The sequence below is a fragment of the Aplidium turbinatum genome, chromosome 2 (assembly GCF_918807975.1).
Source record: "Aplidium turbinatum chromosome 2, kaAplTurb1.1, whole genome shotgun sequence".
NCBI lineage: Eukaryota > Metazoa > Chordata > Ascidiacea > Aplousobranchia > Polyclinidae > Aplidium > Aplidium turbinatum.
This window is the reverse complement of record NC_137473.1, coordinates 45,831,494-45,975,672: the sequence shown is the minus strand read 5'-3', so window position 1 is coordinate 45,975,672 and position 144,179 is coordinate 45,831,494. Positions and strand designations below refer to the sequence as shown.

General features: G+C 37.2%; 6 protein-coding genes across 7 annotated transcripts; 3 read left to right on the top strand and 3 right to left on the bottom strand.

Moving 5' to 3' along the window:
- The first annotated feature begins 24,465 nt into the window (after window positions 1–24,465).
- On the top strand, window positions 24,466–34,358 carry LOC145764667 (tumor protein p53-inducible nuclear protein 2-like). Of its 2 annotated transcripts, XM_082576313.1 has the most exons (5): window positions 24,466–24,652; window positions 24,985–25,123; window positions 27,433–27,534; window positions 28,660–28,810; window positions 31,092–34,358. In XM_082576313.1, exons 1-5 carry the CDS (start codon window positions 24,644–24,646, stop codon window positions 31,279–31,281), a joined length of 591 nt encoding a protein of 196 aa, XP_082432439.1. In that variant the 5' UTR covers window positions 24,466–24,643; the 3' UTR covers window positions 31,282–34,358. The 2 variants fall into 2 exon arrangements, with proteins under 2 accessions (XP_082432439.1, XP_082432440.1); XM_082576314.1 differs by lacking the exon at window positions 27,433–27,534 and having other exon boundaries at window positions 24,471–24,652.
- A 2,328-nt stretch (window positions 34,359–36,686) lies between these two features.
- LOC145764712 (uncharacterized) lies at window positions 36,687–46,336 on the bottom strand. The gene is made up of 12 exons (XM_082576370.1): window positions 46,208–46,336; window positions 45,554–45,764; window positions 44,915–45,021; window positions 44,700–44,772; window positions 43,996–44,125; window positions 43,531–43,696; window positions 41,370–41,538; window positions 40,361–40,458; window positions 39,314–39,385; window positions 38,734–38,889; window positions 38,300–38,462; window positions 36,687–37,773 (listed from the first exon to the last, which is right to left on the bottom strand). Exons 1-12 carry the CDS (start codon window positions 46,328–46,330, stop codon window positions 37,649–37,651), a joined length of 1,593 nt encoding a protein of 530 aa, XP_082432496.1. The 5' UTR covers window positions 46,331–46,336; the 3' UTR covers window positions 36,687–37,648.
- Window positions 46,337–48,396: 2,060 nt separating this feature from the next.
- LOC145765579 (uncharacterized) lies at window positions 48,397–51,611 on the top strand. Its single transcript, XM_082577416.1, has 5 exons — window positions 48,397–48,414; window positions 49,351–49,501; window positions 49,980–50,135; window positions 50,576–50,700; window positions 51,072–51,611. Exons 2-5 carry the CDS (start codon window positions 49,352–49,354, stop codon window positions 51,298–51,300), a joined length of 660 nt encoding a protein of 219 aa, XP_082433542.1. The 5' UTR covers window positions 48,397–48,414; window position 49,351; the 3' UTR covers window positions 51,301–51,611.
- Window positions 51,612–58,203: 6,592 nt separating this feature from the next.
- Window positions 58,204–60,289, top strand: LOC145785846 (uncharacterized). Its single transcript, XM_082597557.1, has 4 exons — window positions 58,204–58,366; window positions 58,845–59,000; window positions 59,441–59,565; window positions 59,935–60,289. Exons 1-4 carry the CDS (start codon window positions 58,217–58,219, stop codon window positions 60,161–60,163), a joined length of 660 nt encoding a protein of 219 aa, XP_082453683.1. The 5' UTR covers window positions 58,204–58,216; the 3' UTR covers window positions 60,164–60,289.
- Window positions 60,290–60,605: 316 nt separating this feature from the next.
- On the bottom strand, window positions 60,606–86,706 carry LOC145788263 (G1/S-specific cyclin-E1-like). Its single transcript, XM_082600043.1, has 11 exons — window positions 86,675–86,706; window positions 84,608–84,657; window positions 77,428–77,599; window positions 76,744–76,824; window positions 74,827–75,071; window positions 65,063–65,198; window positions 64,711–64,857; window positions 64,252–64,500; window positions 63,982–64,119; window positions 63,458–63,589; window positions 60,606–63,197 (listed from the first exon to the last, which is right to left on the bottom strand). Exons 2-11 carry the CDS (start codon window positions 84,619–84,621, stop codon window positions 63,060–63,062), a joined length of 1,452 nt encoding a protein of 483 aa, XP_082456169.1. The 5' UTR covers window positions 84,622–84,657; window positions 86,675–86,706; the 3' UTR covers window positions 60,606–63,059.
- Window positions 86,707–94,881: 8,175 nt separating this feature from the next.
- LOC145786952 (guanine nucleotide-binding protein G(s) subunit alpha-like) lies at window positions 94,882–124,707 on the bottom strand. Its single transcript, XM_082598705.1, has 13 exons — window positions 124,438–124,707; window positions 122,687–122,849; window positions 121,363–121,435; window positions 110,047–110,101; window positions 107,336–107,461; window positions 106,296–106,393; window positions 105,570–105,624; window positions 103,299–103,372; window positions 102,767–102,825; window positions 98,946–99,066; window positions 98,042–98,172; window positions 97,757–97,824; window positions 94,882–97,355 (listed from the first exon to the last, which is right to left on the bottom strand). Exons 2-13 carry the CDS (start codon window positions 122,841–122,843, stop codon window positions 97,212–97,214), a joined length of 1,161 nt encoding a protein of 386 aa, XP_082454831.1. The 5' UTR covers window positions 122,844–122,849; window positions 124,438–124,707; the 3' UTR covers window positions 94,882–97,211.
- Between the last annotated feature and the right edge of the window lie 19,472 nt (window positions 124,708–144,179).

The following is a 144,179-nucleotide window of genomic DNA, read 5'->3' as shown; positions in this document are numbered from 1 at the left end:
ATAGTAATACCGTATTGGACACGACTATATACTAAACTATAATATAACATGAGCAATGTTTCTTCTAATACATAGTTACGAAGGCGATAAAAAATTCCAGAATATCGAGCCAACTGCAACGACAAATGTTTAATGTGTGACGACCAGGTTAGATTTTCATCGACATAGATTCCCGGATACTTAACTGTTTTAACTCTTTCTATCACTGTTTGGTTTATACACAACCTGAAATTAGTTTCAACAGTACGCTTTGGCACTTTGTTTATTAAAATGTAGCTTGTTTTAGAGTAGTTTAAGGATAGTTTATTTCTTCGTAGCCAAGCATATATTTTATGTAGTTCAGAATTGGTTTCTGTTTGTAAAGAATCCAAGTCTTCACCACGTAAAGCTAGATATGTGTCGTCCGCAAAAAGTACAATTGAAAATTTAGACATTAAAGGAAGGTCGTTAATATACATTAGGAAGAGAAGAGGTCCCAATGTTGAACCTTGAGGGACTCCACAAAGGATTTTTTGCATGCTTGAAGCAGAATTAGACAATTTGGTATCGATTGGTAAGGTAACTTTTCATTAGGTCAAGAACAGTGCCACGTATTCCGTAGCAGTGTTGAAGTTTATTTATCAATAAGTTATGGTCAACTGTATCAAATGCCTTTGACAAGTCAAGAAATATGCAACAGGTATAGAAATTTTGGTTCACATTGTTTAACAGATCGTCATACAGCGTGCTTATTGCCATTGCAGTGGATGAATTTTGACGAAATCCAAATTGTTGAGCACTCAAAAGGTGGAATTTTTCTAGATATGTGTAAATTCTAATGTGGAGAAGCTTTTCAAAAATTTTACTAAAAGGAGGTAGCAGTGATATTGGTCGATAGTTCGTGGAATTATGCGGATCATCTTTTTTATAAACCGGAATAACCTCAGCAATTTTTAAGGCATCAGGAAATACTCCAGTAGTGATGCACAAATTAAATAGTTTACTTAGGAAAAATGAGATTACAGGACTGGCATAGCCTATTTTATAAATTTAGTTTCACAGTCAGATTTCCTTGTTGACTTTTTGTCTTTCAAATTAGAGATTAAGTTATGTATTTCGTCTGGACTTGCGGGGTCAAGAAAAAGAGGGTTTTTGACACTGGCTGGAGCCGAAGTTATATTATGCTGGTCTTTTGATTGTTTAATTGTTTTTGCCATATTTGGCCCAATGTTAACAAAAAAATTGTTTAATTCCTCTGCTATGTCTTTTCGAGATGTCAGAGGTTTGCCATTTGTAGCAATTACTTTAGAAGGCATTGTTGCTTTTTTCTTTTTTTATACTGGATAATTCATAAATATTTTTCCATATTTTGTTGGAATCGTTTTTGTTTTCTGTTAGGGTGCAGTGATAATATTTACGTTTAGCAGCCTCGATAGTACGGTTAAGTAGATTACGGTAAGTTTTATATCGTTCATGCATTGCATGCTTAAATTTTTTATGTAGACGTTTAAACATAGACGTTTAAACATTTTGATTGATTTTAACAGTCCACGACTGATCCACGGTTTAAGCTTGAGGCGCTTTTCTTTACGGGTAGCTTTTCTGTAAGGGGCATGGTTGTTTACTACTTCAGAGAAAATGCTTTCAAATTTATCAAAGCATTCATGCACTGACAGATCGTTGAGATTATCATTATAATTGAGTTTTGGTCTAATTCGTCGATGTATAGTTCAAGATTAAAGTTATGCATATCACGAACATAAAATACATGGTCATTATTCATTGTTTTTGTTGGAGTCTGTATGAGGGTAAATACAGGAAAATGATCAGAGAGATCACTCACAAGGATGCCACTTATTATCTGGTTGTTTATGTCCGACGCATAAATATGATCAAGTGATGTTTTAGGGTTCGGCGTTAATCTAGTAGGTTGATTAATAAGGCACTTGCAAGAGAAACTTAAAAGCATATTTACATACCTGCGATACGAATCGTTTGTTAATATTTGACACAAATCAATATTAAGATCGCCTAATACATAAAATGGGTTTTTCTTACAAGTTAAAGTTTGAAAAATATCTGATAGCCTAGAGCTTCACAAAAGTTGTCTACATCTTTCACAGTGTACACAGGGTGACGATAAGTTACACCAATCGTTACGTGGTTATTTACCGTTTCTACGACTTTCAGAGTCTGGTAAGTTTGGATCAAATTGTTTTCAAATTGAAAATTCAAGAGTGTCCTTAATGTACAAACCCACTCCACCAGCTTTGGTTGAACTATCGGAATGGATAAATGCGTATCCGCTGATTCCAATATTGGTGCAAATTTGTTCTTTAGTTAGTTTCGTTTCGGTGATGGCAATGATATCAGGCTGTTGTTTGAATTCAGATAAATAGTTTACAAGGTTATCAATATTTTTTTGTAGACTTCTAATATTAATGTGCAGTACAAATAAAGCATCGTATTTTTTTAGAACAAAGTGATTGTTTAATAAGCTGGTGTCCCAGTACTGGCTGTCATTGAAAAAAGCGTCGAATTGCCCGAATTCATTTGACGTATTGCCAGAGGAAGCAAGCGTTGCGTTTAAATCGATTCTATATTCAGGCTTAAGTGTGACATCTTGACTCGTTTGCTTAAAATGTGAAAAAGCCATCGGCTGAGTTGCATCAGACGCAGACGGCTGTAGGCCTATCAGAATACTGTTTTGTGGTTGATTGCGGCAGTTGGCACGATAATCTGTTGTAGGCGAGTTGACACAGAAGTTGTTAGTATTAATCTTTTTAGATGCGGTAGCCATTATTTCTTCAATACATGTAAATGTGTCAACAAGCAATAAATAACAAGTCACATAAATTAATCACTCTCAGTATCAGTGTCATCTTCATCTGATTTAAGATCAAGTCTGTTAAACAAGAGTGGTAGCCTACATAGTCAAGTTTATCAAAATCTACATCATGTCCATGTTTAAATAAGTCTTCATGAGAGTTAATGTGAATCCAATTACCTGTGCCTTCATCTTTTTTTTCTTCTTTGATAAGTCCTGCTTTTTTTGCCGATTCCTTCATCCTAATTCTTCCATTCATTGTATGAGCCAACACAAATTCATCACCGCATTCTTTCTTGACGTAGTTAAGGAGTTTCGATTTTATTTTGGTTAGATCTTCTTTAGATGAGTAGATTAACTAAAATTGCAAGAACTTGCGTTGAGACGTGCGGTTACGTCACAAACTCAGTTTAAAAGACAAAATTCACACACAATAACAACACAAGATCGGTTGACGGTTATAGACTTAGTGCTTCCACTTTTACTAAGCTAGATTACCACTTGTATTGCCAAATTTGTCCTCAGATTACCACATTTTTTACTGTGATTTTCTTTCCGATTTTAACCGTATTTCGGCTTACTTTTACATTAACAAAATGGCTATTTTTACCCACTCGTTGCCACGGTTACAATCAGGTGTTGCCAGAGCTAGGATCAAAGTTAGGAAGGGTTAAGTTAAGAGTTAGACTTAGGAATAAGGTTAGGGTTTTGATCTTTACACAGAACTAAAAAAAATTCCAAAATGCAAGTTTTTGTTTTCAACAGCTTTAAACTTTTCTCAAATTACGACAAAACTCCTTATCTGGCAACAGTGGCGTAGCTAAAGAATCTGCCGCCCGGGGCGGATTCAGATTTTGCCGCCCCTTCAAGAAAAAGCATGTGAAAATGAATTGCGTTTTTTTATCAGATTATAATCAAAATCAAAAATTGTAGTCTGAAATTGCCGCCCTCAGACGTGCCGCCCGGGGCGGTCCGCCCCCCTAGCTACGCCACTATTTGGCAATTCTATTATTTGGCTATATTTACACTATATAGTGTAAAATAAGGTCTACAACAACTACTCAGTTTATTAACAGTACCGGTTATTAAAACGTCCGAAATAAGTAAACAAAGTAGATCAATAGCAACGCTGGTTCGACTTTCGGGGTGTGTGCTTGAGCAACGCACGTTAAGGACTGCTCTCCATTCAGCGGCATCTACTGGATGGCATAATTCCCCGGCAACAAGACTTCAATAATTGGAAACTTCACTCTGTCAATCTCGGTGACCGGGGGCCGCGAAAAATTTTTTCCCACGAGATTTCTGTCTCATTTACATATGTTGGTAAAAGTTTGGATTAAAACCGTGTGAATGCAACATTTCTCGTTGGCACGGTTGGTTCAGTGGTTTCATCCTCGCCTAGTGATCGTGAGAACGAGGGTTCGGCGCCCGACGAAGTCAAACTTTTTTTCTTCTTTAAATTAATTTTTGCGGTGCACAAGAGCTTTTCAAAAAAAGTAGGGTTAGGGAAAGCTTATATTTTATTATCATTGCAGAATTTGATTGGTAAATAGTTATTTCGCAATCTGAATCAACCAATCTCCTTACACTTTCGGAAAATCTTACTTTTAGAGTGACTAGAATCAATGATACAGAAATCTCGTGGGAAAAAAAATTTCGCGACCAGGCCTGCGTCAGTTATTCAAAGCCTCTACAAGTATACGAAACTGCCAGGATTAAGCTCTGCAAGAAGCTTTCCCAGTCTGAGGATAAAGATTCAATCAATCAATCACATGGTCACCCTATGTTCAAAGTCAAAAGTCAGGACGCATTCCAAAATCAAACCAAAAACAGTGGAACATGCTAGTCACATGATATTATAAGTAGTTTTTTGCATATCTGTTTGATTTCGGAAGACAATAGTTCAAATGCTCTTATTTATTGATAGTATTTTATGACAAATGTTCAAAATTTATAATTTCCACATTTTGGCAACATTTCCACACAAAATTTCCATATTACCACTAAATTACCACAAATTTTTCATTACCACATTTTTACCACAAGCATGATAAAAATTCCACAATTGTGGTAATTACCACAAAAGTGGAAGCGCTGTATAGACTATAAGATCGATTTTTTTCTAGCTTGGCGATATAACTTTAATCCAAAAATAATAACCAAATTCGTAAGTGCCATTTAACTTATAAAGTTAACCCATTTGTGCCGAAAGTGAAAGTACTTAAAAATGTTTTCGGAAAATTTAAATATTGCATAATTATGACCTAAAGAACATATCACAATTATTTTTTTCCTAATTGTGTTTGTACTTTTTCAGAAAAAAACGTCCTATATATAAGACGCTAGGCAAATCCGTTAACAAATTTCACAAGTTTCTTGTGCGTAATGCTTAAGCGTTATTACATTTTACTTATCGCTCAAAGTGATGTTGCGTGGTAAAATTATGCTAAATACAGTATAACCTTTCTCATTTACCTATGCGACCTAGCCTACCTCAATCAAATATTTTTATTCCCACTAATACAGTGCCTATATTGTAATTCTTATCTCAACAACTCAGCGTTCTGCCATTGCTTTAATGAAGGTGTTCACAAAGAAAGCAAAAAAAATTATCTGAAATTACCAGTAAATTACGATAATTATGTTATTGTTCTTAAACAAACACGACTAATTTGACAAGCTTGATGGATTTCACAGGGTTATAGGCGAATTCTTCGTAAACAATTCTTCGTAAAGCAATTCTTCGTAAGCAATTCTTCGTAAAACAATTGTTCGTAAACAGTTGTTGGTGAAATGAAATCCGTAAAAGAATTTTTCGTAAAGCATTTCTTCGTATACATCAAATCTCCATTGCATGCACGAATAAATGCTTTGGGAAGAATTGTTTTACAAAGAATTACCTTTACGAAGAATTGTTTTACGAAAAATTGCTTACGAAGAATTGCTTTACGAAGAACTGTTTACGAAGAAAACGTCGGACACCATTTCACAGTATGCACATTTTTACTACCAATAACAGTGACGTTCGGTGGCTTAAACCGTTGGGAAAGCAACTTGGAAATATGCTGCAGCAAGGTAGTAGGCACGAAGGGTGTAACCGTCGGGCGAAGCCCGAAGGTGTGTTGCCGTAGGCAACACTTCCAGCGGGGGGTCTGGGGGGCCTCCCCCATAAATTTTTGAAAAACTCTTCCAATTTGGTGCGTTCTGAGAGCATTTCCAAAACAAATCAAAAATAAAAGTCTGTCAAATTGTGCTGCGCCTATGTCGTGATCATACATCCATTTAATGTTTAGAAGTCATGAACAATCTTAATTTTAACGTTGCAGGACCAAAATCCTGTGTTAGACATGGAATAATAGTTGTCTAAATGTTTAATTCGTCATGAATGTTCATTCTCAGATATTCAGTTAAGCCTACACTACAAAAACTAACACTTAGGCCCAAGCCCGCAACCAGGGGGGGGCATTGGGGGCATTTGCCCCCCCGAAATTTTTTGAAAAAATTTTAAGTGATGAAAATCCAGCAAGTGCGATTGATGCGGTGTCAACAATAGAATTCCAAAAAGAGTTTTATCCAAACATTTACAAATTCTTGATAATTTTGGCTACACTTCCAGTCACAACTGCTTCTGCAGAAAGAACATTTACCTGTCTACGACGCTTGAAAAGTTACCTTAGAAGCACTATGGGGCAGGACAGGCTTTCTGGACTAGCTCTCATGCAAATCTATCGTAGGCTACTCAAATTCCAAGCGCGGAATTGGCGTTAAACGAACTTGCCAAATCAAGTAGAAAGTTAGACATTATGCTCTAAATTAAAATGTCATTTTGCATTTGCAAAGTCAACTTCTTTGGGCCTACAAACATAAAAACTTGTTGAGCCAACAAAATGTTTCAGGATTGTAATTTGTAATTACCGTGTTGAGTTTATTCATATGTATCTGTTTGTTTATGTTGATGTAAATATATGTTATTGATTAATTTATGACTCCAGTCGTGCCAATGCAGTTCGTAGCCTACAGATGTTGTATTTTATTTGTAATCACCTGAACACATTACTGTATTATCGTAATTTTCTTCCTTGTGTAGTCATAGCTAAATGAGAAAAGGTTACAAAGGCTAGTTTCCTTGAATGCTGTACGGTACTAAACAAAAACGTGATTGACATAAGTTATGACCACTGAACCGTATCATGGTAGTGCCACACACTCTATCAATGGGCGTGGACATTAACATAAAAATGTCACAATGCATCATTAAAAAAAATTAAATGCCCCCCCCGAAAATATTTGCTGGTTGCGGGCCTGCTTAGGCCTAAACATTACAACCGCAAGCAATTTGTACAAAAAGCTGGATAAGTTTGCCTCCTGCGTATAGAAGCTTAACAAACTAAATATTGCACCCACACCTGAACGTTCATTGGCGAAGTAACGTTATATCAACGCTGTAAAAAGGGCAAAGGCATGACTATGAAAGCTGGTACAGTAGGCTAAAGTACATGGCGAGGAGACATCAAAAAACAGCAACAAGCTTTTTGGCATTATGATGCTGTGCGTGTACCGTGACGAGATACCATTCTGACGAGTTAGTCTAGTCGCTCTAGCGAATGTACGCATTGACGTCACTGGGAAAGCACAACTAACCTACCATAACCATAACACATCTGATTGGCTAAGCAGCTGGTGACGTTTTGCAAAACGGGTGAGGATTGGTTAAAACGAAGGCGTTTTTTGACATTTTTGAATCTGGGAAAGCAAGTTTGATAGTTGCTTACCTGGAGCCTCAGTGATTGTTTCTGACAGAAGCGTTTGCGTTAATTGGCATTTATAGGCAAGACATGCGGTTTGGTGAGGACTTGGACTACTCACAAGCGTTACGAGTAATTCTAGTCACGAATACAGTAATTTTCAAGTTAAAATAGACGTGATAAAAATAATAAGTTAAACCTAGGATTCAGTCATTATATTTTGCATAGTTTTTGCTAAGGTAAGCACTGCTTTCCTTGCTTTCCCTCACCGATCGTCACTGACCAATAACGTTTAAGACTACTGATAAATTTTCAAGCATTTTGCGTTTTTTGGAATTTTTTCAATTATTGCTGACTTTGCTGTAAACAGCCCTTTCAGCAGAAAGCAAAATACAAAGTTTGGAATTTTTTATGGTATTTTCATTTGATTTAATTATTTTTTCTACTGCACGTAAGCGGCAGTGTAACTCAATTGATAAAAGCACCCAACTGGTATCTGAAGGTATAATTATAAGCACGGCGGTTACCTCAGTGGTATGATTCTGGATCAAGAGGTTGAAGATTCGATACCTACTGCCGCTGTTGCGATTCTATTCATGCATAACTTACAAAAAGTTTTGTCCTTTTACAGTATATTATGTTCGATTTTTTGTCATGTTGATGAAAACAGTTCGTGCTGCATGAAATGGGGCAGCGCTAATCAAGAAAAAAAATTATCGTTATCGGACATTATCGGCGATAATTTATCGCTTATCGTTATCGCTTAACTTTTTTTTGATTTATCGTTTATCGTTATCGCTTTAGGCATTTTTCGTTTATCGATTATCGTTATCGCTTAACTGAAAAATGAGTTATCGCGCCCAACACTGATCACACAGTGGTTGAGAGTCATACAATACAACTATGCACAGATGTTCTGTGAATACTTTGAGCTTTCAACCATTTTTCTACTCGCACTAGTTCCAACACTGTAGGCTAACTTACAGTATTAGCGTTCAAGCAAAAATTATAACAACTACTACCAAAACCTAATTGCCACGTTGCTGCATTGACGCAAACAAAATTTCCATCAAACCAGACAAACTTTCAATCTCCTGTTTCGATTTTTTGAAGAAACATAACCCTATGAAAACCTTGATATTGCAATTAAAAAAAAAAAAAACGACTTTGCACAATATTTAACTGGAAAGTCTTTGGGATTGTCATAAAATCGCTGTTATTGTGCAATGCAAACTGCATTAACAAATTGTTAGTTTGTTTAGCATGGTGTTTGGAGGATTGGAGCTATGTTAAACAATGTACCTAAAGACAAAAACTGCAATGTAAGTTCCATCCTATATCTGTGTGACTGATAACTGTGAATGACTGAATGTCTGTTCCGAAAGTAAAATTCAACTATTAAATAAATTCTGTACAGTCCCGAGTTCTTCTGTGCCTTCGAACATTTTGAATTAACAATTAGCAATAAAAAAAAAACAAATAACCTACTTTTATAGCACCATCCTCAGGAAAGTCTCATGAAAAATCTTGCGACAGACGAAGCTTTAAGATTTAGTGGCGCTGGTTCGATTCTCGGGGTTTGCGCTTGAGCAACGCTTTTCAAGGACAGTTGTGTATTCAGCTGCACCTAGTAGATGGAAATATTCACAGACAGCAGCACTTCAACAATTGGAAACTTCATTGTCAAACTCGGTGACCAGGCCTGCGTCAGTGATTCAAGGCGTCCACATGTATGCAAAACTGCCAGAATTAAACTCTTAAAGAAGATTTTTAATTCAAGGATAAAGATTCAATCAATCAAATAATGTCAAACTTTTCATCACTGTAAATAATTTAAAACGTTATCAAGGAGATATGGACAGTGGCGCCGCCAGACCTTCAACATTGGGGGGGCAAAATATTGACCGTGCAAGACAGTAGCATAGTCTAAAATTTTGAAAGGGGGGGTGTTGACAGCCGGCGGGCGAAGCCCGATGGCGTGTTCGCCGAAGGCGACACTTAACGGCGGGGGGTCTGGGGGGCCTCCCCCAGAAAATTTTGAAAAATTACTTTCCGTTTGGTGCATTCTGAGAGCATTTTCAACAAAATTGTGGATATGAATATTTCTGTAAAATGGTGCTGTCCGGTGGCATAGCAAAAGGATAAGATCATGTTTTCTTCGGCATTTTTCGGAAATAAAGCTAAGTCTCTATGTTTTCTTGTTGCTAATTCCAGATTGAGATATTTGAATGTTTGGTATTGGCAAAACTCGCTCTTTTAATACAGTTTGGTTTAAAATTAGGCAAACTTTGTTTTAGAGACATAGATTGATTGCTTTTTTTTGCGAGATTATTACAGTTTTATTATTTATCAATTTTCTCCTTGGTTGATTCAAAAAACGATCTTATTCCGGTAAGTCACTAACTTTTATGCTCTAAAGTCAACCCAAAGTTTAGAAAATGTAACGTCATAGAGATCATACATTTTGATGAGTGTCAAACAAAAAGCTTTGAGACAATGAAGTTACTTTAGGTTATTTCTGATATACTCAAGTTTTGTATAACGAATAGCTGTTTAGATGTTAATCTAGATCGAACAAGCGATCTCAGCAGTTGCAGATGGCTGCATCCTTGCACAGTTTGAAGAGAAATTACATCATAGGCTAAAACTTTTCTTGTAAACAATGTATTAACATCCGTAAATTCAATTTGAAGGGTTGAAACCCCCGAACCCCCCTCCCTTGGCTACGCCACTGGTGCAAGACAGTGGTATATTATTTAATTTCTCTTGTTTTCGACCAGGGCTGGAAAAAATGTTTAGTTTCCCGGGATCTGTTTTTTAGAGAAAAACCGCGGCTTGCAATCACGATAATGAGAACCTTATATTTTACTGATCTACGGAGCTGACGTAAACCTTAAAAGTCATGTCGACATATTCTTGATGCCCCCCTTGTCGATAATTGTTCTTTGTAGTACCGCTTTGAAGGTGAATTACGACTATGAACAAAAGAATAAATTTTAAACTTCATATTTGTATTAAAAATCAGGATTGATCTCTAAGCGGTTTAAACCTGGTTTTAACCGGTCAAAACTAGGTTTAAACCGGTCAAAACCCAGAAAAATATTTTTATGTAGTGAATGGTCGGCTACCTGGGCTATTTAGGAAACATAAATGTAGTTGTGAGCTGTGACCATTTTGATATGCAGGCCTCGAAATAGCTGGCGGCCATGGCCGCCTGAACTTTCATTAATGGCCGCCAATACCGACCTGTCAGGCAAAATTTGATGGCAAATATTTTTCATAAAAAAAATTTGTTGGAATGAATTCTTTTACCGGTACTTCAGTTGGCTGTGCTAATTGTTCATCGTTCTACCAAGCATTCTTTGGTTCATCAGAAACTTATTTTTAGAATTTGAATTTTCTCAATAATTAAAATACCCATATTTTACGGACCATAAGGCGCAATTTAAATCCTTTTTTTCCTCATAAATTGATCGTGCGCCTTATAAGCCGGTGCGCCTAATGTATGGATCAAGTAGTGCATTATTGCCTACACTCAAAACCAGTACCGATACTATTATTATATATATATAAATAAACCACCGTCTTACACAATAAACCACGGTAAAAGCAACTAGCAACTGTGATATTCACTAGGCTCATTTTTTCTTTTGCTCATTGTACTATTGTGACTTGCTTACATTTATTAGGCATTTTTGTTTAATGAGCTTTATAGGGTAACCCATACTCCTTAAATGCGTTCTATAGCCCGGTGCGCCTTATGTCTGAGCAAACAACTAATCAAAGCAATTTATTCACAGTTCGCCTTATAATCGGATGCGCTTTATGGTCCGCAAAATACGATAACCAAATGATTGAAATATCAAAAATAAACAGAGAAAATGAATATTTTTTGTTCCAAATCCAGCATTTAGGTTATTGTTAATCAAAACAAAATATAGTTGAACATCATTACTAAACATGGAGGGTAATATTTTTAATTCAATTGAAAATCAACTTGATTCATTCACTAAAGGGGTTTTGACCAGTTTTGACCAGTAATAGGTGGTCAAAACTGCCCGGTTTAAACCAGGTTTTAACCAGGCGGTTTAAACCGCCCGGGTTTAAACCGATCAACCCTGTTGAAAATACATGACGTAATGTCTTCCAACCTTATCACATTTTTTTCATTAGCCTACGTAATATTTACCACCACCAAACCACTTTTGACGATCGAATTTGTTAATTTATTATTTGGTAAAATGTTTAGATGGTGTTACGTCATTACGCCGATTTGAGATATAATTTCATTCATGACGTCGTATGGATGAAAAACTTTTACAAGTTTTATACTCTGCTGAGATTAATGAAGAAACATAAATGATAAATATTGGAGAAATTGAGTCTCCTTTACAACTTAAGAATCGAACAACTCAAAACTGCTGAAACAAAACGTTTTGCTTAAGTAAAAGAATCACTGCAAGCAACCAATGCTAAAATGCGCGCGGAAGAAGTCATGGAAGTGTGAGGTACCAAAAATTTAACAGGTTGTTATTTTTCTACATCAATGTGACGTTAGTTAAAACTTTAAAAAGTCTATATCATTGCTTCTGTAGAAAATCTTTTTATCTACTGTACAATTTAGTCATCAAGGTTTTCCATACTTTCTTTCAAGAGGGAGCTTTTACCTCCCCCCTCCCCCCCCCCCCTTGCAACTTGAGTTGACTTACTTGAGGTTGGGATCCAAATATTAAAAAAAAAATATTAATATGTATTAATAAAAAAATAAAAAAAAGATGATGCCCAAAACATTGGGGGGGCAGCTGCCCCGCCTGCCCCCCCCTGCCGGCGCCACTGGATATGGATATTTTCAACGTCATTAAAGCCGCCATCCAACGAAAATGGAAGACACCGTAGTACAAACTCGACGCAGGTTCGATTCCCACTCAAGTTCGAGACGTCTACAATTCCCATCAAGTTGGATTCCGCTCAATACACATGGATATGCACCATTGACAATTCTAAACAAGGGCGAAACTCTAGAAGGGAGTCTTCTGTTTTTGTTTGATAGGGGTTTTAAGATCGTTATATCTGTTTGCTGTCAAAGCTTTAAAGTGCCCCTGACAGGTTGGATCCAAGCATAGTAACTTTTTTAAGCATTTCCTAGCGCAGAATTATGCTTAGCGAACTTTTTAATCTTAACCTCGTAGCTCGACTGGTTGGGGCGTAATTTATATCAAACGACTGCTCCGCAGCGGCACCACTGGCGAAACTCCATATTTTACTGCTCTGGAACGACTTTGGTGGTGTTACGTCATCCTAAGTGGGCGTCGGACGGATGAAACAACCGTTTTCTAGATGTAATTGATGGATCACAGTTTGGTCGAAATTAGTACAAGCGGTTGCTTTTTTCAAAGATTTATTATTTTTGCAGTTTAATAAAACTGTACTGGATACGTTCCTACAAAACCTAAAATATACTTGAAGTGAAAAATGAAGAAATCGTACGAATCATCATTCATATTCACTATTCATAAATAAATAAAAGTTCTCTCTCTCTCTCTCATAATGTGCCTTCAGTTGGCCATTGAAATCGGGTGTAACGCCCATCTGGACTTGGAAAATTGTTTCGGTTTCGCCAAACAATGCATGACGGCAACACAATCCGATTGTTGCTTCCGAGAGCATCACCTTGTAGTATCCACTCCAATACATGCCTGTAGGCAACTAACCGATAATGCCTGCAAGGAAATAAAATCACTTCTTTTAGTGTGCATTCTTTAGCGTTTAGGGTATTTTTGGCCTAATGTAGCATCTTTACTCGTTTGATAGGTCTCCGTTTTCTCCTTTCGTTTTATTGGTTTTTCTTCAGTTCTTCCTGCTCCTCATAAAAAAGTCTTCAGAACTGCAGGATGATAGTGTACCTCAAAATCGGTCTAATTTGTAACACAACTAGATGTGTCTTTCTTCAAAAGTTCTTTGGTCTGTGGCACTTCATGGCAACATACACATTCATTGGGCAGGGGCATATAGACTCGCACTTGTGGCAAATGCACCACCTAGAGTGCTAGTTGTGGCAAACGCACCACCATAACAAAATCATCTTCAGTGAAGTGAACATATACGACTAGTTTTGTATGGCCCATCCCACTTTCGAACACTTGAAGAAAACTTTAACCATTTTATTCTCAGCACCTTGTTTTGTGGGAAAGCGTGAAAAGATAGCACACGGTCTTTGTCATTGACAGTGACACTGTCACATAAACAGCAATTTGTAGGCGTTGCCTCAACCATAAATTAAGGGTAACTTACTGTTTGTGAGATACTGTTGTTACACTGCAAATGGCTAAAGCCAGATTAGGACAAATAAAAAATTATTAAAATTGTAGCCCAACGAAATTACAATTTCAGTTGAATTGAGATGCTGTTTGATAAAAATAAACTCAACTTTTTTTTTTATTTGATCTAAAGTTGATAGTAATAATAAGTTCACTTTTTCATTTCGGGAATTCTTATTTTGCACATGCTTTTTAGACCAACAGAGTCTCACGCATTCACGTTTTGCAGTAGTCGTACTACACCTTACCCAGTCACCGCAGTGAAAGAATGCGTCCTTCCCACTTATGGTGACGTCACAGTGGTGTTGCCATTTTTATTTTCGCAATTAAATGATTGCCAGATTCGCCGAAAGTCAACGAAAGTTTGCAAGCGTGTAACTTAGCAACCTGTTGGTATTTTTTACGATTTGCTGGTCAGTGAAGTTTGTTAGTGTCATCTTTTTGGTATCTTAGGTAAATTTAGCAAATTTATTTATCTGTCAGAGGCACTTTAAGTACCTGTTGATTGCTCTTTGTAACACAGCCACGTTTCCCTGAACCGCTGTATGGAGTGAATACATACACTTCTAAAAAAACGATCTCTCTGAAGCCTTGTTATTAGAGTAACTTCAGATCATGAATCAATTACCAAGAAAGTTGAAGCTGGATTTGGAAAACCATAAGCGTCAAACATAAATGGCCTGGCATCTATAAATGGAGGATATTCAAATAGTTTTAAAAAAAAAGTAGATTATCTTTTCACCTCTAGTGGCAGCAAAGAGCTGAATCATGGCACAAGATGTCCGTTGCTCGAGAAGAAATGCCTACTGCCCTTTTAAGGTCAATTGTCTGCTGAACTAAACTGCTATGTTTGGCTTATATTGTTTTTTATTGAGATGATAGAAATAAAAACAAACTGAACTGACACATATTTTTTAATTGTGTAGAAAAAGAAGACATTTTTTAAAGACAAAAACAGTGTTGTAAATTTGGGATAGGCCTAGTGTCTTTTAACAGCAAAAAGTTAATTTTTTTCTCAAAGTAGAAAACTAAAACTGCCCAGTTTGGATTGAAATTTAAATTTTATTGGGCACTTGCAACACCCTGATTTATTCCTCTGCCATAGTTTGGATAACAATGATACACTACTAAACGAAAAAACTAAAGTAATACTGTTGTAATTGCTGTTTAAAATTATTTAGACCCAAAATGGCGAGATTGCTGGAGTTGACGTCACATTTCGATTCTATTATAAGTTTTCGTTTGCAATAACTTTTAAAAATTACCTACTGTGGCTGTGATCAAAGCCGGAGGAATGCCTCTTAAACGTGAGAGTGCACAAGGTAAAAATATTCCTCGACTCTGATAACATTTATCAGAAATTCAATGATTACAACAAACTTAACACAGTGTCAGAGCGTTTCATAAGTGCTATAATTTCTGAATTTTATGCAAATATTGTGCTTTTGCAAACAATCGTATTCCGCACGCTTTGTCTCCAAATGCTTTTCACTGATATCACTCCTCTTTACCCGGGTGCCAGGTGTTTCGTCCCTGAGATCTTTCGGCCCTCGGCACTTCGGAAATTCTCGCCACATTTTCCGGTTGTGCAGATGAACGGATCACCGCAGTTCGAATCTTATTTTATTCGAAGTCGATAATAGACGAAAAGTCTCTTGACTTTGAACTTTGAATTGAATTACAGATAGGTCTTGTAGCGTCCAAAAATTTAGTGAATAGTAGCGTCTGTGTTGTGTAATTAAGAACAAATGTCTTATTTCTTGCCAAACGCCAATCCTAATACAATGACGACTTATTGTTGTTCCGATAGCTCAGTTGGTTAAAAAGCGCCTGACTTTCTTTACGAACGAAGAATCTGCAAGATCAAAGATTAAATGATACCATAACAATGTACAGGGCTATGGAGTTTAACTAAAAGACCGACGTTTGTTACGAACTCGCCAAAATTTTACCAAGTAAACCAGGGGTTCCTAACTGAGGGGAATTCCCCACTAGGAGGGAGTTTGGCAATTTGCAGGGTGAAATTTGGTTTTAGGATTGTAAAGCTTTTTAACCTAGTAAGTTGGCTTAAACTAGAGCTTTAGAGCGTGTTCAAATCATCTTTGAATTAACATGTTTTCACACACTAAATAAACCTTTGCGACTTCATATCTCTCACTCAAAAGTTGAGAGCATCAATAGGTAATGAAAAGAGTAAACAAAGCTTCACACTGACTGTTAAATGCATTGACTCTTACAATTTGAATATATTCTTTGAATAAAATATTTTTCAGCAAAGTTCATCCTTAATTATTTTAGTATGAAGAGGAATATTAGAGGCTAAAGAGCTTATTAGGCTACTAGTGTCAGTTTATTTTCTCTTCCAAGACTTAGATTGAAATATCAACGTATGCCTGAAATCGCTTCGCTGACCCCGGTCGAGCATTACTTGCTTATACAATAAAATAACCTCAGGTTGAGGAATGGTTGATAGCGAAACAACACAGTTTTTAATTTTTTCTGGCAAAGAAAGAATTGAAAACGATGTATTAAATTTTCAGGCGTTTGGTGACCCCCAAAAAAACGGCTTGCGACCCACCTGTTAAAACTCCTGATTTCGGGCCTTATTCGCTGCACTATCTCACCGTCATTGCAAATAAAAAAATTCAGAATTAAAATAAACGCTAAGCATAGTTGCTTGTTAAAAAGTCTTGTTCTGGGTTTATATAATCATCATGTCTAGTTCAAACTTTTTGATCAGCTATGGCAGCAAGAACACACTTTTAAAAACAACAAAATTATGAACATTACGAATGTTTCGACTGAATCTAAGTTTCTCAGATTTGCAAGAAGCAAAACTGGACATAAATGAATGTTGTGATGCATCTGCATTAGAAAACTGCTTCAAATAAAGCCTTTAAACATTGCAAAAGCATTATTTGACGGTAAACTGACTTCAGTTGTACTGCAACTAAGATTCAAAAAGTATTATTCTGATATGCCTTGCGTCAAGAGCCTCTACAAGTCTACAATTATGCGAAGCTACCAGGAATAACCTATCAAGGCTTTGTCAGTCCGAGGATAAAGATTTAAAACCAACCAACCATATATCGATTGTATTCCTGCTAAAATGTGATTACGATGTTGCTTTTTGCAATTGAGTTGCTTTGTTTGAATTAGGGATGGTAGAAGTAGGGGATTGCTCACTCAAAAGAAGGTGGACAACTGGAGGGTCATAGTGTTATGACAAAATTTGATGCAACAACAGCTTGAGGTCTATTGCCATATGTCGCATACTCAGGTGCACTTCATATGACCTGCCCACGAGTGTCGCCAAAATAAATGTAGGAACTATGTGATATCATGTTTATTTGATAGTACTCACGTCATGATAATGCAGTAGAGTTCAGTTCACGCAACACCGAAAACGGTAGGTAGCCTCAAACTGCTGCAGTAAGGTTTTGCAGATTTTCTAGCACCCAAAATTTTAACCAAATATAGCAATTAATTTGATGAGAATGAATTTACCTAAAAGCAAAGAAAACGTTGTGCAGTTCATGTAATTTTTGAACTTCTTAGTAACCCTCCAGCTGTCCATATCTCAAGAAAAATCAGTAAAGTGAGTCGTCCCGGTATTCCACTGTCCCTAGTTTGAATGCATTCTTAGATTCAAGGTGGATGAGTAGTGAGTACCGTCTTGCTCCCATGAAAAAATCTACTAGTGGCCGTGGACTCCTATGTTTAGTGATAGCTCTTAAAAATAAAACCAGAAAGCGTTTAGAGCAGCGAACTTTTTCAATGTAGGGAAAAAGTTTACATTCATCATTTTAGCAAAGAGTAAACAACTTTTAAGATTTGATAGAAAAAGAAATAGTTAGGCCTAAATAGGCTATGCATTGCATACAATGCAGAACGGGGTCTATAGAAAAAAGTTGGGAAAGGACCAGAGTTTTAACAATGTAAAATTTATAACATAAAAGAACAATGCAATGCAAAACTTAATGTCCAAATAAATGAAAAGGAAGAAGAGTGTGAGGGACTTGCCCACCAAATTTTGACAAATATAATCTTGTTTTGGTCACTTTTTAGGCATTTTTAGAAGCAATATATTTTTTTTTTTCAAGATGCACACTTTGGATGTAACCAAATTCATCAAATTAAAATTGGATTGGGGTAGAAGTTTTATTTAGAATATAAGTTAGCCTACCATTTCAAAAATTTTTTATTTACACCCACAGAAAGATTTCAATAATTTGTTTTTTGCAAGTTTGTAGGCCAATAGCTTAGAAATTTTACAAAATTGAAAAAAAAATTGTAAAATTACAAGCCGAAAAATGCTTCACGAACTAAATATGAGTGGGACCCTAGTTAGAGGGAGGCCTCCAGTCGATGGTTTGAAAGGTAGAAAATATAGCGTTGCATGATTTAATTAGCTATTGATTTTATTATCGAGCGTTTATAGTATTTTATTTTTATTTTTTAAACAGTAAAAAAACATTAGACATACTAAAATGATTGCGCTCCTAATCAGCTGTGGGCCTCTCCCGGCCGAGAGGTACGGGGAACGGTTAACATGGCCCTGCTTAGATTACTGGTAAAGCTTGGTTCATGAAGACATCAAGTGAAGAGGTTTTAATTTTACCAATGTTGAAACTTCAAACTCAGTATTATGTTGTACTATCTATTGCAAGTCAAACAAAATCTCCATTCAGGAAGTTTTAGCCCAAGTGCAGTCGATGCAATTTACAATTCTTTGTTACATGAATGAACCGACTTCTCATTTTTATTATTGGAAGATAATTAGAAATATTGCATAAAATCATTGATAGGCCTACCATGGCCACCTGGAGATGCGGCCTGATTTGTCACATTTTGCAGATTTTGATTACAGCTACTGCTAGTGCGTGACTGACATTTTTGAGATGTTTTTACTTTTTGCGGTTTCCTAATGACATAAAACTTTTTTGTTGCCTTGGGGAAGCAGTAGCAAATGAGAAAAAGTAAGTTGAAAAACGCAAAATCAGACTGTTATTGAAAAATTAACAGTCTGACTAAAATCTTCGAAATCAAATTTTCTTTGTTTTTTAACATGTGAGGATGTTAAAACCTATTGTGTCATCTGAGGAAAAGAATAAAGAAAGCGTAAAAATCTAATTTTTAGAAAAATTTATTTAAACGTTTGCCCAAAGTTAGAAAAACCTGGAAATTTCTGCAAAATGTGACAAATCAGGCCGCATCTTTAGGTGGCCATGGGCCTACCTAACCTTTGTTTCAGAATAGCCTAGGCTAGGACTTTCCAAACTGGGGGTCGCGTAACGAACTTCAGGGGTCGCAGAAAGTAGGCTATACCAATTTGCACAAGGTACTGCATATTAATTAACACTTCTGTGCGAGATGCTGTGACAGTTATTAACTTTATTAGGAGTCGCGCACTCAACAGGCTGCCCGTATTTTTGAAAATTTATGAGGTGAAATGGAATCGGAATTAAAAACTCTTTTACCGCATCGTGAAGTGGCTTTTAAAAGTCAAAGCTTTAAAATGGCTAGTCAATTAACGTTGAAACCTGAAATCGTGATTTTTTACAACAAAATAAAATTCAGTCTTGGTCCACCATTTTCGCATAATATAGCTTTTGAAATTATGCCAAATGTCAGATTTGCTTGAAAAACTGAGCCAATTTAATTGGTCCTTCCTAGGAAAAAACATCAATATTTTGCATTGAAATCTAAAATTGATGCGTTCGTCAAAAAATTGAACATCTGGAAACAAAAATTTCAAAATGATGTATCTGAAGTGTTCTCACTTAGCCTACCGTTCCAGCCTAAGCAACATCGAACCCCCCTTGAGACCTGCATTAACAAACACTGAGTCACGACTGGACTTGCTTTGTAGCAGAAAGCAGTCACACCCACCACACTGGATAAATGTGTTTGCTTTTTTGTTTTGTTTCCAGTAGGCTACTCATAGGCTTCGTTGTGATGGTCAGAAATAAAAACAAACTGAACTGAGTGCCGGTAAATTGTTATTGGTTTTCGTTTGATCTAAGCGTTTCAATAAATATCACAAATGTATATTTCGCACTGTTCATCGTTTTTAATCGTAGGGCGTCGCGAAAAATTTTAGGAGATCAAAAGGGGTCGAGAACAAAAAAGTTTGGGAAGCCCTGGCCTAGACATATGTATATGGGCGCAACTAAAAGCTGTGGCAAAGAGAGGAAAGCTATACAAAGCCTGAGTCATGCAGGGATGTCATGTAAATACAAAATCTTAGCAGAAAAGGTAAAATTTTTACACATAACTTGTCGAAAACGTCATATCTTTCAGTGCTCTTGCAGTTATGTCTGTTATTTACAAAGAAAGGCATTGCATCAAAGACAAATTGACTAATTTTCATGATCTTGCAGTATTTTTGTTTTGATATCAATGATTAATTGCATTGCACCAGCAGCAAACACGAGTGTACTAAACAACAAGAAATATTACAGACTGTTATGAGTAGCCAGAGTAGGCTATGGCTATGCTACTCTTGCCATCACAAATGTTTTTGACGGGGAGGAAGGGGGGGGGGTCCAGGGTGTCGTTGACATGGGATACTTTCAGGTTTGGGCCAGGAATCTTACTAGGGCACCGGGAAAAAGAAAAATATTGCATGTTGCTGATGAATCTTGTTTGCTTTGTTTTGCTTGAGAGGAAAGCTTTTCATTGGTATTGGGGCCAAATTATCCTTCCAACTTTTTTCAATGAAACTAATACAATCTGTTTTGATTCTTTTTTGTTCTTGAAGTATTTATCTCCATAAAAACTTTTTTCCCTCTTTTAAAATTGTGGGTATGATTAATTAATTGGTTATGTCACTGCTTTGCAATAACACGGGCTGTTTGGCTGAAACTTGTTCCAGACGTGCGGACCCGTTCTTCGTCTGCTTATGGGCAAAGGCGTGATAAAGTCATGTAAACGGTGTGGTTAAACTGCTGACATTTTCATGCCGCGTTTTCGGAATTTCTCTAAAGGGCTTAACATAGGCCTACCCTATGCACGGTCTACGGCAGTGGTTCCCAACTGGGGAGGAATTCCTCCCTAGGGAGGAATTTCATAAGTTCAAGGGAGGAATTTCATTAAATTTAAAAAAAATTTACATTGAAAATGTTACCGCACTAAATATCTTCTTCAGATCGGTGAAAAATACCTAGCACTAGCACTAAACTTTTTTAACAGTTCTGGATTGGAATACAAGATTCTTACCCCAAAACAACAGAAACAGCAATTCGTAATTCCTTTTGTGTCGACTTACCTATGTGAGTCAGAATTTTCTGCTCTGTTGCAGATTAAAAGCAAACAAAGAAACAAAATTGATGTTGAGGATGACCTGCGTTGTACACTGTCACAAACTGTACTGCGCATACAACTACTTTCAGAGCGCAAACAAAAGCAAATTTCGCATTAAGTTGTACTGTGAAATAAATTGATATGTCAAATAATTGTAATTTTTTTAATTATTTTTGTTTTTTTAGTGATGTTACGTGTGAAGGGAAAAAATCCTTAAGACCCAGCCCACATAACCCACCGAAGTGGGTTATGTGGGCTGTCTACTGCCTCCACCCTCCGCTTGCGCAGAATAAAGATGATCGACACGATGGATGATTTCACTTGTGATTTGGTATATTTTAAGTCGGGCAATTGCGACCTCGACTCAAGTGATGGTTTGGATAAGCCAGACGAAAAACTGGCTTAGCCGGTAATTTTTGTAGTCCGCCGGCTGTGCGGTCCCCGATCCCGTTTTACTTTCGATCAGAATGAAGAAGGAGTCTTAGAGCCCTAGCATTATGGTTTCTACTACAATCTGGGGGAATTGTAGAGAAACTATTTTAGCTAAACTGTTAAGGCTTCTAAAATGTAGGACTCTTTTAATTGTTTTTAGTAATATAGGGAGGAATGGATAGTTCCAAAATGGGCAAAGGGAGGAACGTAACAAAAAAGGTTGGGAACCACTGGTCTACGGTATTGTAAGTCGTTTGCTAACACTCACACTTATTGCAAATGAAGAAAAACTCAATGATCTAACCAGCAGAAAGTGAGGTAAAGGCTACGCGTGTTTTCAGACTTTAACTGTAGGCCTGCCATACCTCAATTTAGTCCTTGATTTATAGTCACTTGTACGGCCAATGTTCTGTTTCTAGTTTTTGATACAGGATGAAGCCAACGCATGATCTTTTTTTATTTTTTGAAAGGTTTGAGTCATGGTTTGAATATCTCAAAATGAGAATAACAGTAGCGTGCAAGAAGTGAATACGCTTTAGGACGGTCTACAGAGCAGCTTTGCTACTACATGTATTGTATAGAATGCATAAGATTGGGAGAAAAAAACACAGTCTTTTCAGCACACCCTGTCACCCCTTTTTAGATTTTTTCTATTGTTAAATAAAAAAATTATAGATGAATCTAGTGGCCTATAGCCTAATGATGGTTACTTACGTAATTTTTACACACTACAGGTTAATTCCTCGCTCAGTTTTTAATAGTTGCTTTGTCAAGCTGTAGACATGAAGAAAATATTATTTCGTGCAATGTAGCCAACTAAAAAAAAAACGATGCTAAATCAGTCGCACAGAAAACAGAATCTTTACTTTCAATCATGGAAAGTTGCAGTAGGCTACGTACAAGTCTCAGCCACTACAATACCAAGTTTTAGTGCAATTTTGGTCAGGCTGAAGAGGCCTATAACATTATTTGTTAGGAATTCAACGTCAAGTAGGCTAGGTGTCATTGCACACAAACCAAATATAAACAAAAACACGGAGTTTTCATGGGTTTGACTCTTTCTAAAAGTTATATTGCCAATAAAATTAAAATAGCACTTATAATACTGTAAATGTTTTCCTGAATTGGAGTATTCGATTTGAAAAATTGCCTATGCAACACCAGTAATTTTGTAATTAATCGCGTCATAGCCCAATGCCCTAAAACACCTAAAAATTCTTTGATGCTTTGACACAGTTCGCCGAAAGTTCACTGTCACGAACGGTTGTTCTTGCGACAAGGTTGTGCAATCACATGCGCAAGGTAAAGTAAATAAACTGTTCGCAACTTTGGGATTGCGTCAATCTGTCGCAAGAGTACTTGGAACAACGAGCCTAAAATGTGAGTAAAAATGCTTCACTCTTTTTGTTTAATTTGAATTTTCAAAGTCAAGTAGGCTAGCCTGGCATTGGCTCGAAACACAAATATTTCGTTTCGACATACAAGTCGTTGCCTTGATTTTGTTTCATTATAAATTAAGTGTCTTGGCGAATAATAGTGTTTTGTTCCTTTCTATGTCTCGCGTATTTGAGCATTGAATACAGCATTCGATTAATTTGTTTTACCTCGCTTCGAAAGAGTGCAATTTTATTTTGCTGTTATTTGCTAACTAGAAACGAACAGGAGAGATTTCTGAAAACAGAAATTTTTTTAACATAACAATTTAAAGTGGATGTGGCCATGATCCATATTTTTCGAAGTGCGTATTATAAATCATAATAACTTATAACTTAGGCTCAGGAGTGATCAGAACAGTGGCGTAGCCAAGGGGGGGTTTTGGGGGTTACAACCCCCCCCTTTGGCACGCGTGTGACGTCACGATATTGAGAATGATGCTTTCAGTCTAAAAAAAAATTGCTAATTTTGAACAAAACTGCATTAAAAGAGCAAGTTTTGTCAATACCAAACATCTCAGCCAGGAATTACCAACAAGAAAACATAGAGACTTAGCTTTACTTCCGAAAAATGCCGAAGAAAACATGATCTTATCCTTTTGCTGTGCCACCGGACAGCACCATTTTACAGGAATATTCATACCCACATTTTTGTTGAAAATGCTCTCAGTATGCACCAAATTGAAAGTAATTTTTCAAAATTTTCTGGAGGAGGCCCCCCGGACCCCCCGCCGCTGGGTCGTCAAAACTCCCCCCCCATTGAAAATTCCTGGCTACGCTACTGGATCAGAAAGAATAAAAAGTTCGAAAAAAATTCAAAGTACAACGAGTTTTCGTATCATTTCGAACCGCTTCACGAAGAGTAAATCTTGCATTTTTTCGACCAATATTCGTTTTGAACAGCCTGATCAGAAGAGTGAGGAAAGAAACAACTTTCTTACAAAGAAAACAGATGCAAACAGTATGTCTAAGGCGGCTACAAACAGAGGGTCGGTTATGGAAAAATTCAAACACATTTTGCTGTTTATACGTTTAATCCCGTTAAATAGAACAAACAAATATAGCTTGTCGTTTGTTTCTTTTGATTAAAAATTTCATTGCGACTGTTTTTTGCCATTCATTACTCATAAATCACATTTTTTATATTATTGTGACAAGCGCCAAATACGCTCTCAGAGCCAGTAAAATTACAAGAACATTGGCTTGCCTCTCTCGTCTTTGTTCCTTTACCTTTTTCACTCGTCCTTCATGGTTGATTGCACAGAACAATGACGCTCGCCAGCCGCGCGTCGATTCGATAAAACTTTTGTGACGTCAGATCAGCTGATTGATATCAACAAGCTGAGAGAGAAACAAAGACCACTCCAGCAGCTGACATCGAGTTGAGGGCGAGGCTTGTGCTGTTTCTAAGGCGCATGAAAGGTTTTAAATGTTTTCAATTTGATTGCTAGCTGCTTTGACTTTGTTATTTTCAGGTCAATCTACTGTCGCCTCTGTAAAGATTTTTGTTGCATTCTTTTTCTTTTTACTGAACCAAGTGCATAATTTTGACTGGCTTAAAGTTCTGTGAGACTTCAAGATTCGTACTGGATTGGCCTTGCCGTTATGGAAGGGGTGAGTGGCTAGCGCCAATAAATAATTTATAGGCTACTGGTACGCAACGTTTTCTTTGCTATTCAATGTGTGGTAAGCCTTGGCAATCTGGAATACCGTTATTGAGCTTAAAAGAAAACTACCACAGTAACTGCTTGCTAATCTAATTTCAACAGCGGTTATATTTGTTCCATTTTTTACAACATATGGTATATGAAATTTCAACATAAATTACTAGTTTATTTTTCGTCGTGTGTCACATGGCCATAATTACTACGGTAGTTGATTTTTTACAACTTTAATATCTCACCAAAACATTTATCTTACAGTATTCTATCTTCTCTTTTTTTCAGATGCTGGATACACTTGCATATTGCCTAGGTCTCAGTAGTAATGGACTCACACCAATTGATGAAAAAGCTCCAACATTTAAAACACAAGAAACAGAAGATCAATGGACATTAGTTGATTTACATAATTCGGAAAATGAAGGTAAAGTTAGTCTTTTTTATTTCAGCAGCATGTTTTTTCCTTTTTATTTGCTATTGCAGTTGACTAATGACTATGCAAGGGTTATGTCATTTTTGTTTGTGTATGCTCTTAGTTTTTATTTGGCAGATAGAAAGAATTTTTTTTAAAGCGCATCAGCTTCTATTTTTTTAATACATGTGATTGATGTTTATAGCTTGCAAACTTCTTTCCCAACTGTTTTAAGCACCACAGCCAAACTCAAATTTTAAAAATACTGAAGAGGGATGCAGCTAAACATTAAAACCTATGTTGCTAACAAATCAAAAGCAATTTTTGTGTGCAATTATAGTTAAGTTGTAGGTGATGCTGATAACATGTTCCTGTCATTTTGTAGAAATATGAAAATCAAATCAAAATAATCAAAATCCATCAGTTGCTGCGCTATGACTTGAAGGTGGCAAAAATGCTTTTTGTGAAGCAATACGCTCTAATTTTTCAATTTTGTTTATTTAATGATCAACGTATCAATCAATTGATTCATAACAGTGTCAACATAACAGTGTTAACAGTCCTCAAACAACCCTGACCCTAGCCAACCATCCTTCCAATGTCCATCCTGCAGCAGAAGTTTCACCGCACAGATAGGCCTCATCAGCCATCTCCGCACTCATGTAGCCTATACTGACCAAAGCCAGCACTAAATAAAATATAAAAAAAGCTTGATCTCAGTCTCATTGGCCATCTTCGGAAACGAAGGTCGAACATCATCATCATCAACAGTGTCAAATCAATTTGTTTATTTGTTACTTTTAAGTAAGTGGTAGCCTACTTGCACAGTTTAAAACAAAACAAACTCACAAAGTGATGAATCATCAGATTTTAGAATGTTCTCACAAGAAGAAACAATCAATCATTTCAATCATTTTATTTTTCGTCATAAACGCGTCCGGGACAAAAAAGATACTAACTACAAAAATTGATATAAACCTACCAGCACGTTAAACGAACGGGAAAAGGTGGTAAAACCTTAAAAGGTTTAAAACGTGCCTGAATGAAAAACAAAGAGTTATGATGACAAAGTCTGCATTGTGGTAATAACTAGTATTTAGAATAGATTTGATGGGCTGCATGACTTTGTATTTTCTTTGAAAGTTAATACCAAGTACATGAGGGAATTTTTTGACTTGTGTTCGCCAACTGAAAAATGAATTCTGAGCCATGATAAAATGCACATGTAAACAGATGATACTGTATGCTACATGAATTCCATCAATTTTTTTCAATTTTCTTATTACCTGTTTCTTATTACCTGTTTTCTTATTACTGTGTTTAGTGACCCTATCTGAAGTTACATGATATATTATCATGTAGAATACGTAGAATATTAGTTTGCCACTTGTACTGTGTGACACAAATAGAGCATTCAGGAAATGACCTATACACAACATTAACTGTGTTGATTTTATTATTATTCTTTGATGACACATACATTCAATGACTCTTAATATTTTCTTGTCACTTGATGACATTTAGATAGACACCCGTGAGCTAGGGATCAAGTAACTGTTCATCCAAATGTTACCTTGTCCCCAAAATTATTCTTTTCACCAATGAATAATTTTCATCGTAGAATGTTTCTGTGTCTCTTCAAATACTGTGTACTTTATCACAACATATTATTTGTCTGTGTTTTTCAAAGAAAACTTTAAACAAGCAATAAAATGTCCAGGCTTATGCAACTATTTTACTCCACATATTGTTTGACAAGCTGAAAACGTAGCTTTAATTGATTAATTATTAGGCTTTCAAGCAGTTGACTTATTTTTACCAATAAAAGAATTTTTTTTCTCTATAAATTGCCATTAAAAATATTAGTTTAAACATGTTAACTTTTGAAAAAGTTCCTGTGAATCTTATAGTGAACGTTGTATCTAATTTCAAATTAATGAGTTTGCTTGACATATTTTCAGTTTTTTTAAATTGGTTGTTGCGATTTTCTCCCTTTACAAGACTACTCGCTTAAAATGCCTCTTTTGGATGTCTGAATGTCATCTGAATAAAACACAAGAAAATCGATTTTTAAAATAGTTTTCGAAACTGGTTACTCTTTTTTGCTAGTTATTTTCCATAGATTCTCTTTTATGGTTAAAAAAGAAAAACCTACATGTGAAGTTTTTATTGAAATACTGTATTGTTCTCTGTCATGTCCATCAAACTTTGTGAGTTTAACTATTCTACTACAAATGCCCATGAATGTCCATGTTGAAAGAAATTAAAAATATGATGTCACAAAGAAGTAGTTTTTACATTTTGGAAATACTTTCTTTCAGGTAAAACAGAGATTAATGAGTTTCCTAGACCTCTAACACCACCCCCATCGCCAAAGCTGGAGCACAGCTGGTTCATAACACCACCACCTTGCTTTAATGCAGGTGCTGCATGAATTTTAGCCTTGACTGTTGTTTTTAATAACATGCATTATCCTGTGTGTGTATTTCAATAAGCAAATTCTGTTATTTTCACCTGCACTTCCAACTGCTATTGAAAATCTCGCAGCATTTGCTACCCATAATGCACCACTATTTTCAATTTTTTTTTTTGCATTTGCAGTTCCAAAGTTAGTTTGCTTTGCACATATGCAGCTTTAACATTTCAATACAATGATAACCTTAGCATGTTTTTACTGACATGATAGAATCATGCATATTTTCCTATCATAATATAAAATAAACTTTAGCTTTGCATTTTGTAAATTGTCATTCATGTAATTCCAACAGGCTTATTGATGGGCAGCCTACAACATAGCACTACTATACTGTATTTTAGTTCATACCCAATTGTTCTTGTAATGTGTGATGATGCACCTTGCTTCACAGCAAATATGCACATACAGATTACCTGCTGATTTAACTTCCTTTAAATTTTAACCCAAAGTCATCTTTCAATAAACTCTCAACGTTTTAACAGGTCTATCATTTTGATAGGTCAGATAACTTACTGTTCTTTTGATACGTGACATTGTGGAAGAATTAATCCAAATTTAATGTCATTGTACCATATAATGTCATTTCAAAATGACACGTGAAGTTAAGAATGCCACAGTTTGTCACCTTGTAGGAAGAACATTCATGTTGCAAACTTCTCATCACAACTGAAAGCTTATGGACTAATAGCTTGTTTTTTTATTCATTTCTTTTTAAGCTCTGTAGAATTTCCTTGACGTTTATCATAAGCAGTCTGAAGATGTTTAGACTTTTTTAACTGAAATTTATCCAAGATTGGCATGTACCATCCCATGCACAATCGGTAGACCATCCATAAGGCAATAAGTCTCAAAACATCAGAGCATGTACTACTTTTACTGTGGTGAATGCTATTTTGTGAAATCGTTTATGTCATAACCACTCTTTGAAGTGCTAGTTTATCTTTAAAATGGAAGTGCCAGTGTTTATTTCTGTCTATTCATCCGCAACCTTATGCAGTAGAAGATACTTTCCTATTACAATCTTTAAAAGTCTAAGTACATAGTAAAGTGATGTATATTTGTTCAATTTCAGAGGAAAATGTACCTGTTGGAGAGCTGAGTGCAAGAGAAAATCTCTTGATTGAACACCCTAGCATGTTTGTGTGCCCTCCTTTGCCAAATGAAGAAGCTGCTTCCCCTGCTAACGAGGAACCCCCTGCACCAGTGGTGCAGCCTCATAGAGGGTAGGTTGTGTTTCAAACCAAATCAGGACAAAACTACGTATCAAATTACCAAATATAACGCGGATGGTTTTCGTGCACAAACTGTACAGCTTTCATATATCAATTGTATCAATACTTACTTTCAAATGTTGAAGATATTTACTCTGTAAAGATTGTTTTTACCTTGTTATTCAAATATTCATGGATCAAATACAAAAGTGAAAAATAGTTTCAACTCGACCAGAATCAGCTGATACTCTCGTTAAACAACTTGGAACACAGCACTTTTACATCACACAAAAATCTGTTTTGATTTGTTAGTTTTTGTCCATGACAATGAAGAACAATCCCGCAGCCATAACGGTTTCTAAGGTTATATTGTTTTTTCTACTTATTGAGATTTTTTGGGTTAGTCCAACCTGTCATGCGTAGGCCGCATGACTTAAGTTTTTTGTATTTACTGATTATATTAGCAACCAACCAGCAGTTCTAAGGCAGAACGCAGGAAGTTGACCTGTGCTTGCAGCACAAGATTGGCCCTTCCAGATGCTATACCAGCCAGCAATCACTTTTTTTACATTGATTTAACGTTTGCAAACGTTGAGTCAATGCAAAAAAGGCTTATTCACGATGTGAGATGACACCGTTGCGTTTATGCTCGGATAGTTCAATTACCTTGCTCAATGTTTAAAATAAAACGCATTAGCATACGGCTGCTGCATAAAGGTTAAATTACCAGTTTAATATTCATGAGGTTCCATTGCTGGAGGTTGAATCAGTCAGCAGTTACTTTGAATGCAAAATAACAATGGTAGCTACGCCATCTATTGATTCTGGCTTCGGCTTTGAGTGTCGCACGTTACGTTTTCACCGTGTTGGTCATAAAATGTATCAACATGCTGTGAGACAATCTGTTAATTCTTCATTTGATAACTTGTTTTTTTTTTAACTTCAGTGCTTTGCATACATGAATTTGCACAACGGCTGTTTTTTTAGTTTGCAAAAACATACAGCACATACGAGCTGTCTAAGGTTTTCTACTAAACGAAACTCTTTATCCCTTGGAATGTAATATGTTTGTTTTATTACTTATGAAGGCATTGGGTTAACGTGGGCGCCTGGTGTGGGAAATCAAAACTTACTCAGTTGCAAAATATTTTTATCATAGTACCCAGCTTACTGTCGAAATTTGCCTGAACTCTAAGCCAATAGAATTCTCAATTTACCTTATAACCTAAGGAAACCTATTTGAAAAGGTATAATTTCCCAGTCCCCAAATTTATCAGTTTTCACATTGATTCAACGTCTGTACACGTTGAATCAGGGTAAATTTCTTGGATGGGGTATTACAAGGCAATCTTTTGAATGTAATGAACACATTCTTTCAATCAGATAAATTCAGTCGTGTTTAGGATTTGTATTGGATGCGTTCATGGCAAAATTGCGGGTTGGGTATTTTTAATATCTTTACGTTGAACTAACGTTTACCGGCGGTCATTCAACATTGAAAATCGTAGAACCTTTTGCCTTGAGTTGGTCCGTGCACAGTAGTCTAGGTTACATGTTTGCCAATATTGCCAGTTTTTATTCGCTTTGTTGTTGGTACATCTGGACCTTTGTCGCAAACAAAAGGCGCTCAAACGCGCAACTGTAATAGCAATCCTATTGTGTTCTATTATAAGAGGGTAGGCAGAAATAGAAGAACTCTTTTTTTTCCACTCTGCATTTCAGTCCTGTAAGGCTTTAGTTCTTCTTTGTATGTTTGAGAAGAACCGCCCCAGACAGCAAAATCTATCGTTTTTACATTGATTCAAAGTCTGCAAGCGTTGAATCAATGTTGAACTGACACTTTTGCTGTTTGGCTAAGATGCATCTCAAAGTGATCTTTAAAAAACTTTTGTGGGAAGTCATGCTACAGCGACAAACTTAAAAAAATCAATTTTCAGTTAGATGAAATTGATTTAGCTGCGATAGCTTTGTGGAAGTGTTAATGGGCTTATAAGTTCAGTGTATGATGGATTTTTTTAAACTTTAGCTAAGTTCAAAAAGAATTGGAAATACCGTTAACGATAATTATGTAAACGAACATAGTATAGTTTATATTTTTGCGTAGTTAGATGTGTCATAAACATAGACGCATAAGATGTAGCTTCGTTTGTGTGGTTGTTGAATTAATTAGAAAACTAAATGCTTTCTTTGTTAAGCCTCCTGGTGACGTATGTTGCTCCACACAATATGCACCACAACGTCATATCCGTTACACACGCGACTGTCATAACGCCAACATGTCGTGTCGTTGCAGAGCACCTACGTCACTGCGTCGTTCGCAGCGACGTGCTTCACGTCAAGCGTCGTCGGCGATCTCCCAACAGAAGCGACGCAACAACAGCAACAGCCAGTTCAAACGTACCAACTGTGACGTTTTTCGACGCAACAATAAATCAGTTCAAAAAATGCGCCAATTGGTTCAGCAGCCTCGCAAGCACTGCTAATTCCATCTGCGACATGTCTTGGAGGATTTTCTTTGTTGTGTAAATATCTAGACAATTTGTGGAAAGTTTATGTGTCGCATATGTGTCAATAGAAACTGTATTTTGTAACACAATTTTAGTTTTGTGTTGACTGTCATGTCTAAATGTTAAATTAAAAAAATGTGGAAACTAATTATATATTGTTTAAAAAATATTATAAATTTTTACTTATTTTTTTTTGAATAATCCTCGAACATTTAAATTAATGTTTTTTTATGTACAAATTGATTCCCAATCAAATTTATGTTTGACGACCGAAGTGCTAAGTTGTTTCGTATTTAATTTTATTTAAAATATTTCAGTCTCCATTGTATCGCTTTGCAAATTCGTGTTTGGCTCAAGAAGACTATGTTACGATTTTCTTTTATTTTTTCAGCATAAGACAATGTAAAAATCCTCCATGTTATTATATCTGTTCCCAGACAGCAAAATCCGTCTTTTTTACATGTCTGCAGACGTTGAATCAATGCAAAACTGACAGATTTTGCTCTCTAGGGGAGTATTACTGTGTTGTTCGCATGAAATATTTTATTGTAACGAAAGAAATCTATTTTTAAAAGTAAAAAATATTTTATAAAGGTATGAATTGTACCATACAAATGTAAAAAGTATATATATATATTATAGTTGTCTTTGTGTTGTTATGTTTGCCGTATTGGTATATATGTTGTATATCTTAACTAACCTGTTCCATCTACTAACATACTTTCCACTTTATCAACGTTCGACATACGTAGCCGATTACAATTTGCTCGCTGATATTGCTCTCTACTTCCATCTTGCAGAGAAAATATTTTATAAATTGAAGAAAATTTTTCCGTGATTTGAAGAATGTTTGTTCAGTTGAATAATATAGCTTCTTCGGAAAACCTTCTTATTTTTGGTACTCTGTTAGTAGGATAATCGTCAGCAATAATAATTTGAAACTGTGAAATGTATAAGACTGTAAGCCCAAACTGTTCAAACTCTTGTCAATTATTGTTCATCAAAAATTTTATGTGGTCTCCTTTGCTTTATCGAAAAACAAAACGTTAATTGATTTTTACTTCTTTTTTTAAAACATTGCATGTTTTTACCAGTTGAAACTTGTAAATAACCAAGTTTTTTTTGTAAGGTTGCTATAAATTGGCATACTGTTGTTGTATTTTTTTTTTTGTAAAATTGAATTTGTGTTTGACCAAGCTGGACTTGTCAGCAAGGCGACTTTCAAATTTTAAAACTTGCAGTCAGTGCATAGATTTACGTTATTCTGTGAAAAATGTCCTTCTGTTTTAATTATTTTTTTATTAATCTTGCCCTTAGATTTCTGACTCTTTCACAAACCAGTGAAAGAATTGTTTCTGCAGGTTTTCGAGTTCAGGATTTTTCTTTCTTGATTGTGCAAAACAAAAAGCGTATTACTTTTTCCAGTGGAATAAAACAAAGAATGAGTGAATTTCCAAAAAAAAAGCTAATTTTCTTGATAATCGTTTTTTGAACATTGCCTTCCACCAAAGCTTGGTGTGCTTAATTAAGTCGTAATATGGATTCGATTATTGCTTTTTGAATATATTTGAATACACCGAAGTTGTTATGCTGACAATGAAACTGTTTTCTAAATTGTCGTGCAACAATAAACAAACACAAAATGACGCATAAATACAAAAATTTGAACAAAAGCTTCATAACCTCATATTATACTTTTATAAATTTATATCCCATGCTTAAACTAGTACTCCTGAGACTGGGAGTTAGTATCCCGCAACTACCAACCAATTATTGTTATGGGTTTCTTTTTATGTAATTATCCGTACTCACCAAACAGAGTTTTTTTTACGTTGTTTTAAGATGACTAGACGTTAGAATCGAAAAATACTGATTGGGTTGTGGCTAAATATTTATGTTGTGAAACTACATTCTGTTTACGTTAATTCAATGTTAAACGTAAGTTAAATTACTGTTAAAACCGTAGTTTCACGCCACTCTTGTTGAAAGAAATGCTATTTTTGAAGGTAAATCGTCGGAATATGTTAAATTAATTTCAAAACCGCACAGTTTTGATTTCAAATTATAAAAATTTGTCAAGATATTGCCATGCACTGAAACAATTGCTTTGTTGGAACGTTATTTTAACGTCGATATCTGGCCATTCAACGTTAACTGGAATGACAATGTCAACGCTAGCTGGTCATGCAAACATGAAGGTACTGCCAAACCTGTTTTAGAAACTGCATTGTTTAGGCCTACATCAAGCTAGCAATCTCGATTAAATTTTCTATCACCACTTTCGACCTTCGGCGGATAAAGAAAAATAATTCCGTTTTATAAGGTCAGCTAACTTGAAAACTCTGCCATTTGACGTTGCACAGATGTAAAACTTCCTTTTTTGGCTGCATTGCAGTGCATTGTTCACTTTTGAATTCATGAACGTCGTATGTCGTTGAAGTTATTGCAGACAACAAAACCATTTTTTGAAAGAAGTATACATTAAGATATACATTTTTGGACAATTAGATATGAATTTCTCATAAAGAAACAATAGATTCATTGATATGGAAGATTTCACGATTGCAAAGAACTTCATTTGAGCTCAAATAAACCTGAGGTAATATAAACGTTACTAAATAAAACAGAAAATATCACTAAGCATTGATTTTAAATGGTATATATCTATTATTGTATATTTAATACTGAAACTCGCATTTTCGATTAATTTTCCGTCACAGAAGGTACAACAGTTGTTAAATAACAATTTTTGCATTTGGATTAATTTGCTTTTGTACCACAACTTACGCATGAAGTCATTTTCTCATATCAACGATTGTTCAAGTTTTTTTTTAACTAAGGTTACTTTTAAAACGTACCATTCTGACCAACAAGATGAGCCTGACAAAATCGTTGCACTTTGAAAAGAAAAATCTTCCAAACTGCACCGGATTTGGCAGCCTTTTTGTGATAAGCTCAAGCCTTTCTATTCTAGAAACGTCATCTACAGTATAGTGTGTATTCTTAGTGGAGTTATTAAACGGTCACGAAAATACATCAAATGTTTGATACAGCGAGCTACCGGTTTAACTAGAAGCTTGCTTTGGTTTTTGAATCTTTATCCTCGGACTGACAAAGCCTCTGGTGTGTTATTCCTGGCAGTTTCGCATACTTGTAGACGTAGAGGCTTTGAATCACTGACGTAGGTCCGGTTACCGAGATTGGCAGAGTGAAGTTTCTATATTTATTTGAAGTGGTGTCTGTATGTAAGCTATTCCATCCACTAGGTGCCGCTAAATGGAGAGCAGTCCTTGAAATGAGTTGCTTAAGCGCACACCCCGAGAACCGATCCAGCGCCGCTTGATCTTGAGTCGGTCGCGTAACCACTGAGCATGTAATCGATGTTGCTGGAATTTTGGATGGTCGACGTTGATATAATAACATAGTTGCAGACATAGCCGTAGGAGAGTAAAACATTTTGGGGGGACCAAACAAAATTTTGTCTTTCCAAATTTATTTTCAAAAACGTAACATCACTCACAATCTTTGAGTTGGTAGTGTATAATCTAATACAGGGGTCGGGAACCTTTTCAGGAAAAAGAACCATGAAAGCTACATTTTTGGAAATGTATTTTCGTAAGAGCCATATAATGCTTTACCACTCAATACAACTAAAATGCAGTAGCAGGTGGTAAGTTGTAAAAGGAGCCATGTGTTTTCTGAAGATAAGAAAAGTAGGGGGGAGGTCCCCCAGAAAATTTTGAAAAAATATACTTGATTTGGCTATTTTCAGCTCTAAATTGTAATAAAAGGTTTTCGAGGCCTAAACAGCAGTAACTTTTTTCGCAAATTGTCCCTTGTTTATTCATTGTTACGTATTTAAATAATTTTTTATAAAACATTCCCTCTTCACAAACGTAGTCTTTTCGAAGATCAACAGTTTGGAATTTAGGAATAGCCTACTGACATTCTGTAATACAAAAATGCCTAAGCAAGCTAAATCATCTTCAGCAAAAGTTAGACAGATTTGTCGAAATTTTCCTATCACCAAAAAACACGACGCACTTTTTATAATCCATAAAACACCTTGACTTTTCAACAAAATATTACGTTTGGGTAGCTGGTATCAATTCAAGGAAGAACTGTACCCTCTACAAATAAGCAGTTTCGTTAGGTCAAAATAAAGTCAAAATTTTTTTTGTTTTAGATCAAAATAAAAATGGCCCTAGTAATTACCTATTATCCTACCTGTGAAGAAATGTAGCCTACATGCTAGTGAATAATCTTACCTCCCCGCCAATTGGGCCATTTTTTCACTTACTTTTTGCAGATGTTGAATCGAAACTTATTAGCCTATCTTTTTGCTCAAGTTGCAATACCACATGCAATAGTTTCGAAAATCTATGATAATACATTTTACATTCATTAGAAAATATCAATGTATCTCATAAATTATAACAATTATTTAAAGTTTGTAAACTGATGAGATGTCGAAAAATCACGGTAAGTTTGATTTGGCCAAATAATCGGACATTTTTGCCTAAATTTGCGACATTTTTTTCAGCAGGGTAACGACTGTCCCCTTGTCTCCCATCTCCTACACGACTATGGTTGCAGATTTACACAAGTTGATACAAGAAATTCTACTGTAGTGTCAATTTTTTTCTGAGTTTTGCAAAAAACCTTTGATTTGTCTACCTAAAAAACTTGGAACATCTTGGAAGAAAATTAGATCTGGTAAGCCATATTACATAAATGCCAGAAGAAACGGTACCCGGTCAGTTGGTCAATAGGACAATTGGTCGACAGACATTTGGTCGACAGGACGTTTGGTCGACAGGACGTTAGGTCGACAGAACGATTCATTTTAGGGTTAGTTAACTAACCGTAACCCTAACCTAACCCTAAAATGAATCGTTCTGTCGACCTAACGTCCTGTCGACCAAATGTCTTGTCGACCAATTGTCCTGTCGACCAAATGTCTGTCGACCAATCGACCGTACACCGAAGAAACGCAGCGGTGCTGGTAGAAAGTGCTCAGCCCAGACAGCAAAACCCTTCATTTCTACATTGATTCAACGTTTGGAGACGTTAAATTAATGCAGAGATGAAGGATTTTTCTGTCTGGGAGATAAGGTGCTTTCACTAAAACTTGAAAAAGTACAAGTAGTGCATAACACCAAAAGACTTAAAAAAGGTCTACAGCGAGGTGTAGCCTAGAAACTGATCATTTTCAAAGTGCATGTCAGAAAACCGAGAGCTTTGTTCTATTGCTCCACCGTCACAGAAGAACATGAAGAAGAAGTGCTACAATAATATTATGTGCTGTAGCTGTAGGCTACACTCAGTCTTCACAATGATACCTCTTATTGTTCTGCAGTTTCAGTTATAACGACGTAGCCTACAATTGCATAAAATGCTGTAATTACAAGTCCAATGAACTACAATCGCTGATATAGAGCAATAAACTGACTAAAACAAAATAAAAAGCAGAAAATCTATGGGCCTTCTTGATTTCAGAAGTGAAAAGAACAATAGAACAACTTTTCCTAACAACCAAATGCCGAAACAAAGAATGGTACAGTAGTCAACTATGTTACACAAAAGCGATTGAAAGGACATGTTTGGATGAAAGGATTGACAGTTTACTTTTTTCTGTTACTCCTACGCATTAACTCTATAGAAAGCAACAAAAGATCTAAAACCATTTTTCAAACATGTCTGACAAACAATCTTTCTACATGATTCAGTAAATTAATTTTTTTAAATAGTCCATAAAATAGACTACGATCCAAGCAGAATTGTAGGTTACACTTTATATGCAGTACTGTACTTCAGAGATAAGATGCAGCAGTTGCAATTACAACGCTTGATGCAACAAGCAGTGCCAAAACATTTAGGCTACATCAGCAAACAACTGAGACGGAAAAGTTCTGCCCTACCCAAGGTTTCATGATAGATAACTATCATTAGAATGCGTCTGATGACTGTTATTAAATCCAAAGTTAGGGTTTAGATAGCGCAGAACTTTTATGTGTAAGTTTTTTGCTTTAAATAAATATATTTTTAAGTAAAGCTACCGTACCGTAGTTCAGCAGCAATAAGGACCAAAACATCACATCTTGCACTACTGTACAAATGCAGTACAAATTTTCACAACTTGAGGTAGGCCACTGTACGTTTGCACCTACATTGGTTTATTTTTTGTATGGCTACGCTTTATCCCGGACAGCACAATTCGTCATTTTTAAATTCATTCAACGTCTACAGACCTTACATACTGACGTTGAATCAATGTAAAAATGACAAATTTTGCTGTCTGGGATTAGGTTTAAAGCCATTTTAATTTGATATTCAGACTTGTCTACAGTTTAGCTTTTATTTCTTTTTTTCTCAATTTCCTTCGAAGAATCTTTCCACTTGGACTTTTCGGAATGGCATCTAAAAATTCAATTCCTCCTCGAAGGTATTTGTAATTTGCAACTTTGCCTGCAGTTAAACGAAAACATGTAAATAATATCAAGACAATTATAAGAGAAAAAGGGAGTGTACCTAGAAACATCTATCGGATTGCTCAAATATCCAAACACGTTGCAATCTCGTGTTGCTCAACAGCTTTTTCTTAAATAAGTTATGAATTTCATTGTTTCTGCACAGTTTCAAAGGTTGCCTGTAAAGCGTACTTCCGCATGGCCATGGGACGATAACAGTTACACAAATACTTTCTAACAAAGGAATGTGGATAGCAGTCTGCAACCACGCAGTCACATCAAGAAAACATCACATCACCAAAACACAAAAATAATTGACTACTGGATCATGAAAAAAAAACAAACTATTCAATCATTTATGCAAAAACCGAATCCTCACTGAAAACGTTTCAAGAATACTGAGTGAACTGACTAATAAGATTACAACTAAAAACAAAGTGAAACTATTCACCAGACATTTGATCAAGATAACAACTGTTAACAAATTGTTAATTATAAGCATTTTATTGGGATATTTTGCCTACCTAGAAGAAAGTCGTGAACTTGTTTTTCAGTAAGAGAAGGGTCGTTTTTCACAAGAAACGCTTTCGGGACTTCTCCTTCGGGACTTCGGAACACTCCGATAACTGCTGCATCAGTGACACAGGGATGACGAAGCAAAATTTCTTCCAGCTCAGCTGGTGCAACCTGCAAAACAAATGAATGCAATGCATGTTCATTGTTATTAGTGTTCAGCCTATACATGCCCATAGTTTTTGCAGCTTTCAACAATTAAGTAAACCAGTAATGTCAACGATACTTTGCATAAACAGGCACACCGTAGGCTTACAGTAAGAACGTGGTCACGTAAAGAGCTACTAATCTTTTGCTTTGCAGTTTGAACCCAAATAGCAGTGCCAGAACATAAAATGGACCACAAATTAAAAGTAATCTCAAGCGCAAGATAAAAAAAACTCACTTGAAAACCTTTGTACTTGATGAGTTCTTTTAAACGATCCACGATAAAGAAACATCTAAATTCATCGAAGTATCCTATGTCTCCTGTATGGAACCAGCCATCTTTGTCAATACAATTCATTGTAGCAGACGGGTTGTTATAGTATCCTTTCATTATCTAGTGATAAATAAAAGGGTGTTCGAATTGTTTTGTGCAAGACAATGGAGAATTAAAGTTTGTTTCTGTAGGTAGACCTACATAGATTTTCAAGGCTGCATCAGTTTATAACACTCTTCTAGCGAATTATGTGTAAGCCTGCCAATAAAGCCACTTCGTGAAGAGGTTCAAAGAGAAGGAATCTTTACTTATTTTTTTTAATTTCTTGTATCTTCAATTTCATTATGTTTATCAAAAAGGAATCTTTGCAAGAGGTGACCAAGTATCGAATTCAAACCCACTCGACACAGAGGTGGGAAGTTTATCCACTGGACAAGGTTCAAATTCTACGTTTTAGATTTAAAAATATATTTCTACGTTTCAGGTTTAAAAATATATTCAGAAATAAAACAAAAACGAAGTAAACAATTTATTATGATTTTACTTGAGGTCCTTTTCCGCACAGTTCTCCAGTTTTAAATGCTTGCAGTGCATCACCACTGTTGACATCTACGACCTACGATAGAGAACACAGGTCAACCTACAGTGAAGGCTTTTCTCGGATAAAACAAAGCAAAGAACTGTATTTAAATGAAAACCTTCTCTACATTAACTGAATGAGTTTTGGTCGTTTCCAAGGCCTATGCCTATAGTAGGCTACTTGAAGGGAAACTTTAAACTAAGCAGATGATAACACTATGAAGGTAATGTCTATGCCTACGTCCAAAACACGGCTGTTGGCTACGTTCTTCTTGATGATTGAGTGTGGGTTAAATCACTAATCAAGCGGCTTTGCAAACAACAAAGTGATAATATTTAGTAACGAAGATGCATCGTTGAGTATGATATGCTTTTTAAGTGCTTTGATTAAAGGACATATACATCAATTCAGTAGTGCTAATGTCATCTAATCAAACCACTTAAAAAGCATATCATTAAAAAGCGAAAAGCACTTAAAAAGTTTTGTTCCCCCATACAAATCAATACCATTTCACTAAGGACATATACATCAATTCAGTAGTGCTCATGTCATTAGTGAAATGGTTTACATCATGACGAAGCGTGTCTCGGTAGCTCAAAGTCGCTTTCAGCAGTAGCATAGACAGAGAGCCTGAAAGGGGTATGAACACTTACTCTTCCTTTAAGACGTGTGTGGGTTTACGATAATTGAATCGTTCATCAATTTAATAGGTTGATACAATTGTCGTGGCGTTTCAGTGATGTCAGACGAGATTGGAGTCTGAAGCCCTTTTGTCTAGCTATACTGCTTACAAGTATACGCACTTGTCGGGATTAAACTAGAATTAGGAAATTGATTTTACAGTTTAAACTATTTTTCAAAACCAATCAATCCATTATACGGTAGATTAATAAATTTTATATTTATTATCAAAACTCTTAAATTGTACATCACACATGCAGTAGTATTATGCAGGTTACACATGCTAATACATTGAAATGGTTGTGTACGATGTGTGCAGTAGTTTTTCACCTTAATCTTAGTGTTGGGCACAACTGTACCAACGGAATGAGAAGGGATGAGCAAGTCTATCGCGCCAGAGGTCAGTTCTCCTTCAGTCAAGCCCCACTCTGAACAAAAAGTAACTTCAATCATTCGATGAACATTTAAATCAAAGCAATCACCATATTGAAAAGACCTACTTGTTTTAACAATTTCAAATAGGCTACTTCTGCTTTATTGAATCTCAGTGGCGTAGCCAAGGGGGGATTTTGGGGGTTACAACCCCCCCTTTGGCACGCGTGTGACGTCACGATATTGAGAATAATGCTTTCAGTCTAAAAAAAATTGCCTAAACTGTATTAAAAGAGCGAGTTTTGCCAATACCAAACATCTCAGCCAGGAATTAGCAACAAGAAAACATAGAGACTTAGCTTTATTTGCGACAAATGCCGAAGAAAACATGATCTTATCCTTTCGCTATGCCACCGGACAGCACCATTTTACAGGAATTTTCTTACCCACATTTTTGTTGAAAATGCTCTCAGAATGCACCAAATTCAAAGTAATTTTTCAAAATTTTCTGAGGGAGGCCACCCAGACCTCCCGCTGCTGGGTGGTCAAACCTCCCCCCCCCCCATTGAAAATTCCTGGCTACGCTACTGTTGAATCTACAAGTACAGTTTTCCATCCGATGAAATGTTGACTTATGGTGATTGTTGAATGTTGATACGTTATATGATAACAAATTTTGTTCCGTTTTGATCGCTCACCCGAGTGGATTTGGCCAATATTTGTAAACTTTGTATTTCAAAATCATATTTTACAATGAGTGCTAAAAGGACAATTAAATCATCACTGCACGGGCAATGTAAGATTCCTACTCCTAGTCGAAACTGATTGTATCTTCAACACTCTCTGGTCAAGTAAGCTTGCAGCTGTTTATGAGCTGCATGAATCACCCATTGTGTTCATCAATCGTGTAAACTGAACAATACAAATATAAACATAGAATAAAGTTTTTGCAAATAAAAATATCTACCTTGAAACAAATGAACATCGAATCGTTTTTTCACTTCCTCAGCAACTATTTGCGGTAAAGGAGCAGCAGTGCTGCAGATAGAAGTGAGGGACGATAAATCGTAATCGGAGCAGTTGTTGCAATTGTAGAGATCCAGCACCATTGGTGGAACCGCAGAAAGATAAGTCACCTGCGCTCATGAAAACATAAAAAAAGTTTTAGCTACTATGAATTGAATAAAAAAGTATTTACAACTTTGCACCAAACACGATAGTGAGTGTAGCAATTAATGGTATTACGTTGGAAGTAAAAGCACAAAGATGCACCTTTTCAGATGAAATGTGGCAAACCTAATCATTCATAGCTTGTCACAGCAGTGTCGGAGCCAGACAAGAGCATTGTCAATAATGTCTTTGAGGTCGTTGTCGTCACAGAAAGAGCTAAGGGGGCAGTTGGTGAGAATGTGATTTATCGTCTGATTGTCCACGCCACAATCACACATTGGGTCGCGAGCCATCTTCCATCGAAAAAGATTGCTTTTATTGCTCCTGACTCCGCAGAGGGCTCTATTTAAGTAATACCACTCTCTTCTATCAAAAGTAGAAGATTGTTGGAGACTTTCGGAAGATTTTGGGATAGCAGGACGTTGTGTTCCATCAAACTCGGATGACCATTGTTCTAATCGTGCAGTTTCCACGCGTGAGTGTACCAATGGGTTAACTTTGACGAAGCTATTGTGTGACTTAAGTCTAGTCTGGATAGGTTTCTGTTTATAGAAAGGGCGGCGTTCATAATCAAAAGTCAACAAACAAACAAAAAACACGTTGCCAGCAATGTCACTCCTAAGAACGTTTTCCTTTTAAAAGTTAACGCATATTACTTTTAGTGCCCTAGGAAAACGTATGAAATGTTTGGTTATGCAAATCAGTACTTCAGTAATCACTTGAGAAAGGTATCGACTGGGGAACTGAGAATCCGTTTTCACCCTTGGGAAATGCCGGTGACGCTGCTGGGAAAATTTCTGGTTGAGTGATTCGTATATATTCAAATTATCAGGGATTCAGATGAACGGGATTTCCATCTAGGTTACGTTAACTGCCAAGAAGAGAGTGCGTCGAGACAAAGTATTGGCCGATACTTTTCAAACTTCAAGCAAAAGTGCTACTTTTAAAGTGGTAGTCGCGCAAATTGTGTCCATTTAAAACTAACCAAAAATTTGATATCAAGCAAAACTAACCCAAAGTTTTTTTAATCAATTCATCTTCAAATAAGAAAACAAATCAATAGCTTTTTTTCCTTAGTCTGAACCTTAAAACATTTGACCAGGCTAACACTCACAATAGTAAATTGTTTTAAATGCTTTAAATCTCACAATGTTGGTTCAGACTAAGGAAAAAAAGCTATTGATTTGTTTTCTTAGTGACTGCTTTCTGTATTAGGTAGATCGCCCATTTGAGGAAGTGTCATAGTACCAGATCACCTTTTCCAGTTAGTTTTTCCCACTTTTGATCATCTTCAAGTAATGATTTTTTCAATTTCTTTCTGGTTATAAGTTCTGAAGGCTATGCAAATTGAATTTGTAAACATTATTATGATTTAATGAGCTTGATTAAGAACATAGAAACTTACTTTAAATTAATTTTGGAATAATTTTCAATGGGCAAGACTTGCGTTACAGGCTTACAGCTACTGTAAAATAACACTTTACCCAAAAAGAGTGAACAATTTTATCTGCCAACAATAAATTTTAACACTACCCTTCTTATGGGCAGATAGTTCCCGTACTTCTAGAAATCCTTGTATTCTATGCAACAATCACTTTGCAGTATTCAAAACTGAATTGTATCTTATATTTAAAAGATAAGGGAAAAAGCTACTTTTTAGAATTTGTTATCCAGAAGGTAATATTTGGATACTAAAACAATATCTTATTTGGCAGTTACTTTAATTGGATAAAGATTATTTTGTTCAGGTCCACAAAGAAATGTTTATTTCCATATTTTTACAAATGAAAAAAGAGAAACACTGGTTTTTATAGCAACAGTACGCTATAATAACTTTTACAGTTATATTTTAGATTTATCAAACACAAACAAGCTATTAAATAAAGTTGTTTCTGTCATATTTTTTAGCTCATTTACTAAAGTTAAAAAAAATGAAATTTTCCTTTGCTAAATTTCACCTTGTGGTTTTCAACAGCTTCAAAAAACGTTTTTGCAGAGAACCGTTTCTCCACAACCAGTTTTGCTCCTTGAGTCAACGTTGAGATGGGAAAGTAACATCCAGTGATGTGGAACATGGGGATGCTGAGATAAACAACATCACGTCTGGAGCAGGGTAAACCCAACCTAAATGGAAAATTGATTTTCTTGTACAAAAGTCAAGAAAAAAATCAACATTAACTTAAAGTTGAATATTATCTTTTAAAATAAGCTATCTCTATGTTTTATAAAAAACGAAAAAAGGTTTGGAGAAAAATACTTATTTACTGTTTTTATAACAGCTGTAGTTAACCATTTAAACCTAAAATGTCAATTTTGTAACAAATTTATGCTGTAATTAAAATTAAAACTTATTCGATTTATTTGTTTGACTATGGAACATTAATTTATTAGTTAAAATTGCCTCAAAAGCGTTGTTTTCTTACTTAAATATTTCAGCGTAAGCAATAACATTGTAATGAGTGATCATGACCCCTTTTGGAAGTCCTGTGGTTCCACTTGAATAAGGAAGAAGCAAGATATCTTCTTTGGGATCGATTGAAGGTTTTGGAAAATCTGCAAAGTTTACAAAAAATCCATAAAGTGTAAGGACTTTATTTTAATTATTAATCATATTAGAAACATCTGTCTTTCCGAATAGGCGACTCAAATTTGTATTCAACGATTTTAAGATTAGTCTTGACAATAGACTTCTGGAAAATGCATTTGCCCATTTTGATACCATTCATGTGATCAAGGGTCGTGAGAACTTTCATATTGCACAAGGGAGAGAGGATATTCATAGCACTGTGATGAGGGATAAGTGCTGCCTAGAAAAAGTCTAAATTTGTTTTATTTTGTTGGTTTCCTTATAGTTTAAATAATCTTTAATGTAGACCTAATTCAATCTAGTTGGTCTACTCGAGTCGAGCTTGAGCCTGTATTTTAAAGTTTCTCATTGTCTTCTTAATGAAACACTTGGTAAGATCCCCTGCCATCTCAGAAATCAACATCTCAAAACTGTACTATAAAAGTTAAAGCAACACTTCAAAACTTCATGTAGTAGCCTACTTGATATCATAAGGAAAACACAAGCTTTTCTTTCAATTTCAAAAGTTTCCACCCAAAGTTTTTAACTTTATTTACTAACCTTTCAAGTCAGCTTCTTCTAGAAGTTGTTGTAAAGAAACGTTGTTTGTAATTTGTTCAATGGTAATAATGTGCTGAAGATTGTCAAAATATCAGTTTTGTAAAGTCGGAATTGCAACAAAAATTTTAAAAAACATAAACTTACAGTAGGCTACATACCCTGCAGTGGCAAACAACTTCAAGTGACAAATTTAAATTACACCATATTGGCTGTACCTGGATTGAGGAGACTTTCTTTGAAATTGCTTTCATCTTCAGCAAATTTGCACCATTTACAAAAACAATCTTTGGTTGAGAACTAAGGAACTGTTTCACAATTTCGTCTAAAATTGGAATCAAAATAAATTTAAAGCAATTCTGCGTTTGGCTATAATAGAATCCATAAAAATATGTTCAAAATTTACAAAATGTCAGGTTTATTGTAGGTAATGGAAACATATTTTTGATAAAAAGTGTGAATATCAATTGGCCATGTTGAATTTACGATTTATTACAGAACCGTAGGCATAGTTTTCCATTTGGAAATGCAAAACTTTACCAATTCTCCAAACCGTTTATTCACCAGTTCACCTACCATTTTTTCGAGCATCCAGATGCTTTTCAGTCACAAATAGCTCGAGAAACAAACTGGGGTGAAATCTGATTTTGTTGCATTGATACGTGGCGCGACAACTCATCGAACAACCAAATGGTTAATTAAAGGGAACATTTTGTGTGATACACAACGCCATTGCAATTTTGTTTCATCACCAATTGTCAGTCCTCATAACAATTGGTTTGATAAATATAAATTTCCGCAAACTTCCATAGCTTTTCATAGCTTGAAAGTGATTTGTGATGAAGTATTGCACTCACCTTCGGTGTAACACGGATTACAAGTCGTCATCATCGCCCCACACGCGGCTGTTGCCAGGAGCAAACAGGGAAACTCTATGCAATTGTGAATACAACTGGCGATGGCATCTCCCTTTGTTATTCCAATGCAAGCAAGTGCACTTGCACACTTCATGGAGATTTGTTTCACTTGACGAAAAGTGAACGCCTTGTATGGGCTTGAGCCTTCCACCTAAAAAATAGCGAATTCGGCTATTTTCGTTGGTGATAGCATTTACATTGTACTGGATGTGACTTTTAAACATTGAAGCATTATATCAATCACAAATCAACCAACTCTGCTTCTTGGCGGAAAAGTTCACTCAAATGATGAAAAACTGCAATATCAACAGCTTGCAGTCAGGTAGCCATTTGGACTCGGTAGCCTAATAATTTCATTTTATTTTCATTGACTTAGGCTACTCATGGTTTTAGTTTGTATAAACATGCAGTAAAATATCGATCATGGCAGTCATGTATTTTGAATTAATGATAAATATGATTCATTCAAAGCACATTATCATTCAGAAAATTTTGTTCAAGGTTATATAAAATGCAAGAACCAAACCATTGTAAAATCAGATATCGGTGTATTGGTTGGTTTTGTTTCAAGACTCAACCCATCACAACACTCACCAGGGCAACAGCGTCGCCATACTTGTCCAATATCTTCAGCATATAGTCCACAAAGCTCACCTCAGGGATGAATACGTCTGGATAAGGACTTTCAACAATCATTTTGCCAAAACGTTGTCGCATTTTTAATCTTTGATACAGAATAACTTGGTAAAACAAGAATAAAACTGGTTGTAGATTATTTAAAGAGTGAGCAAATGTTTTCTGTTCAAATTGCAATGTATTTCTCTGATTCACATAAAACTTTTTTTATGGAAATGCTATTTAGGCGACGCGCTAAAAAGAATGCTGAAATCCGTTGTCACAAGCAAAAAACCCAAGCAATGCTAGACAATATGATTTCATCAATTAAGCTTATGGTAGTTTATCACCATTTAACCCTTTCAAACCCGATGGAAATTTTAATTCCCACTTCAGATTTATTCCATCTTAACTACCAGCGGACAAGCCTAATTTTCATTCTGCCATGTAGGCTAGGGATGTTTATTGTGCATTAACCTAAACGCGGCACTGTTCATTTATTTTTTTATCAATCGAACTTTACGCGTTTAAACATTATTTGTTGATTTTTTTAAACGATTGCTGTTCAATTATAACGTAAAACTCGCTAATTCGTATGACCTACATGCGTATCATGAGCCAACAAAGCTTTGGTCAAGTTTCATTACAAAGCTGATCTTGTCGCTATACCAGTGACCTAAGCAATTGTGCATTGTTCTTATATAGCATCAACAGGAGTTATTGATGCAAAAATTATGTTCTGCTTACAAACACGTAGGCAGGGCGTTCGTTCTTGAAGAAGCGAAACTGCATACGCAGCAAACTTTCGATTGCGCCCGGCAGTATATTTGTGCCATCCATAAAGTAGGCAATAGAAAGGTAAGTTCCCTTGCTTACGTAAAACATGTTACAGGGAATTTTTAATTTTAATGGAAGACCGGTCGCTTTTTACAGCTTTTTCAAACGTAGACTGATGGAAGAAGGCGTATCAAAGAAATTCACATTTTTATGACTCTACCAATAGCCTATAACAATAAATAATAATAATTAATTATATAATAGTAAATACTAATAATGATGAATAATATTTATTGTATTAGGCCGATTACATACCATGCATAGGCCTACCATACAAATTCAGTTAGAGGTCAAGCAACAGAATATTTTTTCTTTGGATATTGTTAACCAATGCACCATTAGTTCGACTCGAATGGTTTTAAAAAACTTTGCAAAAATCCTTAAAAATTACGCAACGGTGGTATGACGTTAATAGATGGACTATGGAACTTGCTCGTTAGTAATTTGTTGCAAATTTTATAGTGATGATACCTGTAGAAAGTCATAAGCCTTCATATAACTTAATCGAACTTACGTTTCAAATGCTTTTGTAAACAACTGAGTCGAAGTTCTGCTCTTTGCGATGTATGCTACTATGCATTTTGGAAGCCATTTTGGAAACTATAGACTACCGCATTTTGTACATGTTATATTAAAACTTAAAACCTTGCTCATGCATAGTTAGTATACAAAGAGACTACTAAATCGCTGTATGAGGATATTCTACAGTAACATCAGTACTAAATCGGAATGGCTTGCGCTTGGCTCCTCAGTCGTAGTTCCAAAACCAATCTTTAATTTTACTAGCATGGATTATAAAGAAACTCAGGTTAAGTTATCGGACTAGAAAATACACTCAATGATTTCCTTATTGCAAGGTACTCTATTAGTTTGATGCATTGCAAGAAACCCTCTTATTTACCTTAGCAAAAAGTTAAAGAATGAACAGACACTGGGAACCTAAATCACGTCATGAAACAGGAACAAAAACTTCGAATGGTTTCGAACAATGAAGAAATGAAATTCATTGCAACTCTCGGTATCCTCGATAACTCTAAAACTGATTAGTTGACATAGTCTAAGTTTATATCAGATTGCTTTCGAAGTTTCGAAACGTACCTAGGCCTTCTGTTAAAAACATTACATTGATATTTTAGTTTATAAACGAGGACGGCTAATATGCAAATACAAGATTTACTTCATCAACAGAAAACGATTTACGTTACTCAGTAAACAAAGAAACACAATAACTCAACGCGTCCTAAAAAAATAAGGCTTGATTGATAGACAGTGTGAATGTAACAATGTGAGTGTTGAAATTTCACCATGTTGTCCTTTTAGTTTCTAAGCGGTGTTGGAAACCACCAAATGTAAGTCATATCTACTGCAGTTGCTTTTAAAACCTCATTGACTAATATGACTATCTTCCTTCAAACAGCATTGCGTTCAATTTTAGTATGAACAAATTGCTCAACGAACAACTTTGTTGAGTCGAAGCAAAAGATGTAAGTTATTAAGGAAGGCAAATGATCTTTTTACTATTTAAAAGAGGCAGTGTTCGTCAACGTAATTTGTCAGTTCAGATTACTACAATCATCAGCAACAGAAGACATAGTATTCATGGCAGCCTTAATAGGCGAAGCAGGTAAAGGGGATAACTAGAACCATTCAAGCTGGCATATGACAAGAGAAAAGTGTGGAAAAGTGTTAAAACAAAGAAAATTCATTTAAAAAAACAAAACAAACAAAGTAAGGCTAAAGGATGTACAGTTGGCTCATAAACCAAGTGCAAAAACTTTCAACGTATTTTCAGGTTTATTCTATACATTCTGTATGTAAATTAAATGTGCAAACAATATTGCTGGTGATGAGTTGAGTAACCAATCGCTTTGCAATGACCGTGGGCTAATTTTATTGCGCTGATGTTAATTTTGGGCTAACCTTACTTTTAAAACAACGCTTCTGCTAGAAAATTGAAAAAAAAGCCCAGCGAGCGTAGCCTACTCCACGCTAGCAACACATAGATTTGACGCTCCCTTTTTTAGGTTTAGCAGATAGTTAGACGCCCCCTTCTTTAGTAGATAGTCAGACGTGGAGATTTTCTACAAACCTTTTCTGTGTCAGTATTTAAAACTCTTTCGTTCAACTGTTCAGACTTAAAATAATACAAAAAAGGAGCTTCGGCGACAAAACCTGTTCAACAAACAAAGATATTACTTTTTTAATGTATATTTTTTGCAATGGACTGATAAGACGTTACTCGTAACGTAATTAATGTTATTTAGATCTTAAAAAGTATTTTTTAGAATGGCATCAATATATTATCGGAGCATAACCACTGAAGATACTGAAGATGTGATCCAATTTCTGGAGCAACATTTCACTCCACACGAAAAAGTGACAGAATGCTTAAAACTTTCAAAGGAAGAAATGAAAACGTACTCAGCTCTTTTAACTGTACGTATTCCATTCAACTGAATAGTGAATAATTTAATCCCAGGTAGATACTACTGTCATAAAAGCGACTCCAGTTGATAATCCACATGCTCGTTGCACCTACTGATGACACGTAGACCAGATGATGCGCAAGTGTTTTTTACCTGGTTAAATAATCATGTAAAGCTTTGGTTCTGATACCACTGAAAGCAGAATTTTGTATTTTGCCAAAACATTTATTTTTTAGTTTGAAGGTGCTCACAGAAACTTGCTGTCTGTTGTTTTATGCTCACTTAATCCAATTATTTAATCGTTAACTAGAGAGGCATTACAATCAACTAGTTAAATTAAAAAAGGTCAAACAACCTAACTTCTTCAGTTGGATAATATGTCACTTGTCTTGGCCTTTGGCCTACAACACTGTTGCAAAAGTATTTCAAAATCTAAGCCACAAAAATTGTAAACCACTGAATGAACGCCCAAGTTCTCAAACTTACAGATTTCTTTGCGTGAGAATCTCAGCATCGGGGCATTCGATCCGTCAAACAACAGATTATGTGGAGTCGTCATCAACTCTTCGTACAAAATAGAGCTTACAGAGCATGAGCTCAAACGGTTGAAGAATGTCAGCGATAAACTAAGATACTTGACAAGAGTAAGTTTTTTCACTCATTTTCATTTAATCTAGATTCCAGACGATGGCTGTTGCAAACACAAAGGCAAAATGTGGCTTTTTTAAATTTTGTTTATCAAATTAGAGTAAAAAGGTTTTGAATCTTTTATCCTGGGGCTGACAAAGTTTTGATAGGTTATTCCTGGTAGTTTCGCATACTTGTAAAGGCTTTTGACGCAGGCCGGTTACCGAGATTGACAAAGTGAAGTTTCCGATTGTTACCGGGGAATTATTCCATCCATTAGGTGCCGTTGAATGGAGAGCAATCCTTAGAATGCGTTGCTCAAGCGCACACCCCGAGAGTCGAACCAGCGCAGCTTGATCTTAAAGCTTCTTTGTTCACAAAGAAAAAGTATTCATAAATACGAAATTGAGATAACCCTTCGAAAAAAGAAACAAATTTGCTCTTGTCAAACTTTCAGCTGGACGATGCAATTTGGAAACAGACTCCACTGCCCTCACACGGCATGAAGTTTCTTTATTTAGAATCACTAGGAGTTGCTCAAAATTATCGACACCGTGGGATTGGACGAGAGCTCACTTCAAGGTAAGATTTCCAAAACTGTTCTAGTTGGTACAGCTTGTTCTATTTGAATCCATAGGTAAAAAAAAGTCAGATTTAGTAAGCTAGGAGTAAGTATAAGCCTTGAATCGCTGCGTGGACTTTGCGGCATTTTTGCCTCAAAAAGAGTTGTCGCACGTTTATGCTTAGATGGCAATGTTTCAGAGTTTATCTCAAATAGGCGTATAGACTTACATCATTAAATTGTAACATTTAATCAAAAACGTGGTAGAGAAACATAAAGCCCTTAAAATTGTCCCTGTCTTCCTACTGTTCCTATTTATCATCACCTAACCAGACATCAAAACTCGTAGCCTAACTTTTATTGAATGCCATTTGTTTTTTCTTTTTTGCAGAAGCATAAACAATGCCAGAAAACGGGGATGTGAGTGTATACTCAGTTTTGACACTGCTCATGAAAGCTTAAGTCTGGACAAGAAACTTGGCATGAAAGTCATCAACAAGTTTGACTTGCTCGAATACGAGGATTCCTTTACTGGTAAAAGAATATTTGCCAACGCTGATGCGCCCGATCACGCCATTCATGTGCTGTTAATGCAGTTGCCCGATAAGTCCAAGCTGTGAAATTTCGTTTTTTCAGGAACTATTCGAAATTATATCTTTTGCTACATCTTTTCGGACAAAACCTTTTATGGATTGTTAAAATATCACACAACGCGGAAGGCGGTTTGAGAATTCGTATTACGTTAAGTTGATAAAAAATGTCTATGTATGCAGTTAGGGGTAAAAAAGGCATAAAAATGATGCTAGATATGCCACTTGAACAGCTCACTACTTGTCTTGTCAAGATTGTTACTAAATTCAGGATGTTCGATTATGACAATGAAGATTACTTGCACAATCATCAATGAAAACGTCTTTTCACTGAGTCAAGGATATACGAGTACCTGATTAGATGATAGTCATAACATCATCTGCAACATGCAGCAGGATGGGACGACTTCAATGTTATGTAATAAAACGTTAGTCTTTGAAACTGATGGGATTGCAGACTAAAGCACTGCAGCGAAAATTGCATAAGACTAAACAACCATCTTACTCTCGGACAATTTCCATACAACATATGGACAGAGCACTTTCGTATTTTCGTTTATTAGTTTTGATAAATTAAAGGACCCCAAAGGCTCCGGCCTGAGAAGCTAACACAACAATAAAAAGATGAGCCACGGCGCATCGCTGAAAGGCGGAATCTGCATCTCAATATTGCGACTAAATTCTTGGCACAGAAATAAGATGGTTTTGTGCCCAAAATCTTTTTCATAGCAGCAAAAAACGCCGTAAGTAAAAACATAACGCATAACTGCAACTAGTAATAAAACAATAAGTATGCATTAAAAATAATTTCTAACAAGTCAAGCCGATTCCATTCAAAAATAGTTTTGCAATTATAATTTTTTTCGATGTTTCATGAGCATTTTAAGGCCAAATAATGCTTAACACTAGATTGTCCAATTTCTTCAATGAGGATTTTAAATTTTTCTACGTGGTGACGCAAATAATGTCTTTAATTAATATCACAATGTCTTTAATTAATATCACAATGTTTTCCAACGCTAAAAAGGCACGAATACACTTGGATGAATACCTAAAACTGAGACCAAGACATTTTGGAGAGAGAATACCTGCCTTTGTCCTTGGCAAACATTTGAAGCAAAGTCCTGTGGCAATTCCGACCAATGTAAAAAAGTACAGTAATAGACTAAAAACGACACAATTTATAAAAATCAACATCACACAACATTAAGAATACATTGTCAAAAAAAAAGTCGTAGGCCATAGCAGCAAAGTTCAGAACGTTCAATGTAATTTTAGAAATTTTAACTGTTGAAACAACCTAAACTGAAATATCAAACTTAGTACGTAGCAGCAGATGTTCTCTATGAAAAGATGATTGATAAAGTTAAAAAATAAAGAAAAGTTGCACAAAGCGTGATGGATGTAAACCCCCAGCCCAATGGATGGCCTCTGGTCTTTTCAGACGACCAAATCACGAATTTTAATTCACTTGTTTCACTAAAAAGCAAACTAATTCATATCAAAAAAAAACAAATTGTGTTGATATGAGGGTTGTTTGAGAAATGCCAAAGAATCTGATGATATTGTGTTTTGGTAACAGTCGCATTTCAAGAAATTATCGCATAATCGTCACTGCTTTTTGGTTTTGCTGTTAACTAGTTAAAAAATACTAAGGGAAGTGGAGTGACAGATGATCTGGTTGTTTCAAAACTTGAAGCATAGAAAAATAGCTGAGATGCAGCATATCCAACAAATGCCTTAAATGATCGAAGTAACTAGGTGCTAAAAACCCAGGTGTAAGTAAATAAAATCCTATTTTTGAGAAAACTTAACATCTTGTGATGTCAAACTATCCAAAAATTGGTTTATTTCTACAAAAGAAGGTTCATTTTTCTAAAGGGGCCAGCATCAAAAATAATTAATTAAATAAAGTGTCAGTTGATGCTTTACAGACACTTGGGGGGTTAGCAAAAATACGAGTCAAAATAATCTACTTACAACAAGCATTCAAACACAAAAACACGTAGTGAAGGCATCCTGTTTACAACACCTTCTCACAGTATTCAGGCACTAGTTTGGTCAAACAAATACGATCTTTACATTGATTCAACATCGCGTGACGTGGAATGGACAAAAGTAAAACTCCAGGACCATTCATTGAGTCGAACATACAACCAACAAAAATCGGACTTTTGTGAAATATTGCAGGAAAACCAAAGGTTTAAGGCTTGGGAGGTAACTAACTGTGAGAAGTTGTCGGGGAAACAACTAATCTCCAACTTGGAAAACAAGATTTCATCAATTGTCAATGCATGAAGAAAGGTCACTAACTAATCTTTCAGTTTTTATCATATGAATGGTTTAAAAGCGTGTGAACACGTCCGTAAACCGCATATATCAAAGGTCCTGTATGTCGCACAAATATTTTTGGGCTTCACTCAGTGGCGTAGGAGCATATGCTGCTGCCCCTGGCTTTCATTGAAAATGCCGCCCTAAGTAGACTGCAGCAAATTTTGAAATAGTTTCATGTTCAAGTAATCTTTTCAATAAAAATAATTACAAATAATGTGCCGCGTCTCAGAAGTTCTATATTGCTTGACTGAGAAAGAAGCCTCATTGTCTCAGCTTTAAGGCCAAAAATAAAAGACAAAAAATGGACAACAAATGTATTAGGCAAATAAAAGATCAATAGCCGCCTCAAAATTGAACTTTTCGAGCTTTCGCCGAAGCAAAATCAGCGATAATATCTTCAAAATCAAGTTTTTGAACGTAGTCTCTTTCTATAGAAAGAATCGATAGAGCTGATAGCCGATCATCATTCATGGTAGAACGTAAATACGACTTTATCATTTTGAGCTTTGAGAAACTGCTCTAGATTTATGACGTAATAAATGTTACTAAGAATTGAACAACAGACGGAGTACAGGCTACAGCTATCCAACATCACGCAAGAAGTAACTCGAGCTTTTTAGCTGTTGTTCTATCCTTAAATTTTTTAAGGTGTGCTAGCTGTCTCTTTGTAAATCATTTTCTTGCTTTACTTTTTGTTTATTTTTGCATGACTTCATTTCACGTGCTGTGTGCACTGTGCAGCCTCATTTTGCCGCTCCCTTGCAGCCAGCCGCCCCTGGCGCAGAGACAGAACCGCCAGGTGGCTGCTACGCCACTGGCTTTACCATGTGACACCCTGTTGGTGTCCAATGTTAAGATGACAAAAAAGCGTAACAGAAATTCTGAGACAAAGTAGTTTTCTTTTCGTCCAGCTAAAGTATAAAAACAACGATTAACTTACCAATCTTGTCCTAGTGCAGAAAAAAATTCGTTGAGATGCTCAGTTTTGTAAATTAAACGCGCAAAAAGCTGAATAAAAGTCCTTGAAGTGGGTGAAAACACTACTTTCTACAATTTCTGATGTTGCGTCAACGTAGACATAAAAAATTTGCAACGCATTTATCCTACAACCTAAATAAAATGTTTGTCTTCACAATGAGGACCTCAGTAAAACTGCCGCACTCCGCACAACACATTTCTTTCTTTTACGTTTGCATAACGTAGATTGACGCAAAATCAACGAAATTTGATGTTTGAAATATTGCCTCGACAAGGTCTTAAATTGCAACTAAAATTGTCTACGAGAACTGCAACAAAGACTCAAGTAGTTTCGCATTCCACCCCGTGTGGGAACGTTCAGTTTGTGTGCAAGTTACTGCTCCCGGGCGACTTCTACCGGACGTGAGCAGCACATTCTTCATCGTTACTTCGCTGCAGGTAACTAACAGAAGACGCTGTTCAACAAATTTGGCTCGGTGGAGAAGCAATAGCGGGCTTCTGTCCGCTCTTAGACGGCGTCATCAAGCCTCCAATCTCGGTCGGTGATTGACAGGTCAGTTGTGTGTGAATACGACTTCGATGTTGGAAAACTCGGTCCTATGAAGAAAATGAAGTGACTAGTTTATAGTAGAGACCTTAGAGTTGACAGGAAACACTGGATAAGACGCATTTAGACTTCCACATAACATGATTTTCAGCTTACATGTTGATTTGAAAGGAAATAGCTAGGCTAAGTACAATACAGCAACTATTCGACGGAGGGTTTTCGAACACATTTCAAAAACATCCAGTTAGTTTATTAACATAAACAGTCGTAACATATATTTTAAAGAATGCCAAAGCTTTCTTACCAAAACATCGATATCATTTGTGTGTGTCTGCATGTTGTGATATTCTGTTGGTTGAATACGGTTACGGTTACAAATACGGTAATACGGTAATACGGTTAAATTTCCTGAAAGGACGGAGACCCGTGTCGCGCACGGTTATTGCAAATGGCGCCATCCAATGGACACACTGAAAAAAAAACGCAAAAGGCAGGGCGTTTGTTCTTGAAGAAGCGAAACTGCAAGTCTGCGACCGCAACAAATTTTCGATTGCGTCCAGACGTGTACTGTATTTGTGCCATCCATAAAGTAGGCAATAGAAAGGTAAGTTCCCTTGCTTACGTAAAACATGTTACAGGGAATTTTTAATTTTAATGGAAGACCGGTCGCTTTTTACAGCTTTTTCAAACGTAGACTGATGGAAGAAGGCGTATCAAAGAAATTCACATTTTATGACTCTACTAATAGCCTGTAACAATAAATAACAATAATTAATTATTATATAATAGTAAATACTAATAATGATAAATAATATTTATTATATTAGGCCGGTTACATACCATGCATATTGCATAGGCCTACCATACAAATTCAGTTAGAGGTCAAGTACCAGAAGAATATTTTTTCTTGGGATATTGCCAACCAATGCACCATTAAGCTTTCGAATTGTGAATGTTTCAAAATTTCAAAGTTATACTGCATAGCAAATTGATATTGATAATAATCATTGTTATATTGTTATATATTGATAATAATAATCATTGACTTATCAATGTCATTGATAAAACAACAAAGACAACCAGCCACGAGTAAAAATCAAATCATCGGCTTTTTGCAATCTGTCCTTTTAAGGATAAAGAGTGGGTTTGACTCGAATGTTTAAAAAACTTTGCATAAACCCTTAAAAATTACACAATGGTGGTATGACGTTAAAAGATGGACTATGGAACTTGCTCGTTAGTAATTTGTTGCAAATTTTATTGTGGTGATACCTGTAGAAAGTAGTAAGCCTTCATATAACTTAATCGAAGTTACGTTTCAAATGCGTTTGTAAACAACTGAGTAGAAGTTCTGCTCTTGCGATGTATGCTACTATGCATTTTGGAAGCCATTTTGGAAACTATAGACTACCGCATTTTTGTACATGTTATATTAAAACTTAAAACCTTGTTCATGCATAGTTAGTATACAAAGAGACTGCTAAATCGCTGTATGAGGATATTTTACAGTAATATCAGTACTAAATCGGAATGGCTTGCGCTTGGCTCCTCAGTCGTAGTTCCAAAACCAATCTTTAATTTTACTAGAATGGATTATAAAGAAACTCAGGTTAAGTTATCGGACTAGAAAATACACTCAATGATTTCCTTATTGCAAGGTACTCTATTAGTTTGATGCATTGCAAGAAACCCTCTTATTTATCTTGGCAAAAAGTTAAAGAATGAGCAGACACTGGGAAGGTAACTCAGACTATGAAACAGGAACAAAAACTTCAAATGGTTTCGAACAATGAAGAAATGAAATTCATTGCAACTCTCGGTATCCTCGATAACTCTAAAACTGATTAGTTGACATAGTCTAAGTTTATATCAGATTGCTTTCGAAGTTTCGAAACGTACCTAGGCCTTCTGTTAAAAACATTACATTGATATTTTAGTTTATAAACGAGGACGGCTAATATGCAAATACAAGATTTACTTCATCAACAGAAAACGATTTACGTTACTCAGTAAACAAAAAAACACAATAACTCAACGCGTCCTAAAAAAATAAGGCTTGATTTATAGACAGTGTGAATGTAACAATGTGAGTGTTGAAATTTCACCATGTTGTCCTTTTAGTTTCTAAGCGGTGTTGGAAACCACCAAATGTAAGTCATATCTACTGCAGTTGCTTTTAAAACCTCATTGACTAATATGACTATCTTCCTTCAAACAGCATTGCGTTCAATTTTAGTATGAACAAATTGCTCAACGAACAACTTTGTTGAGTCGAAGCAAAAGATGTAAGTTATTAAGGAAGGCAAATGATCTTTTTACTATTTAAAAGAGGCAGTGTTCGTCAACGTAATTTGTCAGTTCAGATTACTACAATCATCAGCAACAGAAGACATAGTATTCATGGCAGCCTTAATAGGCGAAGCAGGTAAAGGGGATAACTAGAACCATTCAAGCTGGCATATGACAAGAGAAAAGTGTGGAAAAGTGTTAAAACAAAGAAAATTCATTTAAAAAAACAAAACAAACAAAGTAAGGCTAAAGGATGTACAGTTGGCTCATAAACCAAGTGCAAAAACTTTCAACGTATTTTCAGGTTTATTCTATACATTCTGTATGTAAATTAAATGTGCAAACAATATTGCTGGTGATGAGTTGAGTAACCAATCGCTTTGCAATGACCGTGGGCTAATTTTATTGCGCTGATGTTAATTTTGGGCTAACCTTACTTTTAAAACAACGCTTCTGCTAGAAAATTGAAAAAAAAGCCCAGCGAGCGTAGCCTACTCCACGCTAGCAACACATAGATTTGACGCTCCCTTTTTTAGGTTTAGCAGATAGTTAGACGCCCCCTTCTTTAGTAGATAGTCAGACGTGGAGATTTTCTACAAACCTTTTCTGTGTCAGTATTTAAAACTCTTTCGTTCAACTGTTCAGACTTAAAATAATACAAAAAAGGAGCTTCGGCGACAAAACCTGTTCAACAAACAAAGATATTACTTTTTTAATGTCTATTTTTTGCAATGGACTGATAAGACGTTACTCGTAACGTAATTAATGTTATTTAGATCTTAAAAAGTATTTTTTAGAATGGCATCAATATATTATCGGAGCATAACCACTGAAGATACTGAAGATGTGATCCAATTTCTGGAGCAACATTTCACTCCACACGAAAAAGTGACAGAATGCTTAAAACTTTCAAAGGAAGAAATGAAAACGTACTCAGCTCTTTTAACTGTACGTATTCCATTCAACTGAATAGTGAATATTTTAATCCCAGGTAGATACTACTGTCATAAAAGCGACTCCAGTTGATAATCCACATGCTCGTTGCACCTACTGATGACACGCAGACTAGATGATGCGCAAGTGTTTTTTACCTGGTTAAATAATCATGTAAAGCTTTGGTTCTGATACCACTGAAAGCAGAATTTTGTATTTTGCCAAAACATTTATTTTTTAGTTTGAAGGTGCTCACAGAAACTTGCTGTCTGTTGTTTTATGCTCACTTAATCCAATTATTTAATCGTTAACTAGAGAGGCATTACAATCAACTAGTTAAATTAAAAAAGGTCAAACAACCTAACTTCTTCAGTTGGATAATATGTCACTTGTCTTGGCCTTTGGCCTACAACACTGTTGCAAAAGTATTTCAAAATCTAAGCCACAAAAATTGTAAACCACTGAATGAACGCCCAAGTTCTCAAACTTACAGATTTCTTTGCGTGAGAATCTCAGCATCGGGGCATTCGATCCGTCAAACAACAGATTATGTGGAGTCGTCATCAACTCTTCGTACAAAATAGAGCTTACAGAGCATGAGCTCAAACGGTTGAAGAATGTCAGCGATAAACTAAGATACTTGACAAGAGTAAGTTTTTTCACTCATTTTCATTTAATCTAGATTCTAGACGATGGCTGTTGCAAACACAAATGCAAAATGTGGCTTTTTTAAATTTTGTTTTATCAAATTAGAGTAAAAAGGTTTTGAATCTTTTATCCTGGGGCTGACAAAGTTTTGATAGGTTATTCCTGGTAGTTTCGCATACTTGTAAAGGCTTTTGACGCAGGGCCGGATACCGAGATTGACAAATTCAAGTTTCTGACTGTTACCCGGGAATTATTCCATCCATTAGGTGTCGCTGAATAGAGAGCAGTCCTTGGAATGCGTTGCTCAAGCGCACACCCCGAGAGTCGAATCGGCGCCGCTTGATCTTGAAGATTCTTTGTTCATAAAGAAAAAGTTTTCATAAATACGAAATTGAGATAACCTTTGGAAAAAAAACAAATTTGCTCTTGTCAAACTTTCAGCTGGAAGAGGCGATTTGGAAACCCTCTCCACTGCCCTCACACGACATGAAATTTCTTTATTTAGAATCACTAGGAGTTGCTCAAAATTATCGACACCGTGGTATTGGACGAGAGCTCACTTCAAGGTAAGTTTTCCAAAAGTGTTGTAGTTGGTACAACTTGTTCTATTTGAATCCATAGGTAAAACAAGTCAGATTTAGTAAGCTAGGAGTACACAAGACTTGAATCGCTGCGTGAACTTTGCGGCATTTTTGCCTCAAAAAGAGTTGTCGCACGTTTATGCTTAGATGGCAATGTTTCAGTGTTTATCTAAAATAGGCGTATAGACTTACAATTACATCATTAAATTGTATCATTTAATCAAAAATGTGGTAGAGAAACATTAAACCCTTTGAATTGTCCCTGGCTTCCCATTGTTACTATTTATTACCCCCTAACCAGACATCAAAACCCGTAACTTTTACTGAATGCCATTTTTTTTTGCTTTCTTGCAGAAGCATAAGCAATGCCAGAAAACGGGGATGTGAGTGTATACTCACTTTTGACACTGCTCATGAAAGCTTAAGTCTGGACAAGAAACTTGGCATGAAAGTCATCAACAAGTTTGACTTGCTCGAATACGAGGATTCCTTTACTGGTAAAAGAATATTTGCCAACGCCGATGCGCCCGATCACGCCATTCATGTGGTGTTTATGCAGTTGCCCGTTAAGTCCAAGCTGTGAAATTTCGTCCGGACTTAAGTCTCGAAATTTTGTCCGGTGCTTCATCTTTTTGGACAAAGCCTTGTCTATGTGTGCAGTTAGGAGTAAAAAAAGCATGAAAATGATGTTGGATATGCCACTTGAACAGCTCACTACTTGTCTTGTCAAGATTGTTACTAAATTCAGGATGTTCGATTATGACAATGAAGATTACTTGCACAATCATCAATGAAAACGTCTTTTCACTGAGTCCAGGATATACGAGTACCTGATTAGATGATAGTCATAACATCATCTGCAACATGCAGCAGGATGGGACGACTTCAATGTTATGTAATAAAACGTTAGTCTTTGAAACTGATGGGATTGCAGACTAAAGCACTGCAGCGAAAATTGCATAAGACTAAACAACCATCTTACTCTCGGACCATTCCCATACAACATATGGACAGAGCACTTTCGTATTTTCGTTTATTAGTTTTGATAAATTAAAGGACCTCAAAGGCTCCAGCCTTAGAAGGTAACACAACAATAAAAAGATGAGCCACGGCACAACGCTGAAAAGCGGGATCCGCATCTCAATATTGCGACTAAATTCTTGGCACAGAAACAAGATGGTTTTGTGCTCAAAATCTTTTTCATAGCAGCAAAAAACGCCGTAAGTAAAAACATAACGCATAACTGCAACTAGTAATAAAACAATAAGTATGCATTAAAAATAATTTCTAACAAGTCAAGCCGATTCCATTCAAAAATAGTTTTGCAATTATATTTTTTTTTCGATGTTTCATGAGCATTTTAAGGCCAAATAGTGCTTAACACTAGATTGTCCAATATCTTCAATGAGGATTTTAAATTTTTCTGCGTGGTAACGCAAATAATGTCTTTAATTAATATCACAATGTCTTCCAACGCTAAAAAGGCACGAATACACTTGCATGAATACCTAAAACTGAGACCAAGACATTTTGGAGAGAGAATACCTGCCTTTGTCCTTGGCAAACATTTGAAGCTAAGTTCTGTGGCAATTCCGACAAATGTAAAAAAGTACAGTAATAGACTAAAAACGACACAATTTATAAAAATCAACATCATACAACATTAAGAATACATTGTCAAAAAAAAAGTCGTAGGCCATAGCAGCAAAGTTCAGAACGTTCAATGTAATTTTAGAAATTTAAACTGTTGAAACAACCTAAACTGAAATATCAAACTTAGTACGTAGCAGCAGATGTTCTCTATGAAAAGATGATTGATAAAGTTAAACAATAAAGAAAAGTTGCACAAAGCGTGATGGATGTAAACCTCCAGCCCAATGGATGGCCTCTGGTCTTTTCAGACGACCAAATCACGAATTTTAATTCACTTGTTTCACTAAGAAGCAAATTAATTCATATCAAAAATAAAAAAAATTGTGTTGATGTGAGGGAGTTGTTTGAGAAATGCCAAAGAATCTGATGATATTGTGTTTTGGTAACAGTCGCATTTCAAGAAATTATCGCATAATCGTCACTGCTTTTTGGTCTTGCTGTCAACTAGTTAAAAAATACTAAGGGAAGTGGAGTGACAGATGATCTGGTTGTTTCAAAACTTGAAGGATAGAAATTAGCTGAGATGCAGCATATCCAACAAATGCCTTGAATGATCGAAGTAACTAGGTGCTAAACACCCAGGTGTAAGTAAATAAAATCCTATTTTTGAGAAAACTTAACATCTTGTGATGTCAAACTATCCAAAAATTGGTTTATTTCTACAAAAGAGGGTTCATTTTTCTAAAGGGGCTAGCACCAAAAATAATTAATTAAATAAAGTGTCAGTTGATGCTTTACAGACACTTGGGGGGTTAGCAAAAATACGAGTCAAAATAATCTACTTACAACAAGCATTCAAACACAAAAACACGTAGTGAAGGCATCCTGTTTACAACACCTTCTCACAGTATTCAGGCACTAGTTTGGTCAAACAAATACGATCTTTACATTGATTCAACATCGCGTGACGTGGAATGGACAGAAGTAAAACGCCAGGACCATTCCTTGAGTCGAACATACAATCAACGAAAATCGGACTTTTGTGAAATATTGCAGGAAAACCAAAGGCTTAAGACTTGGAAGGTAACTAACTGTGAGAAGTTGTCGGAGAAACAACTAATCTCCAACTTGGCAAACAAGATTTCATCAATTGTATATGCATGAAGAATGGTCATCAACTAATCTTGAGTTTTTGTTATATGAATGGTTTAAAAGCGTGCAAACACGTCCGTAAACCGTGCATATCAAAGGTCTTGTGTGTCGCACAAACATCATGTGACACCCTGTTGGTGTCCAATGACAAGATGACAAAAAAGCGCAACAGCAATTCTGAGACAAAGTAGTTTCCTTTTCGTCCAGCTAAAGTATAAAAACAACGATTAACTTACCAATCTTGTCCTAGCGCAGCAAAAAAATCGTTAAGATGCTCAGTTTTGTGAATTAAACGCGCAAAAAGCTGAATAAAAGTCCTTGAAGTGAGCGAAAACAATACTCTCTACAGTTTCTGATGTTGCGTCAACGTCGACATAAAAAATTTGCAACCGCATTTTTCCTACAACCTAAATAAAATGTTTGTCTTCACAGTGAGGACCTCAGTAAAACTGCCGCACTCCGCACAACACATTTCTTTCTTTCACGTCTGCATAACGTAGATTGACGCAAAATCAACGAAATTTGATGTTTGAAATATTGCCTCGACAAGGTCTTAAATTGCAACTAAAATTGTCTACGAGAACTGCAACAAAGACTCAAGTAGTTCCGCATTCCAACCCGTGTGGGAACCTTCAGTTTGTGTGCAAGTTACTGCTCCCGGGCGACTTCTACCGGACGCGAGCAGTACATTCTTCATCGATACTTCGCTGCAGGTAACCAACAGAAGACGCTGTTCAACAAATTTGGCTCGGTGGAGAAGCAATAGCGGGCTTCTGTCCGCTCTTCGGCGGCGTCATGAAGCCTCCGATCTCGGTCGGTGATTGACAGGTCAGTTGTGTGTGAATACGACTTCGATGTTGGAAAACTCGGTCCTATGAAGAAAATGAAATGATTAGTTTATAGTAGAGACCTTAGAGTTGACAGGAAACACTGGATAAGACGCATTTAGACTTTCACATAGCATTTTTTCAGTTCACATGTTGATTTGGGAGGAAAGAGCTAGGCTAAGTACTATACAGCAACTATTCGACGGAGGACTTTCGAACACATTTCAAAAACATCCAGTTCGTTTATTAGCATAAACACTAAACAGTCATAACATATATTTTGAAGAATGCCAACGCTTTCTTACCAAAACATCGATATCATTTGTGTGTGTCTGAATGTTGTGATATTCTGTTGGTTGAATACGATTAAATTTCCTGAGAGGACGGAGACCCGTGTCGCGGACGGTTATTGCGAATGGCGCCATCCAATGAACACACTGAAAAAAAAACGCAAAAGGAGCTTTTTAAAAAACACAATATCATTTTGCGGCATGTGTAAGATATAGACCTAAAGCAAAAGTAGTGGAGAGCAAAACAAAAATACAGGTTAAAAATATAATGTTTACACCTAAGTTTCTCTATCAGTTTCAGTCAGCACAAAGGTCTCCTGTTAGGAAAAGGTAACAAAATTTTTAATCGAAAACATATTATCTATAATTAAATAAATTCGCACTTGAAAAAAATATCAGTTTGTCGTAAAAGATTATAAAGCTAGTGACCACACAACTAACCAGGAAACAAAAACAACGGCTACAAAGATATCGCATTTCATTAAGATGTCAATATATTAACCATTCCTTTTAACAGGCAAACGACAGCAGTTACTTACAGCAGCTATGTCTTTAAACTTAAATCCCGACACTTGGGTTGCCAGTTCGCGCGAGGAGAAATGGTACAGCGCTGTGGCGGCCAAAACACCAGAGGAGAAGTCCAAGCTTTGAATGTCCAAGATACAAAGGTCTAGCAGCTGTAAAAAGACGTTGTGTAAGTTGACAGGAGTCTTTGATGGGTCAGAAATTGTTTCATTTAAAAGGGAACATGGATCACAGTTCGAAACTTGTTACTTTTTTTGATCACGACAGAATATATTTGTAATTACCTGAGCGATGTGGACAAAAGTCTCTTGCGGATACTGAGGTAGAAAAAATGCAGTGGAAGGTGACGGGCCGGATGCATACGCGGCGTGAGCGGTCTGAAGATAGACGTTGAGCCAGGAGACAGCCGTGACTGGTGACAGCGACCACTTAAGGGTGCTCAGCATGAGAAGTTCTTGAGAAAGGATCTCGTTTTCAGAACAAGCCCCATCGGTTACGTAGGAGAAGTCAGCCAGCTTGGGAGGATAAATTTCCTAAAATCAAGTGAAAAACCGATTTTATAGTCAAAGTTATGCTTGATAAAAAAAAGTTCAACGAAAGTATTAATCATAGATCAACAAACCTGTAAAAAATTAGCCATACTAGTTATAATGAAAATACAACCATTTCACTTTAGTCTTATTATACAACCAATGGCAAATGAAAGTTCGTTAAACAACACTGAATACGAAATGCCATCTTACTTCTAATTTTGCAGCTATGAAAAGCGCAGTAATCCCAACCAGTTGAAGTCTCGTCTTGTGTATGTTAGTTGTGCTTGACAAGTATCTGTCAATGTAGTCTACACAGAGATAGAAGGTCTCTCTGTGCAGGGTGTACACTTCGGTAACCTGATAAAGCAAAATACTTTATTTTATATCATTTCAAAGACTTTATTTTGCAATGATAAAGCAAATGGTCTTAAATCTTAATTGATACAATGGGTAAGTTCATCATGATGGTTTTGGCAGTTCTCTAATCACATTATGTTAAAGTTGTTTATTATGGAATAAATGTTATTTAACAGTGAAGTTGTCCAGAAGTGGCAAAGCTTACCTCAATCAACCAGTCCAAAAGTATGGAACGCATTCGGGGATCAAGTTGTTCATGTCTAGATAAATAGCCGCTGTTCCGCTTGTACACGGACTCCTTGTCCACCATGGAGTGCCATAGTTCATCCGAATCAGCCCAGCTGGAAATGCAAGATTGTATTAAGCCAAAGACATCACCACTCGTCTGCAACTCAGTGCTGTTGCATACAAACCAGGATATAAGTTTTCCTCAGCTTAAAAAAAAAAGACTGTTGTGATCAAACTTAAATATCAAGCTCTATACAAAAGACCTAATATCACAAAGCTATAAAGAACGCTTGAAAACTGGTAACTCACATCTCAGCTTGCCCTTAGCAAGCAATCTACCACTTCGACCGCTTGAAAAAGAACATGACAACTACAGTACAGACAATGAACGTAGAAACAAGGTTTTAACACAATGGATTTTATCAAAGGTTATTCTGTTACATCAACCATCATGATAATGTATAAACCGTTGCATAGTTTCAAATTTACCGAAACATCGATAAAAAAAAAACTATGCCAACTGCAATGGATCTCACTTTCCTCCAAATACCTTTCTGATGGACTAAAGACCAATAATAAGTGACTAAGATTTATAATATAAGTTAAAATTGCCTTTAAAAGTTTTTTCTTTATAAGAAAATGTGTGATTGTTATTTTACTGTGCAAAACCCACCAATCCACTTCAAGATGCTTGTCCACAAAGGTGGTTCGTATAGTCAGGTTATGTATAACCATGATTCAAGTTTCTTTTCAACAATTTACGTAAATCTATTTCAAAAATCTCTAGAAAGACGACAAATTTAGTACACGGGCTAGCAATGAAACACCAATAAATGCAATGGACTCGTACTTTTCAGTGAAAGAAACCATGACATACTCTACTATTACGCTGACTATTTCTACTATTGAAAACAAGCCAAAACCGTTTCGGTGGCTTAATGAAGCAAAACGTTTGCCAAATAGTAGCTAAATGTTATTTATTTGCTTGAAGTTTATGATAGAGCATTGTCTTTAGCTGCAAAGCTAACTTTTCCGACTTTACCTTAACCCTTTGCTTTTCAACGTTTTTTTGGAAGTTAACTGCTCAAGGGGGGGCCGTTTTTGGATCAAATTCAATCAGCTGTTACGTGTTATCCGCTGATGCTATTTCAACAGAAGTTGCACTGGTGTGAAAGCAAATCATTTGTCTATAAGTTTGAAAAGTCATTATTTTAAAATTTTATATGTTAAACTTGATATTTCAATTTTTGCAAAGGTACCCAAAAACGACAATTTTGATTTAACTTGCCGCTATTTAATTACCGTGCTAATCCGATTTCATGCAAACTTCTAAATAACAAAGAGCTCGATCGAACGCACGAAGTGTGTGTGCGGTGTGCCGAATCATTGCGTTGATTAGAATTTACGACTTGCGAGCAAATCTTATTGTAAGCTACTCACTGATTCTAAAATAGTTACAATCAGAGTAACATTGTTACACGAATTTGAAAAAAAATCAAAACTGCGTTTGTTGTCTTACATTTTTATCCTAAACTAATGCATTCCGAAACTCATGGCTAGCTTCTAGTTTTATGGAACCAAATTTTTCATAAGTAACAGGCTAACAGCTTAGCCTGCTTGAATAGCTGTTTACATCTTCGTTTGTGTATTTTAGGTCTACAATTGAGTTCGTAGTATGAATATTTTTAGTAGAGAGAAGACAATTGAACATGTGGTTGAAATTATCTGAAATTTCTAAGTTCAAATTAGGTGCTTTTGAAATTGTGGATTTGTGTCAAGTCGCATCACAAATATCATGCAGGCCACATCATAAGTCATTTCGCTTACGGGTGTTTATAAACATGACTCATAAATTACATCCACAAAAAATACAGCATTTACATCAACAAAGCTAAGTTGGAAGCTCACTTTTTATTGAAGATTGTGTCAATCAATTTTAGTCCGCCAGCGTCGTAATAATGCAACAGCGAATTGAGGAACATGCGTAACACAGGAAATGTGAAATAACCCACAGTCAGCAAATCTACATAAATTTAACGTTTACAAATGTTGAATCAATGTGAAAGGACTGGATTGCTGACTGGGTCCTTATTGTTTGAAGCACTAAAAATACGCGTAAAAGCGACAACATCAGCAAGGCAGTGATTATGTTTCTGGCCAAAAAACAAAATAACTTTTGACTTCAAAGATAAACATGATTATAACAAAGCTTCAAAGTTTGTCGTAAAAATTTTTACAGAGATACAATAAACATAATCATTTTGTGCCAGATTGTGAGAAGATTTCCTAGATTCTTTCCAACCATTTGCAGGATTGCAAATTATTTTCCATAACTTTATATTGCTAAAAAATGGCTCCTTTGTTGAAACAACGTGGCTACAGTTTTATAAAAAATTCTTAGGCCTACTACATTGAAGTAATGAAATTTTTTTTGTGATTTTGCTGATGACGTTTTACAATATCCGAGAAGTAAAAAATAATAATGATGAATTATTTTACAAAACCGTGGTTTGCAAGTGCTTCACAAAAAATTGTTGGGGGAAAATTTACTATTAGACGTAAAACGTTTGTAAAAGAAAATTGTCGGTTTACGTATTTATAATGTTTATTGCGCTGTTATCGAATTATAAACTGCCTGTAGGCTATTGTCTACCTTTGTAGTTGCCGGCCAGCTTAGAGCAGCATGCAAACTAAGCGTTTATGGTATTTGCATCGTGTTATGATTCTCGAAATTTCCCACAAGGTCTTTATTTTTATCGTGATATTTTGTGCCTCTTCTGTCCTAAACTTGAAGTTATTGTGCAGCACAATCCACATCGGTTTTTAGACTCAGTCTTCATTGAAAATATTTTGTGTGGTGCATCATTTCAAGTAGTGTCTTCCCCTAAACTGTTACACAAATCGCCCAGAACCAGGTTGATTATTATGTATCTTACAGCAGTTGAGAGCCCGTTATTGTATGTGTGGAATTATTACTGTAGATGTCTGACTAAATTCATGCCAAAGTCGAGCAAATTCTGCTTTCGGGATCCTTGCCGTTATTTACGGTATTTTTTGTTGATAAGTTTAGGCAGCATTTTTCCAAGATAAATGAAGACATCGGTATTGTTCGTCACTTAGATTTAGTTTTCTCAGCATTGTTTATTCATTCTTTGATCCACTAGTTTGTCCCACTTTTGGTATAATCGGATCGTTTATAAATGGCGGGTCTTCACTATAGCCGGCCTCTTATACATTGGCGCAACGTATTCAGATGTTGAATCAATGATGAAGAAAGCTAATTTGTTGTTTGTCTTATGTGACGCCTAACTTTATGCCTCGTCTGCAGTACAAAATATTTTGTAATGTACATTGTGTACATTGTACATTTTGTTTGTAGGTCTACATTACAAAATATTTTGTAATGTAGATGAGGCATTATCATCTTTATTTTGCGCTCTTTGGAACAAAACACAGTGCACTGTGAAACAAAAATACAGGACATAACAACAAGTAGGCGACATAAAGCATTGAAGGGACGCCATCGAGTTAGCTGATACGTGTAAATGGAGCCTATCTCATAATTTTGAGTGTATCTCACAATTACTGTTTGCAAAAACGCTATTTCTCCGGCTTCTCCCAAAAGCATTTGCAGTGATACATTTCCTCAATTGCAAGTTTTGTCAATGAGAGCATTTCCATAGAACGTTTATTTCGAAACCAGGTTTTCGTGTCTTTATCCAAGAGAAGATTTCTTATTGTAACGTTTTTTATTCGTCAATGAATATTATCTGCTTGAAACAACTGTTTTGAATAGTTTGTGGCCTCCATAGCCTACTATTTTGATCGTGGATTGCTATTCTTCTTTGTAGAGCTGATAACGCAAAAAACGTTTGCTATTATTGTTTCTAATTAACAGCTTTACGATCACTGGCTTTTCTTTGTAGCATAAGAAATAACGCGCTTTGTATTATTGAGGTCATACCAAACAAAGGAAAGCAAGAGGATGCTTCTCTCTGCTCGCGCATATCGATGCACGAAGCAATTATGAGCTTATGGCTTGTCATCGCAATGTAATCCATTTCACGCTTTGCTGGAAGTGAGCTAGAAATAGCAAAAATTCACCAAAATCTTGAATTTACAAGAAAACTACACAACTTTTAGCATCAAATTTAATATCATCAGATCCGCCTGGCAATTTTAGGCAAAGTCAAGAAAAACCAAGTGCATGACGTTACTGTGCTTCAAATAATTAAAGGAAATATGAGGGGGGGGCCAAACCTGGCCTCCCTTTGAGGAGCAAAGTGTTAATACGAAAAACCGGTCTCGATCTGTCCTATTCTGATAACTTTGCTGTCTATCCCACTAACAAAGTTTGGCTTGAAGTTCCAATTACTTTCCTTTTTTTGAAAAATCTTATACCCACTCTGCGATTTCTTTTGATGGCTGTGTTGCTCTCTCACTTGTGACAAAAGAACTCTTCCTCGCTTTATGAGCGCACTAAAGAGAACGCATTCCAAAGCCTGTGTGGGATAGTAATGTACACAATGAAGTGCGGTTTGGAAAATCAGATTGTGAAGCCTTTGTTGAACTTTCTTCGCCTGCCCGGCATAAAAGCTTAACCAAACAAAGGTTTGCCACGGGTATATGAAATTTAAAGACATTTAAAAGGCTCATCGAAAGATATGAGCATTGGCAAAAATCGTTAAATAATGTAAGAAAGTGAAATCCAAGGCACAATTCCAATCATATTGGTCGACAGGAAAAGTATTATATTTTGATTTGACAAAGTTGTGTTACTTCAACATAACTTTACAGTTCTAAAAATTCATTTGGCATATCGACCCAGCAAGGGTACACAAAAGTGGCAGTTATTTCCGATCCGCGCATTCTAAAGCGCAAAAAATAAGTCATCTCTTTTCATTGCTGTACATAATAAGAGTATTGCCTATCGAAATACGTAATACAAATAAAATCTAAACAAAAGATGATTCACAGATTTTTCTTGGTCGCAAGGATAATGGTTCTTTTGGTTACAAAAGCAAGATATAGCACACAGCTTTCAAGAGATTTTTTTTCATATTGAACAGATTGTGTATGTGTGTATACACAGTCAAGTTCTTCACAAGTTCACAACACACAATTTGCGGTATTTCTTACAGCAGCAAGAAAACCGTTAGAAAACTATCGCTTGCTCACTACGCCAGGAAGTGGTGGGAACCTCAGAGCCAAAAAGACTGTAAAAACAAAAGCATTTATACACGGGCCAGCCAAGTTTCCGTCACATTCCATCGTTGTTCAACGCAGCATTCCCGGTGAACAGTATCAACAAATAGTTTCCGATTTAAAGGTAATTGAAGCCAACTTTTGAGATAAAAGGTTACAACATAACATCCGACTGGCGGTCTATTAACTTGTAACTTGACCCTCATCAGCTGGACCGCTACACAAGTGAAAAGGTGTCGCCTATGTACAGCAAGCAAAGGACAGGTGCCAGTGGGGTAAGGCAACACAATGAGAGAGCGAGCTTTCAACAGGGAATGACGGACATTCCCACGTCTTTAGGGCTAGCTAAACAAGACTTAAGTTTAAAAGCGCAATGATGTTTATTGGTATTTTAATCGTCCGCAAAGTTCAGTGAAAACCAGTGTGAAGAAGTTAAACTTTAACGCAGATTCGGTTTCGCGAAACTATACAGAATTGCTCACGCATATAGTTTTGTGACTTTTGCGATTCTTTCCAAATGCAATCACTCGCCCACCAGTTTATTGCCAGTACTTAGCTTTTATACAAAACAAATAGAAAAATCTTTCGCAGACGACAACGACAAGTTACATACACCACTTCCACTGTCGGCTACTTGTACACAACGTATTATAATGACGTCTTTGCTAAAACACTAAGGACGGCATTTAAACTTCCACTAATATTTACAAACTTTTGTTTGATGTAACAGCGGGCAGCACCGACAGAAATCACAAGCAACGGAATAGAGCACGTGATACAGACATGCCCCACATTGCCTGCGGGCAAGCCTAAGCGAAGACAAGTACAAGTAAAAGCGGTTAAACTGTCGACGTACAGTCCAACTTGTATTTAAACCGTTTTGTGGATTGTCGGAATATGTACGCCACAGTGTCAAGTAATTTGTGATTGATACTCTTTAAATTCAAGCCAGATTAATGTCCCGAGAATTCCCACGTTCTCAATTGCGGAGGACTGTTAGCGTAAAATTTAAAGTCAATGGAAATCTTGTAATTCTTTGATATAACGTCTTTAGACATAAAATTAAAGTGAATCATGCGTTTCTTCAATGCAAATCCATGATCAACCAAAATCAACCACAGTCAAATGCGTGAAAAAAATCACACTAAAATTTTTGCTGCGTTGCGAATCGGAGCATTAAAATGAGGAAGACACAGCTTAGTGTTCGATTATTTAGATTTTAATTGACAGATGATTGTCATACCAAATTCGAAACACAATTTCCAAACATGTTGATTTAAGATCTGAAAACGTTGAGTAGATGATTGGTGGTCGACAAAACTGAAGGCGAAGTGTGAGAAGCCATTTCACAGCAAACTGATCTTTTTACAATGGTTTTAGTTTTTTACCGGTGCCTGAGAAGCGAAAAAAATTGATCAAGTAACAAGATCAAGGAAATCATTCACATCATAATTGTTCACAGGATTTTGAAAATGAACGAAGTGTGAAGATGATAAAGCCACTTTCGCAATAAATTCATTTGGTTTGAAATCCATTTAACTTCAATGCAAAATATGCGAATGCAGTAGTCCATGATCCTATATCACATTTCCTCACTACAACCAAATGCAACTTCACTGCATCAGACAGTTTGTTTATGCTCTATGTGAGCAATACGAGCTTTGAAGAGTTTACTTGACATTGATTGCTCACCGATTGGTCGAATTTTCAGCCATGTAAACAAAAATATATATCAGCCACAAAAAGTAAATCATATTTTAAAGTTTAAACCCCTATCCAAATATTCTTATGCAAAGGTGTTTTTACGTATTTCATAAAAACCTTTACTAGGTGTTTAATAGCCAGCTTATGTGTTGAGACTCGACACAAATCCACACCAAAATAAACGGTGAAGAACCAACAAAGGCCGTGTTCAGACCTTCACTTAACAAGTCAAACCAAAAATAGGCTACAGTTCAAGCCTGTACACGCCTTAACGGTCGGCCCAATTGTGATGTCACCAGAACAAACAATGTATTTAAAAACCAAAGTTTACTACCAGAATTTTGTATTGTTAGTCTTACAGGTTAATAAACAGTTATGGGACGTAACGAGAATGGGACGTAACGTTAATGCATAGAAGGAGTTAGTTGTACGTCCACGAAAAGATTATAAATGCGCACCAGATTTAGGGAGCAATACAGAGATCGAAAAACAATTGCAAACAAAAAAATTATTGTTTATCGTTTTATATCACCATGTTTAGTATCGTTCAAAAAAGAACACGCCAAAATCCCTCTACTCCACAGTCTTGGTTTAATGGACAAATTCTTGACTTGCCGCAGTAGACGCCGATCTATTTTTTTGTAAGTGCAAGGGCCGCATCACTCATGTCAACAGGCGGGCGACGTTCAAGGTTCAAATGCTATCCACTCAAAAGATTATAAAACGATTGACACACAAAATCTGCACCTGTATTTGCAGTAATTAGCACAGAAATTCGAGCATTTTCAAGAAAAACTATGGAGAAAAATTACCAAAGAGGCGGAATGAACAGATCAAATCCACTGGATCGACTCAAAGAGGTTTTACTGCGATCTTTATTCGAAATGAGGTTTTAAAAATTTAATTGCCATTGTTCTTTTGTCATTCAAGCAAAAATGCCCCCAATTACATTTGTGATTGATGGAAAGAATTAGGTTAGATTACGCAATCATAGCAATTGGGAACGTCGAATCAACGTAGTTCGGGTAAACCTCTACAAAGCTATGAAAGAAAACCAATTAACTCTTTTTGATGAGGGATCTGATAAGTGGGTTGAAAATATTTGAACCTTCAAGAAAAGTCAGCAATTTCATTGCTTTACCACGCAGCAGTAACCACGTGAAGCCAGTGAAAATAATAAATTAAACTAGCAGAGTAGGAATGTATTTGAAGTAAACGCAACAGTGTTCTAAAAACCGTCCTTTTCATGTTTGCATGCAGCATTAACAATCATGTATTCACTGCATCTCACCACTATGCTGACATGTGTAGACTTTGAAAGTAACTTTTCGATACGCACATCACTTTAGTTTATGGAATGCACCATAATAAATAAAGAATAGGCTACTCAGATCAAATTTATGTCTCCAAGCTTTCTGCAAGGACACAAAGTAGACCAACAAACATATGCTCAACAGTAAACACCCATCGACAAGTGGATGTGGTAAAAGGATAGACCTTCGCCCCCTGTAATATTTTAATTCGATTATCGTTAAAATTACGACCACAACTTAAAGACCTTAATCAACGGGTTATTACGAAGTTTCCAGTTGTTCTGACTGTAATTGTAAATCTTACATTGAATGACTTTTCATTGCTGTAAAAATACTTTACTTTCTGTCGTGCGATGCTCTGTATGCTCTGTATGTAGGGCTACTGCACTAGTCGGAATGGCCCGTTTCGGTGAGTCCGATTCGGTGAGTACGATTCGGTTAGTCCGATTCGGTTAGTCCGATTCGGTGAGTCCGATCCCTTAACGGGGGATTTTTTCAATTTTTTTTTTAAATTATCGGGTACCGTAGCCGGGTCTGCTACTATTCGGTGAGTCCGATTCGGTGAGTCTGACTCGGTGAGTCTGATTCGGTGAGTTCCTAACTTCTAACCCCTAACCTTAACTCCTAACCCCTAACCCTAAAACGGCAATGATAATTAGGCTACGGTACCCGATAATTTAAAAAAAAAATTGAAAAAATCCCCCGTTAAGGGATCGGACTCACCGAATCGGACTAACCGAATCGGACTCACCGAAACGGGCCATTCCGACCGTAGCCTAATTATCATTGCCGTTTTAGGGTTAGGAGTTAAGGTTAGGGGTTAGAAGTTAGGAACTCACCGAATCAGACTCACCGAATCGGAAGCACCGAATCGGACTCACCGAATCGGACTCACCGAATAGTAGCAGACCCTGCACTAGTAGCCCTACTAGGTCTCAAAAGTTCAACGGAGACACTTGCGTGCGGGACTAACGATGCTTCAATAACAAAATCCATTTTTGTTAACACAATTGAGTCTAGCCAACTGATTTTATTAACACTGCATCTATACTAATATAAATCAATCAACAGCTTCAAGCAGACAGTTTGCCTGCGGTGGGTTTTTACAAGGTTTTATAAAATTACTACTATTGTGAGTGGGAAAGTTACATTTTGCAACAGCAAAGGCTTCAAATTCACAGCTTTGTCAAGGACACAGTCAGATTAATGCCAGATTACATGAATGCAAACTATCATCTATGGTGGGAGAAAATAACACCACACGCATAGCGGCATAACATATCCAGCAGCTACTTCAACCGCATAAACCAAGCCACAACACTAAGAGCGACACAAATCATAGAACCAGTCTAACCCTTTTTTTGCACAAAACAAGTAAAACATTAGGTAATATAAATATAAACTTTTAAGCAATAAATTAAATACTTTTTGCTTCATAGATCTGTTTGTTGCATCGATGTGAGCTCAGCGTACAACAAAAGTAAGTTGATTTTTAAAGCTACAGTACACTAACCCTTACCTTAACATAGGAAGTGGCGAGGCTCGACAATGCGGCTGATGCGTGAAAATATTTCGAAATTGGTAGTGTGAACCGGGCAGGGAAGGGGATGTGTTAATTTCCTGCAGCACACCAGGCCGTGTGGTTCTCGGACAACCAGGTGACATCATCACTGATGACGAAGGTACAAGGTTCATCGCCTTGTTTTCGGAGTCGTCTTTTCGCGGCGTGGGAAACATCTGATCAGCAATCGGTCGCCAATCGGCCTGTATTGAGTTGACAACCAACGTTAAACCATGTGGCAACCCTGTGTTCACGTGAAATCTTCACTACTTTAAAAACATTATATTCAAAACTTGAGTGGTAATCACAGTGATAGATTAATTTAGTCACAGTGTCAGTTCAAAAAAACATCTGCAAATAGAGAATATAGTTCATGAACACGGAAGGAACTAAGATGTATTATTTCAAAATTTAGGTAGACTTGTATAATTTGGTGGCATTACAAAACTCTGAATTTGAGAAGTATGCTTGTTGGCACATAAATTAAATATTAGGTCTAGAAACATATTGTTGTTAACCTAACGACCCAAAAACGTTGTTAAATGACAAACTTGGCTGACAGAGATAAAGCGTTATTACTTGCAAATACCTTTATAATGACTTTATGAAGAAACACGAAGACAATATAACCTTTTTCAAGTTTATTGTCCACCGTCACTTAATTTTACACATAAATCCGACGAGTGAACCCAAGAAAACTGTTTTCGAGATGAAGTTTTGCAATTGAATTAATCTTCGCAAACCAATTTTAATATTGTTGCTGAGAATTTCATTGCATTACCGTACCGTAAATTTTTTAACGCATTTCCTTTTTAAATAGCAATGGCTGTTTTATGTTCTAAAACATGCTGTATTTAGAATATCAATACTTTATTTAAAAAAGCATTTTCCTTATTTCTACCTTTGTTTGTTGCGATATAGGTCTGAACAATAACTGCTATTTTTAGGTTAATATTTTACATCCTGTCAAAACCAATAGACAGTTCATACTGCAACCTGCTTGCTGACAAAAAATAAAATAAAACCACTGCTGACAATCAACACCACGGCGTATCGCAAATGTAGTAAACATTTTTCTGCGCTATTGATCCAACTAACAATAACTCTTATCGGCAAGCTTGGACAATAGTTGAAAAAGATCAACAGTTCTAACCGTTATTTTCAACAGACTCTCATCAGACAATAGGTTCGTGAAAGCCATTGTAAGAGCCAGTGTTGGAACAAGTTATCTGGCTTTCTTCTACTGATTAGCACAAGTGTGTGTGCTCTGTAATAGAATAGTTGCTAACCCGATATTGATGGGTATGGTCATAAAGTAGATTTTATTGGAAATTGTGGCAATGTGTAGATAACAAATCAACAAATTAATATCTGCAAGACTTTTAACTTTTTGAGGGTTAGTTGGTAGTGTTGTGACATTAAACTTCTTTCATCGTCTGTATCATTGCAGATACATGAATAACTAAAAAATAAGCTTGACCATTGTACAAATAAATCAACACCGGTTTCAATGAAAGAGCGATAGAGAATTTTTTCGTACACTTTCAATAAGCATTTAAACACTCGATATCTTTCGTAATTTAACAGCATCCTTCACGCAAAAATCTTGGTGCTATTATAACGTGAGGTCTACCACCATGTGTCGCCTACCCAAGTGTTTATCACGTGACCCGCGGTTTATCACGTGACCCGCATCAAACATGTGACTACACCACGTCTAGACGCCAAAAAAAATTCTGAAAAGAATGCGATGTGTTGGCCATCAGCTGTTCAGTCCTTTTTGCCGGGTTATGGGAAATAGCACAAAAACTGCTTCGTATCAATTTCATGTTAGCTGGTGGTCGATCATGAGAATTCTGATATAAAGTCACCCACCTGGTTATAAAACTGCCGCCTTCGACTTTCCACATCAGATTCTACTATTCGCTGTCTTTTAGCGCTTTCTTCTGGCACAGACTGAAAAGAAAGTTGGAAAGTGAACAAAAACGTTAACAAATCGGTGTGTTTTCACACCATTTTGCGCAATTTGTTATCATAAGTTTTATAGTACTATATAGTTTTATAGTACTATCATAAACTCATTGTGCTGCATTAACTGAAGACGTGGGAAACATGGCACTTTCTAAGATTTCGAAATCGAAGTAAAGCTAATTTTCCAACAAGAGGTTTTTGAAATGAAATAACTTGGACTTTATACTCAATAGCAATACGCAATGCAATGTTAACAGAATACAGTCGTATCTTGTAAAATCTCGAAATGGCCCGTTTCGGTGAGTCCGATCCCCGGGGAATTTTTCCAATTTTTTTTTTAAATTATCGGGTACCGTAGCCTAATTATCATTGCCGTTTTAGGGTTAGGGGTTTGGGGTTAGAGGTTAGGAACTCACCGAATCGGACTCACCGAATAGTAGCAGATCCGTAAAATCTAGATTACTAACTTATAAAGTGGGTTGTTTAAATAACGTAAAAACCTTTTTTAAAGCAATTCTTAAAACAAGAAATACGGAAACGTTCAAACAAAAATTCAATGTTTTTTTTTTAATATCATAGACAGCGTACCTTATTAGAAACGGCTTCATTTTCCATTGTAGCTTGTCGATGCCGCTTCTTGTTTCGTACTTGAGAGATTTTCGTGTTGTTTGGGGAATGGATCGTCGCCTGGGTTTGTGATTGGGACTTGAGAGATCTCCTGTCGTTGTTGGTCTCAGTTTGACTAACACGTCCAATCACACTAAACACAGTTGGATGTGCTATATTTTTCACTTACGGTTAGCAATTCTATAATAGGCTACCAGACGTTTTTCTGGAACTGAATAATCCATTTTAAATTGAAACAATTGAAAAAAGTGGCATTGTTAGATGCTGACCTAAAAGCATTGTCAAATACGCAACTCATCAACCGGGGTTACAAGCTGTCTGTTGCGGGGTCTGGTTCTACAAGCTATGTCAAGGAATGACCACCTTCTCAACCAGATTGCCCTAAACTCGCACTCCTAAAAGCCCCAGCGCTTGAAATCTCGACGTCCTTTTTAACGACATGCTGCAGTTATCTGTAATTTCGACTTCCACATTTCCGAAATTTGGAACAGGGAATGGAGAGAAGTTGCGAGACCAACCCAATTTACAGTCCTTCCCAATACCAACACTCGGAGCAGAACTACCTCGGAAGGAATGGGTGAAGCTCAATCGCCTGCGGACTGGGGTGGGCCGTCTTCACAGCAACATATTCCAATGGAGCTCCGCCGACTCACCATATTGTGCATGCGGCTCAGATTCTCAGACTGCACACCACATTATCTACCATTACCCTGTATATCGAACCCAGGACAGATATGTGGAGTGTGGACCCCACAACGCTCGCTGAACACACAATCCATTGGCTGCTGCGCCTGGGTGTAACAACGTGATCTGCGGCGGCCTCATAAGCAAAAAGAAGAACCTGGGTTGATTAAGCTGAGATAAATTTCTCAGTGAATTGCTTTCATGAAAACACCACTGTTGTTGGAATGCATGTTGCGTATTGTTCATGGTTTGTTAAAAAAATAAAGTGCACAAACTAATCGCAGCTACAAGTGACGTGCCAAAAAAGCAAGAGAACCTGCAAGCCTTCAGTTTGTAAAATTAAAAACTTTCTCAGACTTTATCTCATTAAAAAAAAGTGAAAAGCTTCAGCTAATGTTGTACCTCACGAGTCAGAGACTTATCATCTAACTACTGCAGTTGCTGACCGCTCACCAAATGCCTACACAATGCGTGTAGGCTGATCACTTCAAGTAATCTTTAGATTTTAGGGTGTTTATAAACTTGAAGAGTAAGGGTGATGGAGCGACTGACTAATCTCTCCGCGAGTGTGAAGTTTGCGCTGATGTCACCTTTATCCAGACATTCTACTAACTGGTATTAATCAAATCCTTTCAAATGGATTACTTTTAACAATTATTTCTTTTTGTGTAGCATTCCAGAAGCCTGATTTCGTGCAACCGCTGTATGGTCGTAATACAAATTAACACCAAACCAAGCAAATTATATAGCTTAACTCTTGGGAACATTATTTTCAGGATTTTTTTTACATTCACGTCGACAGATTTTGCTTCCATACTTTCCCTGACTGTTACGAGGAAAATCTGAAATGACTTGTTTGGCAACACAAATGATTTTTATTATAGAAGCTGAAAAAACCTGATTACTATAGTCAACTTAAAGGCGCCTTCAGTTTCCAATAAAAAGAGAATAAACTGGGAAGATCCTGCTTTACCTCTTAAAAAAAATTGCATCTATAATATTAACTGCCTTGAATTCTGCAAATGTAAATACATACACAAATTTAAACTAAGATGAAGCTTCTGGTTTCCAATAGCACTTGCAATAAATGAAGCTATGTAGGAGAAACCTCACAAACATCCTTCTCCAGCCGCACAAAAATGCAGAAAAAATACTGCTCCAATACACCACTGGATGTATTAAGGACAAGAAAACAAAATACGGCAATTAAAACCAGAAAGAAATGGGTCAAAAGCAATGTAAACAAAAAGCCGTGAAGGGTAGTCCAGCAGATTACTGAGCAAGATAAAAGGATTAGCCAGCGACAATTTTGGCGGAGAAAAAACACAATTGTGTAATAGACAGATAGCTCTTTTCATAAACGTTCTAGTTAGCACTTTGAAACTACCAATTCCCACGTTTTTTAATTCAGTACACACAAATTTAACTGGTCAATGGCCTGTGACGTTAAATCAATGCAATGTTATAGCTTTTGTGTAATGTGAAAATAATACCAAGTGGAATATATATACAACAGTCCAACATTTTCTTTAAATGTTATTCTCCAGAACGCAGACGTATGCAACCGTGTTTATTATACTAAGCGCCTGTAAGCAAGTAAGCTTCATTTTCGAGCGAAAAAGCACTTGTTAACAAAGTTAATACATCATTATCCCGGTAGACGAGTAGACTCTAATTAAAAATTCACTTTTTTTACCACTACACTTATTTTTATGTAGAAAATGCACCTCGTAACCTTAACTTATTCCATAAGTCAAGCAAAAAAATATCAGTAATCAATGACTCGGCGTCGTTGTTCGTGAAAAGTCATCAATAAAATGATTACGCTAACAGGGCTCTTTACTGTCATCTGGCGGCGTTAGAGTTCGGAATGAGCTTAATGAATATCGCACAATGCTATCATAAGCCATAGCGCGCGCTCTTAGTTAGGTCAAAAAAACAATACAGCAATGGAATTTTACAATGCGAACTGCGAAGTGGTCGTGTGCTCTTTCCACAAATCAATGGACATTTTTCGAAAACCAAGCGAAACACCAGCTAAAACAGGACCAGGAGACATGCTAGGATTTACTTAAAATAATCACTTCTGATGCTAACAAAACATCACGCAAAAAACTAGTTCAATAACAAAAGTTATTTAAGACTTACAGGCCTTTCAGTTAACCAACAAACACTGGATTTGCAGGTAAAATAACCTTAGTATATGCAAAAAACTAATACCAATATGTAAGAAAGATTCTTGATATATCTGAAAACAAAACAGAATACACTACCAAAATACAAAGAAACTGTGTATGTACACTACAGTATGTGAATATACACCTCACATAAGCCCACCATGGGCTACACTGACCTATCAGTGCTGATAGTGACTACCTTTCATTCCTAGCACAAAACTTTGAAGAGTCTGAGCTCTGAGGTATAAATTTTAAGATATAAAGGCCTTCAAACCAATCAATTAATGCAACGTGTTGGATCAATGCTGTCTGAGCAGTATTGTGCTTGACAAAGTCAAACTTTGACACAGTTTTCTTTCAGAAAAACATTGTCATTGTTCTAAAAAAAAACTGAAATAAACACTCAAACTAAATCAGCTTTCAAAGTTTCAAGCAAACACTGATACAAACCCTCATAATCCGAACAGCTTGCCCAAAAATAGTTTCAAAAACTGCAGGCTAAAACTAATGTCGCCAACAACCCATTCCTCTGCAACTGTAATGCATAACTAAACTTGCTGGTTTAATGGTACAGCTGTGCACATGGATCCAGAGCAAAGACGTCAAAAGAGAACAAAACGCCGAGAAACAAAAGTCTGAAACGCACTGCAATTACTGATATGGTCTTTTGGCTAGCAGCTGGAAAAGGAAAAAGACGCGTCTATACCACACCTGCCTCAGGTAATGTCCGACCATATTAATTATTTTCACATCTATTCGATGTCTGACAGAGTTGTATTTATGAAAACGACAAGACGAAAGTAGAAGCACAAGAAAGATTGTCAGTGAGCTCATTGTTGAAAGCATGGTACACAGCAGTCTAATGTTAAATCTTGGCTTTGTTTACATACTGCACTTTTACATTTATCGACTTGGCCGCGCAAACCATCAAGTCTAAAAATCGCTGACTTGAAAATCATGTCTGATGAATAGAAAACCAAAATAGCAACTACAGCTGAACTAAAACTAGTGAAAAGTGTCCAATTCAAAGCAAGGACAAACCGGATACAATGCACAGTTGCACACAGCTTGCACCATGGGCTTTTACAAAAAATCAGCCCAGAAAACGTGCAGCGAATTACAATTGTACATCAAACAAAATCTTTTCATCCATTCACAAAATTGCTTTCAAAGCTGAGTGACACGAGCTGCTGGACTACTGAGTTGGCCTGCTGGACTGAAACCTTTCAGGTTTTTGCACCAATGCTGTGTCTGCTGAAAGAACGAATACCTAAAACGTAACAAAAAAGATGTGCTTGAAAGATAACTGTGCAAGTGTGCACGGTATGATAAGCACTATATACAAGCTCTATTACTTCCTAAAAATAATAAAGCAGCAATTTTGGAATTTCCAAATGACCTACATCACTTCTAATGTCTCATTTAGTCTAGATCAGGGGTTTTCAACCAGGTGGTCGCAAACCGTTCTTCATTGGATCGCGAGGCGCTTAAAAATCACGTGTGTTGTTTTCAATTTATTTGCCAGAAAAGATTAAAAATCGTGTTTTTTCGCAATCGACCATTCCTCGACCTAAAGTTATTCTATTGTTTAAGATTTCAGACGTTGCAAGGCTTTAACAATAGGAAAGCATTCGATATTTTTCACCAAGTTCTTGTATCTTGCTTTGTGCCGACTAAAGTTAACCAGCAACCACGCAATGGCAAAAAGTGAGATTATTTAAAATCTTTAGCAAAATCTAGATTTTGGTATCGTTTCCAATGGCATTGAAAAAAATTTGTGCAAGCTATATTGTTTGAAAGTTCTTTCCGCAACAGAAGCACGATTTGACAAGCTTAATTGTTAAAAACATGCAGCACCAACCATCTCACTGAAACTGATTTCCATAAATCCATAAGATTGCAATAAATTCAACCAGCGAAAATGTAGATTATTCTCATTTTCTCCTATTATCTAGCCAAACTTGATAGAAAATGGAAATAACAATCGAAGGAAATGTAATAAAAGCCGTGACAACATTGCAAAAAGACGTTTTGGGTTTCAGAAGTTTACATCGGAACAGCAAAACTAAGCATAACTGGATGTCGGCATGAATCAAATTTTGTTAAATTTTGCATTAAACATACTTTCGTTGAATTCTTTTGGGGATCGCGAGGCTACGTTGATTGCTCTGAGGGGTCGCGGTGGAAAAAATGTTAAAAACCCCTGGTCTAGATATTAGCCACTAACTCTAATTGTATTGGAAACGTTAAACCTAAGAGCAAATATGGCACAATAAACCCAAGATAGTGCTGAAAAGAGCTCTCCCAATTAGAGAGAAACATATGGTGACACAAATTTATTCAGAAATGTTGACACAGAGTATCTCATTTTTACACTAAGTTAACGCATTAGAAACGCGCACTAGAAAACAGGCGTTAAGTTGATTTATTTTCTAATCATTGGGGTGCAAGACAATACAATTTCTGCTTTGATTATTTTATGTAACGGCTGAACTCTCGGGCCAAGTTTTTTTTATGAATTGCTATGGCAATAACGACATCCTAGCCTATGGAAAGAATGCAAAGAACCTCGAAATTGTAGCTCTGATGCAACTCAAACCCCAACATCGAATCGTAGCAAAACTTCAGTAACCTAACAAATCACTTTTTGTGAATGTTTTTTTCGTGATTGTGAAGGCAATACTTCTTCTTATTCCTGTTTTACGTCTTATTTTCCAGATGTCGGGGTATGTAACTCTCAAACTAAACGCTAAGCAATCATAATGTAAAGTTGCTTTGTTTGGCAAAACAGTAGATATTGGTTCTATTTCTCATTCTACTTCAACAATTTCATAAAAAAAGAAAGTACTAAAAGAAACTTGACTCAAACAATTTAATAAAGAAGCAATGATATCAACATATGGTCTTACTTAAACTACGTTCAGAAACCACCAACAATCCGCATATACCTCAAAATACCCTGTCTTAAATCTGAACCGTTTCTCAAACCCAATTCAAAAACTACTGGACGAATTGTAAGCACTTATTTACACAATTTCGACTACGTCACCGTGTACATGCGCTCGGTCGTAAAACAAATGTCTGGACCTGCCCCGCTTCAACTTGCCCAATGGCGGCTCTCTGAACAATGACAATAATAGGTACATGTATTTGTTCTTCATAAACGTAACATCTATCTTGAAATTTTTTTACAACAATTTATTGTGATGTGTTACTGCGTAGTTTTATGAATAAAATTATTCGTTTTAAAGAATCGCGTAAAATTGTTTTCAACTTTTTAGAAATTAAGATGGTTGTACAATGCGCGCTAATCAGAGTTTTAAAAAATTCACATTACTTTGATATAATGTGGAAAAACGATGTTGCATCATAACTGGCTAAACGATGACATTTTTTTTCACAATTCCATCATAGGAAAGGTAAATTGTTTCTACAAAGATGAATTTTATTTCCGTCCTTTCACGAACTCAAAGGTTATTGTTAACTTATTATGCAAGGGCAAAACGCAAACTTCGAAAGAAAAGCTCCATCAAGAATGGAAAACAATGCTCTGACCCACCCTGAAAACGCTGACAATGCGCAGACGCAGAAAATCACGCATGCGTAAGTCAGCGAGCGCGTAAAAAGGGGAAATCCCCCTTTCACGCGACGGAAGGCGGTTCACAAAACAAAGCAGTTCGCAGCAGCGGCAAAGAAAGAAGTCGGTCTGGTAAAACTCTCTTACTTTGAGGAAAACGATAATTTCTTTTTGCGCACTGTGTCTCATCAATGTACTAAAAATGTGTAACATTATAGCAACTCATTTTGAATGCTAAATGTGCATTTCTGAAAATTAAATCCAAAAAGGAAACATCACTAATGACAGGTGATAACCACAAGAATTGTTAGGCTATTTCAAAACTACCCAACAGTCTAGGTATTGGTCAATGGGTCATAGAAAGACTTTAGCCTAAAAATGAAATTTGTTTTTGCAAACGAGAGTAGTCAAACATTTAATAATTGTCAATAAAAATATCGAGAACACAGCAGGCCTATTTGCAAACATGCAGCAAATGTAAAACAGCGGTTGTTGTGTAAAAATCTTTGCATTAAGCCTTTACTTTAGACTTAATATTGTCCACAAACCAAGCTAAATTATGCTGACAAGATATGACAAAGTTAAAAAGATGAAATTTTTTTACAACTTGATTAAAAAATGTCCATGCTGTATTTAGAATATTCACAATTTAAGAGCGGTTGTGAATTTTGTTACTTGTAAATAAACTAGCACTCAGAAATACCTTTTCTTCGGCATATTATGTCGCAGCTCACTTGAAAATGCAGTCTTTGCCTAAGAGATAAAGATATGAATTAGCAACATTAAACCAAAGATGTATACAGCAAAGATTCATAAAATTTGAAAAAAACGTGGCTGATCCATTGGTATAACTGTCAGTTTCCATGAAAAACTACGCCAGTTTGCTGTGTAGGTAGGTGACGATAAAGACAAACTGTATGACATGATCAATCACATAGAGGTCCACCACCCTTTCTAAGCTGACATATAAGTTAACATTTGCCTTAATCAAAACAATTCTTTATCAGCAATGCATATTTCCATATAGGCCTACAGCTGCTGCAGTTTGTACAACGGACCAGGCTTGCAACCACATAATTGCACTATGTTAGAATTTGAAGTATTTGTTGACCCTCTCTCACAAAAATACATAAGCACCAATATTAAAAATGTCACAAAATATGCATGCAATATATATATCAAAACTAGTTACTAGTTCGCTAAAAACCTTAACAACCTGTTTCACCTCAATAGGATAAGAAACTTATTCAAATAGAATCTATCTTGACATTGAGCAGTTTTTGTAGCATTAATAGCGTTTATTGTTTCATGCAATAAGATAATTTTTATATTTTTAACCATAGGCTATAATAATTGGCTTATGGTTAACATTAAAGCCTGTTTAACAGATACCGGTAGTTCAGAATAGTTTCATTTTACATCATTTCAACAGTGATATCAAGGTGACATGAAAAAAGCAACTGTTCTGGGCTGGCAAAGTCAATATTTATATTTGCCCTTTCAGTCAGTGTAGACCTCCATTCTACAAGGTATTAAAACCACGACCAATACTTTGCACTAAGTATATGGTTTGGATTTTGCATGCTTTAATATTAGTGTTTTGTCCATTTCAAATTTTTGTAGACCTTTTGAGAATGGTGTGACAAGTATTATTTTTCGATTTGTTGATCCTAAATGAAGTGTTGCTGCAGAATCTCTGTTGCAGATAGCATGTATATAAAAAGTGTGTAATCTCTAAGCACTCTTGACTGTGTCGCACTTAAAAAAGTGTAGCATTGTAATATGATATGATTGTTGAGGAGGAATGCAGCAAGGTGGCCTTGACAAGGGAGGATGCATTGGACAGATCGATGTGGAGGCAAGCTATGAAGGCGATTGCGGTACTTGGAGGTGAATCCTGCCATCCTCGGCAATGGGGACATCACCAGATTAATACTAGACTACTACCGTGTAGTGTAATGGACCACCTTATGACTGGCAGTAGTTAACTGATACCAAGTTATGTTGTGAATAGACCAGATCTTCTACACATGGCTTATAGTTTTATTCCTTGGCAGTAATCTTATTGTACGTATTGGCAATATGTGTGTGTTAAGAAGAATGCTTAGTATTCATATTTGATAAGCTGTAGTTTCTTCTAGTCAAATGCTTTTTGTGACAGTTGCCATTTCAATAAGCATAGCATTAGTCTGCTACATATTTTTGCTCAATAACTTACTACGGTATTTAAACCGTTTTTATAAACCTTTAAAACTATAGCTTTAGGCTTGCTACGTATTATTTAGGCTAATTACAGAACTTCGATTTAAAACGTTTAAAAATCATAAGTTGAAATGATGAGTTTGACATGCTGTATCAATGAAGTTTTTTCTGAGCCCTACTGACTAAAAAGTAGGCTATGTAGTAGCTTAAGTACTATGTGGATTGTCAAAAACCAAAAGCTATGTGAACCAATGGGACCACATGGCTTATAAACAAATCTAATCTACTGCAAACGCAGTATGCCAGCTCCACTGGGCTAAAACAGTCTAACTCTAAATTATATGAGAAAGCAACAAAGTTATGCTGTAAAGATACTTCATAAGGATCACTGATTGAACAAGACTTGTTAGTCTGTGATATTATGTTGTACACTGGCATAAAAAATACCTCATTACCCAATTTTTACAGTATTATATCAATGTAACACTTAAGTAGTTTGCATGCTTTAATTATAACCAACAAAGCTTAGAAACGGTGCTTGCAAAAACAAATAATAAACACTACCAACCTCTTTTAAAAACAATGAATTGTTGCTGAATAAATCACACCCTGCCTCAACGTTGAGTATGTGCAAAGAATGCTTTTTTTATTACAACACTACAGTTATAGGAGGCAGAGGCTTCTTCAACCAAATGTAGTGAATTATTGAACAAGCCAGAAGGAACTGATCAAACTGTCTTCCACTGATGAATGCGACAGCGAAGCCACTGATAACGCGCGCGAAGCATCTACTACCGCGCCGGCGCCAATAATCAGCTGGTGAAAGCATGGTGACGTATCGATTGCGTAGTTTAGGTCGCGCCGGCGCAATTCCATCACCCGCTTCGATATGAATTTGCATTGACAATATTTCTGTGCACTTGTGCAGTGCTTATGCATCATAGAATTGACGTGTTTTACATGATAGTCAGGCTGAAAACACATCTACAGATTTATTTAACAAAAACTTTTTATAAAAAGTGTTGCAGAGCAGACCTACAATACGTACTCAAATGACAGCCAATGTAGACCCAGACGTATGAGGATGAATGGCTGCAGTGGTGTAGCCTATGTAGGAGAATTCTTTGAAGGGGGCATCCCAAAGATAATTACAATTGCATTTTTTTCAAAGAAGAACAAAGATGCCCTTTTTCTTGTAGCTTAGCAGAATTCCACCGATAGCCTATCACATTCAGCTTCTGGCCTACATAAACAGAAACAAACTAGGCTAGAATTTGCATTGAAAGCAAGCAGCATGGCAGCAAACAAGGTTGCAAAATTATATCAATCAATAACTATGATCTCATTTCGTTCCGCATTCCCGATACGACGAAAGGAGCATATATTATTCAGTGGCGTATATTCAGGGTGTTCAAGGTGTGCACTGCACACCCCAAGAAATCCAGAAAAAAAGAAAATTTCCATCGGTTGTCGATGTTCTTTACTTTCATGATATTCTAACATCTTGCTGCATGCTGATTGCTTTCTTTTCAATTGCAAAACTCGTCTCCTTCTAATTTTAATACTCCAACGTTTGAGGTCATTGCCTTTAATTTTTTTCGGTCATTACCTTTAAGCTGGGTGTGCACTGACAGCTTGGCGAGTGCTATTTAAAATAAACAATTAAGAAAAATGACGTCACAAGGCAGGGAAAACAGCACACCTTGGCGCGTCATTGGGGGAATCCCATGCAATAGCAAGTTTTAGCTTGTTGGATTAGAGTTTGAGGTGATCAGCGTTGGAAACAACTTTTGCTAGAACTGAAGCAAAAGCAAGCTTTCTACGACGATGTAATTCAAAAATTTATTGCACAAACAAGAAGAATCGAATTATGCTATAGATGAATTTTTCTTCTGTAGTCGAGGTGTTAAAGGCATACTAAAGGAAAATTTCAAACCGGAATTAAGCATTAAAATGAGTAAACTGAACATTCAAGAATACATTTCAAAAACAATTACCCAAAAAAATTTGTTTTCAATGGCGCTGGCAAGGCCCAAAGTCCAGTGTTTCATTTATTTTCATTTTTTTCAAAATGACCAAAACGTGCAAACACAGCTCAAGAATACGTCATAAAGTCCAGCAATAACAAAACCCACGTTACCAATCTGATGTTTTGAGCAAACTGTCTGCTGTTTTGATGTTAAAATGTGCTGTTTTGATGTAAATACATACATAGCCTACAGTCAAATCGCCCGCAGTAACAATTATTGCGTGATCGGTTGATTGCTAGACTTTATGACGTAGACTTTATGACGTTCTTTACAGTCGCACGCTTCGTTGCTCAGGCCAATCTCGTTTTGAAAGCTCTGACAAAAGCACGCGCACAATGGTGGTCAGACCGCAATGGGGCAAAATTTTATTGAAAATCGTTTTATGGTAGCATGTTAAACACAAAGAACGTGGAAAATCGCCAAGTCAGGTTTTTCCTTTAATACCCCTTTAAACATTTTCGTTTTTACTAAGTAGTACGGCGGATAAAAGTACAGCCGACCAACATAGCAATCGACTTTCTTTTCTTGTTTATTATCGAGTTGCTTTGCTATTGTTTTTTGTTTTAACTTTCACCTGTTTGTTTTTAATTCGCTTGTACATTTCTCAAGATGTTGCGACCGTGCCTAATCCTTGCATGAAGTAAATCATTTCCATCTCGAGCACGCTTTAACTTTCGCGTTTTTTCAGACTCCTGCTGTGTTATGGCAAGTAATATTGTTCGTTTTGATGGTCGGAAATAAAAAGTGAACTGAAGTATGTGACTTTAGAAATGCAACTTAATGTTTGATATTATTAAGTCTTTCATTCAATGCGCTGTCAAATAAATATCTATTTTGTATTCTTCTCCATTCCGACAACATTATTTTTGTCAGTTCTGTTCATGTTCAGAATTTGTGCTGAAAATGCTCTCTGAACGCACCAAATTCAATGTTAATTTTAAAAATTTTCTGGTGGAGGCCCCCCAGACCCCCCGCTGTTGCTTTGCCGTCACTGAACACCCTGTCAAAGTGGTCACGGTACGCCACTGATATTATTCCTGTTTGTGCTTGCTAATCGAAGACTTGGAACTATAGGCCTAACCAGCTCTGCTATAACTAAGGCAGTGGCGTAGCCAAGGGGGGGTTTTGGGGGTTACAACCCCCCCTTTGGCACGCGTGTGACGTCACGATATTGAGAATGATGCTTTCAGTCTAAAAAAAAATTGCCAAATTTTTAACAAAACTGCATTAAAAGAGCGAGTTTTGCCAATACCAAACATTCAAATATCTCAGCCAGGAATTAGCAACAAGAAAACATAGAGACTTAGCTTTATTTCCGAAAAATGCCGAAGAAAACATGATCTTATCCTTTCGCTATGCCACCGGACAGCACCATTTTACAGGAATATTCATACCCAGATTTTTGTTGAAAATGCTCTCAGAATGCACCAAATTCAAAGTAATTTTTCAAAATTTTCTGGGGGAGACCTCCAGACCCCCCGCCGCTGGGTCGTCAAAACCCCCCCCCATTCAAAATTCCTGGCTACGCTACTGAACTAAGGTACCGTACGGTATGGGATTGAAGCGAGCAACTTTCGTTAGCATTCCGTTGGCGTATTTCTAATCTGTAGACTGTAGGTCGCTGTTCTGCAGCAGATGGGATGTTTTCACCGGTTAATAGTTGACACTTCAACATAGGACAATTTTCTTTATAAATAAAGATAGGCTATAAAGGCAGAGGTATAATATGATCAGATATGATAATAAAGTGTTGCTACCTTGCCATATTTTAAAAACTTATTGTCCTGTTTTGGTCATGCACATTATAACGTGCGCGGTTTGTCACTTCTAACTTTTTCTAAACCTCTGCTATGTTTGGCACATATTGTTTTTCGTTGTGATGGTTAAAAATAAACTGAACTAAACTCAATCAGTTGACTGCGCTCATTGTGACCCTTCTAGCACTCAGCCAGAGAACTGATTCTTGCTTTGAACTTTGTTTTGTAAGGGTTATGGCAGGGAAGGGGAATCGAGCCCTCGTAATCGGAAAGACTACTTCCCTAACCCTCAAACCGCTAGGCCACGCTGCCGACGGCGAAACGTCCACTTATTTACTTAAGAGTGACTGCAATTAGCATATTTAAATCTTGCTTTCTGATAGGTTAATAAACCTCATCTGCTGCAGTGCAGCGACTTACAAACGAGCTGGCACGCAATGCGAGCTGGCACGCATTCGGTTGTGCTGGAATAAACTGGTAGTCTAAGCCGTGACCCGACAGTTTATCGAAAGACAATTTATCGAACGACAGTTCATCGAACGACAGTTTATCGAAAGACAGTTTATAGGGGTTAGGGGTTGGGGGTTAGGGGTTGGGGGTTAGGGGTTGGGGGTTAGGGGTTAGGGTTAGGGGTTGGGGGTTAGGGGTTAGGGTTAGGTTTTAGGTTAGGGGTTAGGTTTTCGATTAACTGTTGTTCCAGGCCCCTAGCCAGCAGGGAGCCAGGGAGGCCTCGCCCCCCCTAAAAACAAATTCGCCCCCCCTGGCAAAATCCAAACATTCAAGAGCAACAGCTACATGTATAATGATTTTGCCCATTTAAATTTTTTTGGCCCCCCTTAAAAAAAGTTGGCCCCCTTTGCTCCGCGGTCTGGCTACGGCCCTGTGTCGTTCGATAAATTGCCGTTCGATAAACTGTCGTTCGATAAACTGTCGTTTCGATAAACTGTCGTTTCGATAAACTGTCGTTCGATGAATTGTCGTTCGATAAACTGTCGTTTCGATAAACTGTCGTTCGATAAACTGTCGTTCGATAAACTGTCGTAGTACCAGTCTAAGCGAAGTCCTGCAGGATGCAGGGTATTATAAGTGAGTTAGTAGGTTAGGCGCTGAAACCATGGCGTGTGTTGTTTAATCTCCGATGTGTAACGATAGCATAGAATGCGAGTTTTATGTGGCACTAGATGGAAAGCACTTTCTGTCTCTGGCTCTATCTGAAGTTAATCACAAAAAATAAAGTCCTGCAAAATTAGCAGTTGGATGTTTGTCGTAGTTTGTAGATTATATTGCAGCAATGGCCGAGTGGTTAGCGCGTTGGGCTCGCAGTCGAGAGCCTGCATGTTCGACTCCAGCCACCCGCACTTGCTGTTGTTTCTCTGGGCAAGAAACTTTACGATAATTGCCTCTACCCAGTGATCGATTTCGAGTAATGGGTAGTACCAAATTTAAGTCATAAGTAGAGTAGACAACCGGAACAGACATTGCCGTCGGCTGCAGCGTGGGTCAGGTGTACGTCGGAAGGCGTACACCGATGCATAGCGGCTAGCGCTCAAGTCCGCTTTCTCGCAATGCAGGATAAAGATAAACAAACAAACAATATTAACCTGAAAATTTGTAATCAGCAAGGCATAAGACGTCTGAAAACCATTTTCTTACATGTCATCAAGTAAGTTTTTTGGGGGGAAGAACAGTCACCTTCACGCGGTCCCCCCTGTAAGTAACATCTAAAAAAATGCGAAACGAAGACTGTCAAAACCGAACCTCGACCCGGAACGCTCAGCACAGGACCCCACGAGAACCGCTCTTTTCAGAGCGCGGCAGTTCCACTGTCGACAATACCACCGTCCCACCATCTTAGAGCTGAACGCTGAGGGCATCACATCCAGCAAGATTGATATGATCGAGCAGCTCGCTCATAAGGACCGAGCTCTTGTTATCCTCCTCCAGGAGACCCACTGCACTTCTGCAGACAAGCTAGTAATTCCACACTACTCACTAGCTGGGTTTACCCAAAGCAGGAAGCATGGCCTTGCCACGTTTGTCCATGAGAGCTTAAACTGGACGCTTGCAAACTCCTCCGCCAATGAGGAAATAGGATGGGTTTGTGTGAGCATTGAAAATTACAACATCATCAATGTATACAAGCCACCATCCTCACACCTGAACCCATCATCTATACCCGCATTCCCCCCACCCAGTATCTATGCTGGTGACTTTAACTGCCAGCACACCGACTGGGGTTACAAGTACACCAACAGCGACGGAGAATGCCTGGCTGCTTGGGCTGCAAACAACAACTTCACCCTCCTTTACAATCCAAAAGATCCAGCCAGTTTCTGGTCCGGACGCTGGGGAACGGGCACAAACCCTGACCTGGCCTTTGCAAGCATGGATACAGACAGCTCTCTTCCTGACAGACGTGTGCTAGAGAAGTTCCCACGTTCCCAACACCGACCTTCGCTTATCACTGCCCCTAAGCTTGTCTCTCCCATCCCAAGTGCCCCAGTGAAGCGATGGAACTTCAGAAAGGCCAATTGGAATCGCTACAGCCTCATAACCAATCAAACCGCGGCGGAACTACCCTCACCTTCTACCGCCAACGTGGATGAGGCTTACCAAGACTTCTGCCGTGCTATCAAATCCGCAGCTAAACAAGCTATCCCTCGCGGCCGCCGAAAGAACTACACGCCGTGCTGGGATTCAGAGTGCGAAACTTTATACCGCTCTTATATTCGTGCCTCACCAGGTGCTGCCTCTATCTCAGCCGCAACAAGACTGCTTGATCGGCTGGACTCACGGAGGCTAGAGCGATGGAAAAACACCGTCAACACTATCGACTTTACACACTCTAGCCGGATAGCATGGAGTACTGTCAACAACCTTACGGGCCGTTCAGCACGCCCTTCCCGCCAATGCCCCGTTACTGCCAATAACATCGCATCAGAACTAGTGAAAAACGGGACGTACAAAATAGGCGACCGCAAGTTCTCCAAACTTGTAAAGAGGGAAACGTCTGATCTCTGGAAAATCCCAACACCAGACGAGGAAAGCATTTCTGGTGAATTTACGTCCGATGAGTTCACCGCTGCCCTACAATCAACTAAGACCCGTAAGGCCCCTGGTCCCGATAACATCTGCCCCGAACTTGTACTCCATGCTGGCACCGCCATGAAGTCTTGGCTGCGCAAATTCCTGTCTTCCTGCTTATGCCAACTCAAAATCCCCAAAATTTGGAGACGAGCCAAAGTAGTCGCGATCCCTAAGCCTCATAAGGCACAAGAGGATCCGAAGAGCTATCGACCTATATCTCTTCTCTGTATCCCTTTTAAAATCTTCGAACGTCTTATCTACACTAGAGTCTGCTCCATCACATTGCATTCGCACTAGCATGCAGCAGAATGTCAAATCATGCCAAACAAGTGGTAAAGCGAACATTTCCAATGCAAAGGTAGTTGACTGTCACCAAACTGGCTACACACAGTCTTTGGATTTCGTAAACCAAGTAAGAAGGCGGAGCAGTGTCGTGTGAGCACCATCTTAGGCCCCTAGGAAATCTACTGGTGAACCCCTAAGTTTTACTAATGACGCTTAAAATATTTTGTGATGGAGTTTCTCAAACCATGGGCCTAGGCCTATTTACAATAGGGATAAAAGACAAGCAAAAGGTGGAGTGACGCGGTGTTTGTTTATAAAAATAAATAATAATAATAGCCTACACTGAAATAGATGCAAATGGTCTATAGGCTAGGTAGGAAAAAGAAGTTAACCCCGCAAATGCAGCGTTTAGAAGTTTCCTTTCTGTTGGCCCTACGTCAAAAGCCTCAGCAATTCGGTATTGCTGGCTGGGTGGCCTAGGCCTTTTGTCGACGATGAACTTCTAAGCATACCAATCTCAATAGGAAATCACTGTTGCCCATAGGCTACCAGAGCCAGCCCAGAAGAGTAGGCCCACAGAAGTCGGAATTTGAAATTTTTCGCAATAACAGGAGCCGGACTCGGATTTTTTAGCCGGTTGATACTTTTGATGTGCAAATATTTACGATGTATATGGCGCTGTTGTATTTTGTGTTACCGTACTTCTAAATTTATGATTTTATTTTTCAAGCAATAATTTTTTATTTAAAAAATATGCTTTTTTTTCATGATAGGTGCCTAAGTGTCATGCGTAGGTTATAAAAAATCTGGTTTGTGTTTAGAGTCAATATTTGAATCAGGAGTGGGTTTGGAGGTTCCATGACAAAACCTTATTATCACATTATCCATCCATTATTTCGTCTTTCCCTTTCTTCGCGTTTTCATCCCACATTGCTCCTAGTCCTACCACTGCTCTTTCCGTTCTTTGCAGAAACCTACTATTTCAAATCTTAGTAAGCTACGCTATCCATACCTAGTTATCCCCTAATATTGCAAGGTGTACACGACTTTTCCCTTCAATTTCTGCCAAACAGAATTGCTCCACATTCTTAAAAACTTTGCCCAACCAGATCTTGTTCTTTTTCACAGCTGCTTCGCACCCAATGCTGTCGATTACCTGACCAGCCAGATAATACAAGTCTGTTACTGTTTCAATGTCATTGCAGAAACCTCCATTATCACCTCGCACAAAATCTCTTTTTCATTACATTTTTCACAAACGAAATATTGCCAATTTTGTTGTAGTACAAATAGTGGTACCTGAAGGGACCTTCGAAAAAGTGTCACTGTAACCGAATTCCATCTGCAGTTTAAAAACGGAAGTTTGCAACAGATGCCACTGTAGCGAGATGTTATCTTAGCCAAATGTTTCTGCACAAGCGTAGCTCAGTTGCTGTGAATCACTTTGCAATATGTATCACTTTGGTTGTAGCCTTCTGGTTGACACTTTACAAATTGGTTGTGATACAATTCTGTGTTGGCCTCGTCGGGCCTAGTTCAGTCTTGTAAGAGCAGTCTTTCAAAATCTCATTGCTTGTCAGATCGCCTTGACTTGGCTGCCAGGTTCAGAACAAGTGTAAGCAACGACGATTTTATTGGTCGGCCATGGGTGCCAAGCAAAACTTATATAACCAAACCATTGAACTAAAAATAAAGAAATAAAATAAACCAACTATCGTACAGAAAAACGACTTGACGTCAGAGTCATCTAATGCGGCGCAGAGAAATGACGACAAAACAAGACATAGAAATTCGACAACGCAAAAATTAGCGCAATTTGAAGTTGATATAATTTAAACATGGTATGTCGCGAGGTTGCGATTCAAGAGATACTACGGTACCGGTAATTGAAGCAGAAACTTCGTGTGCTTTTGCTTTGACACCTAGAACGTGATCCTTATTTTGAAAGCGCACTGCGCAAACCTTTAATGGTTTGCGCAGTACACAAACCTCATATCCAAAAAACGATGTTGAAATAAAAACCAAGTCTATATGCAAACTAAACATGGTACTTGATCTTGGATGGGTTGTTATTTCACCAACAAACTCGCAAAACAAAAAAGATACTTATAGTATGTCAAGTACAAATATTTGTAATTAAAGATACCATAATTGGCAAAAACATAGGAGACATTCGTTGGAACGACAATGAGACAGCCAACCTTTAATAGAAGGAACACATTGAAATGCAACCACTGATGAATTCCATCAGCAAAGAAACTGTAGCTATTATAAACTGATAAACAAATGATAAAAAAAATATTTGGAGAATGTCTGATTGAGAAAAGCAAAGTTGACAGGACCAATAGATTGTTTGTGAAAGTAGAACTGAAGGAAGTTTTGTGCGTGCTAACGTTGGGTGATGTTTTACAATATAGATGATGAAGCTTAAACGACCGATGGATGTTAAGTCGTTACACTGTTAAGTACGAGCATACTTTGAAAGTGAGTTACACACTACAAAAGAAGCAAGAAGCTCATAAGAAGTTCGCAGTGTGTTATCACGCCTCACCAGCCATTTTTTACAACGATTACTCGTTTTTGAACCTGCTTGTTGATGCGGCTTGGCTATTTACTTCCGGTTTAGACCAGTATCGTAACGCTTGTTCATGTTCAGATAGCAATATTGAAATAAATCACCTTTAGGATCACTCACACTTCTTGCAGGCAGTGACATTTTGTTTTTCCGATGCGAGAACTATGTGAAAAATTAGGCTCATTGATTGTGCTGTTTAGTACAAGGTGGATTGCATTGTTGATTCCTTGCAGCCGAGAGCGACTTGAAAGTCGACAAAAACAATTAGACGGATTACAAAGATTGAAGCTGTGCTATTTCGTTACAATTTCGTTTCAATAAAAAGAAAATAAGTTTTACTTGTAGGTGGATTCCAGAGCTGCAAGTAGTCATATAACAATTGGTGTGGTAGAAAGAATAGGCGTTGTGTAAACGTTTTTCGCTTTTCGCATTGTAACAATGCTGTGTGTACGTGGCAAAGCGTATAAAAACTGATTTATTTCTGATAGAATTTGATTTGATTGTTGATAAAAATAAACATCCAGCAATTATGCGACAGACACTTGATTGAGAACACATTTACGTTGGTTTGTAGCCTTGACACGTTAGATAAAAAAAAAAACCGCTGGACTTGCAAATCAGGAAAGACAACGGAATGGCATACGCATTCAATAATAAATACGGAACTGTATGTTAAAATAATGCTAGCGACCGGATATAACATTTCCAGCAAAGTGCGTTGCAAGTATACGAGCGGAGCCGCTAGATCGACAGACTTTAAAAAGAGGCTTTGGAACCAGCAAAGAAGAATCTGGTTCATTCAAGATGTAAACTGGGAGATGAACGACGGTAATTCGGCGTTGTCGGGTGGTCGAAGATGGTCAAACCGAGACGGTCGAAGAAAGCCAAGATTGCTTTCACCAAGCCCAATCATGATAAACGTTCCACTGATCGGACAAGAGTTAAAACTTTCCAGAATTCCCTTCCCCATAAACTAATACTGAAAATTTCCATATTTATTTTTTAAACAATACAACAGTAAACAGAAACGGTCACAACCGTTTGAAACGGCCAACAAACCAGAAAATCATCGTTCGGAAGTAAAACAATGGCGTGTGTCTGGCTGGAAGATGGTATTTCATCAACATAGACTCGATTCTGCGATAAAATATCACTTTAAAACAATGCGCACGCTCTTGCGCTAAGAAACGTTTTGTAGCCGCTGGACCTTCCCGCCATCTTTCGCAACCTTTCATTGTATGGTCACGTGACGTCCATCGATCTCCACTCGCTGCTCTTCGATGTAATGATTGCTGCTATTGGTGCTGGTCGGTGGCCAAAACAGCACCAGCAACACAGCGATAATGATTGTTCTTCAATTCGTTGGTTCGGTCACAAAAGCTCGTACTGCCTTAAATGCATGCGCTGTATGATGTCCCGGCAGTCGTTGAACACGCGACGTATGTTTTCCGTGTCGACAGCGCAGGTGAAGTGGGGGTAGCAGTAGTGTCGACCGTCACCAGTCGCACTTATTCGCTGAAACAGAAAAACGAAATTATTCGAAATCACTTGCTGGAAAACCGATTGGCAAGCCCGCCAGTGAGCGCAATGGCACAGTGGCTGTGATCGCAATGGCACAGTGATCAGAGAGTTTGCCTTCCGCGCAAAAGATCCTGGTTCGATTCTTGTGGCGATCAACATCCCTTCTGTTTTCCCAACCGCTGATTTGGCACTCGCTTTCAGCGAAAGTAAACGCGACGAGAAATACAATATGTTGGCGGGCTCGTCAACGAATCGGCTGCAAAATGCTTAATCCCAATACAAAGGCCGCTGCATCGTCAAAGCTTATTGAAATTTGCATTGTGATTTATCAAACGCAAGTAAAATGTATGTGAAACTTGAACATCGGCAATAACACGGTGAAAACATCTACTCACTAAAAACTCATCTCTTATGAAGTACTTTGCTTTTGTGACTCTTGGATCTTCTTGGTCGACTGGATTAGCTGTGAAATCATGCGATTGTGAAAAACGGCGATTTTGGAAGTGCGTGAAATGCAAAAACGATTTTACAGTGAGACTATTTCAAAGCGGATAAGATAATACAGTGAAGAAATCCCCAACATCATCGCTTCGATTCTCGCACAAACTACCGTACACATAAAGTTATTACATACAAAAAATTCTATTGCCACATGTAAAAAAAATGCAACAAAGACCCACTATCGAGTGGTCCTACGTATGTGGCGAACTCCGGGAAGTAAACTTCTAGCTTCGATCTTCCAGCAAGGACTTTCTCAGTTAAAAGATCTTGCTTATTAAGGAAAAGAATTATTGATATTGTGCGTAGCCACCTGTAGAAGAATGAAATAAATAACAACAAATAAACACGCACAGGTTTCCATAGCTCATAAATAGATAACACATGAATAGATACATACAGCATAAGAATTTATCACATTTTTGCATCACTTGAATTCGAGGTTTGTTGGGTTTTCAAAAGCAATTTCGAAATCGTTCAGCTGGTAAATGGAAATCACCGACTGCGCATTGATGACATTACAAAACAATGTAGATGTTCTATTGTTCAACACTCGGCTTGAGGGTGAACAGCGGAAAAAAGATGCCAAAACTGCAGTGCGGCTCATGCAGAGCAAACTTCACCGTTGTGCACTCCCATACGAGTCAATTGCTTTCAAGTTGGCCAAAAACTCTCCGTGAGCGAAAGGATCTACCGCGAAGATCATCTTTGATCCGAAGCAGATTTCGTAAACGCCAGATCGAAATTAAAAATGCATCATGATGCCTGATCATGTGCCCATCACATGCGCGCATTGCCAGCTCAGACAACTTCAGCGCAGCCGTGGCAGAGCAGCGGAATACCCATTTACAGTCACACCAAGGTAAATGGTAACTGACATCAGGTGGATTGGAAGCTGTTGAGTTTGGCCCAAATAAAACCCGAACATCCTAAGTCGTTTCAAACGTAAACATGAAAAGCAACACTGAATTAGAACAAGTTGATCTGGCAACACAACTTCGATATCATTAATGGAAAGAATCGTTGTATATCAGTATTATGTTATACGTATTACGTATGGTATACAGCATATCATTGGTATCTTACCTGTTGTTCCATATGTTTCGGAATAGTTCTAGCGCCTCTTTGAGCCGATTTTGACCCAGGTCTTCTCTAAGCATCATGTCGTAACTGCTGCTTGCAACAACGAAGATGATGGCGGTGACGTCTAAACAGGATCATTTCATAGCGGTGACTTGATTGGGTGACGTTTGAACACGTGACAATGGCTCGGGCGGTTAATCACTCACACAAGTTTGGCGCATTACCAGCGCGCATTGGCAAGCCTATGTTCACATTCATTGCACAGTATGTAAAGGTGAATACGTCTTATAATATGGAAAATGCGAAATGACTTAACATAACCCTAACCCTGTGTTGTAATTTGTCCCCCGACAGCACATTCTGTCTGCAGGGGTTGAATCAATGTAAAAATGAGGGGTTTTGTTGTCTGGGCAGAGATTATTATATCATGTCTGTACACTAGGGTGTTTCATTTTTTCACCATTTTTGAAATTCAAAATGCCTGGGGTCCCATCTGGTGGTATTTGAGGAAAAAAGTTTACACTCCAAATTTTTTTCAATTATGACGTCATATTGAGGTGGTCCACAAGGTTTGAAATTTTTGGGCCTCAAAATCTCGAAATTTGGCCGTATCTCCGGAACCGCTCATCATAGATCGACAAAATTAGTATCAAAATGCGCAGAAGGGTCGGTTTCCTATACCTGATGTGGAGAATATTAAGGTCTATGTGCTTCAGAAAAAAAGTTATTCCAAAAAACCTGATTTTCGGTCTATTTTCTCCTGATGAACAGAGATCAGGTGATCAAGATGAAAGTTTTTTTGTTTTTTTCTACTTTTGGAAGCTGTTATTGCGTAATAATAGGTGGTGTTAAGGTTTCAGTACTGGGCTTGTCTAGTCTTGCTATCTGGTTAAGCAAAGCCCCGTCATGCATTGCTCCGGGACTCTTCTTGGCGCCGTCCACAAAAGAAATGACATGGGAAAGATATATTTCGTTTATGTGGAACATGCATTAAAGGGTATGAATATCATGACCAACTTCATCATTAAAATAATTGACCAGTCGAGTATTGACTCCGGACTTTTTTTCCTGCGTTGAGAGCAGTCTTATCAGCCATGACTGAATATACTTGGGATAGGTGAACTCTGCAAGCCTCCTGGATCATGGTGCCAAAAATCAGTTCTGCAGTGACCGACACACTTTTGGGAAAAGATTTAACAGCAAGCACACTTTCGTGCTTCATGCCATTATCATCAACCAGTTGGCCCAAGAAAACGTATCGATCTATTTTATCGACAACGCGCCCGTCATAACATAACAGACTGCATGGCAGAAGCTGAGTTGAGAAGGTTCTCACTTTCCATCAGAGATTTTTCTCTCGTTTTTTGTCGTTGGCGATATACTGTCGAAGGTGATGCAGCATTGCAGCCACTTGATCTTTTCCAAGAACCGACCTCATAAGATCTGACTGCCGGCGTACCGAAGTCATCCTACGATCAGCAAGTACACAACTTCTATCATTTACTGAAAAAGAATGTACTTTCTTGTACACTTTTCCCCAACAGCTGGTTTCAGAGGCTTGTATTCTTTATCATCTTCCCAATTCATATCACCATCAGAGTCGCTTTCGCTACTGTGTAGACATCTAACTACTTCATTTATTTTTCTCTGTTTCATACATAGTAGTGCCGATGCTTTGGCAGATTGTATGCCAGAAGTGCTAGGTTTCTCTGTTTGCTAAGCACTGGAAGACCAGCTTTGTTCCATATGCCAACTACATCATTCAGCAGTTCATCTTTTAAATGGGGTATTTTCTTCAAAAACTTAGGATTAGCTTCGGCTACTTTCTTCCTCAAGTAAAAATAGTGACTGACTATATCTGAATTAAGGGGAAGCACATTTCTCTCCAATTCCTTGAAGTTTTGCATCGACTTACTAATACTTGACCTTAATGCCATAATGACACTTAATCTAAAGCAGGTGAGCACTGAGCAGCATACCTCTTCCTCAACGGTTACATTAAGTAAAAATAGTAATACCTTCAAATTATCATTAATTTTCATCTCTTGCAAAACGAACAAGGACTATTATTACGCAATAGCAGCTTCTAAGATGGAAAAATACAGAAAAAATTCTTATCTTGATCACCTGATCTCTGTTCATCAGGAGAAAATAGACCAAAAATCAGATTTTTTAAAGAACTTTTTTTCTGAAGCAGATAGACCTTAATATTCTCTACATCAGGTATAGGAAACCGACCCTTCTGCGCATTTTGATACTAATTTTGTCGATCTATGATGAGCGGTTCCGGAGATACGGCCAAATTTCGAGATTTTGAGGCCTAAAAATTTCAAACCTCGTGGACCACCTCAATATGACGTCATAATTGAAAAAAAATTGGGATGTAAACTTTTTACCCCAAATACCACCAGATGGGACCCCAGGCATTTTGAATTTCAAAAATGGTGAAAAAATGAAACACCCTACTGTACACTCTCCGAGTCTCTGTTTACCTCTTGGCAATCTTGCGCAACAACAACACCAGAACATTGTTCACGTGCAGCAGTCACGTGTGCCCCAGCTCAGCAAGCAGTGAGACACTTTGTTGGAGTTTTGTTTCGTCAAAGAAGGGCATGGAGTGAACGAATACTATGTAGTACTGAGCCAATCAAGTCACAAGATGTTTGTCAAATGCAATACGAAGATAAATACCAGCAACCGGTCAATATGCCATCACAATGATACCATTAGCATTGTCACATGGCAGACAACAAAGCACACTCACCACTGACACAGAAACGTGCAGGTATTGTTGTGCAACAGTGCAAGATGGATCACGCTATATTAAGTGTTGCACTGCGTTCATCATATCTGTGATATCCCATGATAAAGCAAAATTGCATTTGAGCAAGTGTACTTCAAACGAAGCCATAACTCTGTAGGGTAACCGGGGTAAAATGGAACACAAACGACTACTTCTGTTGCTGGAATAAATAACCTTACGGCTGGCATTAATGTTGTTTTGAGTGGCACAAGCTTATAACAATCTAAGAGTGGCACAAGTCTATAACAATTTCAAAGCTACCACTTCGGTAAGTTCAACTTTTTCAAAAAATGAGAAAGTGTCCCATTTATCACGGGTATGGGAAAAGTGGAATACTTAAGGAAATCCTTTTGTCCTGTTTTTCTATTCACTGGGTATAGTGAAAAAAGGTTTAACAATAACAGTTTGTTGAAAGAACAGAATTTTTGCCAAATTAACACAACAAAAAACAGTGAGTGATGCGCACTAGTAAAGTTAATAGGTTTGCATTGTTTAAAAAGATACCGAATCATTTGTTGTTGGAATGACCATTGTCACCACTTGATGCAGTGAAATTTGAATGATTTATTGCCACTACTTTTTTGGAAAAAGGTGGGAGCACCGCTACTTTTTTTAGGAGCGGCTTCTCAAATCATTGGATAATCTGAAAACTTACTGCATCAATTAACAAAATCTATCAAAATACAGGCATAAAAACACAACACACTGAAGTATTCAATACTCCTGGAACACATATTGATAGTTTTGTCTCTTCAAAACTGGAAAAATGGTTCGAAATGTGATTTCAATGTTCACTTAGTCATTGCGCTGTAACCTTAAGTTAAAGATAAAATTCTGCATTAAAACAAAAGTAGGCTACACATCATGAGCAACAATTAAACCACAATTGAGTACTTTTTATTAAGTCCCATTTCACCCAGAGGTATCCCATTTTACCCGGTTTACCCTACTATTTGTTCCACTTGTTAGAAAACGAGCGTCCAAAAGCTTACAAAAGGCTTGATTCAGAGTAAACAATTACCGTTGAAGCATTGAATCCATTTTCTTCTTTCCTCTCGTTGGCCCCCGACGTCGAACATGCTGAGACACAAGGAAGTTGCATTAGTACCTTGCGCCACGAACATGGAATACGGAAAGCATTAGGGCGGTGGTCTTTAAAATTATTTGCTTGTCTAGACCTAGAGAATGAATCGACTATTTGATCGGCTGCGGATAAGATGACAACAATTTGGTTTCAAGCAAAAGGCACCAAATTTCAACAGCGGTGGTCAAGCCAAGATAAATAGTGAGATCGGGTTTTGTATAAAATTACTCCCCAGGCAGAAAATCAGTTGTTTTTGACATTGATTCAACGTCTGCAGACCACATGATTTTCTGTCTGGGTCTGTTGTGTTGTTCACGAATACGCAACTGTATTTTCATTTCACAAAACATTTTCTATGCTCTCGTGGGAATCTTAATCTAATTTATTACAAATTGCATTTCGTCATCTAACCTAAAGATCGTGTTGAAATTAAAGGCAATACCGACTGCAGAGAAGGAAAATAACTCACTGAAATTGAACTCTGTCCACCTGAAACTTCGTTTCGAAAATCCCCCTGGTTAATACTCTGCATCTCAGGAGGTCCTGCGAGTTATATGATTATGAAAGTTAAATGGGGGAAAAGTGACTTCCTTTTAAGCCACCCTGAGTTATTTAGTAGTAGTCCAGTTTTAATCTAAATATTCAATTGTTACATTATCTTTTCTATTACCGTACTAGAAAAAACATCAGCTAGTAGTCCACAAGATGAGGTTTCATTTAGGCCAAAGGGGGCACACATACTGACGACTTATAGCACGTCGTTTTTTTGCAAATGAAGAGTCGCTTTTAAAAAGTATTTCACAACCGCGTAAGTTTTTTTGTTAAGTCATGCACTTTAACCGGGTTTCTGTACTGATGAGTAAGACGTAGCCCATTAGCATGACGTAACGCAAAGCCATACAAATAAGGATCGAAACCATGCTGAACTGTTAGCGCAATTTAGACAGGTTTTTGAAACTAAATGAACTGATTGATTTCGATTTCATGATCGATCGAAATGGTAAATTCCTTCTGTCGATGGTTTCGAAAATGTTCCAAACCGAAATAGGTATTAGAAGTGAAACTTGTTAAGAAAATATAACTTGGATAAAGAGGCTATTTTTTCAAACACAAACAGGCATAGCTCAGCAATAATGCGACATTTAACATTACAACACAAAAATAAAATAAAGCGAACGTTTTCGACTATACAATACATCTAGTCCTTTTTAAGCTTTTAGAAGAAAAAAAAAAATATATACATTGCATCAGAAAACACTAGAGAAACACAGTATAACATCAAAACTATTATTGTTTAATGTAAACATTGAGAGACAGCTTATCCTGCTCACATACAAAATGACCAGTAACCACACAACGCAACGGATCAAGTAAAGAATTAAGTTCAGAGAAGTATCTAGGCAGATTGCGCATGATGGACCAATAATTGCACAAAACAAAAGCAACGATGAGTGACAATTCAATCAAAGACAGATAAGAGATAGGAGGCTCCGCTAGCAAACAATTGCTTGTTAAGCCCTGGGTTCGACGATTTAATAATTAGTGCCTCGTGAATCTTTGTGTCGAACTCGGACAAACAATTACGAATAATCTCGAAAGACTCCAATGAGAGTTTATTATTTGAACAAGATTGGCAGTTTCAAATGTGATCTTGGTGTAAGAGCACTACTTTTTACTAGAATTAGCCAAGATGCTCCCCCACTCTCGTGGCCAAACGTCGTGTGGTCATACCAATGTATGTAGAACTCCATCATGCGAGCAAGTGAACTTATACACGACATAACAATTCAATGTTCAACGTTTAGATTAAACAATATGTTATATTATACTGTGTTTCTCTAGTATTTTCTGATGCAATGTATAATTTTTTTTATTTAAAAGCTTAAAAAGGACACTATGTATATTATTGTATAGTCGTAAACGTCCGTTTTATTTTATTTTTGTGTCAATGTTAAACGTCGTATTGTTGCAGAATGCAGAGCTATACCCCTTTATGGTTGTAAAGAAAAAGCTATAATAGACGACTTCAAAGCGCTTAATTGTGCAAATTTAATTCCTAAGAAGCCAATCGTAATTCAAAACGGGAAACGTCGTCGTTCCGCATCATTTAACACTTCTGAGAGTGCTTGCAGCAACTGCTGCTCAAATTTGAAAAACGACTTGATTTGAGACGTACAAGTTTTTTTTTTGCGTCAATTCTATTCAGAACGACGTTCAAACAATAACGACTAAACAATGCAGCTCGCCGTCTGGGTAGGTGGGCGTGTTCAATGTGAACGCTATATATAGATGATGTTTGCACAAGTTTATATTTTCTATAGGTAAAATGCTAAGCTGAGAAAAGGTGAACCCTCCCTGTTGGTAAATCTGCTCTGTCACGTGAAATCGACGCTTTTGGACGTTTGAAAGTAAATGTTTAATTGCTGCATTGGAATAGGAACTTTTCTATTTTGGACGTGGCTTAGAAATTCTGATAAATAGCGCTGCTTTGTAGCGTTTCAAGCAACGTTAATTCTAGCCAAAAACGTTGAAATAGAAATCCGCTAAAATTGTATCACATTAATCTCTCGAAGAAATTGAATTCAACATGTTTTTTGCAAAACAAGTTGGCAAAATCCATTACAGAAAGAAAAAAAGAAAATATCCTATTCAGACTAGTAGCCTACTCGTGCAAAATTGTTACCAGAGACGTGGCTATGAAAAGATGCACATCACACAAAGCAAATCAAACGCGTCAAACCTGATTCGAAGGAGCATAATCTTCTCTTCTAATGGTTGATACTTGGTCTAAAAAACTGGAAAAAAAATACAAAAATTCAGTTCACCAGTGGGCAGATGCCATGAAAGTTAGAATGCGGGCCATACTTGGCAGATTCAATCCAAAATGAACGAACAAAGTATTTAACAATTTTAAACTGCAGCATCCGAACCGGCAAATCAACTCTTTTTACATTGATTCCACGTTCAATCAATGAAAATGGACTGATTTAGCTGGCTGGGGTTGAAGGGAAAGGCGGGCTCATTTTTCCGGGAAAGCTAAATGAATGAAAGCAAAAAATACAAAAGCCTGCAAAAATTCGTTTATATCTCTCATATTATTAAGAAAATCCACCACATAAAAAGTTGCCTATGAGAACTAGTTGGATATTTGTAATTTTTGCGCGTTCTAAGTTTCTTTGCAAAAGACATGGATTTTTTAAAATTTAAACAGCAGTTTCATCTGTGCTGACATAAATGCCGTTGGTATCGATTAGAAACATAAAAACAAGCACCGGCGAATGGATATAGAGAGAAATAACGGCGCCAGATACCTTGTCTGTCGTTGCTACTGTAATGCCGAAATAGGCCTCAATGCAGAAGTACAGCTTTTTTCGCTTGCAAATTAATCGCCAAAATATATGGAATATAAAAATTGCCTTGTTTTAGTTGTCTGAGCTGGTAGTAGGTCGCTATGGGCGAGACTTACTATTTGGCGCAGTCAATTAATTGATATTCGTTGCTTCTGTCGTAGCACTTCTGGACACCTGGATCGCTCCATAACGATTCAATGGTGTCGAAGAATTTCTGGAAATAAATACGCATTTTAAATAAATACAACGTTTCGGCTGTGAAAGTAACACAGATATTTCTGATTGCAATAAGCTACGGATTAATGCGCATCATTTTCCTCAACACCAAAGGTCGGTGTTTATATTTATTGTCACTTGTAGAAACGCAACGGCTTATTGGCCTGGTTAGGTTGAAGGATTTATCTGATAATTTCTTAGGCGTTTGCCATAAAGTTGAGGTCAAATTTAACCCTAATCGACCCCGACAGCAAAATCCGTCATTTTTACATTACAACGTCTGCAGACGTTGAATCAATGTAAAAATAACGGACTTTGCTGTTTGGGAAATTACGGATCTGTCGTGTAGCAAACACGCCAACAACCCAGTCAGCAAGTCACTTCTTTTTTACATTGATTCAACGTCTGCAGACGCACCAGGGATTGCTTACATTTATAGCACTAAAGATGAAGGCGGGATAGCTTCCGAAACGTTTGCTGAACATGAGTTTAGTATCTACATTTTGAGCTCTTTATTTTTTGTGTAAAGTGCATATATTTCATTACTTTGTTCATGGTCATTCTTTGTGAAACCATTAAGAATTTTTGTAATTTGTCAGTTGTCACCATGACATACAAACTTTCATGAAATTTTATGCAATTGTAAAGCTTAAACTTCTCAGCAAAATAACACGAATTTGAGAAGTCGAAAACCCAACAGATGTAGCATTTCTTTAAATTTTATGCTTGTGTATTCACTGTTCACAAATATTTTCCATTTTCAAAGGGCTATGAAAACAATATTGGCCCAATCTTTCTCAAATTAGTATTATTTCACTCAGAAACAAAAAATATACAATTGCGTAAAATTTCATGAAAATCTTTGACTGTGGGTGACATGGCCTGGATGATTTCACAAAGAATGGCTCTTAACTTACTACAAACACACCTATTTACTTACTTCATTAAAGTTTTCGTCGTCTTTAAATTGTTTTGAAACTGTGAGAATATATTCCACCTTGCTTTCATTGTCGTTACCATTCACCGACATCGGAGGTTGAAATGTTTTCATGGCTTGCGTGATCGCCTGCAACAAATCAATGGAGTTTTAGAGTTAGGAAAGCTTGAAAAATGAACAGCAACTGACCGATTGTCGTGCGTTCAACTTGCGCCGGATCACGTCCACAGACGTTGACGGAATCAGCTATTTAACAACATAGTGTGTAAAGACTTTTATAGGATAAGTTATACATCGCTGTATCAACAACGAAGGCTGTAACGCAAACATTTGTGCAAATTAACCGTAAATGAAGACCAGTTTTCGTAAATCTACATTCAGCCAAGAAACAATAAATGTCGCGAGTTATGGTAGTTGGTTAATACGACCGTTTCTGAAACAACCTATTTGAACGATTTTGAATTGCCGCGTCGTTTTTTTTTTGACTGTTTGGATAGGCCACGAGCACAAAGCAAGCACCGAAAAGGAGAACAAAGCAGGTTCATTAAAACATGAAACAAACAAGGCATAAGTTCATTGCAAAGTGTCTGTGGAACGATTTGCAAGCGGGGGGTGGAAGGGTTTGCGATTGAAAGAAAAAAAATCGGCAAGAAATCACAGGTTCTGCAATCTGCAGTCCAGCTTGCATTTGAAATTCTCTTATGCAGGACATTGCGGTGATCGCCTTACGTCTGATTTTAATTAGTTTTGCTCGATGAACGATGACAAAGCCAAAGTAGCACACAATTGGTAGAAACTTGTTGTGACTTGGGAATTACACTTACACAGGTATGTCATAAATCGCTTTTTATAAATCCTTGTATCTGATATTGTACACAACATTTTCCAAAAGCGCGTAAACAGATCTTGCTTGCACTTGCAATGATGACGATGCGTTTATGATCATTTTCATTGCGTTGTTCACTGCTATACCCAAACAAAATCCGTCATATTTACATTGATTCAACGTTTGCAGATGTTGAGTCAATGTAAAAATGACGGATTTTTCTGTCTGAGTAGGCTACTCGGCGCTCTCACACTGAACTCATTTTGATCAAACCAGACGGATTAACTGCAGAAAAACATGCAAACATGCTATAGTTGACGACAAAAGATAATGGTGGCAAAATTTGAAGAAAGAATGCAGTGCTGTTAAATTATTTACTGCTGCAATGAGGTAAACGATCAATTGCAGCTCTCAATTAAGAGCTCGACTGCGTCAGCCGACAAGCAACGTTGTGTGACGGCATTCCAACTACGAGTAAATAAGTAAAACTTCGGCCGGTTAAATTTAAAATCTATTTTTGAGGGACATTGTTGGTACTTTGGAATTCTTCCAAATTTTATCATTAAAGAAACTGGTGCACAGTGCAACTTAAAGAAGCGAACGAAGCTGGTACATGGTTTGCTGGATAAACCCAAGCACTAAAAACCAATGCAATGAAGTCTCTGTTTGATAAGGTGACCCCTTGTTATGCATAATCTGGCTTTGAAAATGCTGAATTTACTTTTGCAACACAATACGCTTTATAAGTCGAAACCTCGATGGATATGCCCAGTTTTCGAAAACATTTCTTGATGGATTACACTCACTTTTTATGTTTTTACACGAGGTCATCGCTTTACCACGACAAAACGAAACAATTTCCTTGTCAGCTGTAATTGCCATGTACAGTATAATCAACATAGACTTGATAACTTTTAGCAATAGCACAGTCGACCATAGTCAGGAGGCTAGTCAGTAGTCACCCTGTCCAAGCGCAAAAAAATGCTTCCCGTTTATACGCCCCCTCCACACCCGCTTAAAAAGGCCCAAAATTGTACAGTTTGGAGGTAGGTTTACGCATTTAAAAAAAGGCACCACCCTTAGGCTACGTCATTTCAAAGTTGTCAGATGTTAAAGCGATGTTAAAACGGCAATCTTTTCTGAGTGGGTCACAAAAGTGGACAACTACACAAAATGTCATTTGAAGGTAAACGTAGAAACCAATTTGCATGACGGGTTTTGCTGTCTGGGTTTGGGCAATGGGTCTACTGCAGTGTGGCTATAGGATCAGTGGTGACATAACGCGCAATGCTTTTTCTAAGTCCAATTGTCAAAACAATGCTGAATCTGTTCTGAGGTCACCAGAAATATTAAATCTATGATCAAAATATGTTTAACTTGCTCTGAACTAAACTAGACAGGTACCACAGCAGTGGGTTATGTTTTTCTGATAATATTTGATTCTATTGAAAAGGAGCGATCTTCCTGGCGTCAGCACTACCTGACTACTCACTATAGAACAGCGAGCATTGTGTTTCGCTAACCATACCGGTGTAGCCTCCACACTAGCCATCAAGTCTTTCCAAAAACATGTGTTTCTCGGCAGTCGAGTGTAGCAGGAACTCAGCGATAGACACGTGTTTCGCCCATTAGGCTGGCTCATCAGTACCGTACCACTAGTTCCTGCCACATAGTTCTCAACCGCTGCTTTTGTCAGTCAATTGAGTTCTATCGCTGAGTTCCTGCTACACTCGAATGCCGAGTGCATCACTTCAGGGAGACTTGCTGCAGCATGCATGATAACCTGTTTTTTTTTTTTTTTTTTTTTTGATAACCTGTTACCACTGGCCGGCATCGTACGTCAGCTTAACTATGACGTCATCCAATACGCAGTTAAATCACAACTTACCACCATGGCGTCTCGTATATTCTTTTTGATGTCCAGAATCTTGGCATTTCTTTCTCTGAAAAACAAAAACACACTTTTGAAACAAAAACAATTGCTTATTGCAGCGATTAATACCATACAAACTACAAAAAAGTTCTATAGAAGTTTTATCGTTGAATTGACGACAATGAAGACAACGATATCAAACTCTGTCAAGAGTGATTTCAACTCCAGTTTAATAGGGGAGCGTGATGCACCTACTTTTGAACAGGCATATACAGCGAGCAAAAATATAGTTTTGTACTCAAAACACAGAATTGGCAGCATAGAAAAATTTCACGTAAATAATTGCAGAATTGACCGCTTAAAATCGTTTGAAAATTCATGGCAGTATTTTTGGCTGAAATCAAAAATTCAAGGGAAATGACAGTGAATAAATATAAGACAATAAGACATCAATATGAGCTATTTTGTAATATTCTTTAACTGCTTTCTAATGTCCTGAGAGAGCAGTAGCACACACCATCTATGAACAGTGCGCTATATAAAAAACACACATAATTGATATTTGTTTACACAAGAAAAGGAAAGTTAATGTCACTGAGACCCTCATGATCAGACACTGATAGAAAATGTTGTGTTTTTGATTCAGAGTCACAGTTTTTGTTCTTTACAAAGACAATATTTTCCCTTGCTGAACAGAGCTACTAAACCCTCAGGCCTTATTAATGCGGCTAAACACTGTCCTCCTTTGTTTCTCTTTTATAATAGGGAGCAATAAAACGACGGTTGTATTTTTAAGACGAAGCTATTTATAGACTAGACAGGAAAGATTATATTGATGTGTGTGAGAGAGGTAACCCAGTTTAGTCGCGAACTGTGCCAAATTCTCAACACTGAGTCTAAGCGAGATTTTAAAAGAACGCATTTCGATTATAGGTTGGTTGTGGGAATGTTTAAAAACACAAACCGTCTTCTTGATTTAACATTGCCACAACATTCAGGCTGAGCTTTTACCACTACTATCACATCAAGTTGACGTTGTGACAAGATGATTTCACACAAAATAATAAGTTTGAGAGCAGTTTTTAACCGAAAACGTATCAATTATTCATGCATCAACGAAAAAGTGACAGGTGGTTTGGTAGGGGACGAACATCAGAAAAAGATTAGGACAACAATTATAGCCAGATAAATTGTGTTGGTATCGGTGATAGCAAACGAGGGCCAGTGGATTATGCGAAACTCAAAGAAGCACTGTATTTCTTTTGAAATAAATCCAGTTTTGTGAGGCCTAACTTGTTCTGCAAACCAGCTATTTATGACGCTACTAGCTAACATAACCCGCATTCCAAGTTTGCAGTGATTGCCGGGCCCACTACTAACGGTGGTCTTTCAAACAACAGTTACATGTTATTTAATGAAGTCTTGAGGACATCGATCCGCAACACTTCCACTATGCAGACTACTTTAAAGTCAACACATTAAACGCAAAAAATTCAAACGGTACAAATTTTGATGCCCTGTGCCACCTCAAGGCACGACGACACTTTGCCATTTTGCCGAAAGATCATTCCGGGTAGAGCATACAACGATTGGATGGTTGTGACAGCAAGGTGTATTATATTAGTGGACAGATTGGACAACGATCACATTTAACAACAAATCATCATTGCAAGATTTTAGCAATCGCCCACCTACTGCATAGAATACTCTTCAATCGACATACTCGTGGCTAGGTGACAAGTCGAACAAAGGCCTGAATGGTTTTATGAAATGCAGAAACATGTCAAGATGGAAATGAAAAAGTTATAGACTCTAGTAACGCTAAAAAATTGCCATATTGGTATTCACCACAACATTGTAACAAGCTTTATTGTTATCACCATAAGGTAATTTTAAATTACACGAAACAAAGCTATAAAAAAACAAGCCCATAATCCCAGGTTGGCAAAGCTGGCCATCTTCCGTTAAAACTACATCATTTCAGCGCCGCCCCAGGCTATTCAGAACGCAATCCTACGTTCCAGCCTGTTTTTTAATGAACGTTTTTTGAGGGAGCATTGTACAAAAGTATTACTTTCGCTTGAGCAGACGCCAAGAGTGTAAGAGTAAAAAGAAACAAGAGACAAAAGCCGGTCTTACTCAGTCGGTGAACCCAACCGCTTATCGATCGAATTCTAAAAATAGAACAGCAGGATCCCTTCAAAATCTATTTAAGGAAAGCAGAAGATGGCAGAAACCGAACAGAGAAACCAGAAAGAGATGCATTTCTACCTTAAATTTTGTCGTCGCCGTGGAAACAGATTAATTTCATTTGCCACCTTACATGGCAGTTGTATTAATGAATTTGATGTCCAAAGATGTCGAATGAATGTTGACAAACTGAGGCTGCTTTTGAAATAGATTTCTTTAATGTTTGCAATCTATACATATTACATAGCACAAAACACCTGAAGTGATATTTAAACATGTTGAACCAAGAGTATGTTAGAATATTCAAGCAAATATATGGTGAATTCTCCGAGCATTGATTTTACTTTGGAACAGTAAAAAGTAGAATGTTTTGTCACGACCACTAGTTGACACACGGATGTAAAATTAAACCACCTAAGCAACTTATGCCAAGCCAGAGTTCATATGAAAACATGATTTTTACTTATTACCGGACAGAACATTTGTATGAAAATGAAAACAAGCAACATGGTATCACCATTCAATGATAGCCATATCTTGGCAGTCAAATCTCGCTACTTCTGAAGACTAAAGGTGTCAGGATGGAAATGGCTTACCAGCTGAAAACTGTAGTCGGAAACAGTGAAAAAAGACATGCATTTTGCATCGATAACAGAGAATGCAAAATAAAAGCAGACCAAGAGTGCCAGGAAGATGAGACGAATGATGAAAAAATGACTGGGGGTGACCACTATATGAGAAAGTACTGTATAAGGTTAATTTCTATATGGCCTGCCAGTATTTTTGCAAGGTGTGTTGAAGGTCCGAAACGGGCTACCTCGAAATGTGGCCTGCTACTTGTATGTGTACATTGATGATAGCGCGTCAAATTTAGCCTCTGTCAAAAAACGATTGCACTGTAATTATTATTTTCACTTGCTTCATTCAAAATGCCTTTATTCTTACTTGAACGCTGTTTTGGCGCATCTCAGCAAACTATCACTGCTGTTTCAAATTAAAAAAGAGCTTTTATTTCTCCCACATACAACTGACACTTTCAATGTGCCAATAAGAAATCATGACTGAAAGTTGGACGAAAGTGAATTTGAAAAAAACTGTTCTAATGAAGAATGAAAGATGTTACCAGATGGAAATTCGAATAGCCTACAATATGAAATATGTATAATTGTATATCCTTTGTCCACGATTTTTGCATAAAGATGAAGCTCATTTTTAGTGCTGGCAAACACATTGAAGAACCTTAAAGCAATGGTTTCTGCCGGAATGTATAGTTTGAAAAACATACGTACCGTACAGTACATTATAACTGAGTAAATGTGATTACAACGTTTCACAGCCGACTACCGACAATCCGACATGCAAAACGTTACCGCTAGTACCAAGGGAAAGATAATGGAAGATGAATCAAAGACTAAACAAAATGAAAAACTTTTATCCATTTTTCAAAGTTAGAGATATATATCCAAAAAGAAAAGCGCTCTTTTTCCAACCCATCATTACAATTACATGAATAGGGGCTAGAGATACCTTAACAATTTATGAAGATTTAGAATAAGAAAAAATATCTAAGTGTACAAAAACGCAACAGGATCGTGATTGCAAACGTGCAGCAAATATAGACAGTGACTCCCCTCGGTCAGAAAGCATCAAGAAGCAAAGGCCAAGAAAAAATGTCAGATGGCTCATGTAAAGACAAAGAGCTTTCGATACACCAGTCCACAAAGCTTGTAAGTGAAATACGGCCCAAATGTCAAGTTGTTAAAAAAGAAGAAACGCAAGATTTGCAGGTTTGTTTACGCACAAAGTGCGCCCAGTTTGACGTCAACGAGAGTCAAGTGGATTTAAATTAGGCAATGCGTAATAGGAAACGCAAAGCATACAAAGCTTGCGCAACAAGAAGTTACGCACACGCATAGGAAAAAGTGAAACGAAAACAACGGCTTCAAGCTAAGTGCAACCCCAAGTAGGAAGTATTCACGTCGTCTTAAACTAACCAACGTAATAGGTTTCATAACTAATAACTTCGTAATCGTAACAGTTAAAACAATCGATGTCTTGACGTTAGCAAGACAAGATATATTTTTTTTTTGTCTTCATTACAACCCCGGCTTGTGACAATGCTTAAAAACGTAAAGTTCCTAGCAAACCTGTTACTACAGAAGTGGAACAACGCCATTTCATTTAAATTCATCCAACTTACGGATTACGAAACTGTTTTTTAGTTTTACCTGCTATCACATTAATGTCATGGTGATCTTTATACACACAACACAGGCCATGCCAACGTGCAGCTTAAAATTGGACAGGAGGCCGATCTGTTAGTAGCCAAAATTGCTAGTATAAGTAGATAGTTTAAGTAGTACCGTAGTGAATAAACACAGTCTTTGTGTATATTTTGTGTTTGAGATACTTTTGTGCTATTGTTATCATACAAATAATTCATGCATTGGATTCTGGCACTTGTGCTGGAAATCTAAAAGCGTCTGGCAACACTAGTAATAGAAAAAAGTAGTTATTTTTTAATGTAATATTAGGAGTTTTGCAGTAATTTGAGATTCCGTGATCACACTTTGGCAACGTAGGATTCTCAAAACTATCAAGAGATATAGAGTAAATTTAGCTTAGTGTTCACAATCGAAATTACACCGGTACCCAGTTCGCACGTTGGCAAGGACAGTGCAAATGGATCGCTGTGACATATTGGGTACTTTTTTAAGCTAAAATATGAGTACATTGATATCTTTCCTATCCAAGTTAGCTGCACGGTTCTCCATCTATGGATACTTAATAAAGAAAATTTCGTTTCATATAAGACTAACCGAAGTGTTAGAAATTCAGTGTGGTCTAAAAATAGAAATTCAAGATTAAATCGCAATCGATTGAAATTGAATCAACTAAGTTTGATGAACCACGATGACGTGCCCTCAACGACATTGCTTGCGAATTCCGCAACGTTGCTTCGACGTCGCAAAAGCGCCCAACTTATTGAGTTCATGTCGAATTAGAAACAGACAGGAAATCGAAACACGAAGGTGCACTTGAGTTCCACTTTGATAGTCAGAATCTCGACAGCGTGCAATTAATCTAGGGCCATTGCGTCAGCGGGCAAACGTCAGACTTAAAATGACGTCACAGACGATGATTATGTAATAGGAAGATCCACTTTCAAAGAAAAACCGACAAAAAAACAAAACGTGTGAGAAGTCAACTTTTGTTTGAACTCAAAACGATGACATCGAGTGATTTTTGAATGGAAAAACGTCAGCAATCTTGACTTCTGCAAGGCATAATTCAGTTTTTAACATGTTATTATCGTGCCAATGCAAATTTTCGAACCTCAGGACATTATTGCATATAGGTTAATCCTGATTAAACGAAATTGGGCAAGCATTAAGACCAGGGTTGAAAAAAAGTGAGTTTTTGTAGTAAAACACAGTTCACCTGAGTTTTTATAAAATAAAAGAAAAATTATTTCTGCGGAATTTGTTTTACTTTCATTATGCGATGTGCATTCTTGTGAAAAATCATGCTCCTAGACAGTGAGTTGCTGGTTGCTAAATCTGCTAAATGTAACAAAAATTAGTTTCAAACCTATAGTATACATAACTTTTTTTCTTTTCTAGCAATAGATGTATATAACTATATATGTAACAAAACTAATGCTAGAAAAATTAACAATCTTGATGAACACCCAAACTTTGCAGTATTTATTTGATTAGTTGTTGAAAATAAAAAGCTTTGTTCCAACACAGGTTTTGCCACAAGTTTTTTTCTTAAACAAATTTGAAGTTTTTTTTTTCAAATTAGAGCAGAATACCTCATCCGACAACACTATTTTTGCAGATCTAGCCACGTCCTTTAAAAAAAAACGAGCCCACCCGGGTAGCTACCCAGCTACACACTACAATCCTGATTGACAAGCCGAAACCAACTGAAGTTACATCATGAATTCATTGCATTTAACCCTTTGCTTTTCAACGTTTTTTTGGAAGTTAACTGCTCAAGGGGGGGCCGTTTTTGGATCAAATTCAATCAGCTGTTACGTGTTATCCGCTGGTGCTATTTCAACAGAAGTTGCACTGGTGTGAAAACAAATCATTTGTCTATAAGTTTGAAAAGTCATTATTTTGAAATTTTATATGTTAAACTTGATATTTCAATTTTTGCAAAGGTACCCAAAAACGACAATTTTGATTTATCTTGCCGCTATTTAATTACCATGCTAATCCGATTTCATGCAAAGTTCTGAATAACAAAGAGCTCAATCGAACGCACGAAGTGTGTGTGCGGTGTGCCGAATCATTGCATTGATAAAGATTTGCGAGCAAATCTTATTGTAAGCTACTCACTGATTCTAAAATAGTTACAATTAGAGTAATATTGTTACACGAATTTGAAAAAACAAAACTGCGTTTGTTGTCTTACATTTTTGTCCTAAACTAATGCATTCCGAAACTCATGGCTAGCTTCTAGTTTTATGGAACCAAATTTCTCATAAGTAACACCTTAGCCTGCTTGAATAGCTGTTTACATCTTCGTTTGTGTATTTTAGGTCTACAATTGAGTTTGTAGTATGAATATTTTTAGTAGAGAGAAGACAATTGAACAAGTTGTTGAAATTATCTGAAATTTCTAAGTTCAAATTAGGTGCTTTTGAAATTGTGGATTTGTGTCAAGTCGCAGCACAAATATCATGCAGGCTCCATCATAAGTCATTTCGCTTACGGGTGTTTATAAACATGACTCATAAATTACATCCACAAAAAATACAGCATTTACATCAACAAAGCTAAGTTCGAAGCCCACTTTTTATTGAAGATTGCGTCAATCAATTTGAAAATACAATTTTAGTCCGCCAGCGTCGAAACAATGCAACAGCGAATTGAGGAACATGCGTAAACAAAAGAAATGTGAAATAACCCACAGTCAGCAAATCTACATAAATTTAACGTTTACAAATGTTGAATCAATGTAAATAGACTGGATTGCTGACTGGGTCCTTATTGTTTGAAGCACAAAAAATACGCGTAAAGGCGACAACATCAGCAAGGCAGTGATTAAGTTTCTGGCAAAAGAAAATTAACTTTTGACTTCAAAGATAAAAATGATTATAACGAAGCTTCAAAGTTTGTCGTAAAACATTTTGCAGAGATACAATAAACATAATCACTTTGTGCCAGATTGTGAGAAGACTTCCTAGATTCTTTCCAACCATTTGCATGATTGCAAATTATTTTCTATAACTTTATATTGCCAAAAAATGGCTTCTTTGTAGAAACAACGTGGCTACAATTCTATAAAAAATTCTTAGGCCTACTACATTGAAGTAATGAAAAAGTTTTTTGTGATTTTGCTGATGACGTTTTACAATATCCGAGAAGTAAAAAATAATAATGATGAATTATTTTACAAAACCGTGGTTTGCAAGCGCTTCACAAAAAATTGTTGGGGGAAAATTTACTATTAGACGTAAAACGTTTGTAAAAGAAAATTGTCGGTTTACGTATTTATAATGTTTATTGCGCTGTTATCGAATTATAAACTGCCTGTGTTGTCTACCTTTGTGGTTGCCGGCCAGCTTAGAGCAGCATGCAAACTAAGCGTTTATGGTAATTGCATCGTGTTATGATTCTCGAAAATTTTCCACAAGGTCTTTATTTTTATCGTGATATTTTCTGCCTCTTCTGTCCTAAACTTGAAGTTATTGTGCAGCACAATCCACATCGGTTTTTAGACTCAGTCTTCATTGAAAATCTTTTGTGTGGTGCATCATTTCAAGTAGTGTCTTCCCCTAAACTGTTACACAAATCGTCCAGAACCAGGTTGATTATCATGTATCTTACAGCCGTTGAGAGCCCGTTATTGTATGTGTGGAATTATTACTGTAGATGTCTGACTAAATTCATGCCAAAGTCGAGCAAATTCTGCTTTCGGGATCCTTGCCGTTATTTACGGTATTTTTTGTTGATAAGTTTAGGCAGCATTTTTCCAAGATAAATGAAGACATCGGTATTGTTCGTCACTTAGATTTAGTTTTCTCAGCATTGTTTATTCATTCTTTGATCCACTAGTTAGTCCCACTTTTGGTATAATCGGATCGTTTATAAATGGCGGGTCTTCACAATAGCCGGCCTCTTATACATTGGGGCAACGTATTCAGATGTTGAATCAATGAAGAAGAAAGCTGATTTGTTGTTTGTCTTATGTGACGCCTAACTTTATGCCTCGTCTACATTACAAAATATTTTGTAATGTACATTGTGTACATTGTACATTTTGTTTGTACATTACAAAATATTTTGGAGATGTAGATGAGGCATTATCATCTTTATTTTGCGCTCTTTGAAACAAAACACAGTGCACTGTGAAACAAAAATACAGGACATAACAGTGACGATCGGTGAGGGAAAGCAAGGAAAGCAGTGCTTACCTGAGCGAAAACTATGCAAAATATAATGACTGAATTCTAGGTTTAACTTCTTATTATTTTTATCAAGTCTATTTTAACTTGAAAATTACTGTGTTCGTGACTAGAATTACTCGTAACGCTTGTGAATAGTCTAAGTCCTCATCAAACCGCATTTCTTGCCTATAAATGCCAATTAACGCAAACGCTTTTGTCAGAAACCATCACTGAAGCTCCAGGGAAATCAACTTTCAAAGTTGCTTACCCTACATTGAAAAACGCCTTCGTTTTATCCAATCCTCAATCGTTTTGCAAAACGACACCAGCTGCTTAGCCAATCAGATGTGTTATCTGGTGTTGTGGTTAAAGTTGCTTTCCCAGTGACGTCATGCGTATCTCATAGTGGCTGCTTTTGGTTTCAGGCGAAAGGAATACAGCCTCTACGCATGAGTGATTTTCGGGCTTGTAACTATAGGCTACTGAGTACGCTGAAAATAAAGCTGGTTCTCTTACCAAAAAAAACATAGATTCTACAATAAGACATGCAATTCCAAAGGGTACATTAACCAACCAGTACTGAAACAGCACAAGTGTTTTTTAAATTCTTTGGGTCAATAGACTGACATCACAAGTTCAGAGCAAACATACTTGTGTTCTTCAAGAATGGACTAGCTTAATTTATAGGCTAATTATTTGCTCTTTACTAGTGCACCAGTCCAATGCATGTCGTAAATGCTTACAGATGACATTGACAATAAGTTTTTGTGCTCAGTCTAAAAAAGCAGCCAACATTCTAAACTAGTCCCAGTTTGATTGATTGATTGAATCTTTATCCTCGGACTGGGAAAGTCCGAAGATTTTGTTTTGGAAATGCTCTCAGAGCGCACCAAATTGGAAGTGTTTTTCAAAAATTTCTGGGGGAGGCCCCCCAGACCCCCCGCTGGAAGTGTTGCCTTCGGCAACACGCCTTCGGCAACACGCCTTCGGGCTTCGCCCGACGGTTACGCCCCTCGTGCCTACTACCTTGCTGCAACATATTTCCAAGTTGCTTTCCCAATGGTTTAAGCCACCGAACGTCACTGGGACACAACAACAAGTAGGCGACATAAAGCAGGGAAGGGACGCCATCGAGTTAGCTGCTACGTGTAAATGCAGCCTATCTCACAATTTTGAGTGTATCTCACAATTACTGTTTGCAAAAACGCTATTTCTCCGGCTTCTCCCAAAAGCATTTGCAGTGATACATTTCCTCAATTGCAAGTTTTGTCAATGAGAGCATTTCCATAGAACCTTTATTTCGAAACCAGGTTTTCGTGTCTTTACCCAAGAGAAGATTTCTTATTGTAACGTTTTTTATTCGTCAATGAATATTATCTGCTTGAAACAACTGTTTTGAATAGTTTGTGGCCTCCATAGCCTACTATTTTGATCGTGGATTGCCATTCTTCTTTGTAGAGCTGATAACGCAAAAAACGTTTGCTATTATTGTTTCTAATTAACAGCTTTGCGATCACTGGCTTTTCTTTGTAGCATAAGAAATTACGCGCTTTGTATTATTGAGGTCAAACCAAACAAAGGAAAGCAAGAGGATGCTTCTCTCTGCTCGCGCATATCGATGCACGAAGCAATTATGGGCTTATGGCTTGTTATCGCAATGTAATCCATTTCACGCTTTGCTGGAAGTTAGCTAGAAATAGCAAAAATTCACTAAAATCTTGAATTTACAAGAAAACTACACAACTTTTAGCATCAAATTTAATATCATCAGATCCGCCTGGCAATTTTAAGAAAAGTCAAGATAAACCAAGTGCATGGCGTTACTGTGCTTCAAATAATTAAAGGAAATTTGAGGGGGGGGCCAAATCTGGCCTCCCTTTGAGGAGCAAAGTGTTAATATGGTGTCAACCAAGGTTTAATAGCCACTACGGCTAGTTGGTTGGAGATGAAAAAGGCGATGTAACAAAGCCTCACAGCAGCGGAGTCTTAAACCAATTTATGTTTAAACTCTAAATCCAAACCGATGTCTAGCTAAACCGGTCCATGCCTTAAAGCAAAAACACAAAGCAAAGTGCTATGCTTGTCAATGTGGCTCCAAAATTGATATGAGGTTCCTAGATAGCAACATTCGTCATTTTTACATTGATTTAACGTCTGCAGGCGTTGGACTTGAGTTCTGCAGACGTTAAATCAACGTAAAAATTACGGATTTTGCTGTCTGCGTGGTTACCACAGGTGATATGTGAAGGTGTCTTTCACTGTGCGTTTCTCGCTGGACAATGCGCTAGAACTGTTGCTAATTTCAATTTCCTTTCGAAAATTGTGCTTCGTTACCCTGAAAGCTTTTAAAAGTGAAGATACGACTTGCTTTATATGACAAGAAAACGTCTAGTGATATCTTAACTAAGCGGCTTCTTCCAGCACTTATGACAGCTCATCATCATGGTACTCTAATTCTAAGAAATCTATTTCCCAAAATATAGAACTTACAATTAAACAAACACATACATTTATACAATCAACTAAACAAAGAAAATTTATAAATCAAACCTATTTACAGGACTGTGGAAATCTTGTTATGGTTTACACACACTCACACACACAAGAATGAAAAACTGTGCTTTGTTGGATTGGAGGAACTTATTGATTATACCTCATTTATTTCTCATGTGTTTTAACTTGATAGCTCTAACTATCACACAAAATTAAGTTTCAACTAATGCAGAAAACATACATACTCCTCATTAAAACCGTTGACATGTAGTATCCTCATTTGTTTGACGATAGTGCTTTTTCCTGACTCTCCAGCCCCTGTAAAAAGCAATAATGATTAGTTGTTAAGACCAGCGGTGTTCCTGCAGATGCATGCCAGGCGGACAAAGTTCGCTTGAGAGGGCAACTCTGACCACAGCTTGGTGTGATATTATTACGTCAATGCCATGCTTTTGGCTAAATATGCAAGAAAATGAGTACACCGGATAGTGCAGATACATAATATGCTGGAAGGATTTGCAGCTGTCAGCTCTCACAATCAGTTACAATGCTGGCAGACAATGCATATGCAAAACTATGGATGTATCGGGCCAACACCAGTTCATTTAGTGTCTGGCTATGTATTGTGATTTGTGTCCATTGTATCATATATAGGATTATACGCATTCCATATGCACTGTGTCCAAACGTTAAAAAGGCAGAACTCAACAAAAAATTCCAAGACTTGGTAGGTGCAGCAAAGCAAAAGAACAGTGACGCACGCATAGTAAATAACCCAGAAAAAATTGCAAATGCAAGAGTTCTACCAGCAATGCGACTGAAACAGTCAATCTCCATTCAAGAAACTGTGTCAGTGACATCTAAAAAGCAAGAACAAGACTTTTTTGAATGAGACAGGATAGTATGGTAAAGAATTTTGAAAGATTAGAGAACACAAAAGAGTGGATTGAAGATTGCTCTAAAAAAGGAATTTTTTGGAAAGAGATATATAATATATACAATTATACATCATTCATAAAAAGGCCAGGATGGTTTTTGGGTCAATCATCCTCAAAACAAGAAATTTAACAAATAGTTTAATAATTGTTATTTGAATATATATAATAATGAAATTGAAATCATGTTAAAAGCGCTGCAAAAAGTTTTTACCAATGAGTAGAAATGACCAACTACAATTAATGTTAGATTGCAACAGTAATATATTATATATTTTTGACTCCTTGGTTTCTGAGAAACTACTGCAGAACTGTATGTAGAACTGATTGGTCAATGGCCAGGTGGCAAATTTTTTTAGCATTAAGACTACTAGCGCAGCAATACCAAAAAATAGTGTTCTTGCTGTAATAAAGCTGTAACCATGCTAACTGAAACAACAAAATACCACCATGTTATTGCAATGGCATGACCTGGGTTATATATAAAAGTTAACTTGACCACAGAAACTTTCAATTTCTTTGAAGAAACACTGGTGCCGGTATCATAGCCAAGCAAACAAACAAATGCACTCACTGTCAAGTGCAAGTCAGATACAAGCAAAATATTAGTGCATGTTAAGTTTTAATACGGTACCTAGCAGCAGCAGTCGATGAGTACTTTTGTATACACGTTTCGCTTTGGCAAGATCACTTTCAATTTTTTTGTTTGTGGCTCGTTGTTCTCTCAGTTCCTCGCTAGAATGCTGCGGCTGGGAACAAAAGCACCCCATTGGCATGCTACTTAGACCCATGCACACCTGCAACATAAAACCATTTCAAACAGACTTTAGAGTCTCAATAAAATGAAGCTGTAAAGCAGTTATAGCCTTTTGTTTCCAACTGTTGCGATTTAACAAGGTGGTATCCAAATATATTGAATTCCTTTTCTGGCAAAAAAATTGCATGACTTAACATTGTGTATGAATATACAAGACACAATGGTGTACACTTGTAACATATGTGACAACCTAGATTGTAATAAATTTATAAAATGAATTGGAAAGAAATGATTGTTGGCACATGACTCAAAACCTAAACTCTGCCAATAGAAGGACTTTAGAGCATTAAATGATGAAATAAAATAATGCCTAGCACAATTAAGCGGCATCAATACTCTTTGTTTAAGCGTCTAATGCATTCCATTGTGTACCATGAAAAACCACAGGCAATGAAACAACAAATCTAGAGAATTATGAAAAAAAGATATCGGTCTGGTAACACATAAAATAATCTTGCGGACAACTCCACAATTGTTGCAATGCACCCAATTCAACAAATAACTGCCTTCATGAATAGCCTAACACAGGTATTTTCTTCACTTTTAAGAATAAAGAGTTTTTCAAACAACCAATTGAGACTACAATTCACTTGACAGCTAAAAATACTCTTATCAATTTGGGACATTTAACACTTCAAAGCAAAATGGAAGGGTAAAAAATTATATTTTTAACTTTGCCATAACAATATTAAGTTCGTCAAAAATAAATCTCATTTTAACAAACAATGTTTTGTCAATGATATTCATATCCAATTCAGACAAAATGAATTTATTTGCTTGAGCCTCATTTGTTCAACATAACCAAAATTGATGGCAGAAGTCAAAACCTCTGTTCATCGAAGTAGTGATGTAGTACTGATGAACTCAGCTTCTTAGATAAAACATATGTATTCATTGCCACCAATTCTCGCTACACTTGGCCGCCGAGAAACATTGGGTTAGTGAAACACAATGCTTGCTGTTGTAGTGTTATGTAGTCATGTGGCGACTGGCGAGTACTCGGCCCTCTTCTAATGGCAGGTAGATCGCTCCTTCTACGCTGTTTACAACTTTATACCCTTGGCAGCAGCTGGTGGGGTTGATTTCTTTCTGGAATGGCGAGAATTCAATTGGCTGGCAAAGCAGCAGTCAAGAAATCTGTGACATGAATTATTGGTGCAATGCTGATGAGTCAAGCCCCATGGGTATTGGGTAAAACACTAAAACATGTGTGATTATGTGTACCACTGTCAATTCTTGCCACACTCGGCAGCCAAGAAAGAATAAGTAACTAACCCAAACATCACTACTTCAAAACCATTCCATCTTTCTTCCTCCAATTCAGAAATCAAATCAAATTTTTGAAAAATTTGTACAGTCAGTCGTCCAACTGGATTTGTAGAAATTTGAGAAATAGTAAAGATGTCAACACTGTGTTCACAAAAGGTATGGAACAATATCACAAATGTTTTTATAGTTAATGTTATCCTTCAGATTGTACATTGTACAACAAATAACAACCAGCATGAGTCAATGAGTTAAACATAGCAGTCTTAAAATAACATGAATACAAAGCAAGCATGTCTAACCTAAATCCAGTCAAAGGTATAAATGACCTTAGCCCCATGAAAGGAAATCAAAGCAAGGTATAGGTTTTCCAACTCTTCTCAGCACTTCTAAGCCTTCCAAATGGAAAAATGACAAGCCACAAAGATCCTTTCTTCAAATCTTGTTTATGACAAATCACTAAGCCAACAATGAATCCAAAACTAAAATAGCTGCATTGATCATTGTGTCTTAACAAAAAGCAACTGTCAACAGTTCCCACAATGTAAACTGAAGTTGACAGAATTGCCTAGTTTGCCTGAAACGAAAGAACTATAAAAAAACAAGTAACCACTGTATGATTTTAAGTTCACAAAAAGTTGTACTGTATAGCCCAAAACAAGGAAAACAACATAAAATTAAAAGCCACAATTGAACATGAGCGCGAGAACAAAATGCTATCAACACACTTTTACACTGTTGTACAGTGCACAATTCAGCAGGCCATAAGCATTTTTCTCTAAAGCAGTGTACTGTTCATAATCATGAGAAATGATGGGTTAGACCAGTGGTTCCCAACCTTTTTAACCTTGCGACACCCTATCAAAGAGGCAAATAGTTTGCGGCACCCTGGTAAAACTGGATCAATTTTATGAAGTTTCTGTATTTAAAATAACTGTATGAAATAACACAGAATGAGTTGTACAGTAGGCTATAGCGCGCATAAATAAATGTATATACTTATTCAAAAGTCAGTGTGAAATTTGGGCTTGACTTCTAGCACAAAGTCCCTTAATATCTGGGGGCACATCCGATAAAGCCACCCGCATTTTTTCGTCGACTATAAGCACTAAGCAGTCGTTCTTGTTTTTCAGTTTTTATGTTCGTTAATACGGAAAATCCACTCTCACATAGGTATGAGGTGGAAAACTTCTGCAAACTAAGGATAACACAAGGATATTCATTTTGATTTTTTATCCAGAACTTGTCGAAAGGCATCTGCTTGTGCATAAGCTTAAAAATTTCTATTGTTACGAATGTCAATTAATTCTTCTTCTTTAAGATTCAAAGCAATATGAGAGTCCAGTAAAAATAGATTATCGATAACTTCGCAAAATACAGTAGAACTCGGTTAATCCGGATTCGGTTAATCCGGATCTTCGCCTAATCCGGATGAAATTGGAAGTACAAATGATTTGTAATCTTTTTCTTAAGAAACAGCTTCGGATTATCCGGATTATTTAATCCGGATCTTCGCCTATTCCGGACAAAAGTTGCGCTTTCTCTATCGCTTTATCCGGATTTTCCAGACAGTTTTGCCATTTTATGCTAAAACGTAACGTGGCTTATTGCGAGAAATTTCTTATCTATTGTTCCGTTAATGTGACGCAATAAATTATTGCGGATTTCTTCTTTTCAGGAACAGTAATCCCTCCTAACGCAAAATTCGTGCGCAAATGCCCAAACTCGTACTGTAACTTGAAAAGATGTCGGTGGAATTTTCGGCGGTATATCGGTGATGTTTTTCCAATAGAAGACTTTGTTTGATTTTTTGTAAGTTTTCCAAAGAAACTCGTCTTCCGTAACTGTTTTCAAAAGTTTTGAGTGACTACAGATTATTCCGACACGCATGTCTGAAGATATAACTTTTGCCAGTGTGTTCTTGCGTTAGACGCAGAGTCTACAAATACAATCGTTTTACATGCATAGGCTACTGCATTTCAAAAGAATTCTATCGCTAATATGGTGATCGCGCGTCTCGGAATTGACAGATGACCACACTAATGCGTTCAATTTCGGTGATTTTTACCGATACCCTTCTATCTAGGTAACGTCAGGCTTGATAAAAACCGTCATCGGTTAATCCGGATCTTCGCCTAATCCGGATGGAATCGCCGGTCAAATCGAATCCGAATTAACCGAGTTCTACTGTAAGGAGTTAAAGTTAAAACAAAGAATGGGCCGCAGTATTGCAATATTTCAATTATCTCACGGCACCCTTGAGCATTGCAATTGGCACCCCAGGGTGCCGCGGCACCCCGGTTGGGAACCACTGGGTTAGACAAAGGAGTGCCACTCCATAATTGATGGCATGCCTTTAAGTGTCTCGCCAAAGACACAGCCACATGCTCTTGAGTGGTGTCAAACCGGCAGCCTTTCGAAACATCGAATCACCTCAGGGTACAATCCTAGTAGTGGAAAATTCTTAAATTAGCTTATTATTAGCTTAGTATTAGCTTACGTTTATTTTATGTTATGTTGTCCGCTCACTATTTTGTCTCATGACCACACTCCCGCATAATTATGACAGATTGCTACCACCTTTTGTGTTTGTTTGTCAGTTGTTGCTTGTACGCAGGTCAGTGCAGTTTTATTGAATTTCAGTCATTTATTATTAACATTTCATGAATAATTTTGTTTTGTTTAGATGAATTAAGATATTTTCCTGAAGAGGGCAGAAAGTTTTGTCGAAAACGTTTGAAATTATGTATCTATTTCATTTCTGTATTAATTTTGAATTATGCAATTCAATGTGATTAAGTTGTTATTGATTGTCTGTCTATGGTTTTTAAAAAGTACCTCTCTACCAAAGCTATACAATTCTTAAATTGGGAGATGAATAAAATCATGGGGGAGATTCAAACATAAAACAAGCCCTTTAGTTGTAGCATTGCATGAAAAATGTGCATGTTAGGCACCCACACTGTGCAGGGCCTGATTAAGGCTCATGGGGGCCGAGGCACAGCTAAGTTTAGGGGCCCCTGTTGGCAATCGCTTTCAAAGCAATGCCATGTAGTCTCTGCGAATGATGAAATATGGGCTAAAAAATAATTCAAGCAAAATTATAACTTCATAAATATTAATTTAGCCAATTTACCTACAACTTTCTAACAGTATGAACACTTTTATACTTATTACAAAAATTATTGGATGAAAAATCTCTCTAACAGATTGGCAATTGAGCTCATTTCAATTTCATACAAGAAACACTAGCAAAATATAGGCTACATTTGAATTTGAACTAGCAGAGTTTATCAATGGTTCCCTGAAACCAGTGCTGTGTTAAACCCTTTGTGGGCCCCGGGGCCAGAATAATTTTGGGCCCTCTATCGTCAAGCAGACCTATAATATTGTGTATATGTTCACTGCATCGACATGGAAATGTGGTTCATTTCAATAGACTTTCTCACCAGTTTAGAAAACAACACAAGTGTAAGTAACCACAAACACAGGTCTATCATTTCTTAGCTACATCTTTTCTCGGAATGAAAACCAAAAGTGTTAACAATTTCTAATACAAAAAAAAAAATACTGGGGAGCTGGAACACAACTCCCCCCACCCTTGGCAACTCATGATAAAGAGGAATTGACCAAAACATGTGGATGGAAGTGTGCGAACAGTAAAGCAAAGGTAAAGTAGTTTCACCCTATATGTTTGGTTGAGTCCTGTCTTTGTCATGAGTTGCCAAGGGGGGTGGGGGAGACTTGTATACCAGCTCTAATACTGGCAATGGAACATTATCGGTCACGACGCGGTCATACCATTGTACCACACAAAATTTTGACTGTTTTAACTTTGCCCTGCTTTGCCGCCTGGTACCGCGCAGATAAAATCTGGAGATAAAACCAAAGCTGTAGAAATTACAGTATTAATTTCCATTCAGATTTGGTCATCTGGTAACATTATTGTTTTTCACTATTTTTATGTTTTATCTGGCAATATTACTTGTTCTGTCAACCAAGGTGAAAACATTGTGATTGTACGGTAATTTGTAAACAAAAGCAGTGTAAAGCGTTTTGAGGATCAGGTGTTCAATTATTTTTATTCAACATTATTTCATTCCAAGGCAAAGCTTTCATAATTTTATGTAGGTGTTCAAGTTAATTAAAGTTTTTAGGGTATGGTAGCCTAGGTTAGTGGCAAGAATAAACAGGTCCCTTGTGTTAAGAATGATTTTTGTTTTGTACCGTACAGCATGTGATATGCCAGGCTTATAAGGTATTTGAAGATAAGAGCAATTTCATGTGCATATATTCAGAAAAAGTAAATACAGAAGAACGTTTCTGCTAAAAGTACAGGACAAGTTTTTCCCGCTCGCAACATCACTAGTCAAGGATATTTATAATTATGGTATTGCAAATGTTAAAATTGAAATGATAATGAAACTATCTGAAATGCTATTTTGCTTACAGCTAACAATTTTTAAAAAAAAACACTTTTATTGATGAAAAGAAATTGAATATGTGAATTCAAAAGGGCCCTCCACTCCCTCCAGTTTGTTTTTTTTATTTCACTATTTGTGCTTTCCAATTTCTTTCAATGTCTTCTAAATGATACTTAAAAAAAACAGCCAGATTTTTCAAACATATCGGTAAACACATAAAAAATACTCTATCAATTTTTCCATTGATTTTGAAATGGGCCCAACTACAGCAATTGCACTTCAACTTCTCTATAGTTTCTCCACAGAATCCTCAATGAGTGAACTTTTTAGGTATGATGCTTCTTACCAGTATGTTTAAGCATGTAATCATTATCAAAGTTTCACCACAAAAGTAAGTGACCAAAATAATTAAAACAGTTGTGCCAAAAACACTTTGTGGCAATTCGGCCCTTTTTGAATTCATATATTCAATTGCATCCAACCTGTTATATGTTAAATACATTTCTGCAGATCATGTTACTAACTTTATCGCATTTTAACTTTGTTTTTAGATAGTAATGGTGTTTTTAGAGATGTTTCAGTGTAGTTAGGGCCAAAATTTGTATAATAGGCGCCAAATTTGAAATGTTTTAGTATAATAAGGGCCTAAATCATCTTAATGGACAAGTGCATGCAGTGAACTTTAGCAACTCAAAAAACACTTTTCTGAAATGCAAAAATCTATTATTTGTGGGCCCCTTGAGATGGTGGGCCTGGGAACCGGGCTCCGCTTGACACGGCACTGCTTGAAACCTATAAAAGTATTGACGCCTACGGTATTAATGTAAAAAAAATTGGGAGCCCCCAAAACCAGGGGGCCTGTGCCTCGTGTGCCTCATGGTTAATCGGGCCCTGACACTGTGGAACCAGTAGATTTCGATGCCATTCCAAGTGCTTAGTGGTTACTACAGCACAGAATGTTTTAATAATATGATACTGCTCACTGAACCTAAGATTTAGTAGATTATTTAAACAAATATTGTGAAATTTTTTAAGAATTACAAAAACCTCAAAGTTTTTTTCAGACTGAAGTTTTTAATTGTGTACGTGAATTTTGTGAAACCATCTGCAACAATTTTCTCTATTTTTTGCAGTAAAATTAGTCAAATCTACCATATTGAATTGTGTTGTATGCTTAAGGTGAACTTAGCAAGAACATATTATGTTCATTGCTATGTACTGATAAAAAAAGATACTAGAACTCGTTTTGCTGGCTGCTGTACTACCAAGGCCAAAAATCCAATCGCTGATTTTAAACGCTTTGTTAAAAACAGATGGTTTCATTGTCCGGTGATTTGGCCACTAGGTTTGCAGATTTGAACCGTCAAGTTGAAGCACTTCGACTACAGACACTACCTATGACTAAACGACATGATAATATTTTGTTGCGTTATTGCTTCACTTATCCTCTTGCTTACGCCACATGCTTTCGTATATTTTGCATCCTGTCATGACATGTCTTAGTGTACTTAATTACTTCACAGTGTAGATTCTAACGATCTGTTTAAGCCTGATGCTGCGAGTTAGTTGTGGCAATATCGAATTACACGAGCTTTCGGAACACAGTTTCCTAGTCATGTGCTATGACAAATGGTGTTGAAGTCAGTGAGTGGTTCTTTCATGTGGCTCTTTGGTTTAGCTTGAAGCTGCCGGCTGTTGAGTTTCTGTGCTGTTAGGCGCTATTGCTGTGAAATTTTGTTGAATCATCAGGCTTAAACAGATCGTTAGAATCTACACTGTGAAGTAAGCAACAATCATGCTGCTAAAAGTGAAACTCAATCAATTGTACTTAATTAGCCAACACAAAATACCTAGTCATACTACCAATCTTGCATGGCCCATGAAATGAAACAAACTACTTCTATGTGAGGCCACATCAAGATATAGTTAGAGCAGTCTGATCCAGAACAAACATAAATGCGATAAAATCACATGCAATTTCGTTATAGCACATGTATCCACATCTCTTTTGCAAATGAAACTTTATCTGGAAAAATTCTTAAATTACAATGCAATAAAAAAACTTGAACAATTAAACTTTTCTCATCACAAATGGAAAGCATAGAAAACAATCTACATTTAGAAAACGTAGAATAGTATAATAATGATTTTAGTTGTTGCTCAATGCTCATAGTAAAATTAAATACAATTAATAGTAAAACAACAGACAGCTGGAAGCAGTAAAAAAACACAGGCTAAATGAAATAAGCTTCTTGAAAATTTGATCAAGTTTGTCGAAAAAAATGTCTTGGTAATGTTTTGAATGTAGTTTTTATGGAATTTTAATCACATACTTTATCCTATTGCACCATGTAAAAGAACACAAAAAGTGACAAAATACAAAGCCTATTAACCCTTTGCGATCCAACGTCATCCCGGGGATGAGTCATGTTACAGCAACCACTCGTCGTACCAACTGCTTGTATAAGCTGTGCGAGACAACCAGATCACATAAAGAATTGGGAGACCAAAAAAGTGTCACAAAAAGGATTGCTGAAACCAGTTGGTACGGTAAATCAGACCTTTTTTGCATTGATTAGAGCAGTGATTCCCAAACTGTGGTATGTGAAGGTCTTTCAGATGGTACCGCGAGAAACTCACTCTTGAAAGTTAACACATGGACCTCCACGGTTGACAGTAGTTAAATAGTTTTCCGTGCTTAAGCGAGTGAGGGACAATAGCTTAAGGGGCTGTAACTGCTATAGTACCGTATACCATATACTGTATGCAATAACTATAGCCTAGCCATTGCCTAAATTATTGGTAGGTCTGAAAATATCTATCTACTGGGTTCTGTTGAATGAAGAGCTTTCTTTTAAGTGCATTGCCCTCAAAAGCAGACACTCTAACAATAGAAACATTGTTTCCTAGCAAACAAAATAAGTGCTGAGGCAACTGACGGTGCTATCAATGCAAACTTTTGCTAGTTATCTTGATATTGATGCTTAGACACACTTTTTTAACAATATACATGTTTGTTGAAAAACTTGATTTGTCCAGGAACATACCCTCTGCGGATTAACTACCGTGCTCTGCATTATAGAAATGAAGTCATGTCACAGTCCATGAGATAATATGTCTGGAACATTAAGCTCATTTAGTGCACCCTTATTAATACATAACAAGTTAACAACGTTACGTTAGTTTCTAGACTTTCATATCCTCCTGAATTGACTGAAGAACCGGAGTATCATAGGCAAAACAGCATTGCATCATCTGATACAACTGCAAAGCTAAACTTGCCTTTCAATGTTTACCCAGGAGCATTTGTTCTCAATCTCGGCGGGTGGGGCGAAAATTATTTCGTGATCACGTGACAATAATCTCGAATCCACAGATATACGTCAAAAACCTATCAAAACTCATTTTCGAGTGGGAACGGACATCATTTTCGCAGTTCAAGAAGCCACTTGATCATATTCCCCTTCGAAAAAAGAAGCAAAAGCTGCCTCAGACTAAGAGTGACTTATCAAGAAAATTTACAGGGTTATGTCATCAAGTAATGAAGCAAATCTGCGTAAAGTAGTGTGTGAGCAGTGAGCACTGAGCATTGGCAGATCCAGGTGGACGATAAGAGATCGCTCTCCCTAAACCAACTCCAGTTTCTTAAACATTGAGTATTTACTATTTACTTACAAAAGACCCTAACAAAAACGCTCAACGTTTTTTAGTGTGGAGAGTTTACGCAGTACCTCTATAAAACTTTCGTCAAATCCATTCAAAATTAGCATTATTACTTCACGTTCACAAAAGCGCATATTTTCGCCAAGAAATTGTAAAATCTTGCAAACGACGAGACTTCATCATCTCTGCAATTTTAGTTAAAATGTCTAGCTTTCGCTCGCCTGAACTTGAAAGCTAGATATATCCCTGTCTGTTAAAACCGAATGTACGGTAATAAGCTTGTTTGGGCTTTTTGTGTGCCCAGAATTTAAGAATTTAGCCTGGTGGTTTACTGACTCAAACGAGTTAAGAAGTGCTGTCCTACACAGAGTCTGCACTTACTGTGAAAAAAGTTTAAGAATTTAAGAAGGATGTACCAATTCCAACTGCCAAACATTTTTGAATCAAAAATTAATGTCTTGGGCTACCATATGTCCTCTTTTAAGAGAATTTGTCCTTCAGTTGTTTGTTTATCTTTATCCTGCATTGCGGGAAAGCGGACTTGAGCGTTATGCATCGGTGTAGGCTACGCCTTCCAACATACACCTGACCCACGCTGCAATGTCTGTTTTCCAGCCGACTGCAATGTATGTTTCCGGTTGTCTACTCTGCTTATGACTTAAACTTGGTAGCCTACTACCCATTAGGCTACTCGAAATCGATCACTGGGTAGAGGCAATTATCGTGAAGTTTCTTGCCCAGAGAAACAACAGCAAGTGCGGGTGGCTGGAGTCGAACATGCAGGCTCTCGACTGCCCAAGCCAGCAAGCCTATATGGGCCCCACATGGGGACCCATATGGGCTGATGTACGGGCCCCATGTGAGATGCCCATATGGGGCCCATACACATTGTGTCCGCGGGCATCACATTGCCCCCATATAGGCTGCCCATATTCATTTATGGGTTTCATGTGGGTTGCTCACACTCAACCCACAAATCTAATATGGGCTGCCCATATGTAACCCATAAATCTAATACAGGCTGCCCATATGTATATCAGGTATATAACTGCAGACAGATGCCAAAGTTCCAAACTGCAAGCAGTGAACTTTGCGCAATGCATAGCAAGGTGCCCCCAGTAAAGTGCTCAATCGGCGTAAGCCAAGAGCGTCAATAGTGTGGGCACATTTGTCATGAAAAAAGGTTTCGTGTTTTTTTTTTGTTAAAAGCAAAAACTTTCTTGATTTTGTCAGATGATACTATAAAGATGAAAAAAAATTAGGGTGGCATTTTTTCTGTGCACTTTAATGACCTGAAATCCCCTATCAAAATGGCCAAAATGAAATTTTGGCCCCATTCATTTACAGTAAAAAAATATGCAAAAGTGCTTTATGACGTAAATATTTGTAACAAAGTTGCTTTGTGACGCACATACAGCAAACTTATTTAATCATTTTAATCAGCTGTTTTTTATAACTTGTGACGTCATAGATGAATGACAGTAGGCTACCAGAGAGAACCCAAGCTTGGACAGTTATAACGGTTTTTACAGGTTTACTCAGGCTGCTGGATAAAAATAACGAAGACGTGATACGGTACTGGAGTAAAGGGTGAAGCAGCCTGTTAAAGCCAGGGACATCTTCCAAAACATTAAACAATCGCAAAGCACTGCAAACAAGATTCAGCGATGAAACAGTTCGAGACTATCCTCCAATTTGTTCGAGTCACCAGACAACTAGACATATCGCTGCACATGCAGAGTTTGGAATCACTCATAAAGTACTTCTTTGCCCATGATCATTTAAATTATGCACGCCTTTTACCACTTTACATTTCTACAATGCAGCAAGCAGAAAAGGAGCACCCAGAGATCTGGGCAGAATTCATGAAAGGGAATTTCTGCGTATCAGTAACCAAAGGTGTTGTTGGATTCACATCAATAGGTGCAGACCACGGGATGGAACAAGAAAACGTGAACTTAAGGTTATTGGAGGCATAGTTCGAATTACATAGAATAAAAAGTCACTGGACTAATACTTTCTCATCGCACCCGAAGTCTCAAATTTGCAGCATGACTTTGAGAAAAAGTACTACTCTGGTAGCAAGGCAAAGAGAAGGCAGCGCCACGAGCTTACAGGAGGAAAACTCTCCCGAATGACGCAAAATGCTATCAAACTCAGCGTAGTATTTCACGAGCATGGAAACCCATGTGAATCCTCTGACGAAGATGAAATTTACAATTTGCTCACCAAAGCAGTTATGAATGAAACTGCTACCAACGACATCCTTCGGCGTGACGAGATTGGGCAACAGATTTTCGAAAGTTTCGTCACTGAACATCTTGTAGAAGAAAAACTTTCCGTGTGGTACAAAATGACCAGGAAGAAACTGTCTACATTCAAAAGTGCCAATGCACTTGCAAAAATCAGCATGGGAGACAAGGTAATCAAAATTAAAGAAGAGCGAAGACTGTTGCAGAGGTTCATTGTAATATCAAGAAGTCGACCAGAGCTCAAGGAATGCATCGGAACGTATGAGTTTGGTGTGGTGCCTCGATCACTGTTTGCTTCAGATGGATCTCTCCTGCTGGCATATGATAAGGCATCAATACTTCGCCATCTTGAGAAGCTGGATACCGGTAGTAACAGACAACGGGTAGGCTACAAGTTGACAGGAATGAGGTAACTGTTACTCAGCTGTCCGATCACCATTCATTCTAAGTACCTTTGACACAGCAGTTGAATATACCACTGTAAACCCACCAGATGAACTGACAACTCACCGAGTGATCATCATTGATGGGATGGCTATGGTAAACGCAGTTGCCAAAACGGAACAAATGAAAACGTGCCAAAACTTTGCCGAAGCCTTTCTTCAGATAATTTGTAACATGGGTAGTGGGTACACAGTATGACGAGATCAGGTTGGTGTTTGACCGGCACATGGAAACATCACTCAAGCAACAGATGCGGACAAACAGGACCAAGGGAAAGTCAGCATAGCCTATTACCACGTGAAAGACAACACTTTAATCCAGAATATTTCCTTGGAGGACTTTCTCTCAGATATCCGCACCAAAGGATAACTGACCGACTATATAGATGAAAAGGTTGTACATCACAGCAAGAGCTCCAACAACAGACTGAAAAAACTACTGGTGACATCGGAAACACAAACCAAGGTCAATGTTAATATTCCAGACTCGCTCCTGACTCACAGCCAAGAAGAGGCAGACACTTTGATTGTTCTGCACGCTCATGACTGGGAGATTTGCTGGCAGAACCAAAGACTTATGCTTCAAGGCATTTATGTCTTGTGATGATGAGATCTTGGATGCACTTGCACATAGGCGTAGCCAGGGAGGAGCGAAAGGGGCCATGGCCCCCACCAAATTTTCAAAGTTTGGATTCCGAAGTTGAACCCTTTGTTGAAAATATAATATAATTTGTATAAATTTATATCGTTTTCCAAGACATCTGGCTATTTACACCGCCCAGGACTTGTTTTAGACACACAGAAAGACACCAATAAATTTTGCAAATCGTAAATCGCGCAAAGTTTACACGATTTACGCTTGTTTTAACTAATCTGTGGAAGCAATTTCAGAATCGCTTACTCTGTTTGGTTTTTGTGTAGCTGAGTTTCTTGTGTTCTCTAATTTTAGCCGCAGTTTTTGCCCGTTCGTGTGTAACCAGCTACCTTTAATAAGTTAATAGCTGTTTATCTGCTAATAAATTTAATATAAATATTACCCTGAAAGTGTTCCCAGAAAGCGCTATAATCCATTATTTGAGTGTAATTTTGCAAAATTTTTTGTTTGTTTTATTGCTTCCCTTGCCTAACCCAATAGGATATGCGACTGCACATCAGATGGCGATGTCTTAAATCAAACACTTTGTCGTTCTCTTCAATTCATCAAATATTTGCTTCCCCCCCCCAAATTTTTTTTCTGGCTACGCCACTGCACTTGCAATGCTCGGGAATGACACTGATCTTCCTGCTGATGTATGCTCACAGGTGGAACGCTTTATATTTATTTTGTATCGATCCAAAATCTACACGAAAGTGAATGACCTCCGTTGGTTCCTCTTCTCCAATCGTGCAGCCGAAGGAGAAGACTTCCCACCAACTTCTGGTTCACTAGATTTGCGCATTCGCCGGGCTCATTATGTATGCATGATTTGGAGAAAAGCTAGCAAAGCCCATTCCTGCCTTCCAGCATCAACTGCATTTGGTTGGACGTTTGATGCATGTTCAAGTCACGTCACGCCAGATCGTTGTTTAAATCCACCAATTGCAACTCATAAAGTGCGGGTGTAAACGTGGATGCGAAGGAAGGTGCAACTGCCACAAGAACAATATTCCATGTAGGCTACAGAAGTCTGGGGCTCTGGTCTCAGCTGTAAAAACAAAACTATCCAACCAGTGATAAATGAAGACTGGAAATTTTGAAGATGAATTGCTTTCTTTGACATTCAATAAATATTATAAATTCCGTAGATGTCGGTTGTTATAACGATAACGGCCATTTAATCAAACGGCCTAAGACTTCTTACATCTTTCGCGTGTAATACGACTTAAAGGATCGAACATTAATTCAAGTTTTATTGTATTTAGATCTGTTCATTGACTTTCTAGTTGCGTATTCTTTGTGAAAAATGCATGCATTTAAGTTAATACAGTCTTTGGTGCAAAATTACGTAGGTAGCTTAGCATACGTTTCGGCTGCGCGGGGGTATTTTGAATAACATTTTAAAATTTGGCACTTGTATGTCATATATGTAACCTAAATTCGATGATTCCATTAGATTTCCTGTCTCAGAAAACATATATTTAGATATTTTATTTGTAATTGTAGCCTATATACTTGCGAAAATATTGCTTAATCATTGTTATGCCCCATTTTGGACGCCATCTTGGATTTCGTGCCCCAAAAATGTTCAGAAAAAATGCCACCCTAATTTTTTTTTAAACTTGTCATGTTTTCTTTCAAAAACAAGTGAGTTTTTGGTGATGAACTGTTTTATTTCGATCAACGACGCACGAGTACAAAATAATTGACACGGCGAGAAGAACACAATAAACATAGCCAGGTCAGAGACTTTAAAGAACCGGCCTGCCACGCCCCGTGGAGGCGGGGAGCGGCGATGCACCCGGAAGGGAAGTCCACCAGCTTAGGTCGCGGGGGCCAGGCTGGGGAGTCTAGGTACCTGTGGAAGGAAAGTGTGGATCGAGAATTTTGTGCGACTCGTCCGCAAAAGTTAGAATGGCGGAACGGGCTTTGCTTTCTGCAAACGCAAAAAGGTCAGCTCACGACGGGCCGGGCGACAGAAGTTTTATAAAGCCAGGCAGCGCCCACGTCTCCATCACGTGACCGTAACACAGGTACGTTTAACTCCTATACCCGGTCTGCCCGTAGGCAGACCGGATAAACTTTGGGGTCTCCCACGAGGAAGAGATGCTTAGCTACAAGGACGTACACTACAACTGCAGACAGTGCACACGATGATGAACTGTTTTATTTTGATCAACAACGCACGAGTAGGTATATACCTCCATGTGACATTTTCCTATTTGTGGTACGTAAGCACAAAAAATAGTACTACTGCTAACAGTTCAGTTCGGTTCAGTTGTTTTTATTTCTGACCATCATATCAAAAACAATACACGTCAACATAGCAAAGGTCGAGAAAAAGGTAGAAGCGACAAAACGCGAACGTTAAAACGTGCTTGTGACCAAAGTAAGTTATTGAGTTGAAAAAAAATTTGGCACGGTCGCAACACCTTCAGAAAAATTTAAGATGTAAAGGGAAAATAAAAAAATAAAATGTTACAAAAAAATAAAATAAAAAACATAAATTTAGGCTATAGCTTTATTAGCCCACATAGCTTTACCTGATATATTTAAGATTTGTATGGACAGTTGCTATGAAGATCGGCCATGGTGCGTTATCAAGAGTGCTGATGGTCGTAAGGGGAACACGTCTTGATGCGTTTAGCTCATAGCAAATAAGAGCAAGGCAGGCAAAGAAAACCCCACAAAGAAATCCTACCACGGGCAAAGCCATTTCAATCGCAACGCACCATGCCTTGCACGAATCACAAAATAGATAGGCCATAACTTGACGACATGAAAACAATGACAAAAACCTTGCCAAAGTGCTCCAACTGCAAGCAGTGAGCTTTGCGCAATGCATAGCAAGGTGCCTCCAGTAATTTTGCTTGTTCAATTTCATTTTGTGTTTGTTTAAAAGATCAACAAAAGTCGTTTGAGACAACTAAAAAATCTCAAAGTCTAGACAAATGCTGATCGAGGTGTATATCATATTAGTATGGGTTGCCCACAAACCTTTGAATCACTGTGTGGGTAGCCCATGGTCTGTGCATAAAAATGTGGGCAGCCCATGGCCTGCCCATGAAAAATGTGGGTAGCCCATGGTCTGCCCATAAAAAATGTGGGCAGCCCATGGCCTGCCCATGAAAAATGTGGGTAGCCCATGATCTGCCCATAAAAAATGTGGGCTGCCCATGTTCTGCCCATAAAAAATGTGGGCAGCCCATGGTCTGCCCATAAACAAAGTGGGCAGCCCATGGTCTGCCCATAAACAAAGTGGGAAGCCCATCAATATTTCATGCTTAGCCCATGATCAATAATTTTATGTGGCTAAATTTCTTAAAATGCATTTATATGATCACGCATTTGAAGATTGGAAGTTTTATATTCCACCTTGTCATTTAGCAACACATTCTGCAAGAAAGCCCATATTGGGCGCATATGGCAAAAACAAAAAAACCCACATAAAACCCACATGCCCACAAGCCCATTAAAATAGTATATGGGGCCCATATGGGCTTGCTGGCTGGGGCGAGCCCAACGCGCTAACCACTCAGCCACTGCCTTCATAAAACATGAACTGTCCTCCAAGAACACTCAAAAATCCTTAATGTCTTTTTTTTGCATTTCTAAGCTTTTTGCTTATGTTTTCAATAAGATTTCATTTTTATGTGACTCTTTGGCAAAGGCTGAATAAGGCAAAGCAATACCAAAAGGAAGGAGTCTGTTTTCCGTCGGTTGTGACAGAAGTAGGCTATCTTTTTTTAAGAAAAGTACTATTTGATTTCGATTTGAATCTTTATCCTCGGACTGACAAAGCCTTGATAGAATATTCCTGGTGGTTTCGCATACTTGTTGAGGCTTTTGGCCGGTTACCGAGATTGACAGAGTGAAGTTTTCTGATTGTTGAAGTGTCGTTGCCGGGGAATTATTCCATCCGTCTGAATGGGGAGCGGTTCTTAGAACGCGTTGCTTAAGCGCACACTCCGAAAGTCGAATCCGAGTTCAAATGTTTTGATTGGATGCTTCTGTCCCAAACCATAGAATAGGATGACGTTCAGCTGTGTATGAAGTATCTGGCAGAGAAAAATGTTGGCATTGATGATGCTAAACTATTTGAACTACCCCAAAGCTTGTACAAAGGTGCCTTAAAACTGATAGCCTACAATTACTTTTTTCAAAATGATGGCACATGATAAATGGACAGGACATTTCAAACATTGCAGAACTGTGGAATTTTTTAATAAACTGTTAAAAATCGTACAATTGATTGATAGAACTGGAAAAGCTTCTTTAAAAGCTTCTTAATCCCGGCAATTTTGCATACTTGTCGAATCTTTGAACCACTGGCGCAGGCCGGTTACCGAGATTGATAGAGTGAAGTTTCCAATTGTTGAAGTGTTGATGTCTGTGAACCATTGCATTCACTAGGTATCGCTGAATGGAAAACCGTCTTTAGAACACATTACTCAAGCACACACCCCTAGAGCCGAACCAGCGCCGCTGATCTTCGGTTTTTTCGTTCACGCAGTTACGCGTTTACCAACTGAACTGCAGGAGCAGGCTTGTCTGCAATAGGCTGCAGCTCAAAATCCAATGTAGCCGTCATTTTTTCCACGATGCAGCCATATTAGCGCAAGCAAGAGGCAAAGTGAGTAGGCTATATTTCTTGCATCTTAATTGTTGTGAACAATATTTCAATCCTACTTCGTGGAAGCAATTTCACAATATCGTCAATGTTCAAGAAAATGAAGTATTTTCTAACAGGTGTCAAACCCACAACAGTGCTTGATACCCACAACAATGCTTGATTCTATTTGTAATCAAGCTTAACTGAAGATGATTGATTGATTGGTTTATTTTGTTGTGCAATATTATAACAGCAAAATCATTAAATGATGCAGCACGCTTAACGAACACAATTGAAACAAAGAAAAATAACAAATGTACACTGCATCTTTGAAGTAAGTAAATCACAACGGGAAGCTGCGAAGTGACCATGACAGTCTTCGAGTCAAGCAGCCACCCTCAGCCAAGTCGATGATAAACATGTAATAAACATTAGCCTACACTAAAATATCTACACTTACAACAAAGAGTCAAGACATGATCTAGCTTCTAGCTGATCGGAATCGATTTTTAGCTATATGATTGAACTGACTCGTGTGAAATGACTCAATTAAACTGACTCAATGTTCAAGAAAATGAAGTATCTTCTGACAGGTGTCAAACCCACAACAATGCTTGATACCCACAACAATGCTTGATTCTATTTGTATTGTAATCAAGCTTAACTGAAGATGATCTAGCTTCTAGCTGATCGAAATCGATTTTTAGCTATATGATTAAACTGACTCGTGTGAAAATAAATTTCTTTGCATATCGTTAATGCTGATTCGTCCTTATTGGAAAAAGTTAAGGGAACAGCGAAATATATATGGGCTGAATTTGACAAATAAATTGGTTTTGTTTTATACCCGAAACTTTTGTTGCATAGACCCATAGTTATCCAAGAAAGTGTAAAAACTTCTTTAAACGTAAAATTTCATTTGCATTTTACTTGTTTACGAAACATGTCCTCGTTTTGGGTAATAATAATGTGGTAGGCCTAATGTAGCTTAACCGGCCTTGGTAGCGGTTGCCAGAAACACGATATGTGTTTCATCGTGATACCTTACATACCAAGTTATTACATTATTAAACCTACAGCTTAAATTCCAATTTTGAAAAGTTCAATCCTAGACCGATGCTCGCTTTTTGAGCAGTTCTAAAAATTTTCAAAATCTCAGAGAAAAAATTATCAGCCGTCCGCCCATTAAGCGTTGATATCAGACAAAAATTAATTTATGTTAGATGGCGTACATGAGCAATAGCAAATCCACAATCTGCATCCACAACGCATGCAAGAGTGAATTCAGCAAGTAACATTAAAGTTGGCGATTTCCACGAAACAGAAAAATAAGCAGGTCTGCATTAAATTGTAGAATAGTAGATAAAAACAGAGAAATGGTGACAAAACGGTGTTGGCTTTCATGACATGTAATACTGTAGAACAGAAGTGTATGAACTTTTTTCCCGGAGGGTCAAATTTGATAATGCGGAAATGTCCGCGGACTAACAACCTCCGACAATCTAGTTTTGCGTAAAAAAAATGCATATATAGCAACATTGTATTATTTAATGTTATTTTCCTAAAACAAAGCAGTACGCAAGTTTAATTATTTCAACATATCACGGATATCATAAGTTAGGCAGTATGAGCTATCTGCTCTTTTGTCAGACAAATACAGCTATCCCAGATAACAAAATCCGTCATTTTTACATTAATTCAACGTCCGCAGACGTTGAATCAATGTAAAAATGACGGATTTTGCTGTCTGGGATGTTAGTGTCAAGAATGAAACTGAGGTCTTGATTTCTGTACCCAGGTCAAGTCTGGTTTGATGTTAATGGTAGACAAGCGTAAAATATCGTGTAGATGAGAGTAGCTTAGTTTTAATCTCAAGTAGTTATTGTTCAAGTTCAGAACCGAGAACGTCTGCTCATACAAATATGTTGAACCGAACAAGCTCAACATTTGCAAACCATTGCATTTCTAAAAATCTGTTTTTATCCAGCTGCTGATAAAAAGGCACGAGAGAAAGGTGTTGCTGTCGGCTTTGCAGAGAAGCTCAATTAGCAACGGTCGTTAAATTTGCTAGCAAGAAAATGAATGAATACTCGACTGTGTAACTCATGACAAGTTGTTCAAGTTACCAACTTCTTCGTGGTGACTGGAGACAGTGCTGTGTTAAACCCTTTGTGGGCCCCGGGGCCAGAATAATTTTTGGCCCTTTATCGTCAAGCAGACCTATAGTATTGTGTATACTTTCACTGCACTGATATGGAAATGTGGTTCACTTCAATAGACTTTCTCACCAGTTTAGAAAACAACACAAGTGTAAGTAACCGCAAACACAGGTGGTCACAGCGGTAAACCATAATCTCTTCGTGGGAAAATTGTAACATAAAGTTCCCGGATCCGTTCGTCTGTATGTAATGACCGAAAAATAAACACTCTTTTGAAACGTCTATTCAAAAGTGTATTCCTGTAAAAATTAGCCCACGGCTATCGAAAATGGGACGCAACACCGTACGCCTCTAAAAACTGTCACTACAATACAGATTACTTAGATAAAAGACGGAATTTTTGTCCAGCTAGCAAGCACTAAGCCAACAGTTAAATGTGCGACTAACTCTCAAGCAACCATTTCACGAATGACTAGAATAATTTGCGATATCTCAAATGCACGTAGACAGTAACTGTGACGCAATAATGAAAGACATTGTCACGCAATTCAAACCGGTGTTCAAAGGTAGTGATGCAATATTTCATCAGGTCTTACGACCGATGGTGCAATATTTAGACATTTTCTAGCAATTTCCATGACGTAAGATGCCAGCTAAGTTAAGTAGACCATAACGGTTTTTATATGACGTTTGATTTGGTGAAAATTGTCGGGAACAACAGGTCTATCATTTCTTAGCTACACCTTTGCTCGGAATGAAAGCCAAAAGTGTTAATAATTTCTAATAAAAAAAATACTGGCAATGGAGTATAGTGACGACGCGGTAATACCACCGTACCGTGCAGAATTTTGACTGTTAGAACTTTGCGTCGCGTTACCGCGATAAAATCTGTGGATAAAACCAAAACTGAAGAAATTATTAATTTTCATTCAGATTTGGTCATCTGGTCTGGTAACATTATTGTTTTTCACCATTTTTATGGTTTATCTGGCAACACTACTTGTTAAGTCAACCAAGGTAAAAACATTGTAATTAAAGAATTTCAAATTGGACTTTGTCTCACTTTTATGCATGTACTCTAAAAGGTCGTCGTTTATATTATAGTGTTCACATTTTTCTTAAATTTTTGATGCTTTTGTATCTGCTTTACGGGGATCCCCGATTGACTTTACGTTGATACGGGTTTAAAGTAATCGCCCCCTTTTTTTTTAAATAAAAACATTGTGATTGTGATTGTAAATTTTAATTTGTAAACAAAAGCAGTGTCAAGAGTTTTGAGAATCAGGTGTTTAATTATTTTTATGGAACATTATTTCATTCCAAGGCAAAGCTTTCATTAATTTATGCAGGCAGTCAAGTTACAGTAATTAAAGTTTTTAGGGTATGGTAGCCTTGGTTAGTGTCAAGAATAAACACTTAAACAGGTCACTTGTGAAAGAATGATTTTTATTTTGGATCAAAGCAATTTCAGTGGGCTACCATACAACATGTGATATGCCAGGCCTATAAGGTATTTGAAGATAAGAGAAATTTCATGTGCATATATTCAGAAAAAAGTAAATACAGAAGAACGTTTAGCTGCTAAAAGTATCCAGCATTCAATAAAAAGCGACTCAGATGAGCTATAAAAGGTGGATAACAAGTGGTGCAAGTTCCTCAATTGCCTAAATAGGCCCTAATTTTTTTCCAAAACTTGCTTTTGTCTAATAGATTCCCTTGCATTTGATGTGCACTTGCACAAGTGCACTCTTATTCTTCATGGTGCAGACTGCAGAGGCACTGAGGCAGTATGACATTTCGAGATGTTTTGCGTTGTAGTGTACGGGAAGACATGTGCACGTGCAGTGCGGCAGC

Bases quoted from the DNA above. Each gene is read 5' to 3' on its own strand.
- LOC145764667 (XM_082576313.1), top strand. The intron at 27,535-28,659 runs GTGCTGCATGAA...GTTCAATTTCAG, and splicing joins ACCACCTTGCTTTAATGCAG to AGGAAAATGTACCTGTTGGA. The intron at 28,811-31,091 runs GTAGGTTGTGTT...GTGTCGTTGCAG, and splicing joins GTGGTGCAGCCTCATAGAGG to AGCACCTACGTCACTGCGTC.
- LOC145764712 (XM_082576370.1), bottom strand. From the start codon at position 46,330: ATGCGACAACGTTTTGGCAAAATGATTGTTGAAAGTCCTTATCCAGAC. The intron at 45,022-45,553 runs GTGAGTGCAATA...TTCCAATTTTAG, and splicing joins TAATCCGTGTTACACCGAAG to ACGAAATTGTGAAACAGTTC. The intron at 38,463-38,733 runs GTGAGTTTTTTT...TTTGTTTTGCAG, and splicing joins TCAAGTACAAAGGTTTTCAA to GTTGCACCAGCTGAGCTGGA.
- LOC145765579 (XM_082577416.1), top strand. From the start codon at position 49,352: ATGGCATCAATATATTATCGGAGCATAACCACTGAAGATACTGAAGAT. The intron at 49,502-49,979 runs GTACGTATTCCA...TCAAACTTACAG, and splicing joins CGTACTCAGCTCTTTTAACT to ATTTCTTTGCGTGAGAATCT. The intron at 50,136-50,575 runs GTAAGTTTTTTC...TCAAACTTTCAG, and splicing joins AACTAAGATACTTGACAAGA to CTGGACGATGCAATTTGGAA.
- LOC145785846 (XM_082597557.1), top strand. From the start codon at position 58,217: ATGGCATCAATATATTATCGGAGCATAACCACTGAAGATACTGAAGAT. The intron at 58,367-58,844 runs GTACGTATTCCA...TCAAACTTACAG, and splicing joins CGTACTCAGCTCTTTTAACT to ATTTCTTTGCGTGAGAATCT. The intron at 59,001-59,440 runs GTAAGTTTTTTC...TCAAACTTTCAG, and splicing joins AACTAAGATACTTGACAAGA to CTGGAAGAGGCGATTTGGAA.
- LOC145788263 (XM_082600043.1), bottom strand. The intron at 65,199-74,826 runs GTAAGGGTTAGT...TTGCATTTCCAG, and splicing joins TCGCCACTTCCTATGTTAAG to CTGGGCTGATTCGGATGAAC. The intron at 64,858-65,062 runs GTAAGCTTTGCC...TTGCTTTATCAG, and splicing joins TTTTGGACTGGTTGATTGAG to GTTACCGAAGTGTACACCCT.
- LOC145786952 (XM_082598705.1), bottom strand. From the start codon at position 122,843: ATGGGTCTAAGTAGCATGCCAATGGGGTGCTTTTGTTCCCAGCCGCAG. The intron at 110,102-121,362 runs GTATGTATGTTT...TTTGTTTTTCAG, and splicing joins GTCAACGGTTTTAATGAGGA to AGAAAGAAATGCCAAGATTC. The intron at 105,625-106,295 runs GTAAGTCTCGCC...TTTTTTTTCCAG, and splicing joins TTAATTGACTGCGCCAAATA to TTTTTTAGACCAAGTATCAA.